The sequence below is a fragment of the Sceloporus occidentalis genome, unplaced genomic scaffold (genome assembly GCF_023333645.1).
Source record: "Sceloporus occidentalis isolate IW3139 unplaced genomic scaffold, rSceOcc1.0.p SCAF_28, whole genome shotgun sequence".
NCBI lineage: Eukaryota > Metazoa > Chordata > Lepidosauria > Squamata > Phrynosomatidae > Sceloporus > Sceloporus occidentalis.
The window spans coordinates 8,256,452-8,400,630 of NW_028317008.1; the positions used below are offsets into that span (position 1 = coordinate 8,256,452).

The window sequence follows — 144,179 nt, forward strand, 5'->3', positions numbered from 1 at the left end:
ATGGCAGGTGTGTAATGACTTCTATTTAACATGAGCTTGAATGTGATTGGTCAATTCTGAACACAGAATTCTGCAATTGAATTGTTCACGTTATAGGTCACATTAAAGGTGCAAAAAGTTCTGGCATGATTTATCTTTGTCTCATTCTTTAACATCACAAGAACCTGGCATTTTAACAGGGGTGTGTAGACTTTTTATATCCACTGTATATACTATAATATCAAACATTCTTTTTTGTGTATTCCTTTCATATATTACATCGCAAAGATGTCTCAAACATTGCCAACATGGCCAACAGCATCAGATATAAAATGTTCTAAAGCTCAGTTACTCTGGATAGAGGAACGGGGGTTATTTTGGACGTGAGAAACTATTTCCCTGTTGGATTACATTTTCCAACAAGTGCTGGTGTCAGAACCTGTAAGAGAGAATGCAAAAACAAAATAAAAAAAATGGTTCTCTGTAAAGGAAAGTTTTCTTGGTCCACAAGGTTATAGAATTTAATGATTTTTTATTTTACAAAGATTGTTTTTCTTGCTGTGATTGCTGTTGATGTATGTAAACAGTTCATTATTTAAACAGCCATCACAGTGCTTCTCTGAAATAGTTTTACAATGTATCTGGTTAGTTTAAATGTCCGTTCAAGCTTCCATTTCCAGATCACACCATTGCTATACACAACCAGAGGCCAAGTGGTAAACATAGTAAAAACATTTCAAAGCGCCTAATTTTGCTAAACATACTAGTTTGACTGTTACAATCCAGAAAACTGTAAAAACAGTGAAATGGAAAGGTACAAACATTACCAACACCTACTGTCAGAACTCCCAACACAGACTCGATGAACTTCGGCTTTTATATTTTCTTTTTTTTTAATAAAAATCATATTTATAACCATTTACACATCGTAAAATAAATGACTTACACTTCATAAAATAAATACACATTAAATACGTAAATATTTCTAGTATATTACAGGAAAACATGAAACGGAACATAAAAATGATTGATCCATATCATTTGGCTGTTCATACTTGGAACTTTAACTGTGAAAGGAAGCCTTTGATACCGATATTAGTAGTTTGATCTCTTGCTTTTTAAGCTAACTATATGTTAATGTAGTACACAAAAATAGTTTCACATTTTTGTTTTGTAAATCAGTGCTCATTCTGCCCTCCTGGGCATCTTCAAGGTGTTCTCACACTGCAGCTTCGCTAGGTAGTGCACTTCAGGTAGATAAGATGACACACCTAGAGGAACATGGGGAGAAATTAGCTGGAGCACTGTACAGCATTTGAAAAATGACCATTTAGAGCAACTGATCCAAATCTTACTCCGAAGTTGTAATCATTATTTAGCTAGGTATTCTAGACTAAAATTGAAGTTGAAATATGCTCAACCAAGCAAATGCTTTAGTTCCTGCAATAAACATGTAATAAAACAAATAAGTGATACAGTCGTGCAAGTGGGAGCAATTAAATGAAGATACACACAGCAACTCAATGCTTCGTTCCTGTTGAGTGTTGTCAACATGAGTATGTCCGAACTGTTGAGCTGTCCAACCTTTGCATTCCTGAAGGTGCCACTCCTGGGTAAAAGGCAGAAATCAGTTTAGTGGGGGATTCAAACTTCATAATGCACATACATAGCTTTTTCCCCCATCCTGATGGCTAGCATGCACCATGGGGTAAGACAATTTCAGTTTTAATAAACATTTTCCTTCATGGTCAACTGTGGCCCATCTATGCTAAACATGGCTAGCTCTGCTTTAGAAATAATGTTTTGTCCAACACATAATCACAAAATCTTAGGCCACACTTTATATAACTTAGGAGGCCTCAGTATGAGAAAGATAATTAGCTGCGGTATAATGTTAAATATATTATGTTTGGCCAGGTTGCATGACATCTATAAGTACTTTATTCCCCTGATGGTGGTCCTGAACCAGGGGACACTGAAAGAATATGCAGACCACTTTGCAAACAAATGAAGTAATCTTGCTGCCCGTCTCCTCTCCTTGTCCTCCCTCATTACCCCAACCAGTCAACCCGATCCAACCTACTCACTTGCCAAATAATGATTATACCAGCTGAAGATGGGAATTGGGTTTGGATGTAGTTTTAATGTGTCCTGTATAAACTAATTATAGTAGACACAGCATATAAACAATGTACTGATGCAATTCTAGTGGATTGATACATAGCAAACTGTCTAAACTATGGCAAAGAATGATCAGCACCATTATTAATCTAACGTTGCCAGAGAAACCTGTATATAATAACACCTTTATCTGTATCCTATGTCTTTTGTGTACAATATAATACGGCTCTCAGTATAATGTTTTCATGCTACAAAAATAGCTAAGAAAATAAAGCTGTACCATCTGTTGTCATTTTTCGTGAGTGCCCGGATGTTGTTGTTAATCTGAATCCCGCTGGCAGGGTTTCAGAAGAACCGGGCATCATGCTGATTCCATGGACTTCACGTGGTGGAAACTGCCTCCTCCAAGAGGGCCCACGTCTAAAATTTTTGTCATCAGTCTAGAAACAGAATATTAAACAGATAGATTAAATGGGGGGAAAACAAACAAAATGGCATATTTCTGCTATATGAATTTGTAGGATTTGTATATTCTTAATGCAAACTGCAAAAGGAAGTGAATGAATGATGGAAACATTACAAAAACAGAGTAAGTTTATAGCTGAAGTCAAAATGTATGGAGGGTATTGTTTAAAACATTCTTCCTGTATAAATACTGAGGCAAATATCATCATTTAGGAAAAGGAAGTATCAAACTCATTAACGGCTCTAAAGATTCCAGAAACTCTGTATATTTTGGCTTGAACACACAGGCTTTAACAAATTCCAACTATTTTGATTCAGATACCCTCAATCTAGTGGGTGAAGTACAAGTTTCACCCAGTACCTCTCATGTGCTACATATGGTATATTTGTGTTATCATGACGATGGAAGTTATCTGTATCACATTCAAAACAGTTTAAGAGAGCGCAAACATAGGATATGCAGTAACTACTAACTAGTTATTTCACAGTGCAACTTAAACTTTATTCGGTTGTGAGTGGCTGTGAGCTGTTATACAGCACAGAAAATGGGAGAAGTTTAACAGGTGTTTAATATGTATGTATTACTCAACTCATTTTAATAAAAAAAAAAAAGCTTTACCTCATCAAGACGTCTTTCAGTTCCCAGTGCCAATAAATTATTGTACTCTCTCTCTAGGATTTGTCTTGCCTGAAATGTTGACAGAGATAGAAGTATGATAAATGTATAGTGAGAGGCCGATCCAAAAGAATCTATGATCTATTGCTACCTTACAATATTTACAATAATAATAATAATAATAATAATATTTACAAATGATGCTCAACATCATGTGTCCATGGATGGAACATTTTTCTAGATGTTTGTAGATGCATACATATATCTTGCCCCATAAATATGCACCACTTGTGCCTGAGCTTTCCTCTCAGGGCACAGATCCAAGATGAAGTCACAAATTAAAGTTTAAAATGTATTATCAACACGTTGATGTAATTTTTTTTAAATTAATCCAATTAATGGGGTGACCTACCTGAGTATTTTGTGTTGGAATCTGTAGCAACAGAGCCAAACTTGTGTAGTCAAAGTTATCATCCAGTGCTATAAGGGACCCATGTACACCACTTTCTAAAATATTGTTTGCATAATCTCTGAGACCTATTGTTTGTATCCAGCGAATCACGCGGTCGTTACTCCACACCAACACATCTGGAAAATAACAATGACCATTCAATAAAATGACATTAGGCATTATTGGGGAATGTCAGCTATTGTTGAACTAGAACTTTATGTCAGCCAAAAGAAGAATACATGATTGGGAGGACAATAGTTCTCAATGCTTCATTTTACTATTTTGCTCACGTGAAAGCTGTAGTGTATTGTCAATGCTTATTAAAAAGGATTGGTGTTTATTTTGTGGAAAAAAATTACTTAAAACCAGACTTGGTCTATGAAGTGGCCTTTACGCTAGAATACTAGGGTGGTTCGCTAATGAGTCCAGGCAAAAACCTTTGATTTAAAAAGGGGCATTTTGGTGTTTGGATCACTGTTACAACTTGACCTGTCCCTCATTTGTACTTAAAGGCTTAGAGGTTCCTTGAGAAACAAAAACAATGCCAAGGACACAATTTTCAATAACGAAGACTTGACATATGCCTAGATTGACAAATTAATAGGATAATACAGTAGCTTGCAATGGCACAGCTCTTGTGGTTCTTGATTGGATGCACCACCACATAGGAAAATCTCCATCAGCACATCACACTAATCCCACCGATAAGGACAATCCAGACCCAGGCCAATATCTACCACAAAGTTCCCCTGCGCAATGAGACATGTTTTAGCCTTTGAGTGCATCATCAGCAAGGCATTTTCAGTAATGTCTAGGCACAGTGAGCAACACAATCCACATCAATTTGCTTAACTGGTTGCTTTGCTATACACTGCTTTGTTAAATAATGTAAAAGCATTTCTAAAGTTTCAAATGGTTTAACGCAGTAGATCGCTGATTTAACTTTATGTTGATGCTGAGTAGAAAAGATCAAGAGTAAAATCAAATACAATAAATTAATAAAAAAAATAAGTAAATAGAGATGGCATCCTTACTAATATTTTATTTAACATTCCACTTATTACATATTCTAAAATCAACTGTTAATAAACTGTTTCTTTAAGAAATATTGAGAATAATTGTTTACCTTTTATTTCATGTTGGCTGACTTCTCTTCTTCGCTCTAGCTCTTTTCTGTCATAATTTAACTTTTTTAAACACATTATTCCATACTGCAAACTTGTTCTACAAACGAAACATAATAACAAAACGTTGTGGAAGTATGATGAGCAAATAATAGCTGCGTCATAGACACGTATTTGGGAGGATTTAAAAAAAAATAAAAATATTTCTTCACCCCCACATTACAGTTTCACAGAAGACATCAAAGATGGTACCATTCAGGTTACTCCTAACATCCATATGAGACATTTACGCTAAACGTGATGAGTCATTTCACAAGTACTCCCAGTGTTTGACTGTGAAGAAGCAACTATATCCAACTATATTCATTTGTATGGTATGTAAGTAGAAATCCTTGGGACATACATGTTATCATGTTTCCTATTAACTATGAGAACTCAGCATGGTTTTGTGGGGTTTAAGTAGTTGGTACAGATTCTGCTGATACATAGCATCCCAGATGAAACTCGGAAAAATATCACTTGGCATAAATCTGCAGAGTGGCACCTTTCTTGCTGAATGTGTGTTCCTGCAAGCTTTTCATCATCCAACCATCATTAAAACTCGAGTCTTCAATGTGCAATTACTTTTTTATGTTGTCTTATATAAGCAGATGGATGCCCTACTGTGTTATCTGGCAGTCCACTGATATACAGACTGAGTTACTCAGTCCCTAAACTGGGATATCTCAGGATAGATGACCATTGGTGAGATGGGCCTGCATAATTCACATGACTTTCAAGAAACTTCCTCCAATTAGTATGCATTATACAGGGCCAGCTTTTTGCAGGAGAAGCACACTGGGGTTAGTGCTTCGTAACGCCAGGTAAAGTTTAATGTTGAAATGCAAACTCCCGGTTCCGTGAACCTGTCAGAAGGAAACAATTGTTTCCTACAATGTAACCAACCCATCAGCGACTACGCAAGCCAAGTGATCATTTATGTCGTGGGCAGCATTGCGGTAGTATGGGCCCATCTGTAAACCAGTCATTTAGCTCCAGGGGTTGACATATGTATGTTTATGCAAGCACGTAAATCAAGCAGCCAGACTTCTGTTATACATCATCATAGAATACTAACGTATCCGTATAAGTAAAATCAATGAGCTGATATGCGAAACATATTACTCGCAAAATAAGCCGTTGTGTCCCATTTCAATCTGTGGTTGAAATATTTTGCATTGGCACATAGATACAGCACTGTGGCTGCAGAGTGTGTAGCTCCTGAAGACTAGTGTGATGCCTAACACGCATACAAACATATAATTCAACTGTGATAAGAACCATCTAATCTGTCCATTTTTGTCCTTAAGTGCTCTGTGGTCTAGTCTGAGATTCAAGATAGCCTTATGTCTATCCCATGCATGTTTAAAGGCCATTTGGTGCTACTCCAAGACCAGTCTGTTCGTTGTAGATCACAAACCTGGAACATATAGTTAATGCCAAATTTAATTTGCATTAGCAATAAATTGTTTTATTGTTACATAAACTGACAAATGTAGTTAATCCCAGGTGTGTTGGATAATGCGGTACGGCTCTCATAAAGTATGATAACACAACAGCTGCGAGAACACAAGTTTCAATCATGCTCTACAGCACAAAGACAAGGAGCTATATGTTTGCCATGTTGAGTAGGAATTCAGGAGGGAAAAGCTCACAGCTTGTTTATCCCACCACAGCCAAAAAGCAACAAGCTTATTCAGAGAGGACCTGACAAAAAACATGATGGTGGTAGAGGAGCTTCTATCAAAAATATTTATCACACCATTATTCTATCAAAAATATTCCCAAATTCAGAATCATTTGACTTGGAAAATGAAACATTCTGTCATTCATTCTGATAACAAAAAAGGGTGGTGAAATCATTGTATTAAATTAACATATTTGTTTTTGTTAGTTTTTTTCTCACTTGACTTTGTCTATGTTAGATCTACTAATGCCTGTGAATATGCCCACAACATTTTGCTTGCATGTACAGTACACCTTACAGTGCTCCACCAAGGAGGCAGGCAGTAGCCGCAGGTAAACTAATTATAGCAAACACATAACAATATGCAAACATGTTTTGTGTTGTTTATACTTTATCGTAGTTGACAGCACCTTAGAAAAAAAAAAACATACCGATGAAAGCTATCCACCATTTTTAAGTGCACTCTGAGGTCTTTCTTTGTGAGATGGTCCAACATTCTTGCATCTACCAGGCATTCCATGAAGTAACTTCGATATTGAGGTAAACCCAAGCTAGGCAGCCATTCATTGCCAATCCATTCATGGTTCATGTCACCATAGGCCAATGTCTACAAAAATGTAAGTTTAGTGACATATTACACCTGACCACATACCCAACATGTTTTACTATACAAAGTTATATTAGGCATTTTTTACATAACCTCATTTATAAATGTGCGGGTGTACTGATTTATGTTGAGAATGAAATAAATATAGTAGATGTCTGGCTTAATGCCATTGTTTGTCCCTCATGCATGTCATCAAACAGTAAGTGACTTTGAATGATGTTGGTGCATGAAATTTAAACAGAAAGTCAGAAGTATAAGAGGACCTTTTTGTTCTTTTAGAGCCTTAATTTATACCTAGAATCAAGACTGGTCCAACCATTAGGCAAACTAGGCGGATATAAACCTGAGCTGGTAAAGACTACTTCCCGTTTTCTACTCTCTTCCCAAGCAATGGGGCACTGAAGACATACTGCTGATGGGGATATTCAGTAACAGTGATTAAAGGTAATTAAAGAACTAAACTGAAAAAAGCCATAATATCCTGGACTCAACACAACAAAAATAAATAATGCATTAAAATCGCCTAATTAACTAAAATGTATAGCTAGAAGTCCCAGATCCCCCAAAAAGTGATTACATGCTTACGAGTTAGCCTTAATTAATATATTATGCTTCAGAAAAAGAAGGCAAAAGGTCACACATGGATTTCTACAATATGGAAGTATTGTATTCTGACAGCTAGCCCGCAAAATCAGAATACTGTCTGTGACTTGTTTATACGTATTATACCAGACCCACAGGTATATATAATACGTTATTGCCTATATCTGCCTCAAACTGTAGATAGGTAATCATTTCACACCCAATCGCTTAAAAGGAGGTGCATATTATCCTATCGGCACACAGAATGCTCAATAAGGGTGGTATTTAACGTAAAATACAACTTTTGCTCAGTTTAAAAGTTTAATCAAAATTGACTTAGATTAGTGAATGTAATTAAAGCTGTACATTGAACTGGGGTGTTATTAATCTGGATCTGATTTAACACATCATATTCTTTAATTGTATTATTGTCATGACTTTATCTGGCAGTAACCTTAAAACCAAACACTAATTACAGGCATATTACAAAATGAATGCATGGATTTTCAGCTATTATGTTATTCTGTTTGCTTTCAGTACTTTAAAGCTTTCTCAGGGGGACATGTAATGAGGACAGTTCTTAAGCGTCATCTGGTTTTGCTTCATTTGAATTATGAACTGCATCTTAACAAGCAACTGTGCAAATTGGCAAATCCCAAGTAAGCAGGTTACTCGAGACTCTCAAACTCCAACTCAAAAGTAAACACATATCAATTTAAGTAAAAATCATGCAAAAATCCAACTGCTCAAATGTGTCAGTCGCAGAGCCAATAGCTTTTTACAGTTCATGTGTGTAACACATTTAGTCATAGACTTAACCGTGTGCAAGCTATTAACTCTGCATATTACATAGAGAATTATGTGGATAGTGAATTATAGTAAGATGTAGACTTGGGCACCAGGGAGGTCTTCGTATTTGTCTTCGTCAAAAAAAAAAATCTTCGTACTCCGCAAATATTCGCCCGTTCCCGTCTTCTCTTCGGGCGAATATTCGTGGACATTCTTCGTGTTCGTTTTTTCCGGTTTTTCTGGCTCTGGCGCCAGGAGTTTAAATGTCCGTATGAGCAACTCTATTGGTCGCCAACAGGGGGGTCGTCTGCCATCAATCCAAGGTTGATGGCAGACGAGCCCCCTGATGGCGACCAATAGAGTCGCTCGTACAGACTTTTAAAATCCCAATGCAACAACTTGTCCGGCAGGGAGACCAGCGGTGTCCCTGCTCTATCAGGTAAATGTCCGTAACAGTGACTTTGTTGAAGACGAAGACGATCACGAAGATTCTTCGTGTTGTGTGTCTTCGCGTTCGTCTACGTTTTACCGCCGCTCTCTTCTTCGTGTCTTCGAGAACGGACACGAAAACGCACTCTTCGTGTTCGTTTTCATGGTCGCCCGAAGATGAATGCACAAGTCTAGTAAGATGTCCTAGTACGATCACTAGTAATGTATGTCAGCTCTTTGGAGAGGTTTGTCCTACAGGATTCATAGAGTTTTAGCTGAGACAAGTGGATATAACAGTAGAAGACCTGCAATGTTTGTGATACTGGTAACGGAAACATATACATGGGTGTATTGAATGCACAATTTCTGTGAAAATAAACAGGTATTATGGATCAGAAAAACATTCCATACCTGTGCCCAGCTTCCTTCTTCTGACTCCTTCCGTGCCAAATAGCCATTAGGTAGCACGAATCCACAGAGAAAAAGACAATTCAAACAAAATGAAATTACCATTGTACATCACTGTAGAACATTTAAGTTTAGGACCAAATGGCCTAAAATGAGTTAAATGCCAATATTTGCTATAATTACCAGTGGCTGTATGTGCTGTCCAGTTTAAGTAGGAAGTTCATACATTTTTAACTGCAAGAGCAGTGCAACCTTTTTTAGAATATGTGGATATTTCTTTGACAACACTAGTGTTTGAAAAAAAATGTTACTTATTACTAATTTAGTAGCTTGGCCCATACAAAAAAGTTTTAAAAATTATAGCTGTAGGTAGTTTGGCGCTAGAAACCTCCGGCACAGTATCTCGGAATCTGTATGGTGCATACAAATAATGCAGTTTAAAATGGATGTGAAAAGTAAAAAAATACAAACAATATTAGAAATGTAAAAATATGGGTTTGGTTTGGTAAATGGTGAATTGTAGTGAGATAAATCAGAAAGAAGATATATTTCAGCTATGTCACACAATCCTGGAGAGTTTCTCCTGCAGGAAAGTAGATGGCCCTGCATAATGCATAGTGACATCGGTGGGGGAGGTCATCTTCACACCTTCTTCTCAATTAACTGCGAATTTCACAGGGCTAGCACAACATCAAAAGTGGGGGACTTTTATATTACACAGGCAAACTGGTGAAAATAAAGGTTTATCTGTTTAGTGAATGAGCCTCTAGCGTACTTATTTATCTCCTGAGTGTTTCTGTTTAAACGTCTTTCTTTGTATTGGTTGCCGTGCATGCAAGGTATCAGACCCCTGTGCTTTATGGTAATTGTATTATACCCAAATGAAAGTCAATCATTTGCACTATGAAATATGTTGTTATCGTTCACGCATTTGCATGCAAGAGCGTAGTTCATGAACATTCATAAGAAATAGTACAAGAGAACAGGACTCGAGGACTAACCGTTTTGGCAGGAGCAGAAAGAGTCTCCATTTCCTCGTGGGTCAACCAGACATTACCTGATGGCTAATTAAAGGGTCCACAGGAGAGCAGGTGAGATCCACATTAGGCAAGCAGCATTAAAGAACAAAGTCAGCATCACTGTAAGTTAACAGTGTGACAGCATCACCATTAGCAAATATACATTCTACACCCCAGTCTCAGGTTCCCTAACACCTGCAACACATCCTGGTTTTCATATTTTAGAACTTAGATTAATGAGTACACATCTGGTAACTATGGGCAAAAAAGCACATACTGTTAAAATGTATAAATGCAACAGTGAAATACACATAGGTTGGCTTACTTCTAATTGTTATGGTATCTTAAATGCTGATGCGATATGTAAAAAGAAGGCCACATAAAGATTTTTGTGCTACCAAGCTGTTACGTGTGGAGAAATTCAACACCCAAATATTGTTTCCTAAATAATTCTGTGATCTAGATGTCGATCTGCATTGCATCGTGAAAATGATCTCTACATTATGCTAACTCAAAGCTAAAGAACAAATAATATATGCTACTTTTGTCCTGGTGAGTAGGGACCATGTGCAAATTCCCAGCACAGTGGGTATTTATACCAATATGGTAAAGGCATTTATGCGTATGTATGAATAACTATTAGACGTTGTCCCGGTAAAACATGCTCTTGTGATTTTCTCTTGAGCTCTGTTTGGAACAGAATGATTGCCCTATAGTTAAATTGTATTGAATCCAAAGCGAAAAAGTCCAAACGTGCGTCAAGATCAGACACAAAGTAGTCTATTAGAAAGAGTCGACTCACTGTTCTAGATGTTGGTGGGGCTGAGGGACTTGTCAACGATACCATCTCTTGGATTGCTAGACGCAGCTTTAAACGGTGTAATGGATTGCTTATGCCAATTTCTCTCTGGATTTCAGTGTCAGATAATGCAGACATAATGGCTCCACTTTTAACATTGGCACGACAAGCTGCCACATACCAAGCTGGCATTCCAAGCCATAGCTTAAGGAGAAGAGAGAAAAAAGTGTAATTCAATAAATCAATATATAACAAAGTTGCATATTTACTAAAGTGAATCAATGATAAGGAAGACAATTTTACTTGTGGGCATGCAGTAACTTTGAACCTACCTCCAGCCAGGATACCACTGTAGGTCCATCCCACTGAGCAAATGGAAGGCCCTTCCTTCTGGCCTCTTCAAGAAGCTCATGCCTTAAAATCAAAGCGAGAGGGCATGTCACTTCCAGGGAGACACATACCAACATTTTTACATCATACATCTAAATGAAACACTGTCACTTAATTTTCACTATAGAAGATTGTTCATCCCTTACATTGGCTAGGTCAAAAATCATGAAGATTTATTGGCTGGTGTTCTAGACCAGGGTTCTACAAACTTGAGTTTCCAACCCAGTGATGGGTTGCTCTAAGGATCTATCTCTGTCCTCATTGTGCTGAGCACTGAACTGAATTAGAGCATTTAACACTGTAATGGCTGTTTGTTACAATGAAATACAAAAGAAAATATTTTATCCTCTAACTACTTTCTTCCAAATGTGCCATTATATCACTGGGCCACATTGTAACCATGCTCCTTGTGATGAAAACGACCTACTCTTTCCCATAAAGAATGTGATTGTCATATTGCTGCACTGTGTCATGGGGAAATAGTTTAAAGAACTCTGTCCTAAACCCCAATATAATAGAAAACATTTTGTATGAATTATCCACGCTCGGTGATATAATTACAGGAGCTAAAATTGCCATGTGACCAAAGCTTTATATCCTCTGTGCTGCCTTAGCATGATTATTAGCAAAAAATCTCCCTCCACCCTTTGTTAAGTATCAATTGTAAGGACAGAATTAGGAAAATGGGTAGGGGGAGTATAGTGACAACCCTAAAACTGCCCAAGCAAATACAACCTGTTCACATTATTTAAGGTATGATATAAAACATACATTTTAATAAATAAGTAACTATATCTTCGGTCATACAAATACATTCTACATGGTTCTAGTAACATTGGAAACTACATCGCTAAATAAATGGGAATCCCAAAAAAAAATCTAGTTAATATAATATAGTAAGTTCATAGCAATACTATGGCTGGACCTGTTTATGAGCTGTGTTAGTAGATGCACTTGGAAAACAATACAATATACATAAGGACATTTACTGAGGCATTTAGGGCAACAGTTCACAGCTTGAGATGTTTCTTCAGATAATACTTGTTGCTCTACCTGCCACCCAAACACAGTGGATTCTGGATAAGCTGATGGCATCCTCCAAAAGTGACCATTAACTTCAGAGTTTATTAAAATGTTCAACTACATACCTTTTCATTGAAAGAATGGCATATTGAGTATACAATTAAATTCTGCTTTGCCCAAACAGTGACAATATACTTAAATTCTTTCTTCTAAATTTGACATCGCTGTTGGCACAATCTTGTGTTATGCTTTCCATTTATTCCTTTATATTATAATAATAATCTTACATTTCAGCTATCAGGCCTCCCAAATCTACTTATTTTAAACAAAAATATCGGTATAACATTTGAAAAGCTGCGCTATCGCCATTACAACCAATGGCACCCAATACCAATTTGTATCCCCAACTAAACAATGACTTTGTTTTACAAAAACATCCCCTATGACCTCACTTGCGCTCAAGTGACTGAAGGAATAAAATTTACGCATTAGGCATTTGCAATTATGGATTTTTCTACATTGGGACTTTCCACATTTGGATTCACAAACACACGGATCTTAGATACATACATGTGTGTTTTATTACGCTTGATATCAGATAAGATTAATATGTGTTTAATGCCCCACATCTTCCAATGCAAAAACCTGATGTTTATAGCACATCCATTAGCTATTGTTCTCTGCGCAATAATACTTTGCTAATGACATTATAAGCACTTTTATTTCATCCACTGCCAGTAACAACGTACGGCGGGGAAATATGTGCCAGTGGAATAAATTTGCTGGAATATGTTCTGACAAATCCTTTCGAACATAGAAAGTGAAACTTTAAATAATGCAATTATCTGCTTGGAGTCCATTATAGTGCTTTGATCTCTGGAGAGAATAAATATGTCTTTATTCCAATGCCTAATACAGTTAATGAATTCATTTTTGGCACAATACAGACAAGTGCATGGGGGAATCGATCACTTCACTATTGAATTTCTTCACTAGGGAACTAAACCTTATATTTCATATATTTTAAGGAGTTTGTAGATTCGGTCATGTGCGCTGCCTGCCTTCACTTTGCATTATGAGACTGAAATATAATATAACTTGGGAAGCTCCACACAAGCATGAAATACAGGAATAGGCAAAGTGTCCGTGGCAAGGGTTGTGAAGGTTCATAACACATCATTAAATTGTCCACCACAGACCCCAGTAAATGTCCACCATGAGCAATGTTGGTGCCTACCCCCGATTAAATATGTAGGATGCTCACAATCTGGCCAATTCCTAGTCCCGACAGTGCCATGAGACAGCAAGTTAAAATAAAAATAAAAAAAGATATGTAGACAGTTGAGAGGTGAATGAGAAAGAGGAGATACATTACAACTTTAATCAATACTTAATATCTTACACCCCATAACAAGATCAAAATAATTGAATAAAAAATGAATACATTTATGGCTAATAGATATACCGACCAGCCACAACATTATGACCACCTTCAATAATATTGTGTTGGTCCCCCTTTTGCCGCCAAAACACCAATGACCCGTTGAGGCATGGAGTTCACTAGATATCTGAATGTGTGCTGTGGTATCTGACGCTAAGACGTTAGTAGCAGATCCTTTAGTTTCTATTAGTTGTGAGTTGGGGCCTCGGTGGATGCATCCTGGTGCCAGGTAAGCGACGCACCCGGCCAGCCACATGATGTAAAAAAAAAAACCTGTTTCATCAGACCAGGCCACCTTCTTCCATTGCTCCATGGTCCAGTTCTTATGTCCACGTGCCCATTGTAGGCACTTTCAGCAGTAGACAGGGGGCAGCATGTGCACCCTGACTGGTCTCCCACTACACAGCCCCATAAGCAACAAGCTTCCCCATGTGCATTAATGAGCCTTGGCCGCTCATGACCCTGTCGCTGGTTCACCGCTTTAACTTCCTTGTACCACTTTTGATAGGTACTGACCACTGTAGACCCTAAAAGAGCTGGAGTTTTGGAGCTGCTCTGACCCAGTCGTCTAGTCAGTACAATTTGACCCTTATCAAAGTCAGCTCAGATCATTACGCTTGTACATTCTTCTAACACCTCAACTTTGAGGACGAAATGTTGCCTAATATATCCAGCCACTGACAAGTGCCATGATAAGAATAGTGTTATTCACTTCACTTGCCAGTGGTCATATTGATGTGGCTGATCGGCGTATATATCTGAGTGTATCCTACTGGTGCACAGAGAATTATTTAGCCATGCATACACACACAGATACATTGGTTGAGGCTTGGGCATTCACAGTTGAGAGTCATTCTTATCTATTTACAGCAATGGCAATCAAATCGTTAAAGCAGTGCTTCCTTACACCATGCAGTTTCTACAAATGATTTCTCTTTACATAGCAGATGTAATTTTGCTGTGGTAGGTATTTCTATTCTAAGATTAGGTGCTTCAATATATGCAAACTATAGATTTTTTTTTGTGCAGGCATCTATGGTTATTAGAGCAGATCGCTAAAGAAACAATAACTGCGAAGGGGCAAGCTTGTCATTTCTTATGTAATGATATCATTACCCCAAATAGTTTTACAGTTTTATAACCATTTGCTGAGATCAGCAATGGTGTTTCATTATCTCTGTAAAGGAAGCGAGCTTGTATAATAACACGCAGAGTTTAACCTAGGAAAAGAACAGGGTGAAGCAGAAAAAAACTCATATGTAATGTGACATTTTAAAGGGTCACTAAACCCTCATAATGAGTAAACCTTATATTACAGGGCTTTTTCGTGCCGCATTTAGCAATGACATCATTAAGTGTGGGGCAGGGTAAAATCTGAGCCTCTACATCAGACCTGGGCAAAGCACGGCCCGCGGGCCACATCCGGCCCGCTGAATAGCTCGGACCGGCCCGCAAAGAGTGTCCTGGTGACTCACCAATGAGTCCGGTGTCAGCAACGGGAAGCAGCGAAACTATGCACTCCGAAGCCTTGTTCATTTTGTTCACTTCTGTGCTGTGCTAATAGTTATTCAGGCCTTACTTATTCAAGCGCCTCTACCAATGACGTAGGCTTGAATAACTTTATTAAACAGCACATAAGTTAACAAAATGGACAAGGCTTCGGAGTTTGTAGTTTCACTGCTTCCCGATGCTGAGTAAGTGATGCCACTGTAACTTCTGAGTGCCAGGATGCTCGTTGCGGACCTTGGGGAGTGCCAGGACAATCGTTCCACGCTCGTCATTTACCATTTTTTTAAGAAGGGATAGTATATGTATGCAGTATACAGGTATTGGTAGAATGAAGTTAAGGGCTCATGCACACTGCTGTAGTTTCGCCCGGGCAGTAACCCAGGCGAAACTACGGCGTGCTGCTGCGGAGAGGAGATGGGAGTGCTCCTTACCGCTCCCCTCTCCATTGGCAGACACGGGGGCCGCGCCGTAAAACGGGGTGAAACACCGGTTGCTCACCGCGCCGTATTACAGCGCCATTCATTTTCAATGGCGGCCGTATTCTGGCCGCAAATCGGGCGGCTGGAATACGGCCCCATTACGGCAATGTGCATGGAGCCTTCGTATGTTGGTCTGGCCCTCTAAAACCATTCCAATTTCTCATGTGGCCCCATGGGAAAATTAATTGCCCACCCCTGCTCTACATTGTGGTTCTGTATAGGGAATCTGACCCTGGTCGCCTATTAGATTTTTATACTAAATTGAGCTTGAGAAACGGACTCTTCTTTGTTTTATTGAAGTAGTCAATTTATTGGCTGAGGTCCTTTTTCTTGGGATTGATTTACCTTGTGTGGCTAATATCATTTTCATGCAAATTTCCCTTTCATTCACCTTTCACATGCTCACCACACACCCTCTTCATTATCATGTACAACGGAACTAGGGGTACCACAAACAAGTTATATGCAATGTGTGTGCTGACAACCAACATAGAAGAAGAAAAGCAACCAATTACAAAGAGAAACTTACTTTTTCTTAAGCCTCCTGTCTTTCTCTGCTTGTGTTCCGAGTTTGCCTAATCCTAGTGCATCCTGGGCACCGGGGTCTGTGTCCATGAAACCTCCTGTTACACACGGGGAAATATTTCTCATTATTAAATAATGATGTAGTATGCTTACATGTCATCAGTAGGCCTAAAGTTTTATCATATCAGAGGTCAAGGGCATTTGCTAGTTATTTCAGTAGGCTGGCACAATTAGAAATATACTAGACCGGTATTTGTGTATTCGTTGATACACCATTCTTTCCGAATTTAGTACAACAAATTTTGCATAAAATATTCCTATGGTTACATCAGGCTTCTCCCATTAATTTAGAGAGGGACATTGTGCCGTTTAATAGATGTAAATAAACTTCAGCCTCAAATAGAGAAGTCTGCTTGTACACCTGGGTTTGCTGATGTATATGTGCAGAGGGAGTTTGCCTGCCAATTCACTACTAGACTACCCTTACAGATTAGCCTGGCATGATGTGCTCCTCTTTTAGCACAAGTGAACTAAAACCTAGGATGTTTCCGAATTTGGCACTATGCCAGGGAACACTATTAACCATACATTACTGTGCCATGTACCCCGATTTTTAGTGAGTGACCACTATTGTATTGTTTTTACATAAAATATCTTTTTTTTTTTTTTTTTTTTTTAATTAGACAAGTAATTACCGGTAAGTACCCTTGAAGTACGCTTTACACCCATCCGAAAGAACCGAAAGGGTAAAAGTAACACAGGTTGAGAAAAAGCAGGCATCAAATGACCTATTAAGATTGTTTGGATATTACTTGACACTATCAGGGCCATCCTTAATATTGACTGGAGCCTGTGCGAGCATTTGCTTGCCCCCCCTCACACTTCCTAGCAGCATCGATGAGTGGGCCAGGCTTGCTTGCTGGAGGTGGGTGACTGGCCAGCCAAGTGTGTGTGTGTGTGTGTGTGTGTGTGTGGGCCCAGCCACACTTCTGGTGGCATGTATTTATTTATATAATATAACAAAAAATGATGTGGCTTGGGGCACTGTACATATGGCTGGGGGGCACCCGCTGGAAGGGTCATGCGTACATGCCGCACTGACTCTGCAGATTAGGAGGAGACCGACCCTAGTGTGACTCCACGTGGGACATCATCACTACATGTGCAGGGCAGGGGAGGAGCACAACGCTATGTCGACCACATAGTAAATGAGTTTGAAATTAATATGCAAATAAATTAAATCAGTGTTTTTTTTCCTCTTTCTTTTTATCTCTCTCTCTCTCTTTTCTCCCTATGTCTCCCCTTTTTCATCCTCTAGATTGTAAGCTTGTTTGAGCAGGGCCTAACCCACCTGTGGTTTCTGCAAGTCTAATTGTTCTATACTTGTCATGTCCTGTTTACCCACTGTACAGCGCTATGGAATATGATGGCGCTATATAAAATAAATAATAATAATTTCTCCCACTTTTCATTATGCTTTTATCTCCTCCTTATCAAGAACTTTAACCCTACATTCCTCACACAAGATTTACACAGGATTGAAAGACTATATAATTATGTCAACAAGCAATGACCTTGGCCTTGTAGACCATATTCCTTACTGAGCTGTCCGAGCCGTGCCTTCTCTTTTTTACCGAACAACCGTCCTATAGATGATTTGATTCCTTTTTTCTTTGGAGCTTTGTGGAGTGAGTCCTGGCTGCTGTTGCCACTCCCAAGACCAAGAACATCAGGTTCAAATGAAGCCGTCAAACTCCTACAACAACAGTGGTATTACATTTAGAATCTAAGTACATCATTGATACACTATGGAAAATTGAATTGTATTGTAATGCATTGATTTCATTTCTACATATATGTATGGGTATGCATGTTGGGTTGACATGAGACACAGTCTGCTAACATGGAGGTGTGTGTAGAAATACAAGTTTATGGATTAACAGAGTTTATTTGTGTTGAAACCTGAAGGCAAATAAGCAACACCAACCTGTCTGGGGATTACAGAGAGGTAAAATCCAGATATAGACAACAGATACTTTTTCATGATCTTTTGGTCACTATTATCCTAATGTTCAGTAAAGACCTCATGGGAAAATGGGTAGCTATGAACATGTATGCCATGTATTTGCTTTATTGTTGAGGATTGTATCTAAATGTGTATTGCCTTGTATTACAAGGAAACAAACTTAAAGGTGTGGATTCATGGTATGGTATCCTACTACATTTCTACTGATTTTGAGTAAAGCTGAACTTTTTGTGCCAAACCGCATAGTCCTCATAAACTAGGTAGTATAGAAAGGGAAGTAAGTGTTAATTATATAAGCCAGGGATGAAATGCTTAAAATAACCCAAAGAACATCATCCCACAAGTTGCCTTTTTCCCTACTGCTTTGTCCAAGAACAAGCGTAACAGCACAGGTTAAAAAGCCATAAAATGTCACATTGGGCACAGGAGGGCTTCTTGTCTCACCCTCTGGCATCGTTGTGATATGAAGATGGTAGGGTATGAGTCATCCTGAGAGCACGGGGTGTTGAAGGAGGAGATGTTTCACATTTTATGGTAGCTTTATCTTCGCGACCATCTTCTTCCACAACTGCAATCTATGAGAAGTATTATTTTATTACATCCAGAAAAGCTACAGTAGGGTTAGTTACTGGACTTGTAAGGTGGGTGAAATAGCTTCTTGTTATCACACCCTTTAGTGTATAGGTCTGTGATTGTAGAGGTAAAGTCATTGGTTGTCAAAACATTTTTGGGACATATGGGCCAATGATCACGGGCAAGTCCATAGGTGCCAGAGGGTACTGCAGCCAATTGCACTTACAAATTACTGCATACCGGCAAGAACATTTTGCTTAGGGACAGAACCTGCTGAAAAAATTCCTACAATCTACAATTCATTATGACCTTGGAATATAACATGATCACTAAATATCTCATATATCTATTAGAAACAAAGCAGGATATTATCTAAAGTAGCCAAAGAGATGCAAGCAATAAAATAAAAAAGTGTAAGCTGACAGTTAGCCTCGCTCTCAAATTGTTAGAGATCTGTTATTCAGGGTAAGCTGTTTCCGATGCATAATTCACTTGGTAAAAATACCCATGGGAGACCAATAGTCAGACACTGGAATAATAAGAAATGCAAGTATTACCTTTCTCCGATGCTTCCGTAAATCACTAGGCTAAGCATTTAGGGAAACAAAATAGAAACACTGTAAGCAGCTGGTTTCTAACAGACAGGTACATATATAGTAAGTATTTGCATGTATCATACCATTTAATATTTCTTAGAGATACCGATGTCTTACCGCTCTTAAAAAGGTGTATATATATATATATATATATACACACACATATATATAATACATATATATATTTTATTATTTTTATTATTATTTTTTTTTAAAAAATCCCTATATCAGGAACTACATTAAATGTTATTTTATTTACAATAAATGTAAAAAATTAACATGCTTATGTAGTTTTTTTTCCACAAAGTACCAAAAGACAATTGCACAAATAATTTATGGAAGAAAGAATCCCCCTTCATGTGGAAGGGATTGTACATATAAACTAAACATATCAAACCTCTTAATTCTTTCCATATCTTTCAAGCAACTTACGAGAGTCATAACTCCCATGCGATCCATTTCTCTGGCGGGGCTGCGAGGTGTGAGTTTGGGTGTGGAGTGCCCACTTGGAGGAGAGGAGCTCGCTAATGATGAGGCTGTCACCGAGCCAGTAATTGAGGTCCCTGGGTGCATTCTGGCCAGATTTAACCCCTCAAGGCTGACACTGGCAACTCTATTTTCTATTTCTTCTGCACGCAGCTCTGTAGACTCCTTTTCTTCCTGTATAAGCCTAGTGAAAAAAATTACAGCAAAACATCTTGTTACATAGAAAAACAATATTAACACCAAATTTATCAGAAACACATAATTTATCAGCCGTAAACATAACACTGAATCAATGACAAGGTATAGGTCTAAGTTGATATACTTTTATAAGCAGAATATATGATGGCAGACAGCACTAATACACATATCACACATTTTATAAGCCCAAGAAAGAGATATGAGAAACAAGAAAGAGAGTCTCATGAACCTACATCCACGAGACTCAGAGGATCATTATGATGAGAAGTAGGTAAACAGGATAAAACTCCGTTGTAAGAGCTCTGTGCTTTAACTCGTCTTTATATACACCATATAAAATATATACCTGTGAAAAAACAATTGTGAGGTTTTTATAGTAGCCAGTATTCACACTAAGTGCATAGTGACTCATTAGCACTATCTTACAAAGCAATGTTAGTCATATCAAAGGGTATATATATATATATATATATGACACAAAGGTCTGATTGTACAGGAGCATAAAGATGGAATGCGTATGATCACTGAGCTAAAAAGTTGTTAAATAGCTGGTGTTGTTTGAACTCTGTGAAAGCGAAAAATTATGCATTAAATATATCAGTGAATAATCGAGATTATCACGGGGTGTTTGAATATCATTTTAATGATGCTAATATTTATGTTAAAGCAGGGAGAACCAGTCCCTTACCCACCAGTGACTGCAGCCACTGGCATATTCTGGGCTTGAGTGCAAATTGCCATACTGTGCGTTTAGGTTTTGTGGTGCACTGCTTAATGGGTCACTTGGAGAGATCAGAGCTCTTCCTTGTAACATTATGATGGGTTTGCCTAGCTGGCACCACCTCCTATAGAATTCTTGGTGTTATATCCTATTGCTCAGAAAGGGAGGATAGTGAAGTGGAGGTTAGTCCTGGGTAGCTGCTCTGGGTCAGGCTCTGTGCCTAAATACACCACTGGCTGCGGCCATCCGCTGTCATCATCCCCAATAAGCCAATGGGCAACTGAGCATTACAGGAGACGAGCAGCTCATCTACCTCTGGTATTATTGTATTCTGTAGACTGAATTCAAAGGTATTAAACTATACCATCCAAGCTGCCACATGTCTGACACAGAGTGGTCTAATGTAACTTGTCGTGCTTTGCTAAGATAGGACAGTAGCAGGATGTCTGCATGAAGTAGCTAAAGGCAAGTCTGGGAACAGCACAGAAAAACAGTCACACTAGCTTAACACTATCGAACCAAAAGCTTGTTTTCAGATTCCATCAACATAGCTTCTGTTCTGGAATTGCAGATGCAATCAAGCTTGACATTTTATTTTCTGGAAGAAAAAGGTATCCAGAGTTTGCCGTTATTTTTAAGCACTGGATGCTACTGACCTTCAAATCATAGTGAGTAAATGAAAGGATCTATACTAGTTACCTTATTTCTTTATTGATGGCATCTAGCTGTTCTTGGAGCATCATTGCTAAAGTCTGAGCATCCGAATGGCCACCAGGAGATAAAAGATCCATGGAACTAAATATGGTTTCACGATCATCATCATCTATGTCAGACATCTCAGTGTCACTCTCGAAAGGATGGCTACCAAGGACCCCAATCTGTTGTGTTCTGTTCCATTCATGGTCCCCGAGGGATTTCACCTGAACAAAATGATGTAAGCAATAATCACTCAACACAAATACATGATATTCAAGAATGGGGACAGGGGGGAAAAATGGCAAGACAATACATTAAAAAAGCTTTATTAAAATGCAATGCCTATGCTCTGTATTGCCTTATCAGGCTGCATGTTTTAGAGATTGTGCAGTGAGTGCTGCTTTACGTGCTTTTCATTGGGATCTTGAGCAGTGCCTTCATACTATTTATTATTAATAATAATACAATAATTATTGTATTATTACCATTTCATGAAATCCAAAACGTCGTAGCATCATTACTACGGACCAGTTGGAGTTGGACGCTCCATGTCTATATTCATAAGGCATTTTGGTTTAAAGCAGTACTGCGAGAAACTTGAGGAACTCAGGTTACAAGTTGCATTTCACTTCTTCTTCTCCACTTGAATGAATGGATTTGTTTTAATACCTTAAGTTTCATTGGGTCTACAAAGCATTACAAAAAGGCTTCAATAAATTAATAAAGCTTACATTTACGGGCAAATGCTAAATTGTTACACTGCTCCATACATGTTTAGAAAAGTAGGAGATAAATTATGAAGAATTATACCCCATATAAACCGACCTTTGGTTCTTCTCTCCTAACTCCTGTCCTCCCTCTTCTTGGTCTCCTGACAACTTTTGTTGAACGGTAGTCAGTCTGGCTGTCAACCAGTGAGCCTACTGAATATCTCAGCTCTGCAGATGTGTCCAGGTGAGGCCTAGCAAGAAACAAAACACATTATATATATATATATATATATATATATATATATATATATATACACTAAACTGTATTCCATTTTGTGTGTCTGCAATTGCTGTTTAGTAATCCTTAGTAAAATGGGAAGGAATAATAATACAAACATGGCAAAATGTCTTTTCCCTTTGTAGCACAGATTATTATTATTATTATTATTATTTATAGTTTTATATAGTGCCATCATATTCTGTAGCGCTGTACAATGAGTAGACAGGACATAACATGAAGAATATAACAACATTTTGACTTACAGAAACAATAGGTGAGAGGTGAGGTGTAGCTCAAACTACAGTGACTTTGTAGTAAATATATATAGATTGATTTAATTTGCAAACACAATAACAGAGTAATTAAGTATACATAACAATATTATAACAATAAAGGGTAATTTTCCTTCTAATTCATGCATAGGTCCAAATTACACACATTACTGGTTTTATCATCAAAGTCCTTCATCAACTATATATGACAGTTGTAGATAAGAAAGAATAGCTGAGCAAATATCAAAGAGAATACATCCCAATATTTATGAGCGGGACGCTGAGCGTTCTGGAATATATACCATAGGAATCCCTGTTTTTTGTGTTCTTTTAAATATGAGTCTCTGTTGGGCCAACATATAAATGTTTGTAGAATAATTATGTAGACCTCAGAGGTCTCTACCACAGATGGAATCTACACAAAGAAGAGTTAAATAAATAACCATGTCATGGGATGTATGAAAATAGGACTAAATACGATAAATAATACAATAAAATAAAATTGATTGTCTTGTTTTTCCCTAGACTCAAAAATGGGTTGTGTATAAAAAAAAGACTTATATCATAGAAATCATTTAATAAGAATGGGAAAGGTGGAACTTTTCATTTTTAAGTTTTTTGCTGGAACCGCATGTAGGTGCGAAATGATCGACAGGGAGAACAGAGTTTAGCATTTCACTCAAGGGCAAGAAGGATTGGATGGATTGTATTGTTATTGACTGTGATGGCAAAGGGCATGACGAGACATCATCATCATCATGTGTCGCTCAGCCTTTAACATGAAGAATTTAAGGCGTTAAGCTGTCATTCAGGGTGAGATGCCCTTCAGACATCTGAAGGCCTGGAACATTGCTGTAAAAGCATGGGGCTTGTGTGTCTGCATAACACTTGGTATCATCTGAACACTTAAAGGCATGTAAAGGAGCAGGCTCGCTTCAGGGTTTCTGACCGAAACCAAGCATCAAGTATTTTTACAAGTAGTTCCTGCATGTGCACAAGTATAAAGGTTATATCAAAATGTTGTACATATAAGAAATTTAGCAACAAATTGCATAATTATACAATAAGGATATATTTAAACCATTCTGGCACCATAATAATTGAAAGGGTCAGATTATAGGTCTTTGATATATATCTTGTAACAATCATATTATCAGTGTTTTAGTTTTATTGTTATCAGTAACATTATTTAGAAACTATAGTCCAGCCCAGGACTACCTAAAGATTAACATCATCTAACATAGGTGTGGTAAAGCAACATGTGCTCATCTGCTTTTTTATACAGATTTGTTTTGGAGATGTAGGTTTTTTTTAACCAAGATTCTCTTTTCTTTAATGATTGCATATGTTCTGCTAAACCATAATACACAAAGATATCAGTAAAGTACCGTGTCAGGGTTGGTTCTATCAAGGATCCAGTTCGTATCTTTATCTGGTCAAGTTCACTTCTCAGCTTTTCAATTTCCTCTGCCAATCTCTCCTATAAGCCAAAAGAGAATTTTGCATTTAATATTCAATTTTGACCTTCATATTAAAACACTCCTGTTAATTCCATTTAATATTTGTGTAAATAAACTTGTATAAAGTAGTCCATAACACCACCAATGTTCTACAACATTTAAAAAAAAAAACACGCAACAAGCCAAGTTAAAGACTACTACTATAAAGGTCATGTGCTACATGAAAATAATAGGTGGCCTACGGTGGCTCCTCGCAGAGATTGCTGGATGATTTAGACTTAAGCTAAAGATTTTAGAATGTCCAAACACATCACACTTGATACGTACACCTTGTTACCTTATGTACTGTTACCATGTCAAGCTAAACTTGCAAGGAGCTGCAGTGAGTATGCATGGCTCTAAATTGCTTGCTAACCAACCATGGGTAACCTCACCCCACTGCACCAATGGACCCTGCATCTAATTTACCTTTATATCAGTTGTACTAGCAGCAATTTTTCATGTCTTTATTTTCAATCATAGATATAAACCCCATAATACCTACAACATTACAGTGAAGTGTATGGAATAAAATTACTCTAGGTATGTCACAACAGGAGACATTAGCAGCTCTATTTGCCATATGTTGAATGGTACAGCAGAATAGGAACAGACAACCCCTGGTTAACAGAATTTCAAATCAGTTAACAAATGGCACAACTTTCCATGATTCAAGGAGACGCCATAATGACTGTGGTATAGATTGCATACAAGCCCACTTTTTATTAAATGGAAGTATCTTCTTCCTTTCATTCAGGCACTGCTGCTGTATCCAACTTTACACTTTCTTTGGAGTTTGGATAAAATGGTCTATATCTGGAAGTTTCTTGTATTTTTCTTTCTCAAAACTTATACAGCACAAAATAGGGGCGCATGTGCATATAGGGAAAAAAGTATATAAAATATCAAAAAAATATATATGATATCAAAACTTAACCAGGAGTCTCCGAAAACTATCTACAGAAGGAGCCAGGGAAGTTCCTTTGTTAAACTTGTAGGGTACATATTCAAGCCATAAAAAATAATGAAAAATGGATTTACTTACACGTGTTCAATAAAAATCAAATAAACCAGTTGCATGTTACCTTATCATGAAGACAGTCTTCCAATTGTTTTCTGAAGTTTTCTGAGTCCTGAAGTAAAATGTTCTGTAATGGTAAAATATGGCATTTTACGTTTTTTTAACTTAATGAACCCAAAAACTGCCTTTGTAAGGGTAACACTGTTAGTCAAGATATGTTTGTGATTTCTAAAATAAAAAATCAAAAGGACAAAAGTAGAGTCTATAATTTGAATAAGATGTGCATGTACAGGGCATGATGTCTCTACATCAAGTGAGATGATGACATAGTTGACAATGTGATCATTTCACCAAATGATGTCATTTGCATAAAATGGGAACTTTTCTGCAGAAATGCCATATCTGACAGCTTTCCTGACAGAAATGCTGATAAATAGTCCTTCTGGATGCTCCATGTGCTTTCACTCCTATCTACTAAACTAGCAGTGCCTGGAGCGCCACCAAGAGTCAGTTTTCATACATACCCCCATTTGTCTCTAGCACCACCTCCTGAATACACTTATTTAGACACAGAGTCAATTTCATCAAATGTCAAATTATTTTTTCTTTTAAGTACATTCACTTTATGGTATCTAGTATGCCTGAGCTGAATATAGTTTTCATGTTAAACTGAAGGTTTCGCGTTAACCCATCTTAATATTAAGGCTGATTTATTGGCCGCTCAGACTCCTGCCACTTTTCAACCAATGTTTCATAACTGTGAATAAATATACATATGCATTTTGGCCTTGCCCTGTTCAACTGAATGCCATTTGTTATTGTAAAACCGACATCTCTGAGCAACAGCACTCATGCTTTCAATTTGATGACAATAGCTTTGAATATCTAAAGGTAAGCTTGTACAACTTTACATTGGAACAACTTAAATGCAGACAATAATGTTTTACATGCATTTAAGTGGGCATTTCAAGAATAAAAGCTGTGATTGTAAAGCGTACAATTGTATTGTTATAAGTAAATCTTATATGTCAAACATAGAATAGATTAAAAAACAACGTGAACAACTGGTGTTGTCATTATAAACAGTGGTGACTTGGTGACGACTGAATGCAGAGTAGTCTTAGACATATACTTTCCTATGCCACCAAAAAACACTCCACATAAGTCTGCTCCATGGACACTTATAGCAGACTTTGGAGCAGATCCTATGTGGTGCCAATATGTCTCTGTGAAGTGATGGATGTAGGGATTTCTATCAATGATTCTCAATACTGGGCCCCAAGGATCAACTGCATAGGTTTTTTCCTCTCTTCAAACTAGAAATGGTCTAAAAGACAGGCTATGAATGATCTACATGTGGTCAGAGATCCTAACAGCATGCTCTGCTGGGTGCAGTATATCTAGCCTTACCTGTCTGAACAACTCAATTATGATGCTGCTTGGTCAACCCGGGTCTATTTACCCTGGAAAAAGTTTTGCCTCAACACGATGTTGATAAAGATAAAAGGTAAATTCAAAGCCTTTTCGGGGCATTGTTCATCCCACAGTTCCATTCACATGGAGATACATGTTCATTACAGCGAAGGAACGAAAACACATTAACTAGGGTAAATGGAGGTAATGTAGATGCTTTATTTATTTTTTTAGCAAGGGGTTCATTTTTTCTTCTACCCAAAATTGCCATTAGCTTAAAGATTGGTTTTCTATCATCTGGATCAACATTGATAGTGATAACTTGAAAAGGTTAAGCATTTTAGTATTTAGTTTTTTTTCAACTGCAATAACTATGTAACTACCATTAAAATCTATTACCTTGTCTTCCAGGGCAGCCATTCTTTCTTTCAAATGTAACTGGAGCCGTTCGTTGGATTCTGTTAGAAGTCTGTCCACTGTATCAGAGAGCCTTTTGTTGTGTTCTTCATTCATTTTTTCCCTTTGCCGAGCCTAGACATAATAATTAAAACAAGTAGAAGCTATACAATGAGCAAGATGCAATGTATACTTTACTAAAAATATCACTTTGATATTATTAGTTACAACGACTCTACCTGCAGATGAGTTTTTTTGAAGATGGCTAGAAAGTCCCATGCCAGTGTTACCTATAGGGCTGGTGCTTCTTTGGGATGACAATCACTGTCCTGTCACTTGTGATTATATCTAACCAGTTTATCAATTATTGTGTATTAATACCGTCTCCAAAAGGTCATCTACACGGCAATTACCTTTACCGATGTAGTTTTCAGATTTTAAAAGCACGTTATCATGATTTTCGTAGTGCCGTACAAACACAAGCTTAACTGCATCTGTATTTGAAGGAAGGGATTGCCAGAACAACATAAAGAATGTTTGGAAAGTTACATTGCGGTGTAAACGGTTAAGACTGTCGCAAATTCTTTAAGGACTTTTTTGTTATCCGTATGCTTCAACACGATAAGGATACATATGCAGCCAGGTAATGCAATGTATGTGAAGGGTGCCCAAAGAGTACAGACTTCTAAAATGGAACAACTATAGGCACTTATCTTCAATATACTGATCGTGTATTATCTGCGAGGGATGGTCTGGGGTTTTCTTACATTAACGTGGAAAATCCAAATGAATGTAAAAATTAAAGGGATCAGGATAATTTTCATGTCTTCTGAAATGTTGAGCTAAGCTTGCAGAATGTGTGTTACCTCCGATCTAGAGATGGTTAGATACGCAAAAAGTTTAGCCAGCGTGAAAAATGTATTTTGGATAGCATCTATTTATGCCATGTCGCAATTAACAATAGTGTGGTCCATGAAAATGAAGACGTGTGATTGCTTCCAGAGCATGATTTATCCTACACTAATTGAGTAAACAAAATCATGACCAATAACCGTATAAACGCCGACAATGTATTTTTAGAGGAGTCATTCATCAGAGTGAAAGTGACAATGCTTTAGGTAAACCAAAGACACCATCTCCCACAATATGTGTAGGTATTTAGCTTGTTATGACAATCACGTAAATGATCTAGTCTCAGGACACAAACAATACTTTAGGGTGATATTTTTTGTGTGGATGTTGTGTCCATTCAGGAAATTACCCAATATTGTGCAGCCTAGCCAGGCCATAATTTGGATTCCCCACCAAGCTAAAAGCCCCAAGTTTTATCTGTCCAGAAGAAGAGATATCTATTGAATAAGACCTTGGAACGCTGCTGAAGTTACATAAAACCTTGAAAGATCACACACCATATGAGTTCAGTATCAAATGAATCTCTCAGTAAACTTCGAAATTAGAGAGGGCTTTGGTTTATCAACGTCCTCGCCAACTTGTTTCATTTTGGAACCCTGTTGAGGGAGTAACATGCCGGAATCTAAAGATACATTTGTATGAGAAATGAAAATGTATATTGTTGTGTATTGTTGGCTGCTAAATGGTTATAAATAAGAATTGGAAAACATACATTTCTATACTGTAGCGAGGGCAACCATTGATCTTCCAATGATTAAGTGGATGAGCGTCAAAAAAAGCGATAAACCTTTAATGCAGACAAAGATAACTGATGCAAGCTTGCAAGATCCTAAGCTTCCGAGTTTATACTTAAAATGACTCTTTTTACATTTTAATTAGAAAGGCGTATTCACTTAAGTACATTCTGGTGGTCAACCCAGTATCCTCACATCAAAGTCATTTTCAACTAGGTTGCAATGAACTAACCAGTGTTAAATGTACTCCTTTTCATGAAAAGGAAAAAAAAAACTGTAATCACACACTCTAGTCACACTAAAATAGTTGATTAAAATGAATTTCAATAAATTAACATGCTTCATTATTTGACTGATTATACACACTCTTTGAAGTTCTTGATTCTTCTCTTCCAGTTGTGCTTCCAGGTGCCTCATTCTTTCTTCAATATTACCATGCCTTTCTTCAGCCTATAACACACACACACACAACAGATATGAAATGCATGGAAAATACAATGTCCTACAGGTACAATTTCAACAAGACAAAAAAGCAAGCTACTGCTATCAGCAAGTTTACTCTAGGAAAATAAAGTCTTATTGAAGCAGGCAGCTGAACAGCGCTGCTTGAAATGTGTCAGCTACAGAGGCCTGCTACATCCGAGCATCAGCAACACACTGGATTTATTTATGAGCAATGAAGTCAGCCAAATGTAACATGCAGACGGTGCATGGTTTGGAAACAAACCTGCCGTTGTAAATCATAAGCCCCTGAAGCACTAAAACCGCATAATGGTTGATTATCAATAATTAAAACAAACAAAAAATGAAAAAAATGAAAACAAAGTGTGATGAATTTCTATTCAGCAATAGAAAGTAAAGTCCAGTAGGACTACCTTCCTACGTATGGTGATCTTTTCCTGCAGTTTAGGTTCCATAACATATTGATAATCATCAGATGAGGAAGAAGAGGTTGGATCAGACTAACAAATCAAGGAAAAGGAGAGGGATCAGGACAAAAGACTCTAACACGAAAGAAAACAACAGCACAGAATGCTTAAAAGAAAAATGTGACAACGTACTTATTACAGAATAATAAATTCAGTGAAGAAATACACTAATACTTTGATTGGAATGAGGTAGTGATATGTATTAACCAAAGAAACAGCCAGAACATTCTACACTTAGTGACAGATGAACTGACATCTTTGAATAATTATTACAAACATGAGTGTTTTGGTTAATGTAATTTAAAAATAATAAAAATAGTAATAATAATAAAAATCTGAACATATTTATCTGATTGAATTATAGTGATGATAATGTATGAGAAAAAACATATACATATATCATTTCTACAGATATAATTATGAGAAAGTATTAAGTTTCAGAGACAACAATATAGTCTAGGGTGTAATAAAAATTAAACGCCACACTTATTTTCGGACATATTCACAAAACAATCAGAATAAGCTAATGCTAAGTTGTGTGTGCTAACATTTCTTAAAGTAATTTCTGGTAAGTAAAGCTACAAAAATAAAAAAGACAAGTAAAACATGTAAGTTTTCTGTAAGTTTTAATGACTTTATGACCAACTTTTGAAATTGTGCAAAAAAATAATTGTGTTTTTTACTCTGATTTAAGAAAAAATAACAAGAAATTGATGTATATATTCTTTTAGAAAAGTTGAAAGCTAGCAAGAAGTTCACCCCCTCAATCAAAATAACAAAAGGCAGGGAAGAGCTCTATCAGGCACAATAACTGACCACTTAGTACCGCCAGGGGATGCCCCGCCCCCGTGCATGGCATCATCGACGCGTGTTCCACGCCGTCTCCATTCAGGGACGGATAAAGGGGAGTGGGAACGCGTATGCGCCCAGAGCCGGCCATGCGGGCAGAGTACGGAGAGGGAGCAGGAGCAGCGTCGTTGGACCCGGTACCCGCGGTTAGCGGGTACTCAGGTGAGTCACTCCGTCAGGGTCTCGGCTGGGGATCCCGACAACAATATACGGTACAAATATAATAATACACAGATGGAATTCTATGTCAATGTTTTGTGAATGTGTTAAAGACAACACACACTTTAAGTAAGCCTTTTAAGTTTCTATGACAATAACTTAAATGTGTCTGCTTTTGTGTCCCAAGACAAATCTTCACAGCAGAAATATGGAATTCTTTTAAATATTTTACTTGACCGGGGAATCATTCCTCATAACAGAGTAATATTTGTATTCTGGCATAAACTAGGTAGAACAGTACCTTTAGGAAAGCAAGAGCGCTCTTGGCTCTTTTTCCTACATTAAATATTGTCCAAATACATTTTCCATTTCTCGAAAGGGAACTGCATGACAGCATGAAATTAGCCAAAAGCAGGTCGTATTACTACTACTATTTTTATACAAATAACCAATGTCTCCTAAAAGTTAATGAATGGATTTGAAGAAAATACAATGGTAAGACATATAAACAATCCTAATCAAAATATCCCAAGCTACATATGATTTATATGTATTGTGATTTTAAGAGATGGATGTCCTTGGCAATGTATGCTGTCACAGCCAGACCTCTTCTTAATTATTGATGAAATGTGTTCCTGAATATAGCAGGAATATGTAAACCACATGGTGAAGTGAAAACTATACCAGCAACACATCTAATAGAACATAACCATGCTGTGTAAAAAAAAAAAAAGAACAACAACAAGAGAACAAAATGGCCTACTTTTTATGCAATGAGTTTAACAATGGATAAAGGAAAATTCCATGTGCAAAATAAAATATAAACCAAGCAAGGGTTCCAAAAAGCACAATGCATCCTGGATCGGGCAAACTACAGCCAATTTTGAACAGACTACAATTCACATCACCTTCAGTAAGGCTCTTGGAATTGAGTCCTGTCAGCTGGAAGCCAGTTACCTTGTGCAGTCAAAGTATGTGTCTAGTGCTCCTTGGTGGCTTTGATAATGCTCATTGCAATGAGTTTCTGCATGAATACACAGCACTCATTTGGGGGGAGAACATTTTGATTGACAGACATCCCTAAAGACAAGGACCTCTGTGTTTCTACCTTTGTAAGAGCTGCAATTCTTTGAGCCAATTCTGCCTCAACTTCTGGCAAAGTCTCTGCTTTCCTCATTGTCTGTTGAAGCTTCTGCTCTGCCATTTCCAAGCGCTCTTGCAACTGTCTGTTTTTCTCTTCCATCTAAACCCCACAAAAACGTGCAAAGAAAAAAATCCATTAGGGGATGTAAAAACATTTATAAAAGCGCAACATATGTGTAATAAAGAATTTTATATGACGCTGGAGTCTACCATTATGCGCAGTCTTGGCAAGCCAGGCAAGCCACCCTTTCAACAGACATTTGAAATTAATTTGGATTTACTGAAAAATGACAAAAAATTACAATGACATATGACAGACTGTTAACGTAATCAATATATGTAATAGGGCTACAAGCTTAGAAGTCTCCCACTAAGTGTGGCAGAGCCAGGTGGCAATATATGTGCACCTTTGGAACTAATAACTGCAATCCACATATATAATTTACTGTAAGTTTGTATTTTGTTATGTGATCATTTACACCAAAGCATCTCACAATGGTAATGAGAATACTGAACCTGACGTAAAATCGCTTCTTTGTTCGCTAGTTCATTTTCCAGCTTGTCATTCATATCATGGATGGATGTTGCTTCTCTCTGTGCATTGAGATAGCGTTTTTCAAGAGTGGTAATTCGTTCTTCCATGTCCTCCTTCTGAGCCATAGCCTGATATAAATACATCTTAATTATAACAGTGAACCTTAGAACCGACCCTAGCAATCACACAAATAACATCTTTATTGTTTTCCACAGTGTTTTTTAAAGGAAGCCTACTAACAATAAGTGTTGTATGTAATTTTACTGAGTCACTAAAGCTCACAAAAGTGATAAAGAGAACAAAATAAAGAAGTCCCATTGCCGTTTCTAACAATATATACAGACATCATGCGCACAAGCCAACAATGCATACAATACAGACCAAAATAATGAATGATTGTTTGTCAGGTTTATAAAAAAACAAAATAGAATCCGACAAAAAAATTACAAAAGGTAATGAAAAGAGTTCCTTATTTAAGAAGCAGCTTGAGAAGTTCAAAATTACTAGCGCAATACCTCATGATGGGTATTTCGTTATTATGTATAGTCAAGGTTAAGCCTCTCTAGATAATTTTGTTTAAATATATACTTTATAACCAATTTGATAGCACTAATTTCTCAAGAGCCAAGAGATAATTGTACAACATATTTGTGTTAAATAATGGAGAGTCTAAACTGCATTGAACTCCCCCATCCCTATTTATGAATATAACTGAGGTCTGTCATAGCCGTAGCCTCCTTTCTTAAGCAGCCTTAACGGCTCCTGCTCCTTATATAGACTAAAAAACAAGAGAAGAACCATTCAGTTTTAACAACTTCATGCAAGTTATTGTTCATAAATTAGAGCTCTTCTAGTGCCATAACAGTTTTAAAACAGTTGCTTACCTCCCTAATGTCCCTTTGATATTTAGTATTCATTTCTTCTGTTTTCGTAAGATCTTTTCTTGCATTTTCGGCTTCCTGTTCAACTTCCCCCACTCGCGCGGACAATGCGGTCAATCGCTCTTTCATTTGAGTCATTTCATAATTCTGCTTCTCAAGTAATTCCTGAAGTTCCACCATCTGACTGGTATCATCATTAGAGTCTATAGAACCGTTGGAAAGCCTCTGCAGATGAAAACAAGAAACAAACTAACGGAAAGGCATAGGAAACCAACTTATTTAGACGTTTGTTGAATGGACAAAAAATATAATCCATTAGTGATCTTTGGTTACAAAATGGTAAAGGCGTCTCCGGCAGAAGAAACTTGCATTGGGCAATTCTATTTTTTCTGTGACCCTTTGTTATCATCAATCACAAGTGTGGATAATTACTTTTTTAATATCAGACTCTCTGGCTCAGTAATAATTTGTCCCCTGTGGGGCCATCAAACTGGACTATTTTAGAAGGTTACCAACACCTCTTGAGACAGCAACCCTTCCTTATGAACTGTTCAGTAACTAGTGTAGTAATTCAGTTAGCATCATCAACAGGTACAAATTTAGGGACAAATATCACAAATTTCGTAATATGTGGTGCTCAGTCTTGCAGCTGCTACAAACTCGCATCTTACAGATCAATTACTAGAATTGTTTTTACTCATTATCACCACATAGCAACATCTACAATTTAAAAGGGTTCTAGGGCTTGAAAACAAGGACTAGAAGCACCCCAGGTGGCAGTTCATCACAATAACTTACATTTGACAAATAACACAGAAACACAGATAATTTAATGCTAAACCGCTTGCTATTTTGTCTCTTGTCAGAGATGGAACAGACCAGTGAAGACTTTAGCTATACTGTATGGAATTTACACGCATAAAATAATTTGTTGTTCGTAAAGTTAATGATTAAACTGCAGCATCCTTAAGTCTTGCTTAATGGTCTATAACTTTCGAAAGAGGAAAGGGGATGGCTAAACAGTGAGACAGGAGATGCAGAAATGGTTGAAACAGCTGGATCTAATGGTACAGGAAACATATCTTAGGAATTTGGCCCATATCTCTAATGTTCAAGTGAGGTGTCAATGTCTCCTGGTATTTTGTGCAGTAACACGTTGGCTTCAGTGTTAAATCTAACGGAAGAGACAGCTGCTACACAGCACACACCTTGAAGGTAGCCAAGACTACACGCTAGCTGTGTGCTTTCATTACATCTAACGGAGCAAGTGAGAACAGTCAAAGAAAACAGATAGACCAGTGGGATCGTGGTTGCACACTGCGCTGTATAATCAGACAGTACCCTGAAAATTCATATTATTCCATATACAGCTCCATACAGGCCACATAATTCCCTGAACCAGGATATTAATGCATTGTATCGCGGGCAGGATTATTTAATGCTATTTTGGGATGCATTAATCATTCCCTTCTACTGCTGCTTCATTCTGTTTGAAGCAATTTTTCTTGCTTCCTGTAACAAAATTGTGCTTGGAAAAAGAAATGTTCAGGCATTGTATGGATACTAAGAGCAATATTTTGATTTAAACATGTGAAAAAGCAATACATTTCCATTAATTGTAACTTTGCAAAATAACATTATATTTTCATTGCTTTCTGTAAAGCTAGCGCATCTATAGTTTGGTTAGTAGTTGGTTATTAAATGCATTTTTAGTTAAAAAGCATCTAGAGTTTAATTCAGATGGAGGTGGTCTATCCTGACCGCTAGGATATATCCAGCTTAATGGTAAAGCCACCTCTGACCCACAATCACATATTTTCACAGCCGTGGCATTGCAACTGATGTCTTAAATCTCTACAACCCAGTCTTGCTTAAGGAGCCTACAAGGGTTCCCGGCTACACCTTACTGACAATGTCCAGTAGAGACTGAAATATAAGTCGAGGAAGTGGACGGGAAGCAGCTTAGTTCTCATGGGCTATCCTGGCCACTGGGGATTTTTTTTTATCCCGCTTGATAATAACAACAAACTCAGCAAGTGTATTTTTACTGGACTCCAATTTTCAATTCATTACAGTCCTTAACTTTGTATAACCTTATACTAGATAGACAGAGCATATCAGAACAACTTTTATCGTTTAACTGATATCTGTACGTCAACAAAAGTGGTTGAATTCATACTCTTTACATAGTGCTTCCGAGATACAGGGATGTAGGATGATCCCAAATATATATAAATAAATAAAACAAAATGTAGGGCTGACTTTGACATTTCTGGACAATGTCTACCTTCACATGTTGTAAAACAGAACCATTCAGTATAATCCTTGGTTATAAATCTTTTGATACGTTTACCTTATCGTGGACCTTCTGCCCCTGATCCATTCCTTCAAGTGTTTCCTGTTCTGACCCATCTCCTGGTACTATCTTCCTCTGTATGTGGGCATTTTGTTCTCTTAATGCAACAATCTTTAAAATAAAGTTAAAAAACAAGATATTAATAACATTCATAATTGCTACTGTATATTCTCAGTTTATACAGTAGAAGTACATTTAGAGGAAATAGTAGTAGCAGGTTCTGATGGCCACACATGTACACCGACTCTGTGTCACACATACATACATGTGAACATACCCATCCTTCTATTGTGCTGACAAATAACACATACATCCATGTACAGTTAATATACCTCAGGCAAATACATAGTCCTGGAATGAGACCACCTGGGCTGGTGTCCACACATGAGAAACATTAAATGCCCACAATTATCAATGCAATACAATATATCTCAAAAGGTTATTTACATGTGCAGTATGTCATTACTTTATTCAGTAACCAATTTCAATCCATGGTAAAGCAGCTAGGATTCTTAATTGTTTAGATTAGAACGTGTAGGCTTCCTACTTCATTGTTTGTTGCTAAATCCCTCAATGATATGTGTTTTGTTTAAAAGCCTCAGTTTTAAGATAAGCTACTCTTATGGAAGAATATTTCTGAAAGCACAAATATACCACATTATAACTCCAAAATGTGATTAATCATTCTTCCCAGGTCTTCTACAACAGAATGTTCTTCTAAGAGTAGACCACTGGTTCTAAACATAGGTTGCAAGCAATTGTGTCTCAGACACCTTTGTCCCTTGGCCATCAATGATCAATATGAAAAGGTTGATAGCGACCAACAGTGACCAAGAAGCACTGAATTTAAACAAACTATGAACATTCAACAACACACAAATATCTGCAGGCTTTATTGTGTGCCAATATATCTATGTCAGACTTATAGAACACGTTTAAGAATGGCACGGTATTAACAGACAAAATTTTATTCCACGTCTAGCAAATGATCCTTCACTTTGAGCTCAACTTCACAGTGGAGATCTGTGGGGCAGATTGAACTATTCCCACATGGGAGAAGAGGAGTTTGATGTTGATATACTGAATTTGGTAAATAGCTTTGAAGACAGGCATCATTTCAAGTATAGGACAGATTATGTAAAGTAGATTGAATCAACACACTGTACCCAGTGGGATGGATGAACTCACAAGCTATGCTCATAAATTTAAAGTCCGCCTTCACACAAACAGAAAAACACTGTTCATGCTTTCAGCTTTTACATGCAACATTCATTCACACATCCAATGACCTTGATCTTCTGATACCCCATCGTACACTCATTAAAGTATGGTTTTCACCCTTTATTTTCCAAAAGTAATAGATACGGCAGAAATTAGTATGTTCAACTTAGCCTGGTTTACAGTAGGTTCTAAACTCTTAATCACTTATGTTTGAATTGCAAATATATATACGGTAATAATGAAAGCCAGACCCTTTTTATTTTTATTAAATAGATTTTTCAGAATTTTAACGTCACATCATAACTGACACATTAACCAGTGCGCAGTTTTATTGGAATATGAAAAGTGCCACCCAAACGACTTCTGGCATGAACGTTTTGATTAATAGTGCAAACAGAAACATAATTCTGTGCTGACCACTGGGATCTTTGGAAATACAAAGGATTAAAACAAATCTAGTTGAAGAAGTCTTTAATACTCAGATGCCCTACATTTCTTTTTTCCCCCCAGATATTGAGTTTTCAACCTCCTTTGCAATAAATATACTATTACATTACACTGTATCTTATGTAACATAATCCTCATATTGCAACGGAATGTTACTGAAAAAAAAATCAGCAAAAATATTCAGGATACTGTACTCAGAAATGCAGGCATAGTGATTTAAGCAGTACAGCTAAAAAATATGCAGTTTCAGACTTTTAATCTTAATAGAAATAAGTCAAAGTGTACATTACATCATAATTTGGTGCAGCACATGTCCCACGAGTAAGGACACCAATACAGTATCTACAGGGTTAAATGGGACCGCTCCCTTTATGCTTCTTCTTCTGACAATTACCAGTCTATGGAATTTGTGATTACTCTGCTTCATAAGTTACATAATTAACTTGTCCTCTGTCAGCAATAGAAGTTAATAGTCATACTATCATACCAGTCCGATTTTATTATTTCCAGTAAATTGGCATTCCATTGTATCATTTTGTAATTAGTTTCCGCAGGTAATCAAACTACTTAAATCCTCTGTGAAACAGAGAAAATTCCTCCAACGAGGAACTCACAGAATAGACATCTTGACTATTCAAACAATAGCAAATTAATAGATATATACACAGAAATGTACCCAAAGTTTTTTACACACACATTGTTTATGTACAAACCATATTAACTCTATTCTCCTTTTATATGGTTTCTATGCTGTCTCTTTCCATAAATGAGTCCCGGACTGTATTGAATAATGCACACTGAATGTGTTATCTACAAAACATTTAGTTTTTTGAGAATTTTTTCCTCCACTTTTACAAGCCCTCCCCTGCGAATGGAATTTATAGGTTTACAATTCTACAGAACAAAGAATAGGTTGGTGATCTGTGAACAGTACTGGGTGTCAGACAGTATTCTTTGATATAATGTTAATGAACTCTCTAAGAGATGTAAATGGAAATGTACAAGTGTAGCTTCTCACACAGTAAATAAAAAAGAACAGATTATATATTATACACACATATACACTATATGGACAAAGTTATTGGGGCACCTGACCATTACACCAAGATGGACCTTTATGACATCTCATTCTAAATATATATAGACATTAATATGTAGTTGGTCCCCCTCTCCCCTTTGCAGCTATAACAGTTCCCACTCTTCTGGGAAGGTTTTCCACAAGATTTTTGAGTTTTTATGTGGGAATTGTTGGCCATTCATCTAGTAGAACATTTTTTAGGCCAGGCACTGATAATGGATGAAAAGGGCTGGCTCGCAATCTCCGTTCTAGTTCATCCCAAAGTGTTCGATGGGCTTGAGGTCAAGACTCTGTGCGGGCAAGTCAAGTTCTTCCACACAAAACTCATGCAGCCATGTATTTATGGACCTTGTTTTGTGCACTGCTGGAAAAAGGGCTTTCCCAAAACGGTTGCCACAAAGTTGAAAGCATAGCATTGTCCCAAATGTCTTGGGATGCTGGAGCTTCTTCACTGGAAGTAAGGGGCCTAGATCAACTCCTGAAAAACAGCCCCATATCATTATCCTTCCGTCACCAAACTTTACAGTTGGCACAATGCAGTCAGGCAGGTGATGTTCTCTTGGCAGCCGCCAAACCCAGACTCGCCCATCAGACAAACAGAGCAACTAGATTCATCACAGAACACGTTTCTACTGCTCCAGGGTCCAGTGACGGGGTGCTTTACATCACTCTATCCAACTCTTGGCATAGTACTTGGTGATGTGAGGTTTGCATGCAGCTTTTCGGCCATGGAAACCCATTCCAAGAAGCTCCCAACACAGTTTATGTGCTGATATTAATGTCAGTGGAAGTTTTAAATTCTTCAGCTATGGATTCAGCAGTGTTGGCGACTTTTACGCACCACGTGCCTCAGCACTCGGTGACTTTACTTGATCCTCCACTTCGTGGCTGAGTTGCTGCTGTTCCTAAGCGCTTCCACTTTCCAATAATACCAATTACAGTTCACCGTGGAATATCTAGCAGGGATGAAATGCCACAAATGGGCTTATTGCAAAAGTGGCATCCTACCATAGTACCACAATTGAATTCGCTTAGCTCTTAAGAACCACCCCTTCTTTCACAAATGTTTGTAAATGCAGACTGCATGGCAAGGTGCTTGGTTTTATACACCTGTGGCAATGGGTCTGACTGGAACCTGAATTCAATAATAAAGAGGTGTGTCACAATACTTTTGTCCATATAGTGTGTGTCTCTATACTGTAAATATGTACATAAATCAGTCTAAATTAAATTTACTGCATTCCAGTATACTCTAGAGAAGACGTGGAACAAAACTCTGTACCCTCAACATTTTAGGTATTCATTCCAAATCTAAAACACTGAAAGCTGAATTTTTGTGTTGCGTTTTCAAAAGTAAATACGTTTTACCATTCAAGGTTTGCTCCATTATACATAATTTACGGTACTCTTGTAACATTATTTTAAGTGTTGCAGGAAATGCAGTTCTTAGTTTGTTTTCCATCATTCAACAAATGCCAAATGCTTGTACAAGTAAAACTAGAACAGGGTTCCCTGACCTTACATCTAATGACAGCTACTTATGTATAATCAGTGATTCTGAGAACTACTGATCTGTAAAAGTTTATCATTACAGGGATTACGGGTATGTTTTGAAAACATTTTAATATTGTGTTTTAAGTTGTTTTTTTTTTATTGTGCCTCTTTCTGAAGGTTATTAGTGCTAGGTTATATACACTACCTGTACAATTTCAATTTAATTTAAAATCTTGAGTTCTTCACTGTGGTTCGTAAGAATTACTTGTTCAGTGAGGACTACTAACTGACGAGTTAACTTTCCTCTTCCCAGTGTACAGCACTGTGGAATATGATGGCATTATATAAATTAATAAATAATAACAATATACCAAACTCTCTCCTTAAGTCATGGATCATGCTAGTCTCAGCATTAACTAGAGAGCTATCAGTATCTCATGATGCATCTGTGTAAGACCCTCAAACCATATTTGCAAAATGGTAGCTTTCTAAAATGTATTTATGTATCAAACTAAAATGTTGCTTGTTTCTTCATCAAAATTGTAATAGTGGGAAAGTCAGCTTATTGCTTTAAAAAAGCCATTCAAAATGTAATGTCAATAGTTCATTAAAATGTATGTAGCGATTTACATACTGCTGAAATACAGCTTTATTTAGAGATACACATTTTGCAATATATATATATGTAATATTTACTTTTGGATATTTTTCCTTTAAGGTTCATTCTAGTCTAGATGGAGTCCATTTTGCACGTGCTTCAATGCATTTTTCTGCATGCAAATCAGTGCAGACATAATTTAGTTATTGGAAAACTTCTGTGTCTTTGTCAATGTTTGTGGTAGCAATTCTGTGTACTTCGGGTATGGATTTTTAGCTCCCAGTATGTGTCATAGCCCAATATGTGCTCAGCAACATCTCCTAACTACAGTAATACCACCCAAACATAGGTTTGTTAGGTTGGTTGGGGGCTAAAAGGCCACATTTGGGAATTTTGACATCTGGCAATCCTGTGCACATATCCTATTTAGGACATCTTGAAGCTGGCCAATTCAATTCATATATGAAGCTGACCATCAACCATATATTTTTGAAAATACCCCAAAGAGATGTAAAATGCTGGCATTTTAACTCTTTCCATGCACTAATTCTACCACCAGCCTTTGTCAAAGTTTGTGGTAGTAATTTAATTTACAATTGGGGATTGGTTTAAGTAAGGTGATACCCTTTCTTGCACCAGTATTCATGGTAATGTTTAATTCTGTGTGATTAACTTAGAAGATACACTTTCTTATCACCCTAATTTACTTCCCCGTATTGGGTATATTATTTTGTCTCACATCTTCTGTGTTTCAGACTCCAATTTCTTCTATGCATTTTAAGATGACATTCCACTGGAATTTGCAATTTCTATACATTTTAAATATATTTTGCGACTGGCAAGCAGTGATTACTCTTCTTCATCAATGTGCAATGGGACTCGTGACTACATGTTAAATGTTAAACACAAGGGCAGATTTTACAAGCTGATACATTAGACATGTCAACAGATGTGACACAGAATTGAACGGCAAAAGGGCATAACAGCGACAATTACAGGGGATAAAGCATTTCAATTTTTTACCTCCTGGTTGGCAGCAGCTAGTTCTTCTTCCAGTGCAGTGACTCTTTCTAAAGAAACCCTCAGCCGTTCCCTTACCTGGAAGAAAAACCAAAATGTCCAGTAACAATTTCTATTACGTGTCTAATTTTAAACTATTCATGGAACTATGGCAGCATGTCGCTGCAATGTAGCACTGTAGCAGATGCTTATAGATAAATGAAAAAAGGAACACTAATTTACAAAAATACATTGAAATATTACAGTCTGCAAAAATATTATGTTATGATAAAGTTAAAAAACAGTCATTGGTTGACAGTAGGAAAGCAAAAAATATACATATCCAGCTGGTGCTTAACTAAACTCCCATAACTCATATTCAGTCTTGTATTAGAGGCAAGCTGATTGAGGATCATGGGAGCTTAAACAGATGGAGAACTACATGGTGACTAGACTACGTCTAAGATTGAGAACCATACACCAGCTACAATTTACATTTCTACATTTCTTATTATGTCTAAATCCAGGGAAAGTTTAACCACAATGCATACTTATATAGCCATCGGCTACACTTATGTCAACAGGTGGCCGCTGGCCTTAAAGTGCCAGGCCCACCACTTCATCCCCAGTTCGGCCCTGTAAAATTATATAATTTCATTCTAGCAAATATAAAGCAAACATGTACAGCATATGGAAACACATTTACTTGTTATGCTTTTCACAGATGTGTATATTCTGTAGTATTGCATGAAAGTTTTCAGTATCTGTAACCATATTAGGCATAACAAATCTGGATATTTTGTGAAAAATAATGTATTAAATATTAAACAAACATGTTTGTATTTGTTCCTTAGTTCCTTTACCCTCTGTAAATTAAACATCTTACATACAAAGAAACCTGAGAGAAAAATGGCTGGGGATTGTTAGCAAGGGTAACAGCTAAATGTTTTTTGGTTTTGTACATGAAAGGCACTAAATGGGTTAAGGAGTAGCTAAATGTAATTATAAAAATGCTCAAAGCAATTAACACCAAATGTAACTGCTAATTTTCAATTTACAGCGCTGTTTGGGATCTGGCCAGTCTCATTAATCTGGAGGGATTTTACTTGTATTAGTATGGAAGTACATTGGCTACAACATGAACTATTGCCTGTTTAGGATGTTATCATGACATCCGGACAGGCAGGACAGAGCTGTTTATTTTCACTCAACCTTTAAGGACATTTTATGCAGTACAAATAACCATTTTTATTCATTTCAAAAGGATGTAGTAAAAGTAAAAACAAATTGGTCCCCTATAAACTCCCCATTGTGGAAATTCACCAACATACCTAGCCACGCATGGTTTTCACAACCAGTTCTTCTCTACCATATTTACAACTCCATATAAATAACTTCTACTTTTTAGGACTGCTTAGTTTACATAATCATATAGACAGTTGAATCCACAAGAATGGAAAAAAATGAAAACACCTTTGCAGCAGTGCTAGAATATGTAATCTGCCAGTAGGGTCTGCCCATCAGAAACTGCCTTGATTCGAGGCCTTTTCCAAACTTGAGATTTTTTAAATGTTGTTTTGTGAGGCCTATGTCTCATTTGGGAGCATTTAGGAGCCCACAGCTCAAAATAACCCCACAAAAGCATTTATCTTTGGAGTTAAGACAAGCCAGGGTATTTCACTAGGTCCATCTGGACACATATCATGCAACCAGTTGGTAACCAATCCCTGGCAAAGGAAGCCATTACATTAATTTTCATTATTTTTTCCACAAAACTTTCCATGGATTTTTTTTTTAGGATTGTTTGAACATATTACATGCAACTGCAGAGAAACCCACCAAAATGTATCCAATTGCCTCTGCAGATTACAGAAATACCACACTTCCATCACTCGCCTCATTAGCTTGGCTCAGGGTGATGGGAGTTTTAATCCATAAAGTGTCACCAGCCCATTTATAAAAAAACAAAAAAAAACATTTTTTCTTATTTTTCCTATTTATGATTTTATTTGCAGGTGGGGGTGGCTAGCTCCTAATCAGTCTCTGACCGATCAGCAGCACTCACAAAGGATGAATGGAGCATCACGTTCATTCAAAAAAATAAAAAGTCTCGCTTTACCGCATTACACTCCCTCACCAGTGGCGGATCTACCGGGGTCGCAGGGGTCGCGACTGCGACCGGGCCCCGGTGGCAGGGGGGCCCAAGCCAAGGGGCCGCCCGAAATCTTTTTTAAGTTTTTTTTTTAAAATAAGGCAGGGGCGTCCAACATGCGGCCCGCAGGCCAAATGCGGCCCGCGAGACCTCGAGGTGCGGCCCGCGTAAGATCGGCAGCCAGGGCAACCGATCTTAAACGAGCCGCACCTCAAGCCCTGCTACTTACTTGTGGGAGGGTCTTCTGGACAGCACAGAGGAAGCGGAGTTCACGTGACATCCTACTTCCTCTGTGCTTTAGCAGAGAAGGCAGAGGGAGGCCGCGCCCCCTGCTGAAGTCTGTGAGCGGCATCGAAGGGAGATGCAGTGCAGGTAAGGGGGTGGGGAGGGTGTTTGAATGAGTGTGTGTGATTGAGGGAATGAATCTGTGAATTAATGATTATATGAATAAATGAGTGTGTTTGTGTGTGATAGCATGGATGTGTAAGTGCTGGAACCTAGGCATGATGGGACTGTGATTGCTGTTAGCAATCACACTCCTATCATGCCAAGTCAGCCAGTACATGCTGAAACCTGGCCAGCTGCCCCCCTTGTGTAGTGATGCTGCCAGCAGTATGGGGTCTGCACTTACAGCCACCCTGTACCAGCATGTACTGGCTGACTTGGCATGATAGGAGTGTGATTGCTAACAGCAATCACAGTCCCATAATGCCTAGGTTCCAGCATTTACTGGATGGATGTGTAAGTGCTGGAACCTAGGCATGATGGGACTGTGATTGCTGTTAGCAATCACACTCCTATCATGCCAAGTCAGCCAGTACATGCTGAAACCTGGCTAGCTGCCCCCCTTGTGTATTGATGCTGCCAGCAGTATGGGGTCTGCACATCACTTACAGCCATCCTGTACCAGCGTGTATTGGCTGACTTGGCATGATAGGAGTGTGATTGCTAATAGCAATCAGAGTCCCATCATGCCTAGGTTCCAGCATTTACTGGATGGATGTGTAAGTACTGGAACCTAGGCATGATGGGACTGTGACTACTGTTAGCAATCACACTCCTATCATGCCAAGTCAGCCAGTACATGCTGAAACCTAGCTAGCTGCCCCCCTTGTGTAGTGATACTGCCAGCAGTATGGGGTCTGCACATCACTTACAGCCACCCTGTACCAGCATGTACTGGCTGACTTGGCATGATAGGAGTGTGATTGCTAACAGCAATCACAGCGAGCACAGTCCCATCATGCCTAGGTACCAGCATTTACTGGTTGCCTGGGTATGATAGGAGTGTGATTGCTGTTAACAATCACACTCCTATCATGCCAAGTCATATTGCTAATTTTGTTCAATTGTGTGTTACCTACTTTTATTAAACATGTGAGTTTTTATTATTATTGGTGGGGGTCATTTTCAGTTTTGGCTAAGTGAACCCTGAATGTTTTGGTCCAGAATTTTCATTTTAGTTCATCCCTAGAATAAATCTAGGGAATCCTGAATTTGTAGTCGCAAAACTTTCAAGGCCCAGAAATCAGTGAGAGGAAGAGTAAAGGTTTTGTGTCATTTTACTTTATTTTAATCTGCATATTTTATTAAAGGCCATATTTTTTGTCACAGTGAAAAATGAGTGCGGCCCGCGCACGTATACAATTCTGATGAAGTGGCCCACTGCAGAAAAAACTTGGACACCCCTGGATTAGGCCCTTTGTACATGCGCCCCTTTTTCTTTGATTTTTTTACAGATATGATTCAATATGTAAATTTAATTTGTTGAATTAGTTGAAAAAAAATTGTTGGGTAAAAATCATGTTTTTTTGGGGGGTGAGGGGGTGGGGGGGCCCTTAACAGATTCTCGCACCCGGGCCCTGAGGCGTCTAGTTACGCCCCTGTCCCTCACTCACTGCTGAAAAAAAACGTATTTTTTTTACTTATTATATATATGTACTGTATATAAAACTGCACTTTACCACAAAGCTGCACGGGGAGCCACCAGGTAGCCATGTGTGCAGGCGAGCACACCCTTACTTTCTTCATGATGTTCCATGCCCTCATGATAGGTTTTTGGATTACTTAATTAACGCATGGAATGTCATGAAGGTTTTGACGGGAAAACGTCTGTTAATGATAGTTAACTTGGCTTATTTACTTTTACTGTACCCTATGAAATGTGCTGGCACTATATAAATAAATGTAATGTTAATCTGTCACTAAATCTATAGTTTAATCGGATGACTTAGCAATGCCTCTGTCCCAAATTTATTTATTAATGCAATTATAAAGGTGCAGTTGCACCTACTCTACTGAGTTTAAAACTAAAAACTAAATGGTTTATTGGAAACACAACCTTTAAAAGGCTCTTATAGAAGGATCTCTGCCTGTGATATACATGGTGGAACATGTAAAATACATAGTGGAAAATGTAAAGTACCACCATCCATGCAAACAACTTGCTAAAATACACACTTTGGAGCAGGTACTCAATGTTATTATTACTTAAAAAGTCGAAATAGCATTCACATAAAGATTTAAAATTGTAACAAGTCTCAAGATTATCACCGTTTTCATTTATAAGATCATATAAGAACTATTTCTATTGGACTTTTGGAGGGAAAATCATTGTAAATACAAAAGATAAGAAAAAAGGATAATTTTAATCTCTGCCAAATATTGTTACACAATAACTAAACTGTGTTGCTCTATTGGTATTGTCTTAATCTATGAAAACATGGAAGTCTTTGCAAAAGGGAATATTATTTATGATATTACTGTCTTGATGGTAACCAGCTACCAAAATTAGCTGTCTGTAAGACTTCTTGAACTATTTTGTTCCTCTACCATGAGACATCATTTGGTTTAGTACCTATATCCACAATCACTGCAGTTTAAAGGTTTTTAATCAATATAATAAATAATGAAACCACAAACATGAAGGAGAAATAACCCCATGTTAATGCAAGCTTGTTCAACAAATAGTGCCAATATTAAGACAAAGCTGTACGCTTTTCAAAAGAGCTACAATCCTTTGCCGATTCACTGCCCTAAAGCAGGGAGAAAGACCGTAGCAATTCATCTATCCCATTTTATATTCAATGGTGCTTATCAATTCAGTGTTGGCCTATGTGAGTAAGTCCATGTTGAATGGAGCCCTGTAGGGAACATACATTTAGATGCGACAATTATTTACACTATCTTTTTCTATAACCCAAATGTATATTGAAGTATGCACATTCTATTTTGGTACACATTTTTCTTTAAATAACACAGACCAAGAAGAGCCTCTTATCAGAATAAATCCCATTGCAGGAAACACTCCCAACGGACCCCCAGTGTACGATACATATGTGAATGCAAACCTCATAACCAAAGTCGGAAAATTTATGAAAATGTATCAAAATATACATAATGGCATGTCTGAAAATCAGAGTAACAGAAGACATTTATAAAGGGTATATACTTCCAAAAAATCTAAGCCGAAATAGAAAGGTAAATTAGGAACCATAGCACAAATTATTTTTCATGTTCATGCCAACAAAGGCCTTTTATGGAGGACACGATTCCACTCACTAGAACAGCAAAAACTCTATGATTTCAGTTAAAAATTATAATGTAATGTACAAATTTGTCTGCCATTTGGCAATGTAATTACTTGCTGCTAGGTACGGTATGCACAATATTGCATTTTTTTAATTTCATTTTTACATTGTATGTACCAATTTTCAGCGGCCTAGAAGGAAGTCATTTCCTTTTATGCCGCTTACTTCCTGCTGGGAATTATAACTAAAAGAGCTCAAAAATTTTAAAGAAAAATCCTTTATCCTGACTTTAAATAACAGTTTAGTAAGAAAGGGAGAACGAAAACTAGATTCCCCCCACTCAAACCTACTAAAAGCCGAAGAAAAATTTGCTTATGACAAAATGCTAATTTAAATGTAATCTATTCAAATCTAATGAGCTTAATACAGTGCTACATATGCTACTTTTATCACATTTAATAACACTTTACATTGTATCTGAGGTGATTCTATTACACTAGTGGAAATAATGTTTTTGAAAAATTCTACCTTTTATTTAGGAAATCATCCTTTGGGGATCTCAGTTACTGTAAACTAGTGGTTCTAACGGTTCTACATGTTTTAGGTTACAAAGTAGTGCTCATCAAATAAGTGTAAGAGTGCGAGAAAATGTGATTTAGATTGGGAGAGTGTGAGTAAGAGTGAGTGAAAGTCAAAAAGCAACAAAATGAAAATGAAAATGATGATGATAGCAGGCGGGAGTTTTGCTTTACCATTGTCAATGTCTGCCTCAGTATACAGTGATGGGAGTTATGCTACACCACTATCTATGTCTGGCTCATTATATGATAATGGCAAGCTTAAATTCTACAGGGGATGAAAAGATGAACTGCATGTTTACAACAGTGATGCCACAATAGCCTAAATAGATTTACTTCAAAACAGTCCTGCAGTGCTTTGTATCTACTGCATATTTTGGACCTAATTGTGCTGTCTATATTTTTTCTTTGGAGAACACCAATATGCCTTATTTTAGGTTGTTATGGCAATTGAACAGATTTTAAGGTTCTTATTAGTAACTCCTCAAACATATGCACTGGTTTCATAACTGTGCTAAATATATCTTTTTTCTCTCCTAATGTTCATGCTTGTGAAGTATAATTTACATAGTGCAGATAAGTCAAGCAGATATACACAAAGCACATGCTGTGCTTCTCTTAAACAAATTACTGACCATGATATGAATCCAAGGCAGCTGACATAATTGCCATTTAACACCTGCACAATACTTTCATTGGCATTGCATGTCATTATGGAAATTAAACCATCTATTCTTTCATGTGATCAGTATTCATCCTAAAGGCAGATATCTATTGGAAGATACAATTTTATATGAAAAATAGATCATCATTTATTGCATAGAGATGCTTATGTGTGCAATTTATCTAAGGACAGCTTTGATGTGTAATATTGTGTGCAATTTATCTAAGGACAGCTTTGATGCATAATATATGTTTTAAGAAGTTGATACATAACACAATAAAAGCACAGTGCTTTTGAAATGGATGAGATTTAACCGGTGAATGTCATCTCTTACAGGGCCAAAATATATATAGCGCTTGTCAGTGACCTGTCCTGATGAAAGTCTGTAATAAACAAGACTGAAACGTTGACTTGAAAACCGAAGTTGTTTGTGTGGTTATTTGGAAAGTCCCTGGAGTGCTGGTAACTATTTTTGGACTTTATATTATTTACTGCTACAGCTATTTGGCACCGGGCAGAAACTTGGCATTTGGAGTGCAATTGTTAATTTTGGACTTATATATATATATATATATATATATATATATATATATATATATATATTAGAGAAGCAGAACACATGGGGCTATAAATAATAAAATAAACATTCATCATTTAGAGCTTCTAGACTTGAGGAATAAAGAAGGAACTTCAAGCTCTGCGCTTCTATTTATCTCATACATGTACTGTGATGCACACATTACCTGATACTGTTCACCCACTGTGGATGTTTGTCAACTTGAGTCCTACTGCAACAGTTTTTCTGGATTGTATTTGTGCAGAAGGTAGCTTCTCTTACCGTTATGCATCCTGCTTGTCTCAACTGTACCTTACTGTCACTGTGATATTGTGCTTTGTCATGTTTTACTTGCAATAAACGGAGCATTGAAAAAAAAAAGAAAAAAAAAAAAAAGAAGGAACTTCAAAAATTCAAAAAATAGCTTAATAGATTAACTTTTGCCTTCTTTTGGATTAAAAAGTGGAAGGATAGGTAGAAGGGTTTAACTTAGACTGAAGTCTTTTTTCAACCTAAATTACTATGTTACTACCTTGCTGTTCTAGATGCAGGCCCTCCTTTTCTTATGATAAATGTAGTTGTTGCAATCTCCATGACTGCTGACAGCCTATGGGTGCCACATCTCAGTATCAACTGAGAAATACCGGTATATCACATCTGCTTTGAAGCTAAGTATGCACAAATACCGTCTAAAGCAGGAGCATAGCATAGGTGGCTGGAGTGCATGGAAGCCTTGCATGTCTACATGGCATGTCTACAAATTTGTATTCTATTTGAAGTATGCTACACAGGGTTAATAAGCTTGAAGTTATATATATAGAGCACATCCACTGTATAAAATATGGCATTAAGGTATCAAATAAAGCCATTTATAGATTTTTACGTTTAAGGTTTTGTGCAATTGCTATTGATATAGTATCAGCAACTTTTAATACATAAGTTTCCCTTAGAATCCTTTCAAGTAATGGATACAATGGATTTTAGAGTGTTAAAAAATAACCATGTTAAATCTGCGCAATGAATATGAATAAAAAAACCTTTTGGGACCTCATTATATCCCAAATACACAGTGCTTTGTTGTCTGATCTACCCATGCATGCACTTTGAAGAATCATATAATTTGCTTTCACCAACCATTCATCATACCTTTCCCCAGCTATTTTGGTTATGTCCCAAAGACAAATATTAGCCTTTAAAAGTAATATAAGTGCACTTTCAAACAAAGGAAACTATAATATTGTGCAAACAACTGATTTGCTGAGAAAAACGTACATTCTTTTAACTGTACAGTTCCAGGTCTCTATTTCAATCTAAAGGGAAATCATATCTTTCATAAAATACAGTACTGTAAACAGTAATGCAGGTCAGCACTGATAAAACATTTTTTTTTCATTTATGCTTCAATAAAGTTGCTTGATTTGCAGACTTGGAGACTTCCATTGTTGTTACTCAGGTAATATTGAGTGAATATTCGTGCCCCGATAGCACACTGAGCCAATTCTTTATGATAATGCTAAAGAAACCTATTCCTCCATAGACTTTCATTAGTCAGAGTATAAAGGTTTGGGTGATTAAGACCATTGTGCCATTATTTAAAAATATTTAAACATTAGAACCGTTTTTGAAAAAGCGGCACAATACTTTTGAAAATACATTTCAATATGACAATAGTAAGGAAACAACAGTAGTGATTTCTATAAAAAGGCTAGGATAATAACCAAGAGAATTAATACATTTGACCTGAATATGAAGTCAGCCTAATCATTAGCAAATAGAGAGCTTAAGTTATATTATTCTTTGGTGTGTAAAAGTACTGCAGTGTCATACAACAAGATCGGGCATGTTGTATGCAAGCAGCCTTGTGAAAATTTAGTGTCTAGCCTCGCCCTTGTAGATTTGCCATACTTATTTTGCTATTGCCCTATGATTTTAAGGAATTATCATGTACATATAAAAGCCGCGCTGCTGCTCTGTGTCCATCTGAGTGACGACAGATCAAAGATCAAGGTCTCGCTATGTACTTCATCACCTTGGACTCTCCCGGCGATACCCCTGCCCATAGAGTCCATATGTTCTGTACACATTCTGACATATGTACAGCACCCTAAGAGGCTCTACAGCCATCCCTGCATGAGGCTGTATCCAGTTGGTCCTCCAGCTGCGGCCACCGATGCACTGTGTGGGGATGCGTTTAGCATTTACATGAATAAATATTCCATAAATTGTCTGCAAAAACAAAAAATAAAGAACTTACCTTCCTAAAAACGCAGCATACAGCCCCCTTTGCTGTCCCAAGTGTCAAGCCCATTCCAACTGCTTAGATTCAATAGAACTCTAGTGCTGGAACTGGCTGTAAGTATACTGTGCAAGCACAATGGTAAGCAAGAGATACGTTTAACTGAAAGTGTTTCCTGCAAGCCAAAGAGCTGGGGAAACAGTACAAATGTATCATGTTTTATTATGTTGATTTAAAGATGACACTCGGCTATTGTGTATTAGCAATTTTATGTCTAATAGGCAATAGCCGTCTATTGTTTGTTTCAAATGTGCTCCTGTCTACTTATAACCACAGTTCTGGGTGCATGACTATATTGGACTATATTGGTCACTTGACCTTGGCCTGTGAGGGAGGAAAAGCTTGGTCCTTTGGACTTACGCCTGGGTAGGTTGTGCGGCCCAAGTTACTTACAGAATTCCCTGGTTTGATCCGCAGGGGCACTGAGCATGAAGAGTCACAGATGGCACGCTCACACATTTCACTGGGTGGCTTGATTAGTGGGTTTTTTTTTCTACACTTTATGTTGATTTGATAACACACACTGATTTCTATTTTCGCTTTAAAACACCGCAGTGGAGTTGGTCCAACTACCCTTGTTACTGATCGGTGGGTTGAAGCAGTAAATCAAGGGTAGCACTTTCAACACGTATGCACTTTGGTCTGAATAGACCCTCCCGTGAATCACATGCATAGAGATGTCTGGCTGAATGCATTTCATGCAGAGGACTTATTCAGAGTGGAGGCTGCATAACAGACAACTAGATGCATGACAGTACCTAATTTTTGCGAGTGTTCCTTTAAATAAAGAAACACACACCCATAACCTCCGTCAGCTCTCTATACAGCCTCTGACATTATTCTGCGCCAAGATCTTTTTTAACTTATATATTTTTTGCAATGTTCACGTCAGAGATGAGTCATTTAAAGCATCTCACAATTTCAATACAGGAAGTAAGCAAAAGTGAAGACATATTTTTTGTGTTAACAGAACTAAAACTTCCTTATATAGGGCAAAAATATATTGACCTAAACTGCACTGCAAAGCTATTCCTTGCTTGTATATAATGTAAAACAAGACAGCGCATTACTCTATAGCTTAGTGCACGATGATGTACCTATTGCAGACACATTGGATTTCATATGGATCACATATGGTGTTAATGTAGATTTACGGATAGTGGCCAGCCGTTAACAAACTAGTTATGTAGGTAATCTAAAGGGGGTTTGTGTAGTCAGGGCGGAAGAAAGCTTACAAGCTTTGTGACATCACTTGCCCTCAATCTGGATTTGTTTCACTATTCCTGACAAGTTGAGAGGCGTACTCTGGTTTATAAAGCTGGCTCGCTGGCTATGCTGCCAGTGTCGTTTTCAGAATCTTATACTAGCATCTGTACATCTTAAATTTTTAATGACATTCTGATACATTCAGAGCAAAATGATGTATTTAGTCAAAAGAGATGTTCCATCGTAAATTAAACATTACATGTAATGCACAACAGCAGCTATTGTGTTGATATAATGCAAGCCAATGATATAAAAAGAAAACAATTTTTCTGATGACATCACTTCTCAGGTAGAAATCGGTCACAGGCGATGTTATCCTACCGTGACTACCTGATAGGCATGTCAGTGCTTTCAGATATGTGTTTTCTATATGTATGCTTGCTCTGAATTCTCTAGATTGTAAGCAGGGGGCGGTTTACCTAGTGCAGTGCTTAGTCTGGGAATTCTATTTTTGCCATACTCCCGTAATCATCATAAAGGTAGGGGGCTCCTCAGAGGTTTCAGGAGGATCTGGATAGGGATTATTGTTTACCATAAGGCAGTATGATATGGCATCAGGGTGCATGTCCAGTGGATTGTGGAGAGCAAGAAACACATAAAATGACTACTGTGCAGCTGTCTCAAAACGCAATACATGCTAAAACTTACTTTTATCACACTAGATATGAAAAAATGTTTGGTGGGAGTTCACCTTTAATCACCCAGCCTAATTAATGAGTGTCTGTGGAGTAAAGGATTTAATCTTAAAAGCAGAACCTCGTTAGCGTGGCTAAAGTGGTACAGGCTAATGTAGTGAGGGAACTTAAACATGCATTGGATATGCATATGGCCAAGGACTGATTAAGCCTTTTTTTTTTAATAAAGGGCCCTATTCACCAAAGGGAGAGGATTTCTTTCAACTCCCTCACTTCACTATTCTTTAGGTAGGGCCAACGATAGCAAATTTCTGCAGAAGGAAAGGCTGACATGGCCCTGCATAATGCATAATTCAATGTGGAAGGAGACTGAAGGCATTGAGGTAAAGGTGGTTTAGTGGAGCAAAATGAAATAAAACCATGTTTTTCGTTTTTTTGGTCCATGCTAATTTGCATTAATGTGTACAGCACTGTATTAAATGCTAACAGACTTCTTAAAAGGAAATACATAATGTGTATTTGTTACATATATGGCTTTATATTGATTTATTTAAAAACTGCGTATGTTTGCCCTTTCAGGCTTTGCAATTGTAGCTTTTATATATAGAAGATATAGAATAAGAATATAGATAGTTTACACAGCAATGTGATTTTAAATATGCTTTCTACAGAGCCAACCAATCTCTTCTTCCAGGAGAAGCTCATTCCAGCCAAGTTTAGTGGACCACATTAAAATGATTGACCTTTTTATGAGCCAATATAGTATTACATCTAAGTCACCCAATATTTAATTTCCTCGATTTCTCTCTAGTAGTGGGAAGTATTGACATAAAAAAACAACGTGTCAAGCACGATTTTATACCTTTTCATCGAGTGCTTTGTGGTGCTCAAACAGAGATTTAAGGGCCTTTAGAACTTCAACTTCACTGGACACTCCAGAAGGGGACTGAGCCTGTCGTTTTACCACTGTCATCCTTAGTGACCGTTCGTGTCTTGAGACGAGACACTCCAAATGCTCCAACAAAAGCTGTTCAAAATAACATAAATGCATGAAAAGAAATATGCTCTCATGAAAGGTCATGATTAGAAGAGACTAATTAATACCTTCTCTGCATGACTCCATTTAGAAACTAGAGGCTGCAAAAATTCTGTTTAATCAAATAATGAGACTAATTAAAATGATTACATTAACCATTCGGACTCTTGAAAACTCAAAAAAAGAAATAGCCCTTCTAACAAGAGCAACCATTTTGCTACCCACCAAGAGCGAGTATTCATAGATCAGTCTAAATGGCTTTTTACACCTTCACAACTTTTATAAATGCAGTAACAAAAATACACAAGTGTTTCAAAGTAAAGTGGAGGGAAAAATAATCCATGCCAAGATGAAGATTGACTGTGGTATGGGGGACATTTGGAGACTTGGTTGCATGTTCTTGGTGGACCTTTCTAGGCTTACTTTCAGAGGCTTACTTTGAGGGGCTTTTGAGGGCTATTAAATAGGGTGCACTATTAAGTATTACCCATTCTCAGTTGTATTTTACTGAAAACTATAAAGACCCAAAGGGGAAAAGCATATTCCAGACACCTTGTCACATATGGTGCACTTACTCTGGTATTGTTCCTTTCTGCTTTCAGTTCTGCAATCTCTTCTTCTTTCTCAAGCAGCTGTTCCCTGCATGCATTTAGTTCCTTTGTAAGTGCAGCAAACTCCTGGAAACACAATAGGAAAGGTTTAATACTATAAAACAAATGATTCTGTCTAAGCAGAAGAGTCAAAACCCATAACATGTCAGAATAGTAAAAACTCATAACATATCACAACATTAACAAAAAGCATATCTATGAGATGTTCTAACTGTATAAAGGCCAGGAACCAGATAAAATCCAGGTTACCGTGTATTCATGAAACTATTTGTTAAAGTCAAGTAGTACTGGACATGCCAGCATAATATGAAAAACTTACAGTAAGGAACCAATTAAAGAGGAGGCCGTAACCCAATGTTCTCCTCTTTTGGCAGTTTGGGTTGAGGTTTGTGCACCCAGGCAATCCTTTTCACCCACTTTACTCTACAACTATTTTTTCATTATTTGTTAAATCTTAGACTAGTTTCTTAAGTAGATATTTTCGTTTTTGAATACTGTATAGAAGTGTGGGAATAGAGTTTTATTAGCACAAGTGGACTTATTTTTAAAGGTAAATTCACAGCGTAAATCTGATGCATGCTATATATTTGACACGGAAATCACAGAGATTTCATCCCTACCCCGGGTGTTCAAATGTTGGCTGGTATATAAATAATCTGTAGGTTTGAGTAACTGGGTAAGGCTAGGTTTCCACTTGGTTTTTTTTAGCTAAAAACGCCAATAGCGCCACCTGGCGTTTTTTTAGTGAAAAAACGCAGCAGCCAGATGTTAGCTGTTCTTCAATAGGAAATCGCAGAATGCCATATCCACTTGGCGTTTTTTTGTTTGGCGTTTTTTCAGTCCTCTTTGGCGTTTTTCTGCTTTTTTGGGCTCTGTGGCAGTTTTTCAGAATCGCAGGTTGTTGACACTGGCGTTTTTGGCAAGGAAATCTTGGCGTTTTTCTCCAATAGAAGTCTATGGGAGAGAAAAAACGCCATGAAAAAGCCATGTGGGTTTATTGCCTTGGCGTTTTTTCCACAGTTACAATGCAGAGGATGGACCCAGTATCTGTGTGTCCTACGAGAAATAGGCTGGAAACAAACAGTTTCACACAAAACAAAGTTCATATTGAATTTTACACCATTTGGACCAAACATGCCATTACAAACAAACATACGCGACACATCAACTGGATCCTGCGTGCCAAAAGCAACAGCAAACAATTTGCACCATCATTTGGGGCCAATCTTCCTAGAGGAGCAGACATTCGGAATAAAGCAGGCCTTACAAACCACAGAAAAGTGACAAAAGGGTCCGCCGGGGCGTTTAAGTAGAACTCTACCAAGTAAATGACATCAGCAGGGGGCAGATACTTGCCATTTATCCGAATCCCTTTTAGCTGGGTGAAACCTCTAACTTGTAAAGGCTGGAAAAACTGCCTAAGGTCAAAAAAAGCAATTTCCACAGAAAGGCTAAAACGCCAGAAAAAACTCCAGAAAAAAACGCCAAAACGCAGGAAAATGCAGTGGCAGTTTGCTTGGCGTTTTTCATCAAGAAAAAAAACGCAGGACAAAAACCCAAGTGGAAACCTAGCCTAACGGAGCTAAGCCTTGGTCATCTTTCATTTCTGATTCTCAAGCATATGGCATTTTTTAGTAAATGTCATTAACATTAAATATTCTAATAGATCTGAAAATCTTCAGTTTACACAGCACAGCTTCAAGCAAAGCCCATTTTTGTATGATTTTGATACAATACTTGTAGTAGTTGGGTTAACCAAAATACCCCAAAAGTGTCTTCATTTTGGAAATGCTTTATATACGTAGAATCCCCATATCCTTGTGGCACTTATAGGGCTAAAACGAGATGTTTCTATTGTATAATAATTAATAAATATATATTCCAGAGTCTTGTATTATTTTTACAGGTGGTATACTGGATTGTAATGGTAATCATAAAACACAGACACACACACCCATACTATAGTCATGAAGTTCCATGGTGTAATTATAGGTTTTTAGGCACACATTTTCATGGAACATCATGAAAGTTGTAAAGGGTTAAAAGTCTGTGTTGTTTTTCTGTGATTAAACCTTAAGGGGAAAGAATAAAAGGTCAGATCTGATATTTGCACAAAAAAAAACTAGAGAATGCAATTAATGTTGTAAGTGGAACATCACCTTTCACAAACTCCAAGTGTGAGACTAGATAGTAAAATAATAACTGTGGCATATTTCAGTTCCTCGCGACGTTACGGGCTGTTTGGTATTTCTATTAAATCACACTGGAGCCTGGATAGATTTCCAAACAGATTTCTGACACTGACGAAAGACATTTCCCCATCCTTGTTTGTTGTTCTGTGTTACGCAGTGGTATGTGATGCTAATGGCCTCTGCTCTTACATTTGCCTTCCAGAAGTACATGAACCGAGGGAATTCTGTCATCCATAATCATTGTTTCTAACAGCAATGCTGGATGTTTGGTCATAGTTTACAAGCCCAAAGGTAAAATCCTCTGCATAGCTAATGGGATTTGACAAGCCCAACTGCACTCTTAAAGTTTGCACATAAGTTATTCAGCAGGGAAGCCAGTTGAGGAACTAAATAAAACCCGTAATTAAGAGTAAAGAAATGAGATACATCTTATATTTTGTTGTATGGTGTCATCTACAATAATAATTTCACACATCATGTAAACAACCCGTTTCTTGTATAACAGTACGCATTTTTGTTCACTTATTTGCACTGTTTATTTACGGTTAATTTACCTTACCCCTCCCAGTTCTCGGTTGACTCTTGGCTGGAAGGCAAACAGTTCTCCAGCTCTTGCGAAACAATAATTCTCATTGACCCCAGTTGAACAAGGCGTAGAGAGAGTTGTGGCCCAGCAGCAGATCTCTGCCTTAGAAGGTATTCATCTTTTCTATGCTACTAATGAATGATGGTGTCCCAGTACAGTGACACGCCAGCATCATATGCAACTTTGCAATTTTTTGTGAAGTCTGCAGAATGCACATTTGACCCTTTGCCCACCCCTGGCTATTTTCAGTGCAGGAGAATGCCTCTTGTGGCCAGAAGTTGAACTACAAGTTAATACAGCAATAAAAATAGATGGCTGGTCTGAATGTCCAAATTAGAGAAGACAAATGGGTGCATGTTCTCTGTAAAGCCACCCTAGTTTGTAGGCAGACATTGAACACCACAAACAATTTAATACCTAATGCATATCTTTACACAGTCCCACAGGTTACAGAAAATTTGTAATCAATGGAGATCACCTATTTACACAAAATCAACTTTTTACACTCAATAAATTATCCTATGCTTTATTACCCCAACACTTATTCAAGTTAAGCCAAAGTGATGATATGTATGCTGTCTCCCTACTGGTACTAGAAATATTTTTGACCTGGACTTTTGGAGAGAAGGCCTGCTGTGATGCATTTAAACTGATTTATGTAGGCATAATATTGCTTTCTGCTTTTGGGATATGTCTGCACATTTTTAAAGTAGGAGCAATGCCATTATTTAAACAAATGGTTATAATACTTTACATATGCTTACATTTTGCTAACGCTACCTGCTGCTATAGTTTAGCAGATACAACCCGTGCCCCTTTTCTTGCCTGGTGGGTTGTTAAAGAGATATGATTGCACACCTTTGTGCCCTGCTGTTCCCGACAGAAATAAACCACAGAGAAACTCTGCAAGACTCAGAAAGGCATAATTAATTATGATACCCCTCTATGAGGATTATGCAGAAAAAGTAACTCTGGTGCATAGTTTGAAAAGTAGTTCAATTTCAAATAGTTATGAGTTAAGCATTTTTAGATGTGACATCAGAATACTTTTTATGCATAGCCCCTGTGACCTTCTTTGTAAGGAATTAAGTCAATCCACCAGGAGCAACAAGACCTTCTCATGCAGGAAGTACTAGAAAATGTTTCATCTGCTGAATAATAATAGCAGAAACAATTAGATTGCATATACTTCCCATTACTGCCTCTAAGTTTTCATGTAAAAATGGAAAATGATCTTGAGTTTTTGAAAACTATAATAGTAACCCCCTTTCTAAATCTAATTAAAGTCATTTTGTGCTGTGCTCACAGCATCCACCCCAAACAGTTTCCATGACAACATAAGTTTCTTAAGAGCATGTTAATGTAGGAGCAAAATTATTGGAAATAATGCCCATCTTTTATATCTGCATTAGTCATCCTAAACACCATATGTTCACTAGGACTATTTCTAAAAATACTAACAAAAATTTGTCTCACCACAAATACAAATAATATTTTAATGGCGAGATTACAAAACAGACTGTAACAGAAATATAGCCTATATCTAAACAAATATATAAAGTATGTTTTTTTACGCAGTACACCTCTGTATGCTACTTTTGCATGCAGTGGCGATGAAGTTGAGCCCCACTAAGCTGTAGCTTTTGCAACCTTGACCCCAAACACAGCTCCTGCACCACAACCTGGTGACTTATTGACGTGGACCACTGGGATATGGTCTGATATTCCAGTATTCTACTTCAACAGATCCTGTATAAGTGTAGGTGAGGCTTTGCTTAATGGAATAAAAGAACTTGTCTTTGGATGTCCCGTTTTGGTCACTTGAGATGTTGGGTGGTATGATATTGCCTTGCTTAATTTTGATAAATATGACAAGACATACACAGAGTGAAACAACAGAAATCAATGTAAAATTCTGTTTCCCCTCTTATTCAAGATGCCAACATTATTTATTTATTTATTTTTGGTAGGAAATGTAAACTATAAAGAGATCGAAAAACTGAGTTAAAGGACCAAACATTTAAGGAAACGTACAAAATAGGTATACCCTTCCATTTGGGATGGTAAAGCCTTTAAAGTAAGAGAGATGGTGGGTATTGTGTATTTCCCGGGGGAAATGCGACACATTTTCCGAATCCAATTATTTCATAAGAATTGCTGTTATTCAATATATTTTAATAGTGCTATAAAGTCTTAAAGCCAGCAACGTTACAAAGCAGGCTCTTACTGCTAACAATAGAAGAAACATAGAGCGGGATCTTTTTGAATACAAAAACCTCTACTTTATGATATAATCAGCACTCATACTAGAAGAACACCTAATTAGATGGAAGAAAAGCTCTCATTTTAGAGTCCTTTGCCATTTGTATTGCGATGAACAAATCTATTAAACCTCAGACACACTGAGAAGATCGCTGTTTATTATGTCAGCAGAAGGAAACCAGGACTAAACTAGAATTTCATATAGTAAATGAAACAAAGAAAAAAAAAACCTTTATATTGATACCCAGAAGGATATTTTAAACCATCCTCTTAACCAAAAGTGCATCCATTGGAATTTTGAAATGAGTTGCAATATACCTGAACACTGTGCCTTTTGAGATAAAAATAACCTACAATTGAGAATTTCTTTTAGCCATACATGTTTCTGGGCTTAATAAAGTAGTCCCCAATGTAAATTAAAAAAATACTCCTATCCCTTTGACAAGAGGGAACTGTAAGGAGCATTAATAACATCAAATCCAACTTAAAATGCTGGGTTCGATACCAAAATCATACGACTGCTGGGTATAAAGCCGTTTGCAGCGAAACATTTCGGAGTGAAATACATTATTTGATTAATCTAAAGAAGTGAAAACGAAAGCAAGAGAAATATTCAAAGGAAAAGGTCCAACTCGTAAAAGGTGGCAGCAGCAGGATGCTTTTTCAATGTTAAGCATTATGGGACAAGGCAATCAAAAACGGTTTATTTTGTAAAACATTCCCTTTGTATAATGGTGTCAATCTATTGATGCACGTAAGAAGGAATTCTACAATTGCTTACATTGGTTCATAATAGCGTTGTCAATGAGGCTATGGGAATAGTCCATAAATATGCATGCAAGAATGACAATCCATTTAGGAAGCAAGCAGAATTTTAAGTTGGTGTTTTCTGCTGCTAATTATACAAATTGTAATTGTATCAAAGGAAACCTAAAGGTCTGTCAAGAAGGAAAGTCCTGAGCACCTATTTCTAACATAATTTTAATGTAGACTCCTGGTGCAAAGGGAATAGCAATACTAAAGTTTATTTGCCACTTCCCGCATCCCCCAGCAACTTTCCATGTGGGAGATTTTTTCCATCATACACATATCCCTGTATGTGATACAACGTATCCTCCTGTAAGCTCCACAGCTACCGTGTAGAACATGGGCCAAGATCTGAGCCAAGATTTAAGTAGCAAGAACCCTGGAACCAAGGAAAAGAAAAGCAGCTGTAGGGATGCAAATTCTACCCTTTTTCCCCAATTTGAACAATGCATATAAAGTTACTTTATTGGAATGTCCCTTTAAATCTTATTAGAGAGCTGAATGTTGGGGAAATTCAATTTTCTATTGAATAACTAGATAGATTTGGGCAAAACAATATAAAGGGGCTCTTAGTTACCATGTGAATTAAAGTGCATTTGATGGCTGGGGGATCCCTTTATTTTCACATAATAAAATAACAACATTTAAAAAACATGCAGTTCTTCACATGACAATATACAATGATGACAAAGATGCGACTAGACTTGGTTTGAAGGAGTTAACTACATCATTTTTGTAAGGGTTGGCAAAGAACAATACTGAAGGAGAAAGGCAGGGGAGGAAAAAGACTTGCTGAGACAGAAGGACATTTCATTGACTGGACAAGGGTGCAGGTGCTATCACTAACATCCTTCCCAAGGGAAAGGATACAGGAATAAAACAAGCTTCAACAAGTCATACCATCACTGGAAAGTCATGCAGAATATTGCAGGTATGGTATTTCCCAAAATGAGAGTCTATCAGTCTCAATCAATGGAGTATTTTTCCTTTGAAGGGGAGCGGCACCGGAGCACTATGAGAGCAGAAAACAATGTTTAATGGAGTGGGAGTCTCTCTCTAAGGTGCATGAATGCAAAACACAATGAAACAATCTACAACAAATCTACTAATTTCTAACACACTTTGTGAATTGAAGAGCAAGGTATGTGATGTTTAAGATTTTCACTGCAAGAGGGTGCTAAATTATATATATTATGTACAGTGAAACATGGTGTTAATGTTACCCCATGTTGACTCATCTGAAAATCACAGCAAAAATCATATAAATCCAGACTAAGCCAGGAAGAGGTAAACATGTCACATTCTGACTTCACTATGTATTATAAAGGATCATCCCCAGTGAGCTTCTTCTGCAAGAAAGTCCATAGTGACCCTGTATGATACATAGTAATGCTTGCCCTTACACACAAACATACTGGCTCACACTAGCCCTTGCAGCTACATGCAGACCTTAGACACAGTTGCTCTTACATACACACACTTTCAAAATACAAGAACACTCTTCTCATTACCCCTACTCATTTTCTCACTTTTTTCTCCTTATCTCTCCTATTCTTTATCTATCCTTATCTCCCCCTTTCTCTCCTTTTTCATTATCTCTTCCCTTTCTCACTGTCTCTCTCCTTTATCCCTCCATTTTCCCTTTCATTTCTCTTTTGCTCGCCTCTTTCTCACTATCACTCACCCTCCTTTCTCCTCTTACCTTTCTCATTCTGATTGTTAAATCCTGTAGTGGGAGGGTGAGGTCTGCTTCAGCGCTCCCTGACAGTATGCACAGTTTTAGTACGGAGTGTTGGGATATGACACAGTTCTAGGGAGATCTGAAGCAGAGGTCTGAAGTGACAGACCTCCTTCTCCATTAATTTTGTGCCAGTTAGAAGGAGGTCCATGATCTCCCCAGCTCTCTCCCGCCTGGACACCTCTAGCTAAGACGATCTCTTGTGGCTCCTGGACACTGTGCACCTCTCCCACCCGCCTTGGTGCAGCCCTGCCCTCCATTATAGAAGAAAGAGTATAAAGTACTGTGTGAGTAGCTTAATATGCATTATTCCAAAAATGGAGGTGTGTTTGCTGAATCCCCCCATGTATTTGCAAAATGGACAACATGGAACTTAAAGCTATCTTTTGCATTTTAAAGCAGCTATCTGCATATATATAGGCTGGAGCGTGATGAGTGTTATTGAAAGTCATTTCATTTGTTTAGCTGTGCAATATGCACTGCCAGATCAGCTGTGACGCTTGCCAAGGCAGTTCCTTCATGTTGCATAGTGAAGTCACCAAGATGAAATATTAATTTACTCATTGTTTAGTGTATTCACTTTACTGCTATTTGACTAGTTCTGATTTGGTCATGAGTTCCTAATTCTAAGAAAGACACTAATGCATTCTCCAATAAATGGAAGTCATATTCAATTGGGATCAAAATTAGGGTAGGAAATAAACTGCATCTGAATTATATTAATTTGCAAAATACTTGCTGTGGGCTCTCTTTTGGCTAGGGGAATCTTTTTTCCATTTTAATTTTGCATTTTTTCCAGAATTATTTTAACATACTTGAGCAAAGTTAATAAAGCAATTAAAATAATCCCCTGCAGACAAAATGTATGATATTTTTGAAAAGTTGCAAAAGAGCATCATCTGTCAATCATAGTATGGGTGCTGAGTGAGAAACTGCTTAAATCATTGAAGTAAAAGTATTGTACTTAACAGTTCCAGCATTACATTAAGGAGTAACTTACAATTTAAGCAAATGTTTATTTATTATAGTGTATGTTCAAAGAAAGGAAGAAAGAAAGAAAAACAAAGTGCTAGCATGGATCTGTGCCAAGGTATTCGAGTTTGACAAAAAGTTGGTTTTATATCCCAAGAACCCCAGTGAGTTAATCTGATCTTAAACTGAAAAAATTGAAAAAAAAAATGTTCATGGGTGATATAATTAAAAAACAAACAGAATACACGTCTAAAGTTCTTATCTTCCATCTCTATGCGGTTAGCTCAGGTGCAAACTACATCTATGCAAGATGGAAATCAAGTCACTATGTACTGCAATATGTGCCGATGCTGTTTGCAGGGAATTGTTTTTCTATTTAGGGCAGAGCTGCTACATGCCTACCAGCTTTAAGATAGCCAAAGAGTAATTGTGGTGGGTTTGATATGAGGGAAGAGTTTATCAAGACTATTAATAGCTATTTATGTAGGAGTGTATTATGCTTCACTTACACAATATCATTTATAAACATGGTGAGTCTATTTAAACCATTTGACTGTTATAGCTGTGACAAACTCATACCTAGTAAACATGTTGAGCTCCTAGAAACCAGTGATCTGAAGAACTGTCCCTTCTAACCAAAGACAGTTATGTGTGATATACAGTTCTTAGGAAACTGTCGTATGTGTTTTAAAAGGGACAATCTACTCCCCACAACAGTGGTGTCTTTTTAAAATAAATATTGCAATGCTTTTTGCATTTTCGCCAATGCATATTATTGTGCACAAAAAATAGTAACAGTAGTTGGAATATCTCTGTCTCATATTCACCCCCCCCCCTCCAGCTGCCACTACTAAAACCAGAAAACATGTTTAAGTATACTTTCTGCACAAGGCCAGTAAGCAGTCCTACGGAAGTCAATTGGAGCTGAGCTTCCATCAAAAATATAAAAGTTAAGCTATTCATAGATACCTAGGGAAACCCTGTGTCCCATTTATTGGTATAACAGTAGATGTACAAAAATAATAAAAATGCTGTTATACCATGCCAAATCGCCTTTATGGTACGGAGGCTGCCATTGCAAACAGTGGGATATTTTGGGTGACTTTCCCTACTTAACCCCTTCGTGATTAGGGGTTTTACTACCAGAAGTGACTTGAGCCTTTTTGCCATTTTTTCTACGTCTTTGTTCAACCAAGATCATTCCTGGGAACTCTCTGGGTTTTGCCTGTAGACTCCAAGCGAATCACTGCCTCTCCAGGTCTCCTTGTCACTACAGGGAAACTCCAGGTCACGGGAGTAGGGTTGTGACACTCCCCACACACTTCCCCCAATTGGTGTGTTGCCATCAAGGTCACTCTGACCTCCTACCTGCATCCAGCATTGGGAGCTTCGGGTAGCCAGATACAGAGAGTTCCCAGATATGACCATAATTCCCCTTTTTCATGTTTAATGTAACCAAATTAGGGATCTCTCTTGGAACTAGACGGTATCCCTTATAATATTGTGATGAGATCACTCAAGTTAATTTTCATTTTATTCAATTTTTTGTATTAACTTTTTTTTATTAATGTTTTACATTTTTTATATTCTTTTTAGAGGGAGAAACACACCTCCTGTTTTTCCTATGATACCTATTGCTGCTGATCACAGAGTAATAAGTAAGCATGTCTTTACTGCCCTGCATTGCTGATTGCAGTACCTATGATCAGCTCATCTGAAGTCTCAGGAGGGTCAAGAAAGACCCTCTGGGAACTTATTTAATGCACAAAAGTCTGTTCAGACATTCTCCTTTATTCCATTACACTGTGTCTGTCAGCGTGAAGCTAGCAGCGCTGCAGAATCTGATGGCGACATATAAAACAATAAAAAATAATAATAATAAATGCTGGCCCCTGCTGATTGAGGAGACCCCAGACTGTCCAACAAGATCTGTGAACGTTGTCTATTATATCCTACGGAATCTAGACCACATTTTAGAGGCCATAAACGGGTTAAACGTCACATAGAGTTGACTGTTTATGGTAATGTTAGTGACATCCTGCTTTCAAAAGAAAGCCTTTCTTTAATCAGAAATAAGAATGTCAGATTCTAAGCCATTCTATTGTTTACCAGAAAGTGGTATGATAAGGAGTCAGGGTGCTTGTCTATAAATTGGACTAGCTAAAATAAATACAAATGAGCAACATGAGCAAGCTGTCTAATAGCATTACAAAAAAAACACAACTATTTAAAAGAAAAGAAAAAAAAAAATGCACAATATTTGTAAAAACTAATTTTAATACAATACTGTAAGACTACAGATTCATTGGCTGGATGGTGTTCACTTGTATGAGCCAGAGTAGTTCCTATCCTGCACTGATGAGATATAAAAAGATTGAAAACAGCTGTCTGCAGGTGGAACACACAAGCTCATGCATTCCAACCCTACATTGTGCTCAAAGGCTGTGCTTGAAATAGCAGACATAAGCAAATGACAGAGCCCATGTAATCAAAAGGTGACATCCTAGTGCCATATTGACAAACTTTGTCTCACTTGCCAGACACTGTACAATGGAGGACTTTTGTCCCACCATAAGCTACAGAATGGTTGGCCGAATGCGATACAAGTAATAATTTTGCTAGGAGTTCACTCTAAACAACCATACAAGGCATCTCTACACTCATCACCTCAGAAGTAAAGTACAGAAGGAGAGGTGGAGAAAGATTTGAACTAGTCCAATTGAGCATAATGGGTAGTAGAGGGATACCAAGGGTTGGTGCCCTCTACTGGATAAGAGAGTAAATTGTAACTGGGTCAGGTGAAAATCTGTCTTTGTATTATGACAGCACAGGGGCAGGTGGAAGGGTGGAAACGAGGGAAGATGGAGCCATTTTTTTGGCTATTCTGAGGCAAAATGTGTAACAGATGTTACATGAAATGGAATGAAATCCCCAATGATGCACAATTCTTTAACCATTGCCAGAAATAACTGTTATGGTCTTCTCACCAATGGAAAAAGTAAACGGATCAGTTGTACGCATGGTTTGTAATCTTCATTATTGTAACTCTCAATATCAAAGTATTCCAGTGTTTTTCAGATGTTCCTACACCGGGATATATGCACCTGTCCTTTTCTTTATTTGTCTGGGTGCCTTTGGATGCACTTGCAATTACTTCATCTGCATGCATTACCTTTTAATAACATTTTTATGCATAGTACAACATAATAAATTGTACAAGCCACCAAAAGACACCTTGTTGCATATTAATTTCTCATGTTTACATTAGCAAGATTTAAATAGAGATTTAAAAAAGCATCATTGTGCTAACTTTTTAACAAATGCATAAATAAAAAAAGAAATAATAAAAGATAATTTAATACAATATGACTTTTTGCATCATCTAGTCTAAATGTGAAAATGATACGGTTGCTAGGAAACCTGTATCAGTTACTTACAAATAACAAATCTTACACCTCAACGTGTGAATATCACAGCTCTCGTCTGTCTAAATTTGTAACTTTGTATAATACAAAAAAATGCTCTATGTGCTCAGGCGTATGCTACATAAAGACTCCATATCTTCCAGAAGAAAAAAAACAACCACTATTTACACTTAAATCATTAACGGCTTATGGCGTATTGAAAATAAACAATTACTGAAAAGCAACCACACAAAAAAACTCACAAAACATTTTGATAAATTCTCTAAATAACAAAACAAGAATTAGTGATATATAATATACAATAATTGCTAATGCACTATTCAATAAAAGAAAGTGTTTTCATGGAAATTATTCGGTATTCCAATAACAAAGGGTTACAGAAAAATGCATCTTCTGGAATACAAAGAGTTAGCAAAACTCACTAGAATTTCAGCATTAATGTTACTGTTGGGGTGATTTTCTGGTCTCAAGATGTCAGCACAGACCACAAAATTCTCTGTTTAATGTTTTTCACTGTACCATCCATCAAGTTATAACATTAAAACTTCACTTTGCATCTTAAGAAGCCATGTGGGTACACCTTCTCTTGGTCATTATATGAAATATGTTTAAATGATGCGCCCAGGTATGTAATGTACTCTATATAGGTTACGTGCATGGACACTTGTAATTGTAATGTACATTGTTTATTATTACAGTACAGACATTTATAATAAATGGTATTCAAATGCTTGCGCAATACCAAAAATAAGAGCTAATCATTCGTTCAGCTCATGATGCTTGAAGGGTGACACCAGTAACTGCAGAGCACTAGGTCTTTCCATGTCATGGTGGTGGATGAGTAAGTACAGAAAAAACGCATACTGACAGGCAGTATCGTGTTACCATGGCAGCTGGTGGGCTGGGGAGGACTACAGTCACGATCCCTGTAAATACAGAGCACAGATTCTACCCCGGGCTGTGTAAAGGCATGGCTCCAGTAGACTAATAAACTAAAGGAAGAAGAGATACTGACTGCTGATCAAAACGGGATGGGATATTCTTTATATTTATATATAAGTATGTGTGAATCAAGCTGGTAATCGACCACACAGCTCCATCACTTCCCCCAGCTGTGTTGACTCATATAGACACATATAAGCAAAAATCATAAATAATAAAAAACAGCACTGTATGTATGTATGTATATAGTGACACACAGGGCATCACTGCATCATCAATGGGATGCTAATTTAACGTTAGTTGTACGAGTGGAATAGTTTTCAGACATAAGTATGTGTCATACTTGATACAACGTGTCATACTAGATAGAAGGTATCACCTAGTAACAAATGAAGGTGTAAGGCTGACCAGGGGAAAGACCACAAGACTGTAACACACAAGATGTTCCCTATCTCAAAACAACAAGGTTTGCTTTAAGGGACACTCCAGCCACGTTAAAGCATATGATAGCCGAGCGTCCACTTTGAAATATCGTTTTCTTCCTCTTAAAAATGAATGGTAGGGGGCTATGCATAAATGTATTTTCCTCATTCCCATGCCTCCGAATCCTAGTTTTGCAGGGGATGCATTTGACTTGACCACATCTCTTGTGCACATCTGAAAAATTACCTCCAAAGAAGGCTTGTGCAAGGGTTCCAGAGACTCTAACAAGACCACCTGCACTCATGTGCACATGGTACTCCCATCAATTACAATGGGAGTGCTTTCTTGCCACTGACTGGCTGTCTGAAGTAGCCAAAAGTGGCGTGAAAACAGGACCACAGAGGTGGGCTGTGTGCTGAAGCTCTGGAGCTGCAGCTTCTCTTAAAGGTAAATACTCCCCCCCCACTAGTAACAAATGCATATTTAAGTAGTTAAAAGTGCCTTGATATACTTTCTTCATTGCCAAGGCCTCTATGGGACACTAGATTGTCCCTTTAAAATAATATTTGCTTCTATGAATTGAACAAACATTATGTAAACTTAGTGCCTCCTTAAGAGCAATGATAAGATTTGTTTGTAGCTGTCTACATCTGTTTCCCAAAAAAAGGACTTTGTCCAGAACCCAAAACACAGCTGTTTTACATCTAACATATACTTTGGTTTCTATAAAAAGTACAGCTTTCATCTGACAAGTAGATGTTTTTGGTAGTTTTTGTGGTGAACCCTTGCAAATTAACGTTGAAATGCATTTTTTGAAGGAGAAGCTTGTAACAAACCTTGAGTTTTTTAAAAAGAAGGAAATCATGTGCCAATAACCATAAAATATTGGATATGTAAACTTCCTACATGCAACTCACTAAGGGTGGCTAAGAGAGCATAGGTAAGATATGTGCACAGAAGTGTGTCCTTTAGGGCATGTATTTCTCTTCTATTAATTCACTGTGTAAAAAGCCAGCTAGAAATAATAAATATCACTAGTATTACCAAATTCAGAAGCAGTCCTACGTGCATCATGACCATCTGCTGGGAACAAACTCAGCAGGTCCCACAAGATCCTAGACTGTGACAAATGCAATGTAATATTCATAGGCTTCTTGCAGGAAACTTTGGCTTTGCTAAATGGCATGACTGTTACTCTACAATGCAATAACAGCATCTGTCTCCTTAATGTCCTAAAGATGGGTAAAACCACAGGGTCCACACTTTGGGGGGTATTTTTTTCAAACAAAGACAATCTGATCAAATCTGGAATACAAGGTGTGACCTGAACATACATATATGCATCCTGGTGCACTGGAGCACAGGACTTCTAATAATTATATTGATACAATACAAAATTTCATACGGCACAGGTTTTGCCCACATAAAATCAGTGACGTTGTGTATTATAACAAGGCAGCTCTATATCCAGCTGCGTGGATATAGAGCTGCCTTGATAGCTACTATAGTTAATATTTAACCCTATATTCAATTCAATATAAAAGGTTGATACATTTTACAGTATACAATTATACAGTATTATACATAGTGGATCTGTGATTTTTGGCAGGGTGGAAATGCAGTATTAAGATCATGGGGTTATCTAAGGGATGATCCCAAAGGAAGCCTTTGAAAATGTCAGGTGAAAAAGAAAACAGGAGTCTACCTGGCAGCAGCTTCCAGAGGTAACGGGTGACTCAGGAAATATCTTCTGAGTGACAGCGGACAGCTGTTGGCCACAAGAGGAGAAGGGTTTAAGATTACGTATAGTAAAGCTGAAACATTGAAGTTCTTGGTACTCTCTATATCGCTTTATCACATGTAGTACCGTTAGTAGACAAACATGCTTTATCTTATAGCAATAGACCAAGCTAGATACATTTAGTGTGTCTACTCTCATTCTCTTTGACATATTAATAATCATTTGATGTTGTAGGTTTAGTCTGTCGTTTTAACTTCTCTGATCAGTAACAATACAGCATCTGTTTGTCTTTTTATAGCCACCAACGTGCTCTGATAACCCAATGAAGATTTAATATACTAGAGACATTTCTGTAATATCCACAAATTCATATAAATAAGGATCCATACTGGGAATGTATATACTTCTTTTTTATTCGAAAGGAAAGTGCTTTTTTTATTAGCCTCTTGTTGACAAAGCAACCAGGATATGCAAAAGAGAATGATTCTTCCATGTGGTTTCAACACTATCTAGGTCTCCTTTTAAATTTACCTGGGAACTCTCCTGGTTGAACCCGGAGAACTCCTGGTGAAGCATCGCGTCTCTGGTTCTCCAGGTTGACACCCGAATCCTTCTGCCTTGCTCCCGCCCATTTCTCATTTAAATGGGGGTGTTTCCCATGAAGTCAGTGAGACCACCACTGACATCAGCGGGACCACCCACTGACATCAGCGGGACTGCCCACTGACATCGTCCCGAAAGGAAAGGCTCCAGGTAGCCTGAGCTCTGAAGTTCCCAGGTATGGGTATAATATGTCTGAAGAAGAGACCTAGATATTCTTGAAAGCTTACAATCCGTTATATGTCAGTCAATAAAAGGTATCATCTTTACCAAATTTGGTTTCGTTCTATGGCTATGGTACAACTTGATGTGGTTTCAAGAATTCAAACCAAGAACTTCTTGTGTCTCTAGTATGGCCTTATAATCCACTTATTACATGGTTCAGAGGTGGAGCTACTGTTGGTGCAGCATATACAAAATACCAACAGTTGTACATAGAAAAATGACCACAGCAGAGAGATAGGCCCAAAAGATTGTAATTGCTGGGCAGGACTCACCGAAAGGTGGGAGGTATATATTTCTGTCCCTGACAACCTGGGGTCTTAAAGTATGAAAATACATGTGTTTAGTTAAAGGGGTTTAATGAGATTTCCCATTATAGAGGAAATTTCAGTAATAGATTCTTCATTATCTTTCAGCAGCTGTGGGCCGTTGCCCCCACACACAGCCATTAATGGTAAACTACGGCAGCAGTAGATAAGAAGTAAGAGATAAAAGTGGTGTAATCACCATGACAACCAATGGATTAGGCCTGCTACTTGTCCCACTTTTAAAACTACTTTTGCACCAAAGTTGTTTGTGATACCTAACCCTTTATGACGCATTAGAATTGGCGACAAGCTTGAAAACTGAGAAATATGCAATAAAGTAAATATGCATAAAGGCAGTGCAAATGTAAGGCAACTTCTGTCTCCACACATGTACAAAGCATGACCTGCCCTAAGCAGCTCTGTGTCCACTGCCGTAAACCAGAAAAGTGATCTTGTTTGTATGCACTATAATGAGATCTTTAAATGCCGAAAAGTTTACATTCTCTCAGAAGTGAATCACTGATTGGAAAAATCTTCCAGGATTGTGTTAATGTAAGTATGTAACAACAACTGAACTGGTGAGCTCATATCGGAATATCAAAACTTAAAAACCTACACTGTTTATACATTATCTAAGCATATAAAAAACTCAAGATACATTTGCTGTCTTGTATACAGAACCATACCCAGAATTCCTTAGTTCTAAACCCCTATGGGAGGGGTTCAATTACAGATTAGATTTTATAGCGCTGGCAACATTTTTCTTGGGATTTCATAAATAAGAAAAACCTTGTATAATGCAATTTTGTTTTTCATAATCATTGCCTTAGACTGCTCACTTTCAGTGGAATGAATATTGAGGAGGGGGGATTTACTACATCTGTTCGGAAAAACAATTCATTTTATGTAATTCTGGGAAGTCATACACATTTCTTTCGTATGTAATTAGCGAGATACAGGTAAACAGATTAATAATTTACTGAAGCTCATTAAGCAAAATGGTTATAAGATGGACACAGCAGTACATTACTGACACATTATCATAATGTATCAAGTGATACATACTTGGGTTGGATGATTTTTTATAGTCCACAACAGTATAAACAATAATATAGTAAAAGTTGTATGACCAAATTACTATTCATTTATTTGTCCTACCTTTAACTGGAATATTTACCTGCCTAATATCAAGCGCCCAAAGGACCAGGTCCTTCCACTATATAAAAAAGTTCTCATTAAACCTCAGAGGTCACTATGCTTTTATTACAGTGTTAACACAAACGTAATTATGGTATGAAAATCAGAAGAATGTGTATAGATAAAACACTTCTTACTACTTACCTAAGTTAATTATTTTTTAATGAAGATACAAGGATTTCACATATGATCCAAACAAAACAATACTTTTAGATATTAAGCATTATCCAACTTTTCCATGTCTCATAGTGAAATACAAAAGTCGTTCCCCGTCTATCTCTCTTATATAAAACAATGAATCCCTAGACATGTTGGGTTTGATGGGTTAATCATAAAAGGTGCATTCTTTTCTTTTCACATCTAAAACTATTTCAAGTCTACACAGTATTTTCATGACCTGTCATTTCCAAAATTTGGATTTTGTAGATATAATCCCTTGCTTAGTATACTACTGCAATTTAAAACAAGGCACAGAACGCAAATGTCAAAAGATTTGTTTTCCCAGAACACTCATTTTCTGTGATTTCTGGAGCTTTCATCAAAAGGAGGTCTCGTGGCATTTTGAAGGTCTTTCAAAAACCCAACATTTAACTTAACAAGTTCATGACATGCCGCTGAAGAACATGTAACAGAAGGAAATAACTACCTTCCATTTCTTAAACCGCAGCAATGTCTATTTTTTCTTTTATGTTCCAGATTTTAGTTTTACGTTGTGGCTTTGATTTAACTTTTAGCCCATATTACATCAAATATAATTTAGCTTAAATCCACTGAACTCCACAGAGAACTGTGGTATTAATGTGGGATGTTTTATGTTCACAAAAGGAAATTTACCAGTAGCTAAACAGAAAAGATGAACAGTTAGTTACCCCCCATGTATGGCTGGACCCATGACGACATTGGTACATCATCATCATTGGTGCTTACAGATAAAAATAAACAATATATAGGTAAATAAAGGTCACCATATATGTATACCACAGGATCAACATCTCATCTAAGTTTTATGTAAATGTACCCCTCACAAATCTCCTTTATAAGTTTTATAGCAATAATGGGATCAAATGTAATATGTGAATGAGCCTCTATGGTTCCATAATTTGTCAAAGTGTATATTTCCAGAAGCACTGATCTCAGTACTGATCCCTCAGCGGAGCTGTAAGGTGGACCTTATAGCACTAACAGGGCTTGGTTACTGACAGGAGCAAGAAGGTCACTGATCTACAAGTAAACATGTTATCAATTAGCCTTCCTTTACAAAAGCAGTTCAGGTTTCTACTACACATACGGAGCATGCTAAAAGACTTGAACATCAAATGTCAATTGAAAACAACTAGTCGGAAAAAAATATATCTCATTTCATTTATAAGAGATGAAGAGCTGGATGGATATATGTAGAAACAGGAGTTAGGCCATTTCAGAAGTCACTCTTTCACTAAAGGTTAGAGTTATTATGGTTTTATGAGGTTTATTTCATGTTACTCTACCTGCTTTACATAAAATATGGCAGTTGCCCTTCTACTGCAAATCCTGGAATAATAAATCTCATTTATTAATATTCTTTGCCTAATTTTCAGTGAGGGAGCTTCCCTCTGTAGCCTTGCTAACCTCATTAGCAACTGGAACACGAACCCTGGGGGACGGATTTTTCTACTCTCTGGGTAGCATCTCTGTATTATAATTTGGGATTTCAACAGTATTCAATAATAAATAAAATTCTGACATTTTAAACCACACCTCAACCTCTTCCAAATCGTTTATTTATAGCTATGTCATCCGAATAATATATTCTTATGACGCTATCTCACATCTCTTTTGTTTTTTAATGCAATGTAATCCATGTGTACTCTAGTCCCTGGGTGTCACTGCCTGCAATGCATGAACAGTGTCTGTTAGTATAGCAACCTTATACACCAAGTGATTAGTCTTCTACATTTCAACATTCACTTTGCTAACATTGAAGTTGCTAATTGTGCACTCCAGTGAAGTGATGGTACCGATGCAACTGATTACAAAATAAAATAAGTGGTGAGTCTTATAAAAATAAAGTAAGTGGTATATGTAGTGAGCTGGCGCGGCAAGACCTGAACAATGGATGGGCCAGACCCTTGGCTGACTTTGCAAAGTCTTCTACAAGCTAAGTAGGATTTCCTCACTGGATAAGGAGGGCCTGATCTCCTCTGGCTTGTACCCAGGTATGGAATATCAGTCCACGACACCTCACCTAGCTCAGTAATTTGCTTAGTAATTATTTGCTAAAGAGATCCACCTCCACTTTTTTTAAGAAGCAGTCCACTAAAGATCCAATTGTCCATCAAGTTAGATGGTTAACTTAACCCATGCCCATGGGGAATATAAGGGCATTTCAATTCAACTGCAATTAGACACTAATGTGGGGGTTAAAGAGTTGCCCCCTTTTGCATCTTGAAAAAAACCTTTACTATGAACCATTTAAGTGAATGCCAGTTTTGATGAGTGCGCAGCGGAGTTGGCAAAGTTGAATATACAAAATGGATATTTTCAACTTGGCACCACTCGGATCTTTGTACACTAAATATATGTAAGTATGTAAATTTTCAATAAAACCAGCAAGCCAACTACCAAAAATTGAGCCCATTTCACTAAGTAAATTAGTTTCCTTTCTGTTTTTTGAAATGCAGTTTTATTCTCAGTTGGTCCTGTCTGTCACACTACATTTACATGACTGTAAGTAGCATTTCCGAAGGGAAGTGCTGGGTTTTAATTGCTTTGATGAAAAATGCACCAGGGATCAAGGCTCAGAGACTTGTTTCTGTGATGAGACACTGCAGTCTAATTATAGATGGGATATTGTCAAAATTGGGAAACTGCCTCCTGGTATATGAAATATTCCATTCTAAAAACACAGCCAAACTATTTCTTTAAGCTTGGGCTTGTCTTTGATTCACGATAGATTCATGGAGCACATTTACTTACACACACACACACACACACACACACAAAAAAACCTAAAATAGTTTAGTAGTGCAGTGTAGTCTACACAAGCTTGCCTTATAAAGGTAGGACCTATTCAATGGTGCTAGTATTTCAGCTACATAGCTGTGTATCTAACACTTGGGTAACCAACACCTTACATGGTCACAATTAGACAGATAAAACTCCAAAAAATGTATTATTTATCAAGTTCTTTCACAGAGGAGTCTAAATTATCCATCAACTTTGTGTTATAGCATCGTGTTATTCTGGATCAGGGCTGGATGGATATATGTAGAATCAGGAGCCAGACAATTTCAGAAAGCACAAGTGTAAATTTCAACTATGGACACTACAAAAAGCAGTAAGAAACTATTCTCACTAATGTTATATCTATAATAATCATTATTTGAACTCAACCAAACTGTTATAGCCCAAGGCATCCCTGCCCATGCAGAGACATGCACTTTTTAAAAATGGTTCCTATGAGACACCTCAAGATGCCAGCACAGCAATTCAGCATATCTTATCTACACTTACAATTACTCTAATTATAGAAAGGCCTTACACAAATGAAACACGCCTGAATCTTACGCTCAACTACTTCAACTATATTTATTCAATGCTTACCATTTTCGAAATAGACAAAGTCTATATATCAACGGAGGATGGACACTACAGCATAACAAGCATTTATGGCCAAAGACATGATATTATAAACTGATATTATTAGCCGAAAGAATGTAACATGTCTTGAAGTGATTCAAATGCATTGCCTCCCTACAGTGTCAGCATTGACGCTCCAGGAGGAGGAGGAGGAGAAGGGGGTCTCTGATGACTAACGTGCTGCCGATCCCACACAATATTGTCACAAAAGCTTTCTGATCACTGCATGATAGGTAAGCAGGGATATCATAGTATGAAGTCGAAACAACATTTTACATATTACAAAAATGAAAATTAAAAATCAAATAATAAATTACATTAATAAGTAAACGTTGACGAGTCCCATTAAGGACGAAACAGCTGTCCATGAGTGGTGATCTGGCTACTGCACCTCTTAGCCGAGTTTTGTCTAAAGGCTGTCTTGTACAGCGGGCAATTACTTTCAAGGATTCCATGTATAAAGAGGATATAGAGGCAAAAGGTGATCCTTGTTTTTTAAGGTCAATAAGGTCAACATCTGCTAAAACTTATTTGCTTAACATACTACAGAGTACAATTTATGTTTTGTTTAAGTGGGACAGAACCAAAGTCTTGTTTGTTCTCTCTCTAACTCTTTGCAAGTCATAAAGAAAAGGAAGAGTGAAATGTTAATGTAGTGACATGTATTTGTCTGTGGAATAAATATGGGCTGTGTGAAAATTGTTGTACAAGCACACATCAGTAATATAAAAACATAGACAAATATTTAGCTTTCAGGTGTAAATGAGAGAGGAATTGCCAATCACATAATCGAGCAAGAATTCATCTATCCATTATGCCTAGACCCCTCTCGTATAAACATAGAGCTACAGGCCACAGCACCATCCTCTATCTATGAAGCTCTAACCACCATGCATGGCACCACCAATCACACCACGGTCAGTCACCAAGATCATACTTCTTTCCCATTCTAAAAGGTTGGTCATACAAGTATAAATCTTGGCCATGTCTGCATGTTTTACACACAAACACACAACATATATTTTTGCAGCCACATTGTTTGACTATTTGTGGGTCAGGCATACCTAATGAATGATGGAGTATGGTTGGGTTTTTTTCTGTGTGCTGCTATTGGGTGTATGTATAGGTAAAAATGATTTGCAGGATGCCAGGCTAGGTGCTGAAGAATCAGCAGCTGTTGTCTTTATGGCCTGCAGTTCATTAAGGATTCAGAAACCTATTTCATGCTGTTAACAGCTTGTTAGGCTTTTATCTCCAGGGCACAGCATTGCTTTGCGTAATGTTAACATCTATACCGAGCTGAGAAATGAATACAAACAGTCCATTTATTTTGCATTTTATGTAAAATGTAAGTACACAGGTTAAGTAGATTTATAATCCTAAGGATTAGAAGGAGAAAAAAGTAAAACAATTTGCATTATTTCCAGTCTCAGATGCATACCAAGAGACCTCCAGCCATCACAACTACTTCATATCTCCCCCTTCTACAGAATCACTGTTATGCATTTGCCCCTACCCCAACTATCTGCTATGCAAGATATATTAAGCCAAATGATCTCCTGACTCATGATATACTTACCACCAGCCAGCTTTGGCTCAGTCTGTATTTTGGGTAGGGTCTCACGAGACCCCTGTGCGTATGCACAGAAAGTTCTCCTATTGATTTCAATGGGAGTGCTGACTTGCCACTCGTTGCCCATTTCTTGCCAAATATCAGACAACTGAGTAGGTGTGGCGCTGCAGCTTCAACTAAAGGTAAGTAATGATATATTTTTTGGCAGGTGTAAGGAATGCATTTCGAAGTACTGAAAAAGTACTTTAATATGCATGCATTGTTTAGAAGGCTGTCTGTGACACTGGAGGGAATTCAGTGGCTGAATACCTGACTCCAGTTCAGTGCAAATGATTCATTGTATTATTACCAGCATAATCATTTCTTGTAACAATACACAATAATGTAAGTTTTTAACACCCAAAAGGTTACCAAAAAAAACAAACAGAAAAATGGATGGATTTAAAGCCATGTTGATAAAAACAGAGCAGCCAGTCCTCTTCAATATTGTTTTAACTATGATATACCTGTCCTTAAGAACCTGCCTGGTGTGACTTCTATAGGGACCCATCAGAGAACATAAAGAACAGCTTTTGTTCCCCTAAAACCAATGGATTCACAGTAAAATCCAGAAAAGTTCACTAATCCGCCCAACCTATTCAACAAAGCATTCACAAATACCCCTAGGATTGGATGCTGTCAATTGTGGCTTTAACTCAGATCATGAATGGCTTGATTTTTTAATGGGGGGTCTATCTTTCTGCTCATCTCTGTCTGTTGAGTGAACGAGCACACACTTCTCAGCTGACATCAAAAGAGTAATTAAATACTGTATTTGCGATTCGCGTAGAGCTCTACACGCTGCCCGGACTAAGCACCGGGGACTCAGATGCAGGGGACCCGGATCCTCCTGTGTTATGCCCCCCGCCAACTTGTCCCTTCTGAGTCCCTGGTGCTTAGTCCGGGCAGCGTGTAGAGCTCTACGCGATTCACGTAGACAACTTCCGCTCAAGCGCATAGAGCTCTACACGCTGCCCGGACTAAGCACCGGGGACTCCGAAGCACCGGTAAGTTTGGAGGAGGGAGGGGGAGGGAGTGTTAAATGGTGTCGGGCGCAATTTAAATCGCCCGACGCCTGGGACAATAGGGAATTTTGTACTCCTCTCAGTCCGGCTGATGTGGTGACGGGAAAGCACCACCACCAGCAGCACAAACCCGGACAGAAGGGACATAAGGCATTTCTGGAGGCAGAGTGCTCCGTGAAATGCCTTTTAACCCCCTCAATGCCACTCGGCCTCCAGAAATGCATTTTAACCCTCTATGCGCCACTCTGCCTCCTGAAATGCCTTATACCTCCCTATATGCCACTCTGCCCCATAATATGCCTTTTAACCCCCTAAATGCCAGAGTGGCATATAGGGGTATAAGGCAATTCTGGAAGCAGAGTGGCACATAGGGGGCATATCATGGGGCACAGTGGCATTTAGAGGGTATAAGGCATTTCTGGGGCAGAGTGGCAAGCCTGGGGGCAGATGTGCATAACTGGGGGGCCAGGTTGAAAAAAAGGAAATAAAAACAAAAACAAAATATTTTTCTCAATCATAGCTTTTATTAACAAACAATTGTTCACATAGTTTACATGAATTAACATTTACTGGTAAAACTTTTTTCCTATAGGGTCGTCTTATATTCAGGCTTTTTCTTTTTTTCATAAATTAATATTCAGATTTTGGGGGGTCGTCTTATAATCAGGGTCGTCTTATAATCGAGCAAATACGGTAGTTTTACATTACTACCTCTTCAGGCTGCATGATGCCCAGAGTAGGCAGTGATTTAAGGTCCCATCTTGCCTCCAGCAGAATTAGGAAAAACTTACTTTGAAGTTTGTTTTGAACTAATTTTTTTTGTCCTGCGCAAATTTTCTCAGAAGGAAGCTTGTTCTGGTGTAGGCTTCATCAAAGTCCTGGACCAGACCCAGCAAACCCAGCTTGGGCATTCGGTCTGCTACAATACTGGAGTTGGAGCATTGGCACACCTTGCTCTCCAAATGATCCACCCCAGGGACCTATACAAAATATTTGCACTTAATCTGAACACAATGTTTACACAGGGCATCTTCGTGGGGCTGTATAGTGTCACAAAATGCATAGTAAATATAGGGAGATTTCATAAAAGTCATTTGTGTCCCTATCTTCTATACAAAGTATAACAGGCAGGGTTTATTTATGAGTGTCCTCTTTTCTTAACAAAAACAAAATTTAAATTTATCAGTTCAATCACGTGATAGCCCTGGTCTTCACAGAGAACGATATCTTGCCAGAATATATGGAATCTATAAACTGAACTAACAGCCACATTCATAAGACAAAATCTCCTAATTGTATCAAAAGAACCAGCTCATGAGCATTTCAAGGAAAGTAGCTAAACAAACTATATATCTAAACTAAAGTATTTAAACATATATTGCCAAGTCATTTTACTATTTGTGAAGTCTAATAAAATGGTTTTCCATATGGGAGAAAGAATATACTGTATGCATTAAATCCCTTAGCCAAATCTACGAGTGCATTTTGGGTCTAAAGTATAGTCTTACCTGACCTGACCAGGTCCACCAACGGTCCAGTTGGAGTTTGCACAAGGTAGCTCTAAAACACTTACACTTTACTCAACCTTTGGCTGTGGTTGAGGGTCAAGAGAGCTATAGTAGCACTACCTACCGATGGAAAGGTAACAATATCACAAAACCCTTAGTCTATCCCTTTTGATGAAGTGGATGTGGTAATTATAAAAAAGAGCTTATTCTTAAATTGTAGCTACAGACCTATTTTGAAAATCTAAGGTAGGCAAGTATAGAGTTACAACATAAATTGAACAGCTTCTAGGGCTAACTTTAAGGTGTCCTTTTTTTTTTTTTTTTTTAATATAAGCAAAACGTAAGCAAAAAGTTAATGAATTCTGCTCTGAGCACCAATCTGACTTATTAAAAAAGCACTTACACAATAACAATACTTGGCAGGATAAGGCTCTGAACACTTTTATTACAGCTACATTGACCCAATGATGATAAAACGGATCGTAATGTAATTAAGAGCAAGCACACGGATAAGGGAGACTTGCCCTTACGATCAGTTGCCATATTATGTGGATTCCCCAATACGCCTCACTAGAATTTTGCAATCTCATACCGACTATAAAGGTCATTTATAACTTTCAGCTTAACACGTTAGATGCAAAAGATGCCTAAAGCAAGTTCTACCACCGTCCGCGATGAACTGGCTATAAACGCCACAAAACCGTGTATGTTACTTAAGTAATCAGATGCCCAGGGGTCTAAGCAAGGCGTTGCTTTAAACACTATTTGGTTATAATTAAATATAGCAGAGACAAGCAATCTTTCAGTGTTACATCTAGTGTGGCTGAACAGAAGACAACGAAGGGACAATAAGACAATTTCAGGGCATGTTCTAATTAATTGTCTTCATATTACAGCATTCGTATTCTGCCAACAATGTTTTTCTTATCCCTCATGGCGTATTTTTTTTATTCCCATCAAACAGAAAAAATGCAGTGCTAAGTAAAGGCTGGGGAAATGAATGCCTTCCTATTTCTTACATTCATACTAACCGTACTCCTTATTGTAGTCAGGCCTGAAATATTCAGCCAATCACATCTCTTGTGCTAGTTTGCAGCCCAGCTTCATGGTAATAATTTGGAACTGGCCTGGGAAGGATGGCAGATTAAGATTAAGGAGTTTGACGGTGAGGTGGGACCTCTGCTCCAGATTGTAACGTAGAAACAATGCGTAGTGCATTCTACGTACATAGCTGCTATTCCTATACCCTAGCACAAGAAAAAAAAGCTGTCAATAAGGTAGAGATGGAGGTACACTTGGTGTCCTCCTACTGTATTTCCAAAATCATTGGGTCTTATCACCATATAAACCAATGGGATATCCCAATGGCCAACAACAGTACATTTATTGCTAGGGTGATAAGACCACTTTTAAAACTTTGCACAAAGTGGATGCAAATCCACAGCACATGAATATTTCTCAGAACATTTTGAAACTGCAGTTGTTAGCTCTAGGACTTGTTATCCTACAATTTCTTCAGCAAACACAAGCACCTGCCTATTTTGCTGTGTGTGTGTATATATGATGATTATATATTATAACTTTGTTTCAGGATGCAAATTATTTGCATCGTATATGTATCTGTTGCATACTGATGTATTCAAGGTTTCACCCAGACATCAGGCCCTAAGAAAATCAGAACAAGATGTTCTTCAGAGTTATTCTTCTAGGGTTTGAGTACAATAGGTAAAACAGTTAAGCCAGTTTGGGGAATTAGGTATTAGGGAAATAGATGCATTAAAAAATACTATTTAACTGTTCAGCTTCTTTTCTCTAGCACTCCATGTTGGCCGGTTTCATTAAATGAGAGCTATTACAGGATTTTGCAAGGTTACACAGTATGTAAGTATTATGACCACGCTGTACAGAAGTGGTCTGTAATTATCTCTCTATTGGGGCTTCATGGCAACTTGACAAACCGAGTTCATTCTTATCATTGCTGATCCCCTAGCTGAGCGTAATAGGGCAAAAAAAAAGGCAACAGAAAGGGGTTAACTTGAATCATAAGCAGATAGATGCAAGTGTTTTTTTTTGCAATCTAAGGCCATTCAACTATTTACTGAAAAATAATAACTTTCTGTAACGCTCAGCCACAACTTAAATGTATTTCAAATAACTAAAGCAAGTATTTTGCTTAAGCATAGTTATATATACACAGTATATATATATATATAGTCACTCAAATATGGTCATACATTTCCAAACCAGCAAGATTTTGCAAAGAACATAGAGCAGGACAATGTATATAATACCATGTAGCAATGTATTGATATACAATGTTTCATGACCCTATTTTTGTCACCTTGGAGCCAACATACCTGAATTGTATAATACCTGGTCCCATTCGGAAGATGCACTTTTGGTGATCCGGAAACTGTGTTCATATCCGAGAAAATCATTTCTGATCGGACATCCGGTACAATCCACAAAATGATAGAGATTCAGACATGTGAGGTAAGCTTCTTTATAAATCCTTTCATGCATTACAGGGAGCTACAGTACTAAATAAAATCTGCCCCATCCCTTCAGATGTGCCGCAATAGCATTTGCAATCTCTCCCCCTGCCCCCCCCCAGCATATTTCAGCTGACATGGCAGGTCACCAGTTACCTCTTTCATCTGATTTCAAGCTCACATGGCAAAGTAAAAGCAGGGAAACGAAAACCAAAGAGAGGAAAAATGAGAGAAACCCAACAGTGTATGAGGCTTGTACAGAGTCTGGCAATGCCTTGGTCCTGCCCATCTGTTCCCAGTGATAATCACCTCCCCTCTATGACAGTCTAGCAAAGTGATTATGCTAAGCATCCCGGCTAACCGATAACACACAGCTTCATTTAAAGCATGTGTGCTCCGTGTAATACAAGGGACCTCTTCTGATGGCCTGTGTGCAGCACTGCTTAATTCCCAGAAATTATTGGTAAAAAAAATAATAATTAAAAAAAATAATTATATATATATATATATATATACACACACACACACTCAAACACACACACACTCAAACACACACACACACGCTCGAACACACATACACAGATTTACAAAACATAATATTTCAGTATCAGAAACAAAATATTTTTAACAGTAACATTGCCAGGTGGTTTCTGAAAAGAAGGCAACATCTTTTTTAGTAAACCTAATAGAAGCTGTGATCAGCGGCAGTCTGTGGCAGTGCCAGCGTTATCTAATTAACTTCCTACCATGATGTTTTCTCCTTTCTCTTAGCTGATCCTTAAAAAAAACCCGACCCCTCAGTTCATTTTAATTATAGATCAACTTCTTACCCCTAAATACAAGGGAGCTACTATTCCCTCTATTTGACACAATTCCATTGAGATGTTAATCTCAAAAGACCACCATTCTTCAGCACTCCTGAATTTGTTAGCATTTAATAAATACAGCATTCCATGGGTAAATTTTGTGTACTGTTAAGTGTGAGATTTGGGAAAAATGAGAGACTAACTTTAATAATAATAATTTAATATCTATGTACTGTATATACTTAGGGATATGTATTTGTTACAACAAATTTCCCCGACTTATCAACCATCACAGTTACCTTTAATAATACTAACTGGAGAAATAGTCCTGCTGAGAGATTCTTGCATTGACCTTGAATATGTATTGTTTATGGATTGTCTCAAAAGAACCTGCTGTGTTATACTCTTAAAATTACAGTTTCCAGTCAGCGCATAGGCAAGAAGGTATAACCTTTCCAATGGTAATGGAAACCAGAAGCCACCACATGCACTTTAATACAAGATAGCTGTGAGGTCCCTTTTAAAATTTACGTGGTGTTCCCCCTTGCAAATATATAGAGGAATTCTGCAGAATCCTCCATAAGCATGTGTACTTGCCCTTCCGAGCTACTTTCTGTGCAGGAGATGTGTTCCGCCCAACACATCTTTTCATACAAGATATATAACTATTTCCAGTCAGTTACGGTGCTGGCTTCGCAAATACCATGGGGGGTCCAACGAGATGCTCCATACCCCTTGATTTCAATGGGAGAGCTGTCCTGCCACCAATTGGCTGCTTCAAGCATTCTAACAAGTCGTGGTATAATAGGACACATACATTATTATCTTAAGATATGCTTACATACACGCACGTCTGAAAAAATAGCTATTCTTATCTTACTTGGTAATGCAAGGTTATGCAGTAGTGTATACGGATTTCCAGAACAAAGGGTTAATGCTCTACAGCCCGTGAGGCAAGGTCAGCACTGCAATGTATAAATCTGACATTGTCCTATGCGTTTTATGTAAAGCAACATGCATATTATCATTTCTTCTTAATATATGTTTTAAAATCTGATGGCACTATATAAAACAATAAATAATAATAATAATAATAATATAGCACCATCATATTCCGCAGCTCTATACAATTTATTATACCAAAGTCAACTATTTTATGCATTACTTTTCTTTTCAACGACTCCTAACATCCCAGGGGACAGTCAAAGCCATGTCACTTATTCTTACGGAGTGATCTGTGCAAATTATCGGGGTTAGAAGTTAGAACTCATACATATAATAGATAACCCATCATTTAGTTTGGGGAAAAAAACAGGAAAAATTTTGAAAAAAACCTACAAATAGTATAACCTCCATTGGCAGGACAAGACACTTCTGTAGGAAGATTCTTCAACTAATTAGGATTTCTTGTTAGTTATTGATTTATTTAGCTCCATCATATGCAATAGGTAGATATGGCATAATAAATAGTGCATTTCATAATAATTTGGATAGAAACAGAAAATAAGTAACGTATAACAGAAAAAGTCTTCTCCACAGTAAAAATAAAAAAAAACATAAAAAAAAACATCTTTCACCTAGCTCTGTGTATTATGATGTGATGTGAAATGGCACAATCAGGCCTCACCCTGCCAAAGCATCCCACAGCACAGTTCAGTTGTGCAGGAGGATAATGGAGCAAGATAAAAATAACCGATACTAATACACATATTTGCCAGACTAATGTGCAGGTTCACACCTAGGTTTATGCTACTCAGGTGTAAAAATCAAGTTCTTGTGATTAGCATTCAACACTTAACTGACAGGCCATAATGCACTGAGATAGAGAGAGAACTTACTGAGACAAGATAAGGATGTTGGCAAACTCTGGGTCTACAACACAAGAGCAAACAGCATACACAGCGGTTACGAGTGGTCAACATTGGATGAGCGTATGTCAAGAATATTGAAATCAAGCCCGGCATAACCAAATAAAGAATGTCTATTGGGCTCCCTGCCCAGTTCCCTTCCCACTCCAAACCAATTTAATCCCATTTTGGCCATACTGCCCCTTCAAAGATGTCCTCTTGTCTCCCACATCACACATGACTAACAACGCCACCAGGTAACAAGCTCTTCCTTCATGCACAGCTTTGTTTACTGTTGATGTGTGAATGGTAGTAACACAAAAAGGGTACATTTATAGTGAATGCACGGATCATTTAGTATCATTCAATGTTAATTCAGCATCGGCTGGAAATCTAAGGCAATCCTATCCTTCTGTTGTATGCTTACAAAATGATTTTACTTTCATAGGTACGGATTTGTTTGCCATTTTCTTAATATGGGAAAGCAGTCATAAAATGCTGGGTTTGCACTATAAAAGTCCTATACCCCTGTAGAAAGGTGCTCAGTTGTAGTTCCTCTCAGTATAGCTTAGCATGTTATTTCTCCCCGATTTCTCCCTTGGCCTGATCTTGCCTACCTGTTCCTGTCTCCCATGTACCTAGCTGCTCCTGTTTCCCCAGTGGTTGACTTCCCAGTTCCCAGCCTCTGCTGCTGACATTTTGGCTTGTAATTGACACTGTATTTTGAATTGTCTTTTGTGCTCCTAAGGCTGGCTCCAGTAACTTGTCTCTTGCTCCCGCACTCCAGAGCAGGGCTTTGCATGTGGTCCCTACTGGAGGATATCGCACTTAGTGGCACTCCTTTGATCTATGGTTCCTCCCTCTGAGCCTCCTGACCTAGGTGGTCCTGATAGAATTTCTGTGAGTGCAAAAAAACATTTAATCAAATTTTGCTTATTACTAATGACGGGTGTATTCACCTAAAACTTGTGATGAAGACAGCCAAGAAAAGGGTAATAGAGAATCAGAGACATTTCTGCCTCCAGTGTGGCTTTGGATGTACAATACGTGGATGTATTACATTGTAAGGCTTTGGACACACTAGACAATCATCAAAACCTCTTGTTCTTCCTGGAACCAACTATAAATCATCTTTTAAGCAGGTTTTACTGGAAAACCAACCAGAAAGTGCTTTATCAATTACAGGCAATCTTTTTTGCAGGAACTTTAAGAGAACAATTACAAATTTGGCCCATCGTAATATATTCTTTTTGACGGTCTGCTGTCCTTCGCCTTTTCAGTTTTCGTTCCACGAATTTTGGGTTGTCCAGGGAATTTCTTGAGGGGTTAGCAGAACTTTTGTCATTTTCAATATTTAACACTGTGGTAATACAGCAATGTTGTCATCAGTTTATGTTTGTTTTATTGTCAATTGTGTTAAATGAAATTAGTTATTCCTCTAACACTCCTTACCATGAGAACAACCTATACATGCAAAGACATTATTCCAACTTAATGCACCGCATTCACACGTATCAAACATATTTCTTTTCTGTGAAAGAAACCACAGACATTACGATAACAGAGAAGTGAGTTTTCCTTGACTATGCATCTCTTTAACCCCTTAATGATAAAGCCCGTACATGTGCAGGCTCAAAATGCATTGTTTTCAATGGGGTTAGGGACCACCCAATGTCCTTAAGGGGTTAAGGATTTGTATAAACAGTGAGTTCCTAACCATTCAACTGTTTTCATATCAATTGTCAGCTCTCTGCCTAAAGAATAGCAGGTGCTAATTAGAACTTTAACTTCTCAGGTATATTTTGAAGATCCTGAACCGTAATTCTAATGCATTGTAACATTCTAGAGTTAAACACTGGTTTTGCAATCAGCACGTGCTAAAGCATATAATTATAGTGGTTATTCAGAGTTACACAGCAAACCGTGCTTAAAAGTCAACAGCTAACAAAGTTTAATTAGTAATCATCCAAGAAAAGAACCTCTATTGCCCTGCTTATTGTATTTTTTAAGTTACTGGGTAATAAAGAAACCTTCACTTTGGAGATCGGAGTATAATTCTTCTTAGCTGTAAAGCTTTAAATAACAGCATGGACATTTACAACAAAAAAAAACAACACATTTTTACAAGCACAATACCAGTAAAATAGATTGATATTCCAGCTAAGTGTGATTTTTGTATATTAATAAATCTTAATCCAGAATATATTGAAAGTAGTACTTCTGGTACACTATATGACCAAAAGTATGCGAACATCCCTCCTAATTAAGTTTATATATTTCAGCCACATCTATTGCTAAAAGGTGTATAAAATGAGGCACATAGGCATGTCATCTCCATAGACAAACACTGGCAGTAGAATGGGTCATACTGAAAAGCTCTGTGATTTTAAATGTTGCCATAAATCAGTTTGTGAAATTTCTGCCCTGATAGATCTGCCCCGGTGCACTGTAACTGCTATTATTGTGAAGGGGAAGCGTCTAGGAGGAGCAACAGCTTAGCAACTAAGCGGTAGACCATGCACACTCACAGAGTCTTCTGTAGCATCACTCACTACAGAGTTCCAAACTGCCTCTGAAAGACACATCAGCAGAAGCACTGTGCCTTGGGAACTTCATGACATTGGTTTCCGTGGACACACACAAGCCAAAGATCACTATGGGCAATGCCAAGAACTGGCTAGAGTGGTGCAAATTACACCACCCTAGACTCTGGAGCAGTGGAGCCTGATAAACAAAATTGGGTTTGGTGGATGCAAGGAGAAAGCTACCTACTGGACTACATAGTGCCCACTGAAAGTTTGATGGAGGAGGTACAATGGTCTGGGGATGTTTTTCAGGGTTCGGACTAAACCCCTTAGTTCCAGTGAAGGGTAATGTTAATGCTACAGCATACAAAGACATTTTAGACAATTGTATGTTTCCAACTTTGTGGCACCAGTTTGGGGAAGGACTTTTCCCACATGCCCTTGCCCCGTACACAAAACAAGACTCGGCCACTATACAAGTATCAGTAGCCCACCAGTGCAACCTATATCATAAGGTTGATGTAGTCCCAAAGATAACTATGCTTACAGCTTCACAGATAAGCTCATCAAGTCCTTTCCCCATAGACCCCTGTGGGTCTAGACACATGCAATCAACTGCCGTGGTCCACTGCTCTAAGATTTCTAGCTCTCTAGAGGTTCCTTGTCACTGGTGCACACCTCCTCAATGCACCTACTTGTGGTGCTCCCATCAGCTCAGAACACTAGGCAACAACCTAGCAGTTCACATATACGGCAGGTGAGGCCCTGGTTGAAGGCCATAGTAGATAAACGCCTGAGGATGCATGTCTCATCAGTGCATGGGTATGGTTATACTATAGAGCTTTTCTGCTGCAGTTTTAAAAGCTCTTTGACCACAGAAACCAACGCTGACTAGCTCCTGCTGACTAGACCAATCCATATACTGTTGTTGGGATAAAGCTAGACATGAAAACGGTGCTTTATAAATAACCCTCATTGTTGCAAATATTGACATTTCTGTTTCTACTGAGGTAGTTTAACAGTAAAATCTGTGTCCAGAGATAAGTATCAACCATTAAGTGATTTCAATATTCCCTATTATCACACCAGCTTTACTTAACCACATAGTACTGTTTCCATGTACATGTTAAGAGTATCTTTACCGAAGCAAAGTACATTTATACAAGCAAACCCTGTCATCATGAAGAACTAGCAAAATCTTGTATTATTTCAAAAAGTATACTAATCAAAAAGATACCTAATAATTTTGAGCAATATTTGCAGACGTTACTGCCTTACCTCTCAAAAGAAAGAAACAATTCTGAGTCCCTGCATTCAGTGCTGGCACAAAGGCTTATAGTTAAAGGGCAAATAGTATATATGAGAGATGGCAGTAAGGCTTATTTTGAACAGTAAAATGTTAAATGTTACATTTCCATAAAATCTAAATTGTTCTCTTAAAGAACATTTTTGGAAAGGTTGATCAACCGATTACAGGCATTTGGGAAAATGAAGCACGCAATTTCTTGATAACAAAACCTATTAGTGATTTTTCTCACGATAATGTGCTAGGAAACATTACTTCCTGCCATTTTCTTTGATTGCCACCCAGTGGAAAATTTATAGAACAACAACATGTATCATTTCTTCACAAAGCAAGGGGAAGGAATTTTGAATATCCAATGGAAGAAAATCAAAGCTATTTAGTATTAACAGTTGACTGCATTTGCTGTATTTTTGTGAGATTAATATTGAGAGAAAGATTTCTGTACATTTGTCTTTTGCCATATATATATATTTTATTTTTTTTACTTTTGACACAAAACTTGTATAAGAAATTACCAATATACTAGCTGTAGGTGATTCAATTTTCTAACACTGTCCTCTTAATATTTTGTTTTCCCTAGCAATAAGAAAAATTCCCATTAATGATTTATTAAAGGATATTAAAGGATATTATATAATTAAAATAAACAACTTTAAATGCCTATATTATTCAACCTTAAAAATTAAGTGTATCTGAAAACATGTTTCTTTCATTGAACTTATTTTGTTATGTTATTGATATACATAGAACTGGGTTTGTGATTGATTTCAGTGTCGGAGCGATCCTGTCACCGATTAGCTGCTTCAAGTATCCAAACGGTTGCGAGAAACATTGTGACAAGAATGATTCAGGGAGCTACAGGTAAGTGCTTTTATTATTTGTTTTACCTTTTAAAAAAATGTATATTAAAGTACTCAACACACTTTAATATGCACTTTCTTTGGTGAGGTTGTACGGGACATTAAACTGTCCCTGTAAATCTTTTTGGTTTCTGTCTGGTCCTTTTTGTTACCAGTGACACCATCACTTAATATTTTTCTTTACTTAGTTTACTTAGTTTACTAGTTACATATTACTGTATATAAAAATGGACATATTACTTTCCTTCAAGTATTCATTAAACCTCCTAAAGAGGAAAAAAAAATTACATAATAATTTTAAATATTTACTGTTTTGTAATGAGGCGCTTATGCAAAAACACACAGTGGAGTTATTTACTTATTACTTTTGATAAGTTTCAAGAACACGTGATTTACTAAATATGCATTTTGTAGGCGTTGGTAATCACGTGCCAAAATTTACAGAATCAAAGTCTACTTATGTTATAATAAAAAGTGGCAATTTGGGAATCAACACACTAGCACTGGATACAAACCAATGTTATAATCTCTATTTATCACTCTAAATCCGGTAACACAATTGCTTTACTTGACCAGTATGAGCAATGAAGTCTAATTCAGCTTCCAATATATACCTATAATTTACTCATGTCACTAACATGGACATTAACCCTGAACTTGCCTGTCTTATTCAACTATAACGGGCAGTGTGGTACTATTTTAATGGATGTTGGTAAATGTGGAGCATTGCAACATGCTTTCAATTTTCCACCAAATCCAAAAATAAGAGTCTATTCAGCTGGTTTTAGGGAATGTTTTTGTAGAAGAGAAATATCCTTTGCCTTAAAGATGCTGTTCTACCTATCCTGCTAAAGTTAACAATATTCTAACTAAAGGCAGCATTACAAATACCATTCCAAGTACGGTTTAATACCTAAACCCTCTTCATGAATAATCATTTAATGATTTTGGCTCGTTTAGAATTTTCGCAATCAGGCAGTTATGGCTATTACCATAGAAGCTGAAAAGAGCTTCTTGTTTCCATGTTGAAATAATACAACAGGTCATATAGCATGTATCTGCTGGGTGCATCATCCAGCCGCCACACAACCGCAAAAGAAAGAGCACACCAAGAATTTGTATGGTGAAAACTCAAATTTGATATATTTACTATGGCATTACAAAATATTTCTGTGGTTGTACAGGGTAATAAATTTAGACATGTAATCCATGCAAAAAAGTAAAGTTTCTTATGTTTCCTGCTGGATTGTTGACTTTGGGGGAAACAATGATGCTAAATGAGTGAAGTTATTGTGGTTTGTTACATTATAATTATGAATAGTGATATTGGGTTTAAAATTCTAGAAGGCACATCCTTATTGGCTGCCCATCTTACATTCATAGATACATGTCTTAGTTCCCATTGAAACAAGCTTCAAGCTCTCTACGACTGAATGAAACTAGATTTGATTCATCTTTTCCAGAGCCTGTCTGCGCCTCATATAAGCTGCTGCGCCTGAATTATTGATGTGAAGATAAAATCAGCCAAGATTGTATTTTTAGCTGTCTGGTACTCTAGAGATACTGCCGGCTTCCTGAACATGTTCTTCATACGCAGCTCTTTAAGACTGAATTCAAACAAAGAGTATCACCCATTCAAAACATTAAGATGGGCTACATTTTCCCCAATTTTAAAAACAGTGCATCAGAACCTGACTTTTAAAGCTGGCATTAGGGTGAGTTAACCTTTTGGGTGCGAAAAAGTCATTTTGAATACTCCCTGGCTCTTGATGGGTAAGTGAATTAGTATTATTGTGGGATCATTTGCACTATAATATTTTCTAATTAACACAAAATAGAGTTTAATATAACAGACTTGTATTACCTGGGGTATGTACCAGTGGAATGTTTTTATCTTAGATTCTTATATATGTCCAAGGTCCCTACATAATGCTAAACCCTATCCTGAGCCATTTAAATTTAGAAACTTCCTAAATTTGTCTTGTTGGATTATTATACCATACTTCCAGAAGATGGCAGTAAAATATCAACTGAAACCTGTTAGGTTCCTTTTTTTTTAGCATGAAACTAATCAAGACAAATATATCTATTTATATAATTCTCCATTTATAGATACTGACCTTTTAAGAATACATTTTAATTGCTGGCAGCAGGACACGAGTACTAGTACACTTTCCCCAATGACTCCAATGTGTACAGAGTACCTAAATCTTCTTATTGGCTCAATAGGATGGAAGATTTAGTAAGAACCAGCAGGGTGTTTGCAATCTGCCAATCTTGGAAATAACTGTGTTTGCATTCTTTGATTTTGGCTCATTTGGGAGAAGCTGGTTTAGTCATTAAAATGAAAAGACCAAATTACATGTAATGACTTATATGTTATATAAACATGTTTATACTGAATTTATATTCATGCATATTTACATAGAAATGAATGTTGCCGTTCTGGCATGATTACACTCAAAATAGATATGTGAATCATATTAGAGTAATGTGCGATCAAACAATATGGTCACAGGCTTACAAATTGTCATTACGTGTTTCCTTGTGGCCTGTATATGAGGCTTCTGCAAAGACTAATGAAGTTACCCTGTTCACATTGGCCACAGACAACTCTTGCTTACATGGCAGTGAGACATGCAATACTAGCTCGGTGCTCACTTCTTTTAAACCCTGGACAAAACTGCATCTCCCAGCAAAGATAGTAATCGTAGTGTACTCTATCACCATCAAATTGGTCTCTTGCACATCTCAATATCTGGCTCACGTCTTCCATTATTGAATCCTCTTCTCCTTGCCTACAAAACTTTTCCATTTGCCTCATCCCTTACCCACCAAAAGACCTGTATAAATATTATCCATTCAACAGGTGTACATGCCAACGCACATGCTCAACGATAACATTTTACTCCTAACAGACCATATTTTTCTTTGCTTTTTTGGAGTGTCATATACCAAACAGAATTTGAGAAACCAATGGCCTTAGTTATGAAGAGGAGACATATTTGCTCTCCAATATAGAACCCGGTGCCAAAATACAGAGACGAGAATTGTTTGTGAGGGAACTTAAGAAAAACCCGTTATGTATATGCCCAGAAAGATTAAACAGTGCTGCCTGGAAATATGCAACAGACTAAGCAATTCTGAAGCAGATGCTTGCTTGCAATATAACAAATGCTCAGCATATGTAAAGCAATACTGTAGATATTTTAGTCGGGGATCTGATAGATACTAGAAAAATGTCTATGATTTAGGACCTGCAAAGTGCAACCATGCTATTTTATTATAAAAGAATCGAGTCACACGTACAGTTGTGACCCTATTAAAAAGCGATGACTTGGAAATTAGAGGAAAGTCACACATTAGCTAAAAACATGATGCTGAATGTTGTATAAAACCTTACAGATGAACTGTTACATCTAAAATAAACCATAAATGAACAAGTGCTAAAAGTCATCTATTACTTGGGTTATTTTATTTATTCCAGTACTTTAGTTGGTTGGTAATTAAGAAGTAAAATTTTCCAGGTCTGGGATTCACCAAAAGCATAGTTAGGGCATTTCATTCAAATTCTCTGCCATCTGATCATTCTCATGATCTTTTGATGACTATTGTTTGTAATGTGAGCAAGTAGGAATCCATGCTTCCTGGACTCTAGTTTTAGCAGAATTTGCATATGTCTCTAGAGATGCAGATATTTCACAAAGTTTCACCAAAGCTATTGTCACAAATACATTTGAGTTTGAGTCTCCAGTTTGGGCTCATGTCACCCCACAGGCTAGCTCACACTTGAGATCTAAAATACACACAATTGAATCTATTGTGCATTTAAATGATGCATTCATTGGGAGTTGTGAGACATGACTTCTAATTTTCAGTATTTACAATGCAGAAGATGCATCCAAACACATCTGCATACTCATCACCCACCAGCTCTAGTGCTGGCTCACAAGAGAACTCCAGGAGACTAACAAGAACTCCTGTCCAGAAGGCATCATTCACCAATTTAAATGAGCACTACCTTGACTTCAAATTATCGCCCAACATTGAACATTGGTCCCACTGTTGGGACCTTACACTAGATGGGGTTTCATCACAATGGTGTTATGTCATTGTGATCGGCATACAATCTTAACTAGAGATATAAATCCTTTATCATCATATGTCTATGCGTTGAGAGTCTGAGTTAATTTCAATACAGGAACAACTAATAAATGTATATTCATTCTTGAGTTCCATTAGTATTGTACCGTGCTTGTTACTTGATCACTAATGGGGTAGCAGAGGCATTATTCAACACTAATCGGCAGCCACCAGAGACTTGCCCTTCCCACAAAAATCTTGTAGTGATGCCACCATTCTGGGTTCTGGGTAGGCGTGTGCAAATTTGGTTAACAATGATTTTGCCTCTATATCCACTTTATACATGGACCCCTTAGAGCAATTGTCCGCTGTACGAGGACAGAGGTGCAAAAGCCATATCACCACTCATGGAGAGCTGTTTCGTCCTTAATGGGGCTCATCAGCATGAGGTTGGATACTGGCTTATTACATGAGGCTAAGAGCTTGCACATGCCTACCCAAAAGCCCTTGCAGTGGTGGCAGCACTACAAGACTTCTGTGGGAATTGAAAATTCTCTGGGCTTGTCTGGTGGTTTCATATTAGTATTTAATAATCCGGCAATTTAAAATTAACAGGATAGCAGAGGGGTTTTCCATCATCTTTACCCCACAACTTATATTGTATTTACTTCATCACTCTAAGACCTATCTCTGTATAGACAGACATATCAAGAAAGGATACAACCCCCCCTCTGTGACAAAAACAATATCATTTATTGGTTCACTTTATTCCCGGAGCAAGGAGATCATTACAAAACACAAAGTCAAAATTGAAGACCATAGGAAAGTGAAAGGGAATCTATTACGTTTCTTCCTAGAAAAATCAATCTTCATTTTGAGTCTTCAGAATTTCAAGTGAATAGCTCAAAGAAATGTTCAAATTAAAGAGAACAGGAGCAGACGTGAGGTTCATAAAAAAAGAAGAAATATAGCCTAAGTATTTCAATGTAGAGAGCTAAGCTTGTTAATCAGTTTTTTTCAAAGAACAATCCACCGTTTGTTAACATTATTTTGTTAATTCATAAACAAGGAGGTAAACGAGAATTGCCACAGGTTCAGTATTATTAAATATACTTTATTATAAAAATGGTCCAAAATTCCTCACTAAGAGCTGGTCCAACCTGGACCGAGCCAGTCCAGGTCAGACCAGCCATTTGTGAACAATTTTGGCAGGGAGTCAGGAACGCAGTGGGGTCATGTAACATAGGTGTGAGTGTCTAAGTATTTGTCTGTGAGCATGCAGGTTTGTGTTTCAGCATGAATGTGCATGTGTAAATTTGTGAGCATGGATCTGTAAACATGGATGTGTATATGCGAGCATGGATGTGTATATGCAAGTGTGTGAGCATGTGTAAATATTTGAGTGTGTAAGTCTGTGAAAATCTGCGAGTGTGTGTAAAAATGTGTACCAACGCATATGTGAGTTACCAGGGGGGGTGCTTTTATTGGTTTGTTTCATTAAGCAGTTCGACAGTTCCTTTAATTGCACCTTTAATTGCACCACAATGGAAGTACGACTTTGTAACCAATTGTTAATTCTGGATTTAATGTTCAAAAAGGGTTTTGTAGACATTAATGCATTTAATTGGTGTGTGGTCCCTTAAGATTTTCATGTGGTCCATTTTGAAAAAACATGGGAGGGATTCTTCAGAATCCCCCCAAATGCATTTGCTCCTTTCCCAACCCACCAGCTAATGCAATGGATGCATTCCACCAAATGAATCTCCCTGCATGTGATGTACTCACCTCCAGTCTGATCCAGCGCTGGCTCTGCTGAAGGTCATCTGCAGGGTGTGTTTAGACCCACCATCCTCATGTGTAAAGTCTTCACATTTCAATGGAAACATCTTCTTGACACTGATTGCCTGTTTAAGCTATCAATCAGCGACAGGAAAATACTCCAGTTGACTTCATTGAAAGTAGTTTACTGCTGCAGATTGAGAGCTTAAGTGGTGCCAAGAAATTTTGCAGCATGGCTATAACTTCTGTTTCAGGTAAGTTTATTTTTTTTTAGTTTGGGAAGACTGCATATTAAAGAACTCACAGGGAGAGACAGACATTTTAAAATAAGCTAAAAGAAAAATGTAGGAAATTGCATCTAGCTTGAAAAGGATTTGAACAATAGCAAACCTATCCCGCAGACAATAAATCCTTCCAGAACCTTGGAAATCCTAGATCTATTTAACATTAACAACTATCCAAGTATGATTTTCCAAGAGCGCTTTGTTTTGCATTTTGGTTCTAGACTATCCTTGTGATAAGGAATAAATTTATATGCTGATGAGAATTCTTTTTTTGTAATTTGAGACTCCCTTAATCGGGAACTCACAATGGGGCATGTTATTTAAGCATTGCCCATTCTCTGCTGAGCCCACATGTCACTCTTTGTACACATTTCTTGCTCCAGAGTTGCTTCAAAACAGCCCAAGGTCTAAGTGACCTCTGTTGGTAGCTAAAACACAATTACTGGTCTCCAAAAAATAACTTAAATTAAGAAAATATCTGGCAATGGGAATGCCTATCAGCACAACTTGGGGCACATGTACATGGGAAAAAAATTACAGCAATAATAGTGCAATATTGTAAAAGCACAATAATTAAGGAAAAAAAATATGAATTACACTCACAACCATAGGATGAAAAAGAAGGCCCATCATAAGTTGCAGTAAAATTTCCTTTTAATATCTTCTTTAAAAATGGGAATGGGAAGACCTAATAATTTTTTAATAAAATTCAACATATAACCATTAGGAGTCAAAGAGTAGCTAGGCGGCATTTCCATTCGGACTGGATTCTTTCTGTGTCTCATCTCATGGTTTTCCAAACCTTTTGGTGAACAAGTGTTTGATAGGACTGGATAGCATCTATTTAGTTTGATGTCTGTTAAATATATTTTGGGTCACGGTATTACTTGGTCATGTAGACGAGCTTCCTCCTGGACTACATGATCTGCCATTTGACCTTCTATCAATCGTCTTAGTTTGATATTAAATCTTTAAAAGTGGACCTTTTTAAACAAATATTTTGTGGCAACATGGAGTTTGAAATTATACAAGTCTGGACTTATAGAACACAAAAGAACAATCTGAACATACCTGGGGCAGTGCAGAATTAAGCTGTCGCTGGAGGGAGTCCCTATCATAGATCACATCCTGGAGACGCTGCTGGGCAAGTCCAAGGCTCTCCTGGGTTTCCCGCAAGGTGTCCAGCAGGCGATCTCGCTCATCCAGCATATTCACCATTAACTGTTCAAAGTGGGAATCCGAGTCCGACCCACTGCTCTGGGACCCCCTTTGACTCATAGGGGTGTCCTCATTGATCGTTGGCATTACTTCACACATCATTTCTATAAAAGGAAAAAGATGGTATGTTTTATTGGTCATTTTGTTTCATATGTACATTATTACCCATGCATTAAGCAACTATGTACAAAGTACTTTATACATTACTTAGTTCACTTACAATACACTTTGTAGTCATATTGTAACAAGGTTGCAATAATCCAATGGGAAGGCAAATGATAAAAATGTTTTGACTGATCTACAAGACAATCTTAATTGGTTAAGTACTTGATTGTTACTTAAAAAAACCAGATCCTCCAGCCCATAAGCAACAATCTAGAAATAATATGTCACAGTTGACAACCATATGCTTTCAAACAGAGGAGCCCTGTGCTTACCCGACAGCTGTTGCAACCAATGTTCTAGTTCCAGGTATTGTGGGTAAATACACACATATATTGTCTATTTAGTGGAAAAAATTAACAAACTGGGCTGTTTTACAGAGTTATTTTTACAAATTATTAATGTTGGCAGGTATGAGATGTACTTTTGTGCTTCCTAAGAGTTTCAGTGCTCTCTTGGCTTTTTTCCACTAATCGATAAAGCTAGAATTCAGCAACAGGAGATCAACAACAGCGCAATTCAAAAATACAAGTAGCCACCTGGCAAAGTGTTCTCGGATGCATATATAATTCCAAGTAAAGAACATATGGATAATTCAGAAACATACTTTTGAGAATACTTACAAAAATATTACAGTACCCCAATAGTTCAATAGCAATCAATCATATTTGTGTATGCATAAGAATGCAGAGTGGCTTATAATCAGCAACATAAACTAGAACAAGCAGAAGATAGGCAGAGGCATAGCAGGTGAGAGGAGAGAGTAATATATGTGAGTGTGAATGTATACTATAGTGTATCTGTGTATATGCATAGCGCTGGAGTCAATGTGTGTGTTTATACTGTAGTGTCAGAGTCGGTGCACATGTGTGTAAATGTATAGTGCCAGAGTCAGTATGTCTATTGTATTGTAGTGCCAGATTCAGTGTGTATGTGTCCATAGCATTAGAGAGTATAATTTTATATTTGTATAGTGTTAGCCAGTATGTGTGTACATGCGTATAAGAGTGTGGTGCAAGTATGTATGGTGTTGTTTATGTTACGGCATTAGCATGAGTTTGTATGTCAGCATATAGCGTGTGTGTATCGGTGTATGGTGGTAGCATGTGTGTAGAATGTTAGCGTGTGTGTTACTGTAGTGTTTTAGTGTTTGTGAGCATACAATGTTAGCGTGTCTTTTACTGTAAGTGATAAAGTGTGTAAATATATGTTAGTGTATGTCAAGACTTGACAAACTCTGTGCGCCAGGTTGGGTAATTTATTAAAAAAAAGCTGGCTCCTAGATCCAAACCAAATTTGTCAAGCCCTGATGCAATGTATTCACATACAACACTTATTTGAGAATACCCTTTTAGTTGCAACTAGAAGGTTTCATGTTGGTTATAAAGAAATGCATACCACTTTATGGTGCACAGTACTTTACAGCCCAGTGTATGTCATAATATTACAGTGCAAATAGATTAGGTGGCCTAATACAGCATATTCTCAAAATTCAATGATGACACACAAACCTCCAGGCTAAACATGACCTTTTTGAAGCCACGTCAGGAGAACATATTCAGAACACCAACATTTTGCTCAAACACTGTTTTGATGCAGATATTAGAGAGCTTTCTTATTTACCGTAATATGCTGGAGAGCCTGCACATATATTCATGGCACGCTAAGGAAGCCAGAGCAAGGCTGTTCTGCAGAGATACAGAAGCCTACCTCCTATGCAGGTATATTTAATATTAAAAAAGTGAAGGAAACTGTAAAACCTGTCCTCCATAGATATTATATTGAAGAAAAAGGGTGAAATCAATTGAATTTCAGCTTAGACAATTGAACACACAAATAAAACTAAACATAAATAAATAAAACTACAAAATAAACAACAAAAAAGTGGATCGAGCAAATATAAAATAGAAAAGCCGCTCACAAGCAACGCATTTTGCCCAGAAATGGCCTTCTGACTTTGTTTAATGTTATTTCCAATACTAAAGCTGTCTCTGGACCCTAAAAGCTTTCTAATGTGCATTATTGAAGTAAAACAATTATATATTGGGGACAATATTACGCTATATGTCTGCCTTCTTTCTTTATGCATATTATATCTTGAAATCTAAATCTCGTCATCCAGTGTCACTGTGGGAAGGACACTCCACAATCTTTTGAAATACCTTCTAAATCACACAATACATGTGAGTACATTACAGAAGTAAAAAATTCCATATATTGCAGACAATATTACACATACGGTATTTTTTTCCATGTGTATAATCAAACTGTGTTGAAGCTTAAACTTCATCATCTGGGTATATCAGGTTGTAGTGAAGTTTATTCTGTTTATCCATAGATTTATAGTAGTGCACAGATCACTTTCTCTTATCTATATGTCATTGACTTTTGGGTTTAATTAAGAGAAGCACCTTTTAGGGAATTTGCATTTTTTTTTTACACGTTGTATATTATGGAAATGTTTCAGGGGACATGAAGTTTTAATAAAGATAATTAACCTTGTTTTGCTATATCCCAATGATCGCCTGAGTTAAAGTTGGGCATGCGTTGGTAAGGACTCAGGTTGCACCCCTGTTTTGACGGGCCCACTAAAATCATAATTTGCATACAAGTGCGCACGTGTGTGTATGTTCAGAGGAATAAAAGAACATTTTCAAAGCAAATATTGTTTAAAATTATTTGCAAACAACATATTTTATAAATAACTTAATGCCCATGAATAAAATAATTTAAAAAACAACCAAAAAAGAACCAGAACTACATTGTATGCTTACATTAAAATACCACTTTTATTTCATTGAATTTATTTTACACAGAGGTTTTTAATCTTTTTGTGCGTCAAGTATAACTATTCCCAATCTCCGTTTTATATTTTGAAAGCTGTAATAAAGAATTTACTAACATGTGATGTAGAAGATAGATGGCAGCTCCCATAGACAGAACGGAAAATTGTTTGTATATCAACATTTAACCCAAAAACTAAGATTAAGGACAGTCTGAAAAATGAATCCAATTGTGGACATAGCCCCAAAACAGCAACAAAAATCAAAGAACAGATGAATAAAAAAACTGGCGTGAACAATTCACCAACGAGACATGGTTTCACCACACCTTATATCTGGGAAATATCTTTCAATCTATTGGTGAGCACATCAGGTGCCTTGATAAGCCATTACCTTTTACTCAACAGGTGAGACTGGTGCAGACTTTTAACTCTTGAAGCTTCTGATATGCCTCTGTTTGAGCTGAGCTTTCTATGTGATCCTCTTTTAAATCAAATTTCATCATTTTGAGATCGCCATCGTAGCCTTTCTTGGCCATTTTTGTATTAACTTTCTCATTACTTCGTACTACTTCCTCTATACACTCATTGGTGTGTAAATTTAATCATTGACCATGGGCTTTTAGACACAGAAGAGTGTGGCTTCACTAGCTCCTCCTTCTAGCATGATGATGTCACCCAGATCTGCTATTATTTTCTTTCTACAGATAATTTATATAGTGATCAAGCACTAAAGTATACAAGTATATATAGCTCCAAAAAAATGTAAATACTACTCAAAAGAATAAGTGGATGCTGCGAGCACTAGAGGTATACCCCCTATACCCAAAAAATAAATAAATATATAAAGTGTAGCGCAAAAAGAAAAAAAACAAAAAAAAAACAAAAAAAAAACCACAATTTAAAGATATAAAATTCACCAAAGTTGTGACACACACAGTGTATAATTCACCAGAAATATAATTGAAAACAATACTTATATCCTCAATTAAGTGGAATTGGCATCCAACCGTTTTCAAATGGAGGCTTGTTGACATATGAAAATCAAAAACAAATAATAATCATAGTGCTTTCTATATTATATCAGTGAAAGACTTCCCCCCCCAGGATAATATTGCACTCACGTAAGGTTGAGCAAAACAGCTTGCTCAAACTAGACAAGCGTTGTGGGATTTCTCTCCCAAGTTGTATCTCCTCCGTTGTTTACGTTTGAACCGTTTTCTGATCCGTACAAATAGCGAAATGCAGATGGGGAGACAGGATATGTATTGCAAAAAGATTTATTTGCAGCAATAAAGTGCAATGTGCTCTTGAATTAAAGTCTCAAAGTATCGGAGTCCTCTTTGTAGCTCCAACCGGCGAGAAACAGCTCCCGGGTATAACGTCAAACACCTAAACGCGTTTCGCCCTATCAGCAGGCTTCTTCACACTACTGAAGAAGCCTGCTGATAGGGCGAAACGCGTTTAGGTGTTTGACGTTATACCCGGGAGCTGTTTCTCGCCGGTTGGAGCTACAAAGAGGACTCCGATACTTTGAGACTTTAATTCAAGAGCACATTGCACTTTATTGCTGCAAATAAATCTTTTTGCAATACATATCCTGTCTCCCCATCTGCATTTCGCTATTTGTACGGATCAGAAAACGGTTCAAACGTAAACAACGGAGGAGATACAACTTGGGAGAGAAATCCCACAACGCTTGTCTAGTTTGAGCAAGCTGTTTTGCTCAACCTTACGTGAGTGCAATATTATCCTGGGGGGGGGGGAGTCTTTCACTGATATAATATAGAAAGCACTATGATTATTATTTGTTTTTGATTTTCATATGTCAACAAGCCTCCATTTGAAAACGGTTGGATGCCAATTCCACTTAATTGAGGATATAAGTATTGTTTTCAATTATATTTCTGGTGAATTATACACTGTGTGTGTCACAACTTTGGTGAATTTTATATCTTTAAATTGTGTTTTTTGTTTTTTGTTTTTTGTTTTTTGTTCTTTTTGCGCGACACTTTATATATTTATTATTTTCTTTCAACTATTCTGTCATACAGCAATGGTGCAAACAGGGTCATCTCTACTATATAGACAGGCTAGGTGACTACCTAGGGCATAGAGTTGGTAGGGGGTGACACAATGGGGTTTTTCTTAAGTTAGGAGACTTTCTGAGATATATCCCTATTACAGCATTTAAACAAGTTATAAATCCTAGAGCAGGTCCCAGAGCACACTTGGCAGGATGGAGACCATGAATACCAGAGCAGACCATGTGCCCTTACATGCCCTGTCTCAGAGATGTCCTATCCTTGTTTAGAGACAGTAGTATTCAGAAACTTTGCAGTTCAATGAGTGTGCAGAGTACATAAAAGTCAGCAAGTAACATTAAATCATGCATTTCATGGATAACAAAATTAACTTAATTCAAAGAAACTGAGCAAATCCAAACCAGAAATCTTACACGCACATTGATATAACTACATTGAAAATAGCATGCTCCTGAACATCCTAATGCATTCAACATCATTAAGGAGATCAAGCATGCTTCCAAGACAATGACGCATTGAGCAAAGTAGGCAAAAGGGGCCTCTCAGAATGCCTGGAATGACTTGACCTTAATGTAAAACCAGCCAGTCCAAGTGCAAAAACTAATTTACATAAAGTATTACTAATAAACCTATCAATAGTTCTCCTAAAGTCTCATCTGCTTATATCACAAATCATGAACTACATTCTGGTTCAAGAGGAAACACAGATGAATACCATATTGTCTCCAGAATCACAACATGTTCTATCGCTACAGTTCTTCTTTCCCATGTTATCATTTTAGATGCCAACAGATTTGTGCATAAACTGGTTATACCAGCCTCTGAAAGTTGATCTGGCGTCAGTCAAATATACTGCTAAAAAAGCTGTGAGTCTTTTGCAACAATATCATAAATGAGGTTGAACATATTGTTTAACATAGTAACAAGATGAAAACATAAGGTCCTCGGCCATCAGACTAGATTGTATTACATCATATATAAAAAAGGAGAAGTTAGCGTATACTTGATCCAGCACTCTCATATACAAATTTTATAACTGTATGTATGTGATATAATATATAAATTAAAAGTTCAAGCCATTCTAGGAACACTTCAGCTCCTAAAAGCAGTTCTAACAGTATTCTGCAATCCAACTAGAAACACAAAATAACAGAGTATCTGAGGCTCGTTCCCTCTTCTAAGATCAACAGAAGCTCAATGTCATACATATAATTATGTGCTTCACACTTCTATCCTCCCACGCCCTTTCAGAAAAAAAAAATAATAATAATATATATATATATATATATATATATATATATATATATATATATATATATATATATATATATATATATATATAAGGCGGGAGCCCGGTTACCCTTATACCATATCATTTATTTTCTTTCACTGGTAGAAAAGTCAGTAGGTGGAATGGGTATAAATTGTAACAACCTGCACTTAACACTTATTTTAGTGCCCTATAAGTGTGTTGGTAACGGTTAATAAAATGTTATCTGAAGAAAATGCTTTCTTAAAAAAATAGGAACTATCCAACTATGGCCCTGTGATAGCAATCCAAAAAGAGAATTTGTGGTGCAAAAAAGATGAAATTACCATAGCAACAAATGAGAACTTCCAGAATTGCTCTTAGTAAATAAGCCCCTATGTCTCAAGAGCTCATAGAACATGGCCAGATTCCCTGGGTCACTCTCTCTGGTATTTAAAGATTTCATTTAACTTGCACATCAGAGCTGATATCTATGCTTCATTACAGTTTAGATGAACAATCACACTTACGCTAGGTCAAATATATCACTCAAAGCCCTAGGGCATGGGTAGTTTGAATGTTATTGCTCTACAGCAGGCAGTGGGCTTCAATGACTTCCGAGAGAACAGGCTACAGTCCGTAGTCTAGAAGCCTTCTGCCCATCTAGGTGAAAACAAGTCAATAGGCTTTCATTCCAAATATGTTGGTTTCCGAGAGTCAGAATGCAAAACCCCGACATCTCTGTCTGCACCCTTTATTATTAAAAAAAGAATACTGTATAGTAATATACTGCTAAAATATTACGATATTTAAGGTGTTAGAAGTGTCAGATATTTGGGGTGGGGTAGTTTGTGTAAAGAGTAGTCCTTCAGGCTACCACAGTTCCCAGCCAGAGGGTCAGAGGTGTAATGCAAGGAGGATTTACTTTACAGACAGGGTGGAAGATAAATGGAACAGCCTCTCATCAGAAGTGGTTAATGCAGTCAGGGAATATTAACATGCACTGGAAGGGCATAAAGCTATCCTGAAACTAATACAAGACTAAAAATTAATTAAAATCCGAGTCTTTTCACCAGGAAAAATGGGCAGACTAGATGGGCCGAATGATTCTTATCTGCCGTCAAACTGTATGTTTCTATTGAGTCCGATTAACTGTTCTTTGGAACTATTGTTTGGAAATATTCACACTAAAGAAAACAGTTATTATACGGATTGCATTAAAAAAGCTGAACAAGTTTGGACTTCACAGGCATCCATAAATCAGCATCATCATCTTTAGTTATAAAGTTATAAAGTGTTATATAAATGGCTAGGCTTATTTTAACAATGCGAGTCAGCACTAGCACCAGCATCGCATTTAATATAGGGTTGGGTTTGAGATAAAATTGTAATTATAATAAACAATTATATCTTTCTTATATCTTATATCCAATATTTCAAATCAAGGCCTTAGAAACCTGTTGCTTCTCTGAGCTGGGGTATCGATCAAGATGGTGGTGGACCCGCTACATAATTTTATTCATTAAAACAAAAAATCATAAAAATACAGTTGGTGTTATAAATAGGTTGAGGGCTGTTCCTCCCTTGGTGGTGCATATGCTGAGCCATGCTGACTAAGGACATGATCGTTCACTTGCAATAGTGTAGAAACCAATGCCAGCAACCTTAAGGTCCATTCTTCTGGAAGCTGTCTGAGAGCACTGGCGCGCTGTCTCTTTCTCTCGCAATTCCTTGGCCACACTAAGTTTTTTTTTGTTTGTTTTTTTTTAACTCTAGCAGATCTAATCATTCACAAATCCACATTCAGTTCTAGAGAGCGATGATTGCTCTTCATATACCGAATGCTTTGATTTCATGTGACAACCTTCTTTATTCCCACATCTGCAAGAGACTGGAACTGTTCCTGGGTGTGACACTTATCAGAAAGCAAAAGGTGTGCAAAAGGGTTAATTCCCCCCCCCCCAGATGGAAAGGCTGCTACACAAAGTGAGAGTCACCCTGTTCCTCAACTGAAGATGTCTTCATGAACCTCCTCAACACTAATGAGGGCATCAGCAGGTTTCATTTATGGATTTTGGGTTAGCTGAGCTTTCTTTTATATGAAATACTATCAGTGCCTCTCCCAATTGTGTTTTTTTTACATCCCCTCCCTATAGCCCTTGAATGTGGTTTATGCAGTGGCAGAATTGCATCTTTTAGCAGCCAATGAAGATGATCTGTGCCCATAGAAAAGATCACACCATATACCCCATGGAGTAGCCCCATGGGAACATATGACAAAAAAAATATGCAAATAAAAAAATAAGGACATATAGGTGTGTTACATGTCAGACAGACCCTGCCTCTCCTATGACCTAATAGTGAAAGCCGCACATTGTAATTCCAGCAGGAAAATCCTTGCTATTGTCTCAATTGCATTACATCATGCACCTGACTCCTCCCACTTAACCCCTTCATCCCAATGTCATCTGTTGGAATGGAACGATTTGCTGTCAAATATCACAAATAAAGCAACGCATGAAAAAAAAAGGCCAATTAAAATACATTTCTTACACTTATGGAACATTGTAGCATTGTCTGCAAAAGAAACTACTGGATGAGCTGTGCCTGGCAGGTATTAAATGGAGGGTGACTGCATGCATGACATCAACTTTTACTATTGTGTGCTTTTTATGCATCCCTTAATATTGACCAAAGCATGCAGCAGATCCCATAAGAGACGTCATGTTTCGGTACCTAATATGTTAGAATTCTGCTTGCTTCTTCACGGGATGAATGAAAAGCAGCCCGCAGTGTCTCCGCTGGCTCCTGGGATCACACGGGGCTCCCCTGGACCGTTTCCCCATCAAATCCTGCTCACAATATGCTGAAGTCACAGCAGCCTCCAGGCGAGAGCACGGAGCCAGAATCGGCTTGGCATCTCTGCATGTCTGCCTCCCCTGTCAGCACCCAAATGGAAAGGCATCCATGGCAAAATGGCACGTTACAAATTGTGCAATGGGAAGGAGAGCTCGGTCCAAACCATTGTTTAGTGCAGAAGAGGGGAGGTGTCTCTTAAAGCTCCAGCATCCATCTGACAGCCTCGCTATAAACAAGGTGTAGAGAGAGGGGATAGCTGCTGGGCTGCGCTGACTTCAGCATCATCTCCACTAAACAGTAGTATATGTATATATATATATATATATATATATATATATATATATATATATATATATATATATATATATATATATATATATATATATATATATATATATATATACATATGTGTGTGTAAAATATATATATATTTATATATATAATATGTGTATACAATATATATATATATATATATATATAAAAATACCGTATATATATATATAATGTGTGTGTATAATGTATATAATGTATATATAATTGCTGAACTGTTGATTGCTGCGGGCAGTCAATATTCTTGGTATATTGATTTTTACAAAGAACACACTCATTTCTGTCCCTGCATTGCTCATGGATTTCCATTAAGTTGTTCACCTTTACCAGATATTTCTATTTACAGGAATAGAAATCAGGGTCCATTAATTAGATTGCTATTGTAAGGACACAAATGGGTGAACTGTATGGGTAAAGGTCTAATCTACATAAGGGGTTAAACTATCTGGAAAACAATTATTACTACAATACTACCAAATGGATTTGCTTACAGATAATGGACACTGGTTGCATTTTGTATTTTATTTGTACAATGGAGTGAGTCCCAACTGTAGTGATTTATTTTCAAGATTAAATAAGTTGCTGTTGTTTTAAAGACAAATGCAATATTGTATATATATGCGTGCTTAAAATAACAAAAGAAAAATATATTAAAAAAATATTAATTTCAATTTCATTTTGCAAATTGATTGTTAAAGTTAAAATAATTGATATTAACTCCAAGCATAAATTCTGATATAATTATAAAGTGAATTAATATTGTGGATCCCAGTTTTTTTTTTCTTCTGAACTAATCACGCTTGCTCTTTTACTTTGAGCGCACGTAAAGAAATCCCTGGTTCCCTTACATGATCTCCCCGCTAGACATAATACCGTATTTGCTCGATTATAAGACGACCCCCCAAACCTGAATATTAATTTAGGAAAAAAAAGAAAAAGCCTGATTATAAGACGACCCTATAGGAAAAAAGTTTTACCAGTAAATGTTAATTCATGTAAACTATTTTTTTTTATAAAAGCTATGATTGAGAAAAATATTTTGGTTTTATTTCCTTCTATTTTCCAACCTGCCCCTCAGTTATGCACATCTGCCCCAGAAATGCCTTATACCCCCTATATGCCACTGTGCCCCATGATATGCCTTTTAACCCTCGAAATGCCACTGTGCCCCATGATATGCCTTTTAACCCTATATGCCACTGTGCCCCATGATATGCCTTTTGACCCCCTATGTGCCACTCTGCCTCCAGAAATGCCTTATACCCCTATATGTCACTCTGGCATTAAGGGGCTTAAAAGGCATATTATGGGGCAGAGTGGCATATAGGGAGGTTTAAGGCATTTCAGGAGGCAGAGTGGCATTAAGGGGGTTAAAAGGCATTTCATAGAGCACTCTGCCTCCAGAAATTCCTTATGCCCCCCATTTAACACATCCCCCCCAAAACTTACCGGTGCTTCTGACTCCCCTGTCATGCAGCCAGGGCAGTGTGTAGATGTCTACGCAATTCGCGTATTTGAGGTCTGATTATAAGAGGACCCAGATTATAAAACGAGGGGTATTTTTCAGAGCATTTGCTCTGAAAAAAGCCTCGTCTTATAATCGAGCAAATATGGTATTTTTCAGCTGTATTCAGAAGGGTTAACTTTGAGAGGCACTGGAGATTCGGTGCAATATCCTTCAAAGGTATCAGAGTCATTCCAGCCATTCTTTCTTAACACAATCCTACGTGCTGCCAAGTGCACTGAATTTAAAACAGAACCAATTCCTTCACTGCCACTGTCATTCAGTCATTGGTTTTAATGTGAGCTGGTGGCAATTCCCAATGATGCGGGATATATTACAATAAATATAATTGTAATATATACCATTTTAACAAGTGACGATTTCTTTCAGACCAGAAGGAGTGACCCGCCAATCGGAGAAAGGTGTAAATATCCTGGGTGCGGAGGACCCCATCTTTTGTGTGAATTTAGAGTGTCCTGCGCATGACACTAAAGGTACATGTTTAATAAAGAAAGACCCATACGCTCCAAACAGTCAAGGCGGACTTGGCTAGTCACAATAAGCCCAAGAGACACACTTGGATACGCCGATAATTGAGGCAGCTGCAAACCATTTCCCAAAGGGGACACCAGTTCTGCCGCGAGTCTTGCAAACAATAAATATTTTACTGGTTTACCACCCCTTTAAGTTCATTGTTAAATCCTATGGATATAAGCTCACATATTATATATGCTGAACGTATGCTTATTACGAAACCTAAAGGAATATGTTTGGAAACGTATATGCTAAAAGAAAGTATATTGTTATAACCATAGATACTTGTTGATATAATGCAGAACTTTTAAATGTTTAAAGGTACCTTCAGAGAAATATGATGGCCCCTCTCAATGTTGAATTTGTATTTCTAATTGATCACAATGGCACTCATTTGCAAGAAACGTATGTGAACTGAAGTGTTGCCGCAAGGTAGAGAAGGAAGAGAAAACCAAAATCCTATTTTCTTACCCTATAAGAAGAACACATTGAATGCGCGTTAAAGTGCGCATAAACTGAACTCTAATATGCTTTATAAAATATTTACTTGGGATTAGACTTTCAATTTAAGTGGGAGCTCCCATATTTTCCTTCATGAGTCTTCTGTAGATGCCTTATTTGTATTGTCACAGAGGTTGTGTGAAGCCATTTGAGACATAAATATTTGCATGATTACATTGAACACTGCATCACATGGCAAAAAAATTAGGCTGTGCTCCAATCTCCAAGAGTCTTCCAAGTTGCAACAATCGGCTTCACTACAAATGATCACAGGTAGGTGAATACTGTACCAGGTCAACAATGCAGTTCCTTTTAGGAGCAGCCAGTTCCATTTAGGGAACGTCTTGCATATGAAGAGCATCACTGTCCTCCCTGCAGATCGTATAGAGATTAATATGTGTTCTTCGCATTGAACAGGTCATCAGTATTCAGTATACAAAGCAGAATATAAGTCTATGCAAAGGTGACTCACTGCCTAAATCGGATAGCCTGGTACTTTCCTTCTTAGTAAATCAGCCCTGACCACAGCCATCAAAGACTGGATGAGTATCATCAGAGCTGTTCAAATTATGCAGACAAACTACCTGTAATCTAAATCATTCGTTCCACGCGTACAGTAAATCTGTACAGTGGAAAACTATGAATACACAAAACATCGCTCGGCAACACATAATAGTCTCCTCTGTAATGTCAAGGAGCTGGAATCATGGTTTTATACTCCAAGTCACACAGCACACATAGGCAGATGTGTGACGGTCTGATAAGACTGTCTGTCTTTCATGGTCTGTGTTGTGTAAACAGGGATAAAACGCTTTAATTATAAGTCACCCGGGTTTTGAGAGATATTAAATGTACTCTTTTGTAACTAAATAGTCGTAGGTGATAAAATAATTACTAGTGACATCATTTTCCAAACACAGATGAGCATATTAACTCATTGCATAGTCATGGCATAGTCAAGTTTTTTCAGATTCCACAAGAAGCACTATATATAAAGTAGAACCCTTGCCCATTATGCCTACTGCAAAGACCTAGAATTGCTCATAGGTGTTGTCTTATATTCAGGAGAGCCATATGCCTATCACATCCATTTCTAAATTCCCCAGCTGTATTAACCTCTACTGCTTTTGCTGGAAAGCTGCCTCACCAACATTTTAGTGAAGTAAAGCGTTCTTAAATTACATGGAAGCCTCTGACCCTCCAGGTTTTCAAATATCTTTACCACATCTCTCCTCTTTCTGTCTGTTCCTATAAGCTATATATATTAAGATCTCTTGTAACATTTTCGTCATCGTCCTGAACTGTTTCAATAATGTCAATATCCTTCCGGAGATGGGGTCTCAAGAAGCGTACACAATACTCTGGGTGAAGTCTGAGATCTGTAAAATAGCACAACCACCTCTCTCTCTGCGCTACTAATGCCTCTAGCTATACAACCCAGCACCCTGTTTGTGTTTTCCTCTGCTGTGTTGCATTGGCTGCTTACATTTAAGTCCTCAGAAATATAGTAATTACTCCACAGTCCCTCTGCTATGTTGTCATTGACAGGACAGTTTCCCGACAGATATTTGCTGGGCATGAGTATAACACAGTTATCTATAGCCCAATGTTCTTCTAAATGATTACCAAACAGGTGCTTTATGATTATCAGTTTAATATGTAGGTATTTTGAAGAAGACACTTTGAAGGAGGAATTTTACTGGGTAAGGAACAGCGAAACTCAAGAAGCGAAGAAAGAAGATGCAAGAGAAGAAGCGGAGGTGTGGAAAAGAAGTCCCAGGCCCTTTCATTCTCTCTCTCTCTCACACTTTCATTCTCGATCACACTCCCTGTCACACACTCTCTAAATGTTTTCCTAGAACCCTGCTGACCACTTTGTCTTTTGATGACTACTTCTGCCAACATCTTCTTGTTCTTCATATTCTCTCTTTCATCTTCTCTTTTACCTTTTATCTTCTATCATCTATCTTTGTCCGCATCAACGTGGACATAACCTGGCCAAAATTACATCGTGCCCCCCCCCATCCTCCGATTGGGGGGGCATCATGAAAGCACCACGATTTTGGTAGAAGTTCATTTTAGGATTAAATGGCGGTGCTTTTGGTAACAGCCTCACACACTTTCGGAGGATTGGACACAACGTCCACCAAAATTAGTAACTATTTGTGGCAAAATTAGGCATTGGACTGTACATGTGTGCAGTGTGTTTTAGTTCCTGTGTTAGTTGTACGTTTATACCAGCAAAACCTATTAATTTTGGACAACAGAAGTAATAAATCAGAAAATATTGGTGACAGAAAGAGCAGGTTATGGGTCTGTGCATGTAAGCAGTGTGTTTTAGTTCTTGAAATACTGTTCCTGGTTACACTGCCAGCAAAACCTGTTAGTTTTGGACAACACAAATCATAAAATATTGGTGAAAAGTTGTGTGTTAGTTGCACTAAAGCTTTGTTTGGAAAAAAAGCAAAATAAGTTTGTACCTGCCCTGTGTCCTGCCTGTGCATTATCCTGTTCATGCATACCAGTCATCTTGTATTTACTAGTCCAGCCAGCACATTCCATTACAGACTTTATTCTGTATATCCAGCCTGTCTGTACCTACCTGACAAACATTATGCACCCTGTGGTACAAACAGAGTACCTGGTATCCCCTGAATCTGGGCTCCTTTTTGACTCCCTTGTGGGGGTCAGCTCAGTGTCCTTCCTTACTCTGGAGATCAATTATTTTGTAATATTTGGGGAAATACAGTGCTGTACCATGTCTGACAGTGCCTGCCCAGTGCGCTACTACTGCTAATGCTGCTGCGCTATGACATTTCCAACTCTGAGGGATCAAATCATCAAAATGGTCCAATTGTTTGAGAAATAGCATGCTGCTGGATATGTCAATGCATTGGTTCAGTGTTTGAGGTGGTCCTGAGATACAAAACCAAGTCTGCATCTCTTCCTTAACCTTAAGATGCTGCTGCTGTAAGTGAAAGGTGACTCCAGAAGGTGGCAGGGCTCTCCCCCTTTGAAAACACCCCTGTGAATTTGGTTTCCGAATCAAAGTCGTCCTCAGAATTTCATCCACGCTAAACAGTTGGAAAACAAAATTCATTGTTTAAAAAAACAAAATTAGTTGTCAGAAAACAAAAGTCGCTGTCAGAAAACAAACGCTGCCAAAAGTCTAATATTCTGTATGCACACAATGACCACGTCAGTTAAAGTCTCTTATTTTGCCTCATTCAGTGCTAGCACTGCATGGATAAAATGGAAGGCAAACGCTCAGTACTCACAATATCCCCTTTCTGAAACATTGAAACAAAACTGTAATGCCCTTGTAACATTTCACTGGAAATTACCTCTGCTTTCCCTACCTTATCAAAACACAATCATTGTGAAAACTGAAACAAGTTGTTATTCCATAAATGTTATGCAAAAATAGTAGTCAGAATGCATTGATGAATGGGATGTACAAATGCAATTTCAGAAAGTTTGTTGAACTTTTCTCAAATCTGCAATGTGATAATTTGCAAATGCATTCTCGATACTCCTCATTTTTATTGCTTTTATAAATATGAACCTACTTGGGAATGATTTACAAAGGTACTCGATCCACTTAAGTGCCTATTTTCTAAGGCTATTTACAATTGTTATAAGAAGAAAATGTGAAATGAGCACTTGTATTTGTAGACTCCTTATGTACTCTAACAAGCATGCCTCATTCATAAACACTTGTGTTGTTTGAATAGTTTAATAATGATTGCAAGATATGAAATGCAGCTAATAGAGAAAAGTAACCACAGCAACCACTGACAGCAACGCAGTGATGTCATTGTTACCAATATAGTAACAAACACTGTATCAAATAACTAAATAAAAAAATACTTAGGGACTTACATATCTGCCTTAATTATTTATCTTAAATCATATTGTGCAAAATCATAGCAGAGGACAACTTTCTAATATTTATATTTGTATGTGTCTTGCCAGCGAGTCTCTCTTATGGACCTTTAACTTCTGCCCCCCCCGGCCAAGTTTCAGCGTCAAGAGTTAAAGGTCCGTGCGAACGACTCCACTGGTCGCCGGCAGGGAGCTCCTCTGGCATCAACCAATGAAGGAGCTCCCTGTCGGCAAACAATAGAGTGGCTCTTACAGACCTTTAACTCTTGGAGCGGGAGGCCTAGTTTTGGCGTTAGGAATTAAAGGTCCATACGTGCGACTCTATCGGTCGCTCGTACAGACCCTGAATTAGGGAGACCATTCCCAGGCGGAGTTTTGCCCTCAGGAGTTCGTACAAGCACTCTATTGATCGCTGGCAGGGAGCTCCTCTGGCCTTAACCTCGTATTAACTTCTTCTAAAAAAAAACCCCCAAAACACGAAGAAAATAAATGAACACGAAGAATGTACACGAATATTCGCCCAAACACAGGAACAGTCAAATATTCTTGGAATACGAAGATTTTTCCCCCCACGAAGAGTTGGCTGGCTCTCAAGTCTAGTAAATTTGCTAATTTTTATCCAAAGGTTGCGTGTTGTGGAGTTACCCTTGGGATTAAGTTACATACATTGTTACATCATTGGCTTTCTTATACTTTATGAAGATTTCTATTGTCATCTCTATTTTAGGGGAGTTGAATACGCTATTATTTTGCGCAATATGATTAAGGACACAGTAACTGGTTAGGGCAGACATGTTAGTACTCATGTGCAGTGGCGTCGTTACAGGGGGGCAAGGGGGGGCAATTGCCCCCCCCAGGTTAATCCTTGCCACCCCTGTTGCCCCCCTGCCGAATTTGCAATAAAGTCGCAATGCGACTTTAAATCCCGTCTTTTTTTTTTTCTTTTTTCTTTTTTTTGATGCGGAGGAGGGAGAGGGTGCGGCCCGTGTAAGATCGGCAGCCAGGGCAACCGATCTCACGCGGGCCACACCTCGAGCCCTGCTACTTACCTGTGGGAGGGTCTTCTGTACTGCACAGAGGAAGCGGCCCTTACGAAAAATTACTGCAGTTTTTCTGAAGTAATACTGCTCTTTTTTGGACATGAAAAAACTGCAATACTGCACTTTTAGTGCAGTATTACTGCACATTTACTGCAGTTGTACTGCATTTGTACTTCACTGTACTGCAGTTTTACTGCACATTTACTGCACTTTTTTTTTTATATTGCAAACCTACAGTTGTACTTCAATGTACTGCAGCTTTATTGCATTTGTACTTCCGTACAAAAATAACTGCAGTACAACTGCAGTACAGTGAAGTACAAATGCAGTACAACTGCAGTAAATGTGCAGTAATACTGCAGTAAAAGTGCAGTATTGCAGTTTTTTCATGTCCAAAAAACAGCAGTATTACTTCAGAAAAACTGCAGTAATTCTTTCGTAAGGGGGAACCTAGCAGAGTTCACGTGACATCACATGACTCTGCTCCAGTCCTGCTTCCTCTGTGCAGTACCAGAGAACACAAAGGGAGGCCGCGTCCTCTGCTGAAGTCTGTGAGCGGCATCGAGGAGCTGCAGTGCAGGTAAGGGGGTGGGGAGGGTGTTTGAATGAGTATGCGTGATTGAGGGAATTAATCTGTGAATTAATGAGTATATGTGTGTGTGTGATAGCCTGGATGTGTAAGTGCTGGAACCTAGGCATGATGGGACTGTGATTGCTGTTAGCAATCACACTCCTATCATGCCAAGTCAGCCAGTACATGCTGAAACCTAGCTAGCTGCCCCCCTTGTGCATTGATGCTGCCAGCAGTATGGGGTCTGCACATCACTTACAGCCACCCTGTACCAGCATGTACTGGCTGACTTGGCATGATAGGAGTGTGATTGTTAACAGCAATCACAGTCCCATCATGCCTAGGTTCCAGCATTTACTGGTTGGATGTGTAAGTGCTGGAACCTAGGCATGATGGGACTTTGATTGCTGTTAGCAATCACACTCCTATCATGCCAAGTCAGCCAGTACATGCTGAAACCTAGTTAGCTTCCCCCCTTGTGTATTGATGCTGCCAGCAGTATGGGGTCTACACATCACTTACAGCCACCCTGTACCAGCATGTACTGGCTGACCTGGCATGATAGGAGTGTGATTGCTAACAGCAGTCACAGCAAGCACAGCCCCATCATGGCTAGGTACCAGCATTTACTGGTTGCCTGGGTATGATAGGAGTGTGATTGCTGTGTGGGCAGTGTGGACACCAGGGCTGGCTTTGGGGTGTGCAACCTGTGATCTATGCCTGTAATTTAGGGGGTTTTAAATATACCTTTTAATGACGTGTTTTTATGTGAATTCCAATTGATCTATACCTGCAAAGCTGGGTTTTTGCGTTATTCTGTAGATCCATATCTATATATTTCCATACATTATTTATGTATACCTGCAAATACAGTGTTTGTATGTCTTATTTAGTTGATTAATACCTGCAATGCTGTTTCCATGTATTTATTTGATCTATACCTGCAATGCTACGTTTCATATACTATTGTATACCTGCAAATACAGGATTTGTATGTCTGATTCTGTTTATTTGATATATATACCTTCCTGGTGTGTGTTTGGGTGTTGGTGTGGCAGAGCCTGTCCTGATGTGTGTTTGGGTGTTGGTGTGGCAGAGCCTGTCCTGGTGTGTGTGTGTGTTTGGATGTGGGTGTGGCAGAGCCTGTCCTGGGGTGTGTGTTTGGGTGTCCATGTGGCAGAGCCTGTCCTGTGTGTATGTTTGGGTGTCGGTGTGGCAGAGCCTGTCCTGGTGTGTGTGTTTGTGTGTTGGTGTGGCAGAGCCTGTCCTGGTGTGTGTGTTCAGTTTGTCAGTGTGGCAGAGCCTGTCCTAAGGTGTGTGTTCAGTTGCCAGTGTGGCAGAGCCTGTCCTAGGGTGTGTGTTTGGGTGTCAGTGTGTTAGAGCCTGTCCTGGTGTGTGTGTGTGTGTGTTTGGTTGTTGGTGTGGCAGAGCCTGTCCTGGTGTGTGTCTGTGTGGCAGAGCCTGTCCTGGTGTGTGTGTGTGTCTGGGTGTTGGTGTGACAGAGCCTGTGTTGGTGTGTGTGTTTGGTCATCTGTTTCCTGGCACTTAACTTACAGTAGGAATTATTTAATTTATATTTATCCAGAGATAAAATGCTGTTGTAGTGACTTCAGGGGACAAAACGTTCAAGGTTATTTATTGTGTTCTAATATTTATTTCAAGGATTAGTCACACTCAATTGTGGCTTCAGGCTTCCCATGTTGAATGATCAAGTATTATTTTAGCCCAATAACAAAAGTATAATTCCATAGCACATTACTTTTGGAAATTATTAATGCCCCCCCAGTTTGACTGTGGTATCTTGTGTGCCCCCCCTATATATTGTTTCTAGAGTCGCCACTGCTCATGTGTGCTATTAAGAAGGAGGTAGTGATATTTTAACTTTATCCTTTTTCAGTTTCTTAATGATTGCAGTAAATCTAAGTAGACTTGTTATTATTAGAATGTGTTTTTATTAATATATTCAATATATATTCGTTTACATAATTGGTTCTAAAATGTGTATTTCAAGCCTATAATTCTTATTGATTCATCTTATTATTTTTACACGTGGATGTTATGTGCTTGTTAAATATTTCAGTTGTTTGTTTTGCTAAACATTAGCATAGGCTCAAGCATCTAGCATCCGTTTTGCATATTCCGGAAAGATGACTGCGCACCCATGTTTACTACTATCTGACAATAGCATCATCAATTAAATTAATTTGTGACTGCATTCTTATAGCAGCAAGACATTGAAAGGCTACAGTATATATGACTATTAGATGCTATTTTTCAGCACCATGGACAGCAGCTCTGACTCTGCTAACCTAGATGGCTGGAGAGATCCCTGATCTACTAAATAGACCAATGTGAGAAGAAGAAAAACAAGAGCGAGCAATGGCAAACACCCTTATATCATGGCCCCTTTTATTACCCACAGCTGACAGCACTGAACACCCTGAGAATGGCTATAAACAGTGATAATGAGTGTGTATGGATGTGTGTAAATTGAATATATATATGAAGAAGGAGTATAAGAAGCAGGAGAAGTGCCAGGGCCTGAAAGAAGAACTAGAGAAAATGTGGAGAATGAAGGCTGGAGTGGTACTAGTGGTCATAGGAGCACTCAGGACTGTGACTCTTAAGCTGGGAGAGTGGCTCCAACAGATTGTAAGAATGACATCAGAACACTCTGTCCAGAAAAGTGCAGTGCTAGGAACAGCTGCGTAGAACCCTCAAACCTCCAGGCCTCTGGTAGAGGACCCTGGTTGAGGAAAACACATGCCACTCATATGGGTGAGATGGGAATTTTTTTATATATACATTTTGCAAAAGATTTAGGCAGGTGTGAAAAAAAATGCTGTAAAGTAAAATCCTTTCAAAAATAGACGACAATAGTTTTTTTTATAATTTAACAAAATACAAAGTGAGTGAACAGAAAAGTGTACACTCTCACAAAGTCTGGGATTTTGTAGGCATATAGTTAGGTGTTTGATGAAATGATTAAACCAAACAGGTTCTAATGGTCATCAATTTAATATGTAGGTTGAAACACTATAATTAACTGGAACAGAAACAGCTGTGTAGGTGGAAAAAAACTGTGTGAGGATTTATGGTCTCCTCAATGCTCCTTAATGGTCTCCTCAATGCTGAGAAGTACAGGCAGATAATTATTCATCATGTAATAACATCATGGAGGCATCTAAGTGGTCCCAAATTAATTGTGGAGCATTACAACAACCCCAGACACGTCATTAAGAACTATCTTTAGGAGTCCTAGAAGTGATGGTATGGCCCCTACAGAGCCCTGAGCTCAACATCATCAAGTCTGAGATTACATGAAGAGACAGAAGCAACCAAGGCCACCTAAATCCACAGAAGAACTGTGGTTAGTTCTCCAAGATGTTTGGAAAAACCTACCTGCAGGTTTCATGCTGTGTAAGACAAGTTGAGTTGTTGCATGTGTATGCACTTGGTATTTATTATTTATTAGACTTGCGCATTTGTTTTTTGTACAAATGCGTTTCTGTGCCGAATTTTACCATTTCGTCCATCCCTTCAAATATCAGGCAAACGAATGCAACATTGGATGAAAGAAACTAAAAACGAATGTGCGCAATACAAAAATCTTTGTTCATTTGTTCCGTCGCTGCAGACACCATTTTAACTACACTAAGAGGTGGAGAATCTCGCCATTTTGCCTGCACTAAGAGGAGGAACATTGAGTGAGCTGATCTTCGCCTGTTAAATCATGCTGAGGGCTTGTCCAATGGTTGTGCTGAAGATAGCCTATATAAGAGCATAGCAGACATGGAATCCGTTCATTACGCTGTGACTGCTTTATGTGACACCGTTGTGTTGCATCTGAGCATACATACATACAGAGTAAGATTTTTCTGTGTGATACTTGGTGAGTGTGATTTCCTGTTTCCATGGCAACTGGGAGAACAAATAGGATTTCTGAGAACTAAAATGTTTGATGAATTTCGTCAAATATAAAGACGGTAAAATTTTGTCAAATACGAGAAAGATTTCCCCCTGAAAATCAACATAAAAACAAACACGAATTTTCCATCGGCTTCCAAGTCTATTATTTATGTATTAATTGATTGTTGTTTCTGATAAAGGTTAAGGCTAACAAAGTGCGTTTTTGTTGGTTCAATAAAGCTGTGGCCTGTTTATAATCCAAAAAGTTGTCTGTGGTTATTTCTTAACATGTTCCTGGCTTCTTGAATAATTAATAATAATTCTTTAACTGGTGAGGAAAGGTAATATTATTTTATTAATAATTTTAATATCATAAAGGAGGATGATGTTTTTTTTGTATGGCACCTTATAGGATGCATCTATAATAACCCAGGCGTATTGAGAATCTCTCTCACTTATTTTGTATTTGTTTGTGTTAAATATCAGTTTTTAGTTAAGCTTGGTTATTTAATTCTTCACTGTTCAGTTATAGCTCAATGCCTGACCTAGTTTCCTAGCATCAAGAAACATTTGTTTGCTCACTGTTAGATAACCAAACACTACCTGCCAAAGGAAAATATGTCATATACATTTAAATATATTGTACTCCCTGTTATATTTTACAAACCTTCACTTAACACCTCCATGAAGCATACAAGATGGACTCTGAGTCCATATATATTGTGATACTAAACAGCCTCAGGGGGAGCATTTGGAGAGCAGTGTGGGCCAGTGCTCCAACTCCAGTTTTGCAGCTGACTGGATGTTCATGAAGCCTGCAAAAGGTGAAGGCCGTAATCACTGAAACTCCCAGAAGACTGTTGAGGGGAGACAAAGTTCCCCTTTGTTGCCAATGCAAGGACAGACTGTGAAGAGAAATCCCTAACCCAAATGTGGTATTACCTGTCTACACCTGTGCATCCTGGCCAATGACAGCACTTGTGGTGGCGCCCTCTCCTATACTCCATTTGGGGCAGAGGATGTCACTGCAAGCACTGCCACATTGGCCTCAGTTCATGTGAGGATTTTGAGAAAATCTTTCTGATTTAACTATACATTATAGAGGCCCATTTAAGCCCTTTCTCCAAGAGAAGTTCCCTGTGAGTGAAGTCAAGGAGCTGAAACTACAACGGTCTAGCAAATTCTCCTCTCAGCTCTCCTTTAAGTGACTCAATTTCATTAAATAGTTTAGTATCTTTATAATTGTTTATGGTTGACACTTTGAAGCAAATACCTTTATGGTAGAACTGTGCTCGATATAGGCAATCACCCTGTATTCTATGAGGTGTATAGCTCAGGGCGGGCCTGAAACAATGTGCTGACTGGATCTCAGGATCAAATGCTGCCCCCTAAAACCACGCCCACCAAAAGAACACCCACATCCATCACGTTATATCATGATTAATAAATTAATTCTCTTATACTCTTATGCTCTCTCACACTCTCTCACAATGTCACCTTCCCCACTGTCTGCTTTCATGTCCCTAACTCCTTTCCTGCAGCTCTGCTTCTTCTCTTTGCTTGTCTCCTTTCTTGTGAGCCAGGCAATGAAGGTAACATATACAGACTTCTTTTTTCATCTGCTTCTCCCTATCTCATCGTTCTTTGTCCACATCTCTGTGAACCTATATTTGGTCCTTTGCTCCTCCCCAGTAACTCAAATACACACTGCCACGCATTTTTACACACAATTACACACTCAGGCCAACATACATACTCTCTTTCACACATACATACATCCTTGCTCAAACCTACAGACATATCCATACTCAAACACACATATATCCATAGTCACACAAACACCCTGGTAATTTACATACACACGTGCAAACATTTTTACACACACTCACATTTTCACAGACTTACACACACTCATGCACATACTCCCTCTCACACACACATCCATGCTCATATACACATAAATACTTACATGCTCATATACACATAAATACTAACATGCTCATACACACACACATACACATCCATGTCCATACACACTTACGCATCTATGCTCACACACAAAAACACATCCGAAATACATATCCATGCTGACACATTTACTCTTACACATTCATGCTTACACACACTTAAACCTCAATTAACAGACACACACATGCATGCATACTCCCTCACGCACCTCTTTACCTCAACCGCAGCTTTCCCTACGGCTGTGAACAGCCTTGCGTTTAACCGCGGGGCTAAGATAACCTCAGGTTACGTGGCCCCGCTATGTTCTTGTCTCCCTGGTTCTCCCACAGTACGTCTCTGCTCCTCATGCACTTTCGCAAGAGGGTGAACCTTCTGGGCACACCCTCTTTTCTGAGTTTAGGAACAGGGGAGAGGCTGTCCCTGTGGCTCTGCCTTTTTGGAGAAGTTAAGGAGAGGTAAGAATAATGTAGATAGATTCATGGAGAAAGAAGAAAAAAACATGCATTGGCAAAATGTTGCTCCTTTCAAAATGCTGCCTGGGTCCCATGTAAGGGCTGACTCTGGAACAGCTGTAGCCTTATATCTTCCACATTGTGAAACTCTTATTTTCTTCAGACTGTGGGAGCCAATCATATAATAATTAATAACACAGACAGGGCTGGCCCAAGACATTGTGCTGCCTGAGGCGAAGTGTGAAATGCTGCCCCCCCTCACTCTGAGTGAGTGCTGATGTGACGCCTGACGTCCCCGCACTCTCTGGGAAACTCACGCCCATGCTGCCACGCGAGAGTTGACCTCTAATCACGAAGGAGAAGACACTCTGTGCAGCGTGCATTAGGTCCACAGACCGCAGACAAGCTAATAATGGCTTGCTGCGGCGTCCAAAAGCATTTCTTGGGGCGGCAAAATGCCGCCTCTTCAAAAGTGCCACCTGGGGCAATTGCCCCACTCTGCTCCATAGCAGGGCCGGCCCTGAACACAAACCTTGTAACCATAAGGAGCACACAGCTTAGCGTCTAACTCTAGTTTGGTTTTTTTGGTCAACAGTGTAAAGAGGCTGTTTGGACATTAGAGTCCTCTTTGTCAGTTTATGTTTGGGCAAGAAAAGAAAAGTGGGATAACTTTTGTAAAACATCTTTACACTGGAAGATCCCCGAAAATTCTAGAATGAGACAAACAACGGTTTTATATATCCACTAAAACATTGGATAGAAGGACAATTTATGTATTCTTTCAAATTTTATTCATGTAGTTTGATGAGTTACTTCTTTCAGCGGATATACCATCTATTTAGATTTTCTGAATTAACTGGAACTTGATGAGTAAATTTCGGCATGCATGCAATTTCCTTTAGCAAAACACCCATTGATCTAAAGATTGTTTTTCTGAGCAATCAAGAGTTCAATGCCAGGTGACGCAGCTGATTTTATACAGAAAGCTAAATGTTGTAAAAGCAGTTGAGAGGGTCTTTTGCGACCTCAAAGAAAAATGCTATCGGTGGTAATTTACATTGAGTCAAAAGATTGTGTAATCTTTTTTTTTCTTCAAGGTCTGCATCCTCAGGCAAAGAAAGGTGAAATCAAATACCCTCGTGTTTTCCTTAAGTGGCATCAACCTCTCACAGATCTCAGTAAGGTTACAGCGCTAGACTTACTTTAAACAAAATAGCGAAGCATACCTTATTAACTGTAGTATCTTCTATATGTCCACTTAGCAAAGTTAAACAGCTTAATGGTTCCCTATGCAAATTCAATTAAAGGGTACCTATATCTTCCCTGATATCCCTTTTGACATAATTCCTCTTTATTGCTTATCTCATTCTCCCAAAATAAATTTGCCTTTCCTCAATCTTAATCCCACTCCCCACACTGTAGGCCGGGCTACAAAGGCAACTTGTACTGAATTACTGAGTAATGCACCTTTTAGGTCATTTTGAATTTTATGAAAAGACGATCACTACGGTCAGCTCTGCTTTGTACAGAAAAAGTCGATTCTAGGAAAATGTTGAAGGGTGTGCTTGTTTGATGGTATGTAGCAGTGGATAGTCTGCTTAAAATCCCAAAATTGCCACAGTTGTGAGTGCCGTGTCAGACTGGAGTCTTCATCCATCAATACATGATTGTTCTGAACCATGGGTAGGCAGCAACATTGTTCATGGTGGACATTTACCAGGGTCTGTGGTGGACAATGTAATGATGTTCACAAACCTTGCCATGGACACTGGTGTCATTGTTCAGCTACTTTGCCTATCCCTGTTCTGAACCCTGCCTTAGGACACAGCACATGGGTGCCTGGAGCAGGAACTGGCAGATCAGCATCTGTGGCAGGAGCTTGTTAGACTGTTACAAAGGCAATGTAGTATTCAAGTTCAAGCCAAGAACACAAAACCAAAGTCCAAAGCCAAGGGTCACAAACCAGATAAGAATAACTTCATGTGCTTGGTTATTACATAATATCCCGTGTCAGGGGGAAGGGTAGTTTCCCCTGAGGTAGTGCCTGGAAGTAAGATGGAACACTGCACTGGGTTTCATCTAAGATAGCATCCAAATACAGTACACCAACGATTTGGGATGGTTGTTTACAAGTTTCCAATTTTATTTTCTACTAGCAGCTTGTTTTGTGATTGGAGCCTGCAGCACCCATACAGCAAAAGGACACTCTACTGACATGACATGACTCTTCTTTTTAAAGTTTATTGTTTATCAAACAAAGCAGGCTTCACTTACATGGCGATAACTGTTGGATCAAAAGTGAAATAAATGTAACTTTCAACCAAAGAACAGAATCATCCTACCTATGGAGTTGTTGCATTTAGTGGAAGACTGTATTAAGGTTAGATAAAATCATCGAAAACTCTTTGCCGCTTCATGGTGTATCCTAAAGGACATTTGGGTCCATGTTTAAATGTTTGTGACACAAATGTGGCTACTTTAAGAAGTCTTTCTTTGAATAAAAATGAATGGAAAGGGATTCCTTTTAGCAATGATTATCAAGTTTGTGAGTGATTTATTACAGCTCGATTAAATATCCATCTTCAATATTGCAGACATCTATATGGAATTAAACTTTAAGTACTGTTTGTTCTAGAATAATGTTGGGTAAGTTCATTCCTTCTTATCTGATTAGCCACATGTTTCACCAGCTGAACAGATTGTTGTAATTCATAAGCTAGAAGAAAACAGAATTTAAGTTAAATTTCCGACACTGTTAATAAATGTATGTACCAATATTTGCTTGCAAATTGATTTCATTTCATTATTTTACAGATAATTTAATTTGCTTACTAGAACTAGCTTGTCCAAAATAATGATTTCCTTTCGGTATTTTTATAAGATTAAAAACAATAAAAAAACAATGTGTGTATAGATAAATGAAGGAAAACTGCTGTCAATATTGATTATGCTGGTCTTGACTTAAATGGCATATAAATATGATTAAAAACGCCTTTTGTGAACACAAAGCTGGTGATACGTTGATGGGACTGGGTTTGGATAAAATTCACAACTTGTGTTTTTTTTCACTTGCGCATTTAGAGAAGAAGGTATAGAGTTTCTAGTGAAATTAAACCATAAACAAGGTGCCTATATAAATTACAGACTAAAATTATAGTGGCCTAGACAAGCCTCTCCTATTGAACCCCCAGCCCAATTTAGCAACACGATGGCACTGTGACCCATGGCAATTCGTCCCTCCTTCATGGGGCCTAGGAGCACCATAGAATAAATACAGTTCTAGTTTCAAAAAACTCCTTTCCTTTTAGAGTTTTGACTTAGCCCTATGGGTTTTATAGATCTGAAGCTAGTTTTAAACCCATTCATGGCCCTATAGACATACAGATATGTCCATAAAAAGGCCGCAGGATGCCACTTAGGACGCACTTGTACTTCATTATCTAGTGTACTTCATTATCTGGACTCTCACCTGTCGGTAGAAGTAAGCATTCAGACATTCCCTCCTGAAAGGTTCCTTGAGGAGATGAGGGACCCAATAAGATCTGGACATCAAGCAGATCTCTGATAGCCCCCGTGCTGCCTGATCATGCGCACATTACGATCAGCTATGCAGGGCTATGGAGCCCTGTTTACTAACCATAACGTAATAAGCATGAGAGAGAGCAGGAAAATGAAAAACAAAGTTTCTTCTCTTTCCAAAAAATTTAAAAAAAGGATAAATTATAAAGTAAAATAATTTAATATGAAAACTAAACCTCTTACCTTTCAATAATTCATTTGTTTCATTATTGAATATGCCACATGCGGTCCAATCATCCCATGTGTGCAAACGCAGCTACTCCTTGATTATCTAAATGCTTCATTTCTGCTCCTGTACAAATAACAACATAACAATAAAAAAAATAAAAAATATATTGTAGGCCATTCCTTAAATATGGAGTGGTTAGGAGAGGCACAGAAGTCGGCATGTGTCATGACAATTGTCATATATATTTTACTTAAAAAAGTAAAAAAATGCTGTAACTTCTAATTTAGTATTTAGAAACTTGTATAGTACAGACAGACGCTCCTTAGGCGAGTCCGTTCTTATAGAAACACTCTTGCTGTGACTGCATATTATGCCAAAAGCGCCAGACATCTGTTCATATTATGAAGTGTGCATATAATGACTGCTATAGAATACACATGCATACAGGATAAATTATACTCCATAGGGGAAATTTTGAACATTGCGTTCTCATTACCACAAAACATTTTTGTAAAACAGTCCCTGGACACATAATTTGAAATCTATTTTTGGAAAGACTACGTAATAATAACAGCAAACGTAACATTTCTTGATACTATTAGTAGACACTGAAGGAAGTGTGTCTAAACTGAAACAGAACATTGGGTGAGAATAGGTTTCCCAGAGGAATTGCAGTGTATATTTCCCTAATGCTTTTGAAATGCCAAAGAAAAAATAACTAAAGCTACACTTAGATCACGAAAAACACAACATTGAAACTACAGATAAACTACATCTCCAATTAATTGCAACCATTTGTAGCATCCATAGTGATTCCGGGGCAAGGGCTCCACTTATTTACTGGGTTTCTAGTGCAGGTGAGCATGCCTTTATGGTGGCTGTGCCCTCTTCTGGACATATCCTACATGTTTTGGTGATACTCTGGCTACTTTAAGCCATGCCCTGCTCTTTGTACCTATGCCTTGTTTAGGAAGAAAAATAAAAATATATTTTAACAGAAAATACAGTAGAATAAATTGCTAGAATAGTCCCACCCTTACATGCAGCTACAACTGTTCTTTCATGAAGCCACTCTCCCATAAGAGGTAGCACTTCAGGCAGCTTACTCTGGGAAGTTCCCATGTATTCTAACCTAAACTGATAATAGTGGCATATTAACTAGACTTGTGCATTTAGATTTGTACAAATTGCCAAAAAAATTTCACCCGAAATTTGCGGGCCCTTTCATGGACACTCACTCACACTGTCATTCTCGTTCAGTCTCTCTACATGTTCCCCTACCTTCTCTGCTGACCACTTCTGCTTCTGCCGACTACTTTTCACATTGAGAGTGAATTAAAAATGCCCCCCAAATTTTTGTCTGGACTGAATCAGCAGGTAACGTAGTTCATTGCCTGAAATTGAATGGGCCAACAACGAACCAAAAAATTTGTCCAAATATAGTTTTTGGCCCATTTGCACATGTCTAATATTAAAAAAAAAATTGTATCAACACTGACAAAACTATGTAACAATACAAGCCCAAACTACAACCTGATACTTTACCATAATAGATGAAGAGCTTTGCCTCGTGGAAATTCGATGTAAAGACACTGTTAAAGAAAGGAGTCATGCAGATATTGTTTTCACGTTCACTTCCGAACCAGAAATCAGAAGCAATTTGAGAATCTCATAACATTCGATGCAGAGAGCAGCTAAATCCAAAGCACTAGGAGTGAACACAAAAAAATAGTTAAGACAGCATGGGAATCTAAATTTTTACTACTTCAGTCCATGTAGTTCAATCACTAATTGGAAGTCGAATTAAAACATTGTTAAAAAATCTGATAGATAGAAGGTTAATGTGGTTTCAGGGGCACATTCTGCAGGTGTTTTAACTACGTAAGTATCGCTTTGTTACATTGGTAATGTTTTCAATATAACTACCCGAACTTCCCTGTCTGTGAAACAGTAAATGATCCTAGCTGTCATCACTCAAGAATCAGTATAATGGATTCGGAGTGACATGGCATATTAATAAAACCTTAATAAAAAAAAAAGGTGCAAAATCAGACAAGTCCCTGTCTAAAGTACTTTAAGTGGACTTTTTCTGTTGGCTGGTATGTTCCTTTTTTGTATTTTTTTCCTTTTTTATTACACTTTTTGAATTGTTAATATAACAGGAATATGTTTACAATAACAACATTAACAAGACCAGGTCTTGTTACAGTATCCAGTTAGCTATTTTGGGGCCATTAATCTTTGTACTTGTTATATTGAATTTGCTATAATCTATAGTTACACCAGCTGATTCTAATGTACTTTTTCTTACAGGCGCTCTCTAGTTGCCATGCCAATGGCATGGAAAAAAAATATTTTTTCTGATTAATAAATCTACACTACAGTGAGAGCTCAGTTATGAGATTGTAAGCTTTGGTTGTCTTCTGTTGTTGACCTCAATGATAGTCAAGAAATAATATTTTTACCTATTTGTGTTTTGTGTGATCATCCATGATTTATGGGTTTATATTTGGAGAGCATATATGCTTCTTTTCACTATAAACGTCAAGTGATATATTTTCTATTACACTACCTTATGTGTTATAAATGCATATAATAACTGTCCTTTGGGCAGGTTTGGTTTTTTTTTTTTTTTTTTTACATATTATATAATTAGTAGTAATAATAAGAATAACATGAATATAGCCAATCATTTCATTTTGCATTCTATTGCCAATGACAGGTTTTACTTTTGATCTTTTAGCTCAGTGTACTCATATAGCTTTGAAATATTTTTTGCTTCATTTAGATTGGTCTCCAATGATAATGCAGCTTTTCCTGGTTGGGCGAGTATATGTGAACAAGCAGGGTTTGGATTCCCTAACATAATTTGCTTGTGCACATACACAACCTTTAGATCATCTCAAAGTAAAGTCTGATACTATGGCCACATCTACATTAGTATGCAGAAGACATTTGCTCACCTTAGAAAAGGCTGCAGCAACATTAAGGAACCTTCCAGCCTCTCTGCAGTGAAAACTTTCATACCATGATTTAAATCAAACATAATACACTGATATTGCATAGTCTACGACATTTATTATTTTGTATTATGGATTAATGTTGGAAATGCAGCTTTCAGAATTCATTTATATTTAGAGACTAGATTGCAGTAATCTGCTAATTATATTGTTGCACCCATGATCAAAAAAGCCCCCCTTTTTTTTGTTTAGTGTTGCTGAAAAAAACAATGCCACTTACTTCATAAACCTGCAGACTTGGCTACATAAATTGGGTTTGTTGCCTAACCCAATTTATGTAGCCAAGTCTGCCGGTTTATCTATCGCCTATCCAGTTTTCCCTTCTTTTGTATTTTTGTATGTTAAGTTGCACTATAATATTGTTTCTACAAAATCTGTAACCAATTTATTAATAGTGACTTATGTAAATTATGCTATATTTGCGGGTGTGAGTGTATTTCAGTCAACGTATACGGCTAATTAAAATTAATAAGATGGGTGACAGTAAAAAATACTGTTTTCTTGTTTAATCATTATTTATTGTTTAAAGGTTTCTTTTTTTTGTTTTAGAGGAGGGACTTTGGGGTTTCTACTACAGGACTTTACTATTCCTTACTAAGTTCCAGCCCCAGTTAACTTTTGCTGCAGAAGAGCTTGTATAGTTAAACCAGTGTGATTTCTTCTGTCTCTTCACTATTTAAAATTATATATTTAATGCTAGAGGAAGTTGCCAGTGTTACCTTTCATAATAAATAGTGAAGTGAGGGAGCTGAAACCACAAATCTCACAGCAACTTTGAAACGCTGTTCAATATTGAATATGTTTATTGTTTTTTTTGTTTTTTTATATAAATCTTACCTATTCCCATTGTTATCACAAGTGTTCACATTTAATCCATTCTGTAACAGAAAACTGAGTTTTCAACAAAAAGTACACAACAAAAAGCAAAATAATTACTTTAATATTGATTGTTACAACAATGCTGCGTATTGGGTGAAACACTCAATATGAAATAAAATGCAGACAATTTTGTCACCTTGAAATTTAAAAAGAATATTTTTTTTTGCTTATCTTTTGAAAGTAAGTTACGTTTCATGATGAAATTGTTTGGCAGATATAGACTTTATTAAAAATGAATAGGAAAATCAAGAAATCTAGTGATAAAGGAAAAAGACATCCTTAGCATCTAGAGGGGATATTGAAGCTGCCATAGATAACAAGTAACAATTTCCATAACAGATGCTAGTTTGGTAGTTTCAATGAAGTTGTTTAATTACTTTCAGAGGAGTGGTAGGAGCAAAGAGGCATCATTACGTTTGCTCTCTTGCTGTGCATTCAGGCTCGTACAAATTCATTCTTAAAGAGGTGTATTCAGTTAGTTTGAAGGAAAGTTTAACAATTCAACACATTGGTAGACCATGTTCATCAAAACATTGGCTTTACTGTGGTCCCTGCACACTTTCATATACTTATTGTGTGTTAAGGTACAGAGGAGCACAACATAGAGACAAGTATAACCTGTTTACATAATGCAATGTATAGATTTAATTAAGTAGTGCGATCAATCATTATTAAATAGAGAGATAGAGAGAATGAATTTAAAAATAAAATATATTTAAAAATAATTGTATTTTATTTAAATAGGTCCTGGCACTTGGCTTGAATTGGCTGCACAAGTGCCAAATGAGGTGCACTTGCCCGAAGGCCAATCCAGGACTGCCATTCACTATTTTATATGAAAGAGCAGTAGAACCAATCTAATGTAACGTGCGCTATCTTTGATTAAGGCAGATGTAATGTCAGAGCTGGTAAAAAAAAAAAAATTTAAAATAAGTTAACAATGGAACATGAAGATGTAAAAACGGTGCTGAATTCAATTTGGTTTTATTTCAGATGTTTTAGCTACCCTTTAATGTATCAGGGGTTTTCCTACATTTATGCAAGTTAGACTAAAACACTAGTTTTTAAACCCCTAATGGTAGTCCAGGTATGGACCTCTTTATTCAATATGCATATATAAACAGAACGAATACCTAGCTGAGAGGGCATGTGTCATTGGAAAATGTGCTTGAGGATCGTTGGAGCTTATGGCAGTGTGTTAAATGATGCTTTATGGTTAGCCAGGTTTTTCCTGGTCTTGAGGAGGGATCACATTTCAGTTTAATACTGCCGCAGGAGGCTCATTTACAAGCATGATGAGACTAGGGTTAGTGGTGCCTTGGTCCAGCATTTCTTCACCCCATAACTAAAACACAATTTCTCAATTGGTAATTGAGTCATGCACTTTCTTTTGGATCTCTTCATATTCTGCTCTGATTTCATAATATTGCAGTATCCCTACTGGTGTTTGTCTCACTGGTGTAACCACAATAGTCCCTCCTCTAATGTTTTTTTATAAAAAGCCACTGTAAAACCAATCAGTTTCCACAATCTAGAAATTAAATCCATATAATCTTTCTGGCTAACTATAGATTACCATGATAAAAAAAATGTACTATTTCATATACATCATTAATAAAATATGCTTAATAAATTATTTCTCAACAATGTTTGGGGTTGGCCAATTTATTCATTTTGTTTGAAATCATGAAATATAAATGTGTGGTTTCAGCTCTGCAATTAAAGAGTCTGCATATTAATTTCTATGAACCTCAAACAGTAACCATGAGCTTTATGCACCTAAATCTTCCTGATACCATATTTTTGTGGTAGGATAAGTCAAAATGCCTCTGATATTAAAATTCTTTGTAATTGTTAAGTGTTATCTGCATAATAAGAAAATGCTAATTTGGTTATCATTAGTAAATTGCCGTATTATTTGATATTTAGTGTTGTTAGACCTCTAAGCTCTTACTTGCTAAGTCAAAAAGTTCTAGGGAGTATCTTTGCAATAACACTATACAGAAGCACAATATGCTTCACTGAGATATAATTAATGAATTGCGGTACTTTAAGCTGTATTCTTACAGGAAATAACTGTAGACCAGGGTCCGGCAAGACCTTGAGCTACCAATGGTGGAAAAAAACAAATAGGAACTTTCAGAAGTTTACATCATCTCTTTAAACAATTTTGGCAGGTTTGTCTTAAAATGTACATTTTTATCTTTAATACATAAATAAAGATTATTTAAATTCCTTAGGCTCATTTCAAATGAAATAACCTTCAAAGAAGGAGAACAGGCAGAGCTATTATTTTACATTATATGTGATGAAGTTCAGAGGCAAGTACTTTTCTTATCAACATTATTTCTTTTTGCTTTAGTTATGGAAAATAACTGTACTGTAAAAGATCTATGTAGTCAAGGAAAGAAATAGCAGAAATAAAGAACAATACTGATAAAAGTATGTGTATACAAATTATAATAAATGCACCATTGGAACACTTTTTTCTTACACCAAAATATATTGTTATTTAATATATCATGCGCAAATATAAACTGTAACAGCTCATCCCCATCCCATAAGGCACATGTTTATTATGCATATTTATACTCTAATTTTTACTTAGCTTATATGCATTGACATTTCTGGATCAGTTTAATTTAAATATACATTTTTGACAAAAAGCAATTTAAAATAAAGATTGCAATGTATTGTAATACAATTGCCCATTCATGACTGTTCTTTGTAAAATTAGATGCAAAAATATGGTACAAACCATATAGTGAAAATAAACTGCATGGAATATGATTTAACCAAATAGTGTAAGGTGATATTTCGAGTTCACATTTATGCAGCCAAAGATTTCAAGTGGTTTCAAAAGATTGGCAAATAATTTGTGATTTTTCTCAATATTCGCAGATGTTATTAACTGTCTAAATACAAATTAATATTTGCCTCTAGAGATTATTGATGGACACTACATTTAAATATGAAACTAACTGGTAGTAGAGCCATGATCTACTGCTGTACTGACATTTTCACAGCTAAATCCAAGAGGTAAATAGTACAATTTAAAGGCATCTCAACCGTCAATAATAGTTTCTTTATTCTTGTGATATGGAATGTGTTGTTTTTTTCTAAAAAGGCAATATGTACATCCGTTTATGAAATAATTTGAACAGTACATACATGTTAGTGTATGGTGTTAGCATGATTGTATTAGTGAAAAATCCAGAAAATCAGCATATCATGAGTTCCAAATGTATGGCAAGTGAGGAAGCTTTAGAACTACTCGATACAGAACAATGTTACTTATCATTCAGCACAATCCAAGTGGTTGTTGACTGCTGCAAGGTAGGGAAGGCTTGGAGTGTTCTTTTCCATCATACGGGCATATATCTTATTCCATTCTGTAGTGCAAGAGTCTATCATCAACTCTATGATAGCTATTCGTCCCTGCATAGCAGCACAGTGAACTGGCAAGAGTCCTTTTTTGTTAAGTTTCTTCTTAGATGCTCCTTTAGAAAACTGTAGCATACAATACGATGAAATCAGCAGTAAGACACATTTCACATTAATCTGACCACCTATGTAACTTTGTAAAATGCTTTGATGTGCCTTTTTTGGTTCACTACACAATTCTTCCAAAATATAGGGAGGAAATTTATTGTATTTGTCTGAGATGGGTATTGTGTTGGCTTTTTGACCTTTGAGGTCTGAAAGCTTGTAAAACATATGTACATCTTTTTCTATAAGAGGTATCAACTTTGACAAAGACTCTGGGGTTAATAAAACAATATCCATTTTTCTTAGTTCGATCAGTTGAAAAATCAAACGTTTGCGATTATTACAAAACTATTAAAAGCAGCTGTTTTACAGACTGGTGTTAACATTATAAATAACAGTGACTTGAGTGTGCTAGAAAATAACACAATTTGTTTATTTATGGTTTGGTTACACAAATTAAGGAAGCTTGTAATTTTCTGTGCTTTTTCATTCTGAAGGAAAATTGCAGTTCATTAAACCGTATTAATTCTCCTTCAATGCTAGCATTTATTTAAATTCTAGTCCTTTACATCAATAACAGGACTATTATTACAATCCATCATGTGTTTCATGTCCCAGTAAAAGTATAAGCTAATAAATGAAAAACAACCAAAAAACTGTTTTGGTTCATTAAATAGATGGAGCAACAAAGCCATTATTTGGCTCTAACAAGGGATGACACTAAGTAATTTATGTCCCTGATAACTTATTCCTTCATTCTCTAGTTTGCAAACACCAGATAGAACTTTTTGTCAGAGCCCGCTACCAGCGCTACCAGGGTACTTGACAACACTATGGATAGTGGCATAAAAGCTTATGTGACCTATCGTGAAACGCCAAGCCTTTTTTGGGTATTGCTGGAAGAAATCAATAGAGCTCTATGTAGCCAAAAAGGCTCTATGTTCTTCAACTAACAATTACAATTTTTTATGATCCTGTAGCAATGCGTTAATAACTTAATGATTAGCCTTTCGCTCTGACTCCTGCTTTGGTAACTACTAGCTTTTATCATTCTTACTATTAGTATATGAATTTGCCCCACGAAAAATTGGTGTGCCTTTATTTCTAATTTTTAAAGAGGAATACAACTAATGAAAGAAAAAAGAAAAATCGACCAGTTTCTATTTGCATCATACCCGGTGTCTGCTTTAATCTTGAAGGGTAAAAAATATATAAAGGTTTCTATTTCTAGTTTACTTCAGTGCTATTTCTTTGCTACAATTTAAGATTGGCACAACAGTGACTGGTAACCCACTGAACTAATGGTATAATAAAAAAGATTAGCATAAACTGCCAAGGAGAAAAGTGGTTGTAGAAACGTTCATTGTGACACAAAGATACTGGTCTGCTAATATCTACAGCACAAATTCTGCTGCATTGGTGGCCATTTGAGGCACCCTAAAGTATACATGTTCAAATCTTTGCCTCATTAGATTTTTATTATGTGATATCTTGAAAAACGTAATACAAACAGTAAAAATACCATCAGTTATAAACACAGTTAAAGTTATATGCCAAGATAGGTACCTGGGGTAGCAGGAATGTTTCAAGGAACAGCAGATTACATAGTAATATTTCGAAACCTGAGTAATATTCAACCTATGTAGCAGAGTACTTATGGCGGATCCCCCATTTCCAGAACACCAATGTATGTAAAGATGGACAAGTCACATAACAGCATGTAGAGTAAATATATAATCCACAAGACTCCCGCTCTGCTAAAAGTTGATGTATAAAATAATTGAAAGAATAACAGACAATATATTACTTTAGAGGTAAAATAAACATTTTGTAGACTGGAGCATGTCTCATTTTTTGCCAACCCACTCACGTCCCTTATTTCCATAAAAACTCTGTTGTACCTGTGAAGAACAAGGGAGGACTCATTTTCTCCCTAATCACCTATTGCTGTATTGAGTATTACATATACTGAACTCTTTCCAACAAACAACAGACTGATGTCTTCCTCCATTGTATATTTTCCTGTATCATCATCCAACAGAAGGGGAAGTGTCATGTGTACAATATAAAAAAGGTAGCATAGGTTTGGATTAGGATGGATAAACTACGTGGGACCGATGTTTACTCATGCTGTCCCTTGTCTTGTGGCTTACTTAAAAGTATGAAAAAACCCATTAATTTTCTTAGTAGGCTTTTTTTGTAAAAGCACCGATTCAGCTTTTAGCTGCATTTTCCTGAATTATTGTTTTGCTTTTATATACGGTATTTATTGTCACTTTGTCCCCATGTAGCATTTCAAAGCATTTGAAAGCAGTTTAAATGCATGAAAGGTATAATTTGCCAGGTGAATACATGTTTTCCATGTATTGTGACTGTGGGCTTCTCCTCTGCCTTTTCAAAATGTATTATAAGGTCTTCATATTCTACAACAAACACTACACTGAGGTTGCATGCTTCTTTAGAGACCTCCCGAGTTGCATCTTCAGTGGATATACAAGCACAGTCTTTAATATAATGTGCACAGAACGCATCAACGTAGTTGTGATTTTTGCCCATTGGATGCTTATATAAACAAAAGTCAATATAGACAATAGGTGTCTAGAGTGCATAATGAATCAAGAGCAAGATGAAGCATTTAAGCGTTCTTACCAAAAGCATGACACAGCTGATCCTGCTGGGCTTTCCTAGTTCACCATAGCAGATCATGTGAAGAGCTGTATTACCATCATCATCACTCCAATTTACATCAGCATCATCATTTATTAACAGCTACAAAAAAAGAAAAAATATTGTTGTTTTCTTCATTTTAATTGTTTGTAATAATTGTAAATTAGTAGTTAATATGTTTATGCATAGTATAGTGCAAAGATACATGCATGGATAGAATGCAAAGTTAAGTAAAATAGTAAACTGAATAGGATCTTTAGTTATGCTTGTGTTTGGATGTTCCCAAGAAGCATTCTAAAGAAATGTTTGTTAATGTAGGAAGTGTGGCATGATGAACAAAATGCATGTGATGATGTCAAATTTCATCATAAAACCATGAAAAGACAATTACTGAACTCAGGAATGGAGCACACAATAATAAGCCTCTCTCTCTCCTTGATGGAAAACCCACCTTTTATTGTTGTTTTATATGTAAGACATTTTAAGGCTAAATTTAGTATAGAAATATTTTAAAATTACGTATGAAAAAATGCTTATAAAGCTTTAAAACAAAGCATCGTAATTGTTCGCCGAACAAATTATAGACAAATTCTTAATACACAATATCCATTATATAAATGTGTCGTTAAACCCAAGTGCTTAAGAACAGAGTCATGATTTAGTTGTGGTTGCACTAAACACTAATTGCTCATTTATTACATAACAAATTATATCTGTAGTTTTTTTAATTTTGGGAGACTTGTCAAAAATGATTTCACATCTGTGTTGAGGAACTCATAAAAATCCTGCCAAGTTTTTAATGAAAGATACTGAGACACTGATTGGCTCCCTTCCGCGTAACAGTTGTAATTATGTAAATATTGTAATTACAAACAAATTTAGAAATAACAATGGTGGAATTTGTTTCATTGTTGCTATGACACATAAAAGAATTCATGACAGATTTGTTACTAAACCAGAACAAAGTAAAATAAAAAAAGTAGAAAGTGGATTGCAGTTATTCATTCGAAGGAACCACATACTGGAGAACATGATAAGCGTTTTACATTTCCTCATCTTGTTATTTCCACAAATGTAAATATAAAAAAGCCTGTAAAATTAGTTACAATGTAATTCATTTCACATTTTGGGACATGTCTGGTGATTATAACCTTAGTTATGAGGATATCAAAAATATATTAATGAGAAACAAAAAGACTCTCATGCCCAGGCCTCGACTGGTTATTGGGAATGGTAGATGGTGTGAGTCCCCTTAAGTGTTACCTTAAGTGTGTGTAAGAGTGTGGCATGTGGCCTTGCGTGACCAGCTGTCTGCATGCCACTCATATAGCGGTCACTTGCCTTAAATTGCCAGAACTGCTCCCGATACAGCCCTGCTCACATCAATGCGGAAACGATGGGGATGAATTAACCCATGCTGCATTAAATCATAGATTTCAATCTATGTTTGTCCTAGTGACCAAACCTCCACACTAGTGCTATATTCGATGGGATGTTTAAGTTAAATACTCTAGTTGGTACCAAGCCTACTTCGCTGTTTGAAATTAACTATATATATTGTAAGAAATAGAACGCAGTATCATGTTTTTTTTTAATAAAGCATTTGGTGACACTAATAGCTGGTATAAAGACTTGTTACACATTTCTGAAGCTAATAATAAAATCCTATGTTTACTGCCATAGCAACTAATTACACGACTAAAGACATTATATAATATAGTTTCAAACTAATAAAAACGAACCGTTTGAGAAATAGTAAGACTGATACATAATTTTGCGGGACTTTGGAGAATAAAACAGCAAAATCTTTTTAGCAGCAGTTTGGGGAATTGGCACTTTTTGGATTCCATCAGTTTATTTTTATATAGTGTGACTATGATCTATTCATTGTGCCCTAAGAAATCAGTGATTGATACATCACACCTATTATTCAATACCATAGTCAGAGGGATTGTTTTCTGTAAGAGCTCAAATGCCTTTTTCGTATGGAGGAAGGGATTGGACTATATGATCAAATGTATGTGGATACCCGATCTCCACATGAGCTTGAGCTATAATGGCCTTCACTCTTCTGGGAAGGCTTGTTTTTTTGGAGTGTGTCTGTGGGAATTTGTGCCCATTCAGCCAAAAGGGCATTTGTGACATCAGGCGCTGATTTTGGATGAGAATATCTATATTTATAATCGATATCTATATCTACAGTATGTATATGTATATATAATAAACAGACTGAAACGTTGATTAGAAAACTGCAGTTTCTCAAGTGATTATTTAAAGAAGTCCCTGGAGTGCCGGTAACTATTTTTGGATGTTTTATGATTTGCTGTTGCAGCTACTTGGCACCGGGCAAAAAAAAATGGTGATTGGTGTGCAATTGTTAATTTTGGACTTTATATATATATATATATATATATTTATATTTATATTTCTCATCCACAATAGAGCTAGTGTCAAGGACACCACTTGACCTACTTTACAGGGATGATGTAACATCCATGTCTTTTATGCCCTTAAACGGAATAATAATGTAATTATGTGATGCAGCAATAATTGAGGGTGACAATCAACAGTGATGTTTTGCTTACAGTAATTCAGTCTGCTTTCTGCTGAAACTGAAATATCTGCTGGTCATTACTTAAGCTGCATCATGACACATTAATTTCATTGTAGCATTCGGACATTTTAACTTAATTGTAACATGTATCTTGTTTGGAAACATGCCATAGATACTGATTGTGGAAATATTATTCAACTGTATATGCCCACATGCTCTTTACATAACCTAAATATTACACTGAAAACAAGCGGTCATTATTGCTCAGTTATTGGAGTCCTACAGATTTAGAGGAAAGCAACAATGCACACTGTGTAACTTATCAAAAGATGGTGTTTAAGAAGCTTAAGCGCAACCAAGGTTGGATTTAAATCTCAGGTTCCCTTAGGTAGAAAACATACTAGTGCCCCTCCTTACTAATAAATATCATCAAAGGCTCAGTGAGTATAGAATGGACTGGACAAAAAGTCACAAAATAAATAAGGGATTAAGAGACGGGTCATCAAAGTCATCATAAGGCCATATCCTCTTGCCGCCTAGTGCAAAAGATGGTGCCTACTAAACCCTTGACTCTGACACTATACCTATTTTGTTTATCATTATACACATAGCATTTTATAAACATCTAAAAAGCACTTCATTTCAGCAAGGTTTCAAGATTTATTAGTATCTCATATAAACATTCACCATAGGCTTTGAATTTCCTGATGCTCCCTCCCATGTAAATATGATTTCTTGGCACTTCAGTGACTTTCATTGTGGAGATAACCACCTAAGGTCATGATAAGTAGTAGTGAAACACAAGAGAAAGAATATTCAACAGTGTTAGGAGTTTAAAAAAAAAAAAAGGAGTTCCTATCAATACCCAAAAATTAATCTAATAGCAGAAAATGTTTCCTGGAATCTTGAAATGTTAATGCATAATAGCTGCATTGTCTTCTGATCTGTACAGCGCTGTAAAGGTGTTGCACCTCTATAATCTAATATATCGACGTCAACTTTCAGTTTCAAAAGTGTCTGAAAAAAATTAAGCAGGAAAAGACAAAGAATATTTTTACTAACACATTTTAATAACATTCTTTTAATCATAGAGATTCCAGTGCATATTATAGTCTTCTTGTATCTACAGATCAGTGGGGTTACCTAGACCTGATGGTCAGAACAAAATTTAGCGGTATGTTGTTAATGTCTTTCATTGTTTTGTCTTGGGACTTAACATAGCTCACCGTTCTAGTGCTTCATGACACTGGAAGCAGCACCTCGAAAGACAGTGTAGCTACCAAACCACCGCAGCAAGAAATGTAAACTAAACAATAAATACTCCTAAATTTACACAGAGAAAAAAAAGTTATTCATAGGTTGAAACAGCACTTACCTTGATAATATGCAATTCTCCATGGTAAGCAGCAATGTGCAATAATGTGCTTCCACCAATGCACCTGAAAGCATGGCACAAATGAATCAGACGTGATCACTGGGCCTTTCCATTACAATTCACATCTATATTTATAACATGCATAAGAACATTCGGTACTCTTTTTAACATTGTAAACCTTCAGTAAGAACTAAAGAAGCTCACTCATAGTATGCAAATATCTTCTTCTACTTTAAATCAAAAGACTGGTGGCACACATTGAATAAACATGTCAATATGCCAGTTTTCATTTTATATCCATCAGTTTTAGAACGCCAGTTCATCGTTTCACACTGCAAGATAGGAACCAGACACTGCAAATTGCACATTAATGGATTTGAGAATCCTCCAGCAACACAATTAGCACAAAAGAAGAGACATCAAAGTGTCGCTGCACTGGAGTACGGATTACTTGCCGACTTCCTGACTGCTACACTGTAGGATAAAATTCTATCTTTAGATTTTGACAACGGCTAAAGTTTGGTGAAGCATAAACCATACCAGAGGATTCTGTAACTAGGACATGCCGTATTCAAAGTAACTTAAATATCCACTTATGTACAATATTGAAAGCTGTAACTGTCTAGATGTGCAATATATCCCACTGACAATTTCATTTTAAATCTACTGAAGCATAACATCCTCGTTGAGAACATTTAACTCTAGGCCAAGTATATGATTTCAGTTGCTCTAGAAAATATATATTTTAAAGGGTCATTAACGGTTAAAATAAAAAAGTGCGAGTGTCAGTTTTTACATATCCTGTACAAGTAAAGGTTTTTTATGTCACAAATTACATTATTAATATTACACTAGATTCAAGAAAGTTTGTAGAATTAAATCAAATGACAGATGCCTAAATGATTACTGTAGGTAGCATAGCAACAGAACACTACAGTATAGGCTGATGTGAGTTTTGTTATTTATTTTTTTTTATTAATGGTTAGACTGACCTATTGCAGAATTGTTTGCTTACATATCGTGTATTTTTGGGAAACTCTGATATTTTGTGTGAGATGGCCAAAAAAAATATTTATGGTAAAGCCCAATTCAAAAAGGTTTAAGTGCATGTATGCTTAGCATCTTATAAGTACAGGCTTGTTTTAGGTGACAAGTCAGTTGCTATGGTGACGAAACATTGGATTAATATAAACAACGCAGATGTTACACTGCGGTAGCCTGCAAGCTTTGAATGCCAACTCAATTTCTTCATTAAAAGCATCTCACCTGCTCAAGTTTAGTAAAGCTAGCATATTTGTAACCACAGTATGAGGAATATTAATATTTTAAAATTATAAGGAGACACGGCTTATTGTATAAATGAAGTATTTTGTTTTACTGTAAAAAAAATGCTGATTTTCTATATTATTTCCCTTTCTGTGTAATACGTAAATACACCAGCTGTTATTGTTTTACTTCTTGAGAAAGGTATCTGGGGGCAGTTTTTTTGAATATTTTCTGATATCAGATGAGGTCACGATATAGAACAAATTAATCTAATGGCAAGACAAGCTGCTAGGAACACTGATGCCCACTTGATGAGTTTGCCAGATAAATAGCATGTGTCAGTATTATTGCACTTACATTTTTCGTTTAAATTATATAGGGCATTTAAAAAAAAGAAAAGGTTTGAGATGTCATGTGTTTAATATATAAATATCTAATGTAAAAAAAGAGTGCCCAACCAGATAGTACCTGCTTCTCAGGCTGGCCATACTTTGGCATCCATTTTTATGCTCTTCCACAGTCTTTTTCACAGGTTCAATGTTTCTTTGAATAACTTGAGGAACAATGGTGTGCCACATTTCACTGTAGGCTTGTCAAAGGAAGGTAAAATGATAAATACAAAAAAATATTTTCATTAGTCAAAAACCCTACGATGTTGCTACACACTTATATTTGCCCTAAATTCGAAAATGTAGTATTTGTTACACTGAAGGCATTAGCCAGGTGACAATATTGGAGATGATTATATCCAATTGTGATGGCTCAGGGCCACAATAAAATAGATGGTGGCTGGCAGGAGATCGGAAAGAGCATGTGTCTGAGCCCATACATAATGTTTGTGAGTTAGAAGACCTATGATCCAGAACATAAGCATATCAATACATTTGTGAAGCTGAAATGTTCCTGCTGCCACGCCCGTACAATCCTATTAGGCAATTTAATATCTGATTTGCCGAAATGTAATCCTAAACATGGTTAATTACAGTTTGAAGTCTATATTTGGCCAGAACAGCCTTGAGTTTGGCCAAGGCTTTTTATGCACATTTGTGATCTACTGATAAATATTTATGCTATTCACTATAGCATTTAGAAGAAGTATATTGGATTTTGTTTACACAATTTAATTTATAAGAAAAAATTATATAAATATTACTGTGGCTTTTAAGGCAGTGGGTCTCTGTCATACATTTATTTCCAAATGTCTTGAACTTCGAGATAAGAAGGTCATCAGTGGATGAAAGTGGGATGAAAAGATTGGTCTTTACTAAAGCATGGATCTGAAAGCTTCATTACCATGTGTGGTCTAGAATCTTCATTCAGATCATTCTGGGGAAAGCTGAGCTTGTGAGTAAAAGCCACCTCTTATTATCACTTGCAAAAAATAACTCTTAACTCGCATGCACTCACCTAGAGGAGAGATGAGTGTGGGTTAAAAAAAACCAAGCAACTTGCAGATTAATTGATGTGAGGGTTGCCTGCAAGTTGCAAAACTCACCTCCAATGCCAAAGAGGTTGCGAGTTGACTAGTGAGTCCACCTCCCCCACTTACATCTATCAACATTATTTACTAAATGGGTCTTATGATTGCCTCTCTTTACCTCTCCCCATGAGGGGAGAGTATAGTGATCAAATATACCCCCATAGCCTGCTTAGAGGTTTGGGTAGATCATGGGCAGGGAAGGAGTGGCCAGCTTGCAGACCTCATCTGGTGTCAGGGGTCATGAATGAAGTAGCGTCCAGTTTCGGTACCTCTTTTACAAATAAAAACAAGAGACACTTCTTTATTTCAAAATTTTATTAAACGTCAGATATGGAATTATTTGTCCGCGGTGCGGACTAAATAACTTCAGCACCGCGACACTCAACCTTTATTAATATGTTGCAAAGTGTCAAATATTATTAACACACAAATTTGATACCATATATATCAATAATTTATTGTCAAAACGAAAGCAAACATAACCAATTGTAACCATTTAATAACCACTTAATAACCAAATTAATAACCAAATTAATAACCTGCTGGTATGGGCGTGTCCACCTGTATCCCTGCTGGAACTGCCGGCGTCCCCTAGCGCGGCAGTCACATGACCCTACGATTCACAGGGGTGCATGCCCCTGGAGTGTCCTGCACTTACACCTCTGTGCACCACAAGTAACCATACCTAGATGGTTAACTCCTGCACCGTACCAGCTTAAAAAACCAGAGTACCCGGCAAATTTCACAATTAGGGGAGGGATAGGCGGGAAAATTCTCTTGAAAATAATTGCCCCTATAGGCCACGACCCTTCCTTATATACCCCCCCAGGGAGGGTAATTACCCCCTCCCTTCTGGCACGGCACGTGGCACCAATACTTAACGCTTTCAGTGCCAAAATTTCCGCTTAGTCATGTCTTAACCACTTAAACAGGCTTGACCATGGGTACCTCATCCGCACTACATTCATGTGGCCCCTGTGTCCAATTCTTTCCCTCTGGGGCTGTTCTCGTGGGAGCTGTGATTAAAGTTAGTGCTGCCTGATGATTAGGAAGTACGAACTGCTTGTTGTTGATTTACCCTTGGCATTTAATCCAGTCCAATAACTTGCACAATCCTATAAATATAAAAATGACACATCTTTTTTTAAGAAATACAGTCATAAACGGTGATAAGCTCATCTCTCTAGTCTTACCTTTACAATAGTCTCTGAGATCTTGATTTAAAACATCTAGCGCTATGTGTGCTTTTACAATTTTGGCAGGTAGTCTGCATCCCCATTCAATTAGAAGCTATATGGAAATTAAATGACATTTTCAAAATGATTTAATTCTTCAGTCAACACAATCTAAAATGCAAAGGCAATAATAAAATCACTGAACATACTGTACAAATTCTCTAGAGCTGCAGATCATAAGGAAAGAACATGAGATAAGAAGCTAAAACAACTGTTATATAATCTTACCTACATATAGAAACCATGTATAAAATGTACACTTCTATCAAATCATTCAATATTGCAAGGCACATTCTGTAGTATAACTGTTACCCATAACTCTGACTTCAGTTTTTGGACCTGTAAAATTATTACATTTTTACCACTCCATAACATGTCATATACAATTATTCAAAGCACAACATATTATTGTATGTAGCAATGTAGCAATTTGGTTCCAGTTAGTTTAGTGAAATAACTACAAAATCTACAAAAACAGGATTTCGCATACAAGTTTGCCCAAATGGAAAGTCTGTCTGTTAACAATGAAGCCAATTGTAATTCAGAATTTCCATGAAACAGATAAAATCTTACAGTGTTTATCTCTCACCACTATGTGGTTTCATTTGAGTTTGTCTTCACATGTAGGACTTTCTTCAAGGTTTCATAGGTGGGTTAAAATTAGGACTTTATAATGAGTTGGTGCACAAATTTAGGCTTCAAAACGTTCAACAATCTTGAGCCAGGTATACCAATTAAAATTTCTTTTCAGGTCTGGAGTTGTGCATTATTGCTAAGAATACTAATTCTTGGGGTTCTTCAATACAAATATATTTCAGGGGTACATAAACCTTTAGGGTAATATAATTCCTGCTGGCCACTTTTAAAAATAGAACATGATCAAAGACCTAGAAACAGCAGAGGAAGTCATATTTGTCTGATCAAGGAATAAGTGACAGTAAGCTCTTAGCTAATTCTTAAGTTCAAGAGGGAGATGCCCATGTGCTACTGACAACAAGATTAAATATTTTTTCAGAGACTGTGTGGTACAGATGTTTACTGTATATAAAAAAAGAGCAAAGACAGAGATGTACATACAGAGTGCTATGTTGTGTGTGCTATCACCTCAAAAACTCTGTTCCGTGAAGGACAAGGAGAAACCTAAATCTAAAGATATTGCAAGAGAGCACAGGTACCATAATTTGTCTACGCAAACTGGCCCAGTTAAGAAAACAAAAAAAAGAATGAATATGTAATAAATGTATGTAAGTACATGTCTATTATTGGCAT

At 37.4% G+C, this 144,179-nt stretch overlaps 1 protein-coding gene across 6 annotated transcripts; it reads right to left on the reverse strand.

The window, feature by feature from the left end:
* Positions 1 to 1,526: 1,526 nt before the first annotated feature.
* Positions 1,527 to 97,508, reverse strand: LOC149299779 (liprin-alpha-2-like). 6 transcript variants are annotated; one of them, XM_089486183.1, is made up of 31 exons: positions 97,260 to 97,508; positions 54,993 to 55,094; positions 54,244 to 54,408; positions 41,729 to 41,803; positions 35,865 to 35,978; positions 33,515 to 33,736; positions 32,612 to 32,758; positions 32,061 to 32,195; positions 29,382 to 29,465; positions 27,373 to 27,504; positions 25,625 to 25,687; positions 24,429 to 24,520; positions 22,604 to 22,739; positions 21,782 to 22,002; positions 20,110 to 20,347; positions 19,639 to 19,668; positions 18,953 to 19,083; positions 18,084 to 18,238; positions 16,487 to 16,580; positions 11,448 to 11,529; positions 11,119 to 11,319; positions 10,299 to 10,361; positions 9,946 to 9,948; positions 9,301 to 9,327; positions 9,020 to 9,034; positions 6,914 to 7,089; positions 4,759 to 4,856; positions 3,594 to 3,769; positions 3,185 to 3,253; positions 2,381 to 2,540; positions 1,527 to 1,585 (listed from the first exon to the last, which is right to left on the reverse strand). In XM_089486183.1, exons 1-31 carry the CDS (start codon positions 97,506 to 97,508, stop codon positions 1,527 to 1,529), a joined length of 3,714 nt encoding a protein of 1,237 aa, XP_089342309.1. The 6 variants fall into 6 exon arrangements, with proteins under 6 accessions (XP_089342309.1, XP_089342308.1, XP_089342311.1 ...); XM_089486182.1 differs by lacking the exon at positions 9,020 to 9,034 and adding an exon at positions 29,891 to 29,977; XM_089486185.1 differs by lacking the exon at positions 10,299 to 10,361.
* Positions 97,509 to 144,179: the final 46,671 nt, after the last annotated feature.

Excerpts from the sequence above, each read along its gene's own strand:
- LOC149299779 (XM_089486182.1), bottom strand. The coding sequence starts at position 97,508 with ATGATGTGTGAAGTAATGCCAACGATCAATGAGGACACCCCTATGAGT. Across the intron at positions 29,466-29,890 it reads AGATCACCATACGTAGGAAG|GCTGAAGAAAGGCATGGTAA; the intron begins GTAGTCCTACTG and ends TGTGTGTTATAG. Across the intron at positions 7,090-9,300 it reads AAGAAGGAAGCTGGGCACAG|ACATTGGCCTATGGTGACAT; the intron begins GTATGGAATGTT and ends ACATTTTTGTAG.